Here is a 133169-nt window from a genome sequence, read left to right on the forward strand (position 1 = left end):
GTGATATTTTTTACTTTTAAGTGGATTAAATCTAGTACCAAAAATGCAATTTACACTGCATTGGACAATTCTTGAAGAAAATTAATTCCCGCGTATTTCTGAATCTGCGTAAGTCGACAACAGCGTAACTCGAGAACAGACTGTAATATCAAATTAAAAACATGTAAACAACGTTTGAATCCTGGGGACCTTACGTCAAGTGACGAATTGTAAAATGCTATAGATTCCACCACCTGATATTTTTAATCCACCTTGCCCAGCGCTTTAGCACTAATCGGACACAAAATCCAACATGTTATTGAAATTATGTTCCAATTATGTTCGACATGTTCGATTTTTCATGTTCGATGACGTGTTCGATTGGTGCTAGAGCGCAGGGTCGCGCGAGTAACGCGTTCCGGAGGCATTTGTGTAGCTCGGATATTCACATAAGTCGAATGTTAAGTTTTACAGCCAAAATATACTTTATTAAGAATGATTTTTGATTGAATTTAGTTCATTTGTGTAATTAATTACTTATTCAATGCAATTGGTGTAGAAAATTCGGTCATGTATGTCTTTTTAGTGACTTCACACCTTTGAATAAAAAATGCTAATTATTTTCATTTGATAATAGATGGAAAAAATTGTACTGGTTAGACATATGAACTGTAAAAAATAAAAATTAACATAACTCGAACTGGCGTAACTCGGAGAAAGACTGATTCAGTACGAAAGATTATGTTTCATTTTCTGCTGCATTTACAACCCGGCTAGTCTGTTTTGAATATATTTCGCCAAAACAAAGTGGTTTTAGTGCTCTATCACTATCATTGGTTTCAATTTCAATATCACTGGTGAAAGTTTCTTTGAACTGATCGTGATCATGCATCATTCTTAAACCGTACATTAGAGTTTTATTGACATCGCGGAATCCTTTGTTCAGTGTAGCATAAGTTCTTGTCGTCCGAACTGGAGGGCACTGTTCTTGGGTCGAATTAATAGTATTAGCTATTTAAAATTATAAAAAAATCGTATTAGATATTGGTATGCTGAATAATTGTTTTTATTACCTTTATTAAAGTAGGGTTTCCTTATCGTGTATGACGTGGGCCAATTAATTCCAAAGAGCTTGTGATTACGCTAAAGTAAAATGAAAAAAAGGTAAAAATCAATTTTGTAAAGCAATCCGTTCTCCAATGGTGATTCGCAAAACCACTTTAAATGTTTAATAGTAGTAAAAACAAATAAAATTATAATAAAGTGTATAAAGCATGTAGAAATATACTAAAAAATAACAAAAATTACAAGCACCATATAAATACACCTACCCGATGTGTTGGCTCTGGGTTTATAGAAGATGCACTTTCATGAAGTGTGCCGGAAATCTTACGCTTCAGTTTGGGCCCTTTTTTATGCAGTATTCGTAATCCGGCTAGTAAAGTCATGTGTGAAGCCGGTTCAGAATTACGGTCATAGTTTTTTCGTTTTTTAAACCTCCTGAAGTAGTCCTGTATTAAATATGTTGCATAGAATTTACCCACTGTTACCTCATCATCTATGCCAGGCGGGGGTACTACTTGATCCAGCAGTTTATTGCTCGTTCGTTTCCATATTTGTTTAATAATGTGTCTCAGCTCAAGATTGGCTTCATCGATGTTCCCCTCAGTTTTGATTTTTAACGAGGTGCGCACTACCGCAAACAGTGTTGCATTGAATAACACCGTACCATCACTGTTTAGCGGCATATTCATCGAGACAAGACGCTTACAGGCTACTCGGTGTGGGCACAGCTTGCCAAAACCAAGCGGTGGCGAGATTTTACGTAGCAGGGTCACTACGTCCAGATGCTTGATACGACCCTTCGCGTCAGGATCGTACTCGCTCCACAGGCGCACAAACTCATCCAGATGATGGGGTCCAAGAATGGACCAGTCTCGTGTCAAATAGTCAAAGTTATCCATGATAACGGCCACGAACAAATTTATGATGAGAAATGAACAAAGTACATAGAAGGAAATAAAGTAAGGGAAGGCAAAGTTGGATCCACAACCTTCTTTGGATTCCTTATCCTCTGAGTTTTCATCGCAGCGTACCTCTTCACGAGCAGAACAATCAAGCATGATATCTTGCCAAGCCTCTCCTTAGGGGATGAAAATAAAAGAAAATGGATGAATAATTTATCCAGGCTATGTTTGTGTGTAAATTCTAAAATGATAGACTCGATACACGTTTTGTACTCACTAGCGTAATTTTGATCTACACTAGTGCACCATGTAGAAGCTCGCGGAAGCTGTCAAAAATATGTTTGGTCATCGAGCGAATCAAAGTCTATATAATACAGAGTTAGAGTCGTCTAGAACATTTGATCAAAAAGCGTGGGAAAGTTTTGACAGCTGGATGAAAAAGCTTCAATAGTTTCATCTTAGCATACATTGAAGTTTTAGTTGTTGTGCATGCAGTGGTCTGAAAACATTTTCGGCCATTTTTACATCGATTGTTTGTAATATTGTACTTTAAAAAGTTGACGAATATCAAGAATAGATAGAATAATAGTGAAATTATCAATTACAACAAGATCAGTGCCCGAAATTACGACGAAAACTTGTGCAGCTCAAGAGGGTCAAAGCTAAGAGGCCAGATTTCTGATTGTGGCCATTTTTAAGTGATGAATTACTGAAAAAACTACTCCATGCCACGTTCATGAGAAAGAAATGTATTGTTAAACTAAGTTTTGAGCACAAAATGCACAATTAGCCCTGAAAATTGTATGGTTGTTTGGAATCGTTTGTGAACGCTTTTTCATCTAACTGTCAAAAATAAGCTTTCAAAATAGTGGACCACAATCGAGCTATGCATCGACCTCTGTATTATATGGACTTTGGAGTGAATGATGGTTTATGTATGCCATCTGCAATTTGACTATTTTTTTATCGTTGCTGGTGCAGATTGAAATGTATGCATACCATTTGTTTCTAGCTATTATAAATTTTTTTCAGAGCGGCACATAATTATGATGCTGCACGTAGGGTTGATGTTTCGGCCAACCGCCTTCAGATACTGAGGTCAAACTCAAAATTAGTCTATAGAAATAGTCTATAGAGAAAACATTTCAATTATAATGAATACAAAATCAAGGCATCAGTAATCCTTTGCATCATTGCAACTTAGTTCATTGTACTGCTTTGGAAGCATGTGTGAGTTTTACTCTCTTCTCCTTCTTTGGTAAAACAACCGTAGATGGCCAAGACCTGCCAGTACCAATATTGAGGTTGGCTTTTATCCGTAGTAGAATATTCACTACGTATGGAGGTACAGTCCACACGCGGCTTAAACACATAACGGGTTTGCATATACTATTTGACGACTGTACCACGAGAAAGGCATAAACCGGTGGTTTTATATTTCTAAGTTATGTTTTTATGTTTTTTTTAAACATTTTTTTTAATGTATGCAGTTCAGAAAAGTGTCAGTACCAACAACAGTAAGAGTAAATAGCACGATTACTAATTATAATCTGGTTGCAAAACTATGAATGAATGAATTATCCTCAAAAAGACTGACGAAACCCAGCATGGCAGAGAGTTTTGATTTGGTGTACCCTTGCTAGTCAATTGTAGGGGCAATGGGGTAAAATGAGCATGCGGGGAAACCAGGGCAACCTTTATTTTAGTATTATTCTAAAAGAATCAATTACAATACTCAATATGTTGAATTGTTTCATCAAAACCATGTAAGTCGTATAACCCGTTGTTACAGGGTTTTACAGTCCAATTAACAATCGTCAAGATGCTTAAAAGAATGCCTGATTTGAAAAACATACTACTTGTACCACTTTTAAATACGTCATCCCGCATTTTGTACACTTTCCACATGATTTAAATAATTGTCGCCCTCAACTAAATAGCTGTCAGCGACGGCACGGTTTATTTTGATAGACTAAACAAACAAGCAAACAAAAAAACATCCAAAATCTTCTCACCAAACGAAAAAAATATAGCTGATATCGTTTTATTATTTAAATCATGCGGACAGTGTACAAAATGCGGGATGACGTATTTACAAGTGGTAGACAATTATGTTTTTCAAATCAGGCATTCTTTTAAGCATCTTGACGATTGTTTATTGCACTGTATTGGTTGATCCTGTTTTGATTTTATTCATATCCCCAATATGCAGTCCATACGAGGCTTGGAACCATGGCGGGTATATTAATCGGCACGTCTCCGCTTCCAGCATTCGTCAATTTCAACCCGCAATATTCACAATTATGCGTCAGCGTTAAGTAACTCAATTACTACTTTACAATTTATCAACAAGTTCTTCATTAGTTCAATAATCACTGATTACTTATTGATTCTTAATTCACCTTCATAGGCGATTTTCTTGTGAGGATCTAGGCCAGCAGCACAATCTAAGAAAATGTGAAATTTGCAAACCATTTTTCGATAATATTCGACGCCAAATTTGTTCCAGCGTCTAGACAAACCGAGTCGATACAGTAAAATCTTCATTAGGTGAATCTTCTAGGGGCTCTCAGCTTAGAGACATACTCTCAATTTTTTCTCTCTCTTTCTCTTTCCCTCTCTTTATCTCTCTCTTGTTGTCCTGCTCGCGATAGATCACGTCGATGTGACATGGCCCGGTCAACAATTATTCTCCAGGATGCTCCCTGGTTGCAGCCTCCCATCCATGCAGACACCCGATCTCCGACAGGTCTCGCTTTATCTGACCCAGCCATCGAGTTCGCTGTGCTCCCTTGCGTCTTATGCCGAACTGGGGATCGCTGTCGAACACCTTCTTGGTGGGGTATGAGTCCGGCATCCTCATAACATGCCCCAGCCATCATATCCTGCCAGATTTCGCCACCGTCAGGATGCTCGGTTCGCGGTACAGCTCAGCAAGCTCGGGGTTCATCCTTCTCCTCCACGCTTTATGCTCGAGCACACCGCCAAAGATAATCCGGAGGATGCGTCGCTCAAACACGCTCAGAGACTCGTGTTCCTAGACGACCACCGGGCGAATCAATGTTCAAAATATCTCACACTTCGTGCGGGCTCGAAGTTTTTTGGATCTCAGCAGTCGGTGAAGTCCATAGTATGTACGATTCCCCTGTAAAATGCGTCTCCGGATTTCGCTGCTGATGTCGTTGTCCGAAGTAACGACCGTCCCGAGATAACAGAACTCCTCTACTACCTCGAGACTGTCGTTGTCAACTAATACACTGCTTCCCAGATGATCTGAGTCACCGGCAAGCAGGTACTTCGTCTTCGTCGCATTGATTCTCAATCCAACGCTTGCTGCTTCGCGTTTGAGTCGGGTGTACGCCTCACACACCTTCGCTGTTGTCATGCCGATGATGTCGATGTCATCCACGAAGCCAAAAAATTGGAGAGACCGGTAGAGGATCGTGCCACGGAAGTCGTTGTCTAGCCCCGCGCATCGAATGGCACCTTCCAGGGCGATGTTGAAGAGTAGACAGGAGAGTCCGTCACTTTGCCTCAGACCCCTTTGAGATTCGAACGATTCCGACGTCAAGTCTGCAGAACAGGATCTGGGACAGAATCTTGTAGGCGGCATTAAAGACTGTCATGACTCGAAAGTTCGAGCAATCCAGCCTGTCACCCTCTTTGTAGACTGGGTGAATAACACCCAGCTGATGCATTTCGACGGTAAGCCTCTTCGGCACCATCTTTAAGAGGTCGGCCGCCAGCGCATCACTGCCAGCAGACATATTGCTCTTTAGCTGCTTGATAGCGCTGACAATCTTATCCAGAGATGGAGAGGGCATTGCTGTCGCTGGTGTTACTGCTGTGCTGCTGCTGTGGTGGTTGTCTTGTTTTGCCACATGCGTTAACCTCTCCTGACTTTACTACAATCAGGTGTCCTTCAAAGTAGCACTTCCTCCTTTCGTTCACCTCCCTCTCGTCTATCAGGAAATTTCCTTCCACATCCCGGCACATCGTGGTTTTAGGAGCAAACCCGCTCAGTGCCTCATTTAATCTCCTGTAGAATAAGCGGGTGTCCCCCGGCTGTGAAAACAGTTTTAGCAGCTGTTGCGAAATATATCCGTTCTGGCAACCCCGGTCGTACATCAAAGTCGCACACAAAACCGGCATTCATCGATCCCTTCACTCCGAATTGCAAACACACACACGTCTTACAGGGTGTCACACTTTATCTCACGACCGCGGAAACCCTTCCCGAATCTGTCTTAGCCAATGCCAAGTCTGCGTTATGATGCTTCAAAACGTGGATGATATCTGGAAACAAGGATGATACCTGAATTCATCGGATGCAACGCTGAATTTGCGGCACATTTCTCGAACACACTGTTTCACCCTCAGGACATGCGGTCAAGCAAATTGTTTACACGTATTTACACTGCTCATAAATGAGTTGAAGGGACAAGATGTACGATCCTGTGTCCGATCAGAACTGACCTTCTGTCCGTTCTGATAGCTTTATTGATACTCCCATCTTAAGAAAGTTAGCGCACATTTGTCTACCAGATGTTTACGCTCGTAACTTTCTCTTTCGCAACTTGAAGCGCTTTGACAAACGAATGTTTGTCAAGAGAGTCGCCTTCCTGGTGGGCTTTTACAGTTTACAATGTCTAATGTGACAAACGAATGTTTGTCAAGAGAGTCCCCTTCCTGGTGGGCTTTTACAGTTTACAATGTCTAATGTGTTTCTTATGCTAATTGTTCTTCCTTATTTATGACCTACTTTTGAGGTCTTCCTTGTTTATTTCCAACTTGGGTGGTGCGACCACCATGGTAAAACACGGAACCGCGTGTGCAGTAAAGCACGGGACGCATAAGCAGTGTTTTACCCGGCTGTTAGCATTCATGCGTTAAGCGGGTATGCGATAGCATGGATGCGACAGTGTTCTGAGAACGCCTAAATAATCTTTTCGTGCATTAATCAAAAAGAGTATATGAATAGTTGAAACTAATCTCTTAACAATCTTAGAAAAAATTAATACAACAAATATGCATTACTTCATTTGATTTAATAGTATTTCAGATCCGGGAAGGGGTCCCGCGGTCTTGAGAAAAAGTGTGAAACCCTGTGCATACGTTGTTACTGCCGGTCCAAGATCAGTTTGGGAAGGACACAATCTAAACACAGCTGCAACGGTCCTGGGAAGTTGTTAAAGGTAAATTCAGACCTTTTTACTATGAGAGCCGGCAGACTGCCAGCAGATTGTTCGTCCGACTCCTCAAAACGGTGCTGCTTGGCCTGCAAGAGCAGGGTTTGCTGTTTACTCAGTCGTTTGTAGTTCTCCACGTTTTAACGGGTTTCATGCCGTAGCATGCGGGCGCGCGCTGCATTCTTCTCAGATAGTGCTCGTCTGCACTCTTCGTCGATCTATGCCTTTTTTCTCTCTACGTGGTAAACGGCCGATGTTATGTTCCGTAATAGTGCTGATGGCTCGTTCCACCATACGTCAATCGTCTGCGAGGGACATTACGGCGATGTTGTACTCCGAGCACTGTCTCGTACCCCTCCGCCACATCAGCATACTTAAACTGGTCCAGGTTGAGCCTTGAGGTGGGCTGACTCCATAGGTTGTTAACCACGGAGAGTTTCTGGCGTAGCTTTACCATGATCAGGAAATGGTCCGAGTCGACATTTACACATCTATACGTTTTGACGTCGATTACTTACTTACTTACTTATCCGGCACTACAACCGCTTTGCGGTCTTGGCCTGCCTCAGGAGTGTCCGAAACCGCTCACGGTCTCGCGCCTTCGTCTGCCAGTCCGTTATCCCGGCCTTAATGGCGGACGCCTCCACGCCATCTTGCCACTTCAATTTGGGCCTACCACGCCTCCTCTGTCCTTGTGGACGGCCTAAAAAGACTTTACGGGCTGGGTCGTCCGTTTCCATGCGTATAACATGGCCAGCCCACCGGAGCCTGGCGAGCTTTATACGCTGTACGACAGTGAGGTCGCCGTACATCTCGTATAGCTCGTCATTATAGCGGCGTCATTGACGTCGATAATATCTAAAAAGTTCCTTCCGTAAATTAAAACGTGGTCTATTTGAGGCTTTGGATCACTCTTAGTGTTCCTCCAGGTGTAGCTAAGAAGGCGAGCATGCTGGAAGAAGATGCTGCGGATGCTGAAGATGTGGGAGGAGGCAAAGTTTATGAGCTAGAGGCCGTTTTAGTTTGTTAGCTGTTGGACGCTGAAATTTTCGATGGTTGGTTTATATACCTCCTCCTGTCCGACCTGTGGATTAAAGTTTCCGATGACGATCTTCACACCATGACATCGGAGACATAGTCATGTTCAAGAAAAATAATGTAAGTGTTGCATTGAAGTATCCAAGAAACCACGGAAAAAATCTACCACTCTTCAACTAATATATTTGTAAACTTTCATTAAAAAAAATATCTTGGAGAATATGGGCTGCCAAATAGGTACGCGTACACTGCACATATCTTGGTTCACGAATCTTTCCCCTTTCACCAGAAACAAGTGTCAAGAAAAGATTCGTCAATATTTATACGTTCAAAGACCACGAATCTTCGTCCGATACAAGTGTTGTAATGCAACAACATATTTCGTAAACCCGATACAACTCTTAGGCTCTGGAAACCAGCGAACACTAATGTTTAACCTTCATTTCTATATCCACCTACCCGTGTATGTTTTGCTCATAAATTGTATAATAACTTTTTATTGATATCGATCCAAAATTTGCAGAATGCCTAGAAAAATATGTTTTAAACAGTGATCCAAAAATCAGAATGTTCAAAGTTTTATGTAATGTTCTATTTTATGTAATTAAAAAAATATCTATTTCGTATATCTATATTCCGTATATCCGTATATCTTCTATTCCGTATATCCGAATATCTTCGTACTTATATAACTACTCACATGAGTAGGCAATGCATACAAAAACGAGTGCATACACACTTTATCTCAAGACCGCGGAACTCCTTCCCGAATCTGTCTTAGTCAGCTCAGTTCATTGTAATTTTATTTCACATTTTTCATTTGCATTTTGTGAGGGTTTATGCGAGATACAACGTGTTAGTTTTTCAGCGCAGTTTAAGTTGATGCCTAGGCAGTTGTATAGTTTTGTATATGAGGGTGTTTGTAATGGTATCATTTTATATAAATCTAATTTTATCTAATCTACTCTAAATCTAAATCTTAAAACTAATATCTAATTCAAGTCTATTTTTATTGTAGGGAAATTCATGTTAATCAAAGAGGTTTCTAATCATATCAAAATGCGATGCTTGGCTAGTGGTTCGAATATGTATCGTATTGTGATAAGCTATTTCATCTAGGCTTAGCGTATTTCCTTTGTTATATAATTCAATTGATCGAATGCCGTAGGGTTCGTTGAGTACCATCCTTAAAATTTTGTTGAGACTTGCTTGTAGACGCTTACGATGGGAATTTGCGCAGTCATTCCAAATAGTAATTGCGTATGTTATGGCAGGTAATATTATGTTTTTATAGATCGCTAGTTTGTTAATCTGGGAAAGTTTAGATCTTCTATTAATGAGTGGGTATAATTTTTTGGTAAATATTATACATTTAGTTATAAGGTTGTTTATATGATCTCGAAAGAGTAGTTTTTGGTCGAATATTATTCCTAGATATTTAATTGTGTTAGACCATTCGATGGTAGTGTTGCCTATTTTAATATTGTTACCTGTCGGTCTAAGAAGTGTTGTTTTCATTCTATAGGGAAATATTATTGCTTGTGTTTTGTCTTCATTAAGTTTCAGTTTCCACTCCTGGATGTATTTGGTTATAATATTAACACATTTCTGGGCCCTGTTTTTGAGTTCGTTTACAGTTCTTCCCTTAACTGCTATGGCCGTATCGTCGGCGAAGAGAAATAGTTCACAATAATGAGGAAGAGGTGGTATGTCTGATAGGTATATCATGAAGAGTGTGGGGGCCAGAATACTTCCTTGTGAAACTCCAGCCGGAATGATGGTGTTTCCAGAGAACTGTTTACCTAACGAGACTCGAAAGGATCTCTGGCAAAGATAACTCCGAATCACTTTAATGATGAAGGTTGGAATTCCCTTGTTGATCATTTTTGAGAACAGCTCATCATGCCACACGTTGTCAAAAGCTTTTTCAAAGTCTAGCATAATGACAGCTGTGGACCTTGCATGTTGTTTGTTGTGCTCGATAGTGTTGCGCAATCGAACTAGTTGGTGTATAGTCGAGTGACCCGGTCGAAAACCGAACTGTTCGGGAGGAAGGATACGCAGTTCATCAATTATCTCTCTCAATCGCCAATGAATGAGTTTCTCAAAAAGTTTGCCTAAAGCCGCTAGCAAACTGATGGGTCTGTAGCTCGCTGGTTTTGTCGGGTCTTTCCCCGGTTTTAGAATAGGAATGACTTTGGCGTATTTCCAACATTCTGGGAAATAGCCAAGCTCCATGCACCTCGAGAATAAATTTGCCAATAGTTCTAAAGCACGTGTGTTTAGCTTTTTGAGGAGTAGGTTGAAGATGGAATCAAAGCCTGGTGCCTTCATATTTGACAATGTTCTCAGCGTAGCTTTAACCTCGTTAACCGTTATTCTGGTATATGATGGGATATTTATCGTTGGTTCATCAAGACTACGAACAGTAGAAAGAACAGAAACTTCACGGTGACTGTTAATGTTATTTCCAATTTCATGAGCACTAACGAATTGTTTAGCAAGTGTGTCGGTTTTTCCTGTAGCCTCTATCAGCGTTTGACCATTGACGGTAAGCGGTGGAATCGGTTTTGGTTTTTTTGCACAAACTTTGGCTATTTTCCAGAAAGCATTAGAATATGGTTTAAGCTTTTCTAAATGGTTTGCAAAGTTACGGTTGCGAATCTCATCAACTTTGAAGGAAATTAATCTACTTAGAAATGACGCTTGCTGTTTAAAAATGATATTTCCGGTTCGCTGATGTTGCCGTCTCAACATATTTCTCTTACCGATGAGTTGCTTAGTCTCTGTATCGAGTTGGATTATCTTGGATTATCTAAATTTTCCAGTTAGCCCTTCAATTTTAATACCTATTGCCTCGATGACGCTGGTATTGAAATGTGGGAGTAAACTATGTTGAATCGATTTCCTGATTGCAATCGCTACTCCACCTCCTCTTGTTTCCCCCGGCCGATCGAGTCTGTGTATGATAAAGTTTCCGATGAAAAGGTTCAGATCCGGTTTAAGAAACGTTTCCACCAGAAGTGCAATGTCGATGTTCTGTTGGTGAAGAAAGTCATTCAGTGGTATAGCTTTGGCTTTTACCGATTGGGCGTTCCATATTATAATTCTTAGCTTATCCATAGGTGATGATAAGTTCACCTAGAACGGCGATTTGATCGGCCTTTGTTTTGCAGGCACAGAGCTTTGAACTCATTTCTTTAAAAATTTGCAAGAGTGTAGTTGTGTCGTGTAAGTTTTCGTTTACAGTGGGTATCGGTTCAGGAGCCACTTTCTGTGCGTCAATCAAGCTGTTGGAAACTCGTGAGTGCCCAACAATCTGCCAGGTCACAGCGCGAGAGAAGAAATGGATAGATGAAGAAAGAGTGAAAGGGAAGTCAAGCGAGCGAGAGGAAAGATAGGGAAAACGATAAGTTTGGCGATAAAAGGGCAGGATGCGCCTGCCCTCGCCCTTTTAGTTGAAACGGAAACCAGGAACAGTGGACTAATTTTTTGATTACACCACAATAAAATCAGCACAATAGCACAATAAGTGTTATCTAAAAAAATCCACACCGTTTTCAACACAAGCGTTTAGCCAGGTTGTACTGGAAACCCGGCGGCACTTGCATGGCGTGGTTTTTTTGAGGCAATGCGGAACTGGACGGAGCAGAAGACGGCATGCCTGCGGAGGGAAAATGCACTTGTGAGGAGAGATCCGGAGGAGGAACTCTTGGTTTTTCGGCAGCAGTATGGTGTCTGTGGCCGCGTTCATTCGCCAGTTTGCGTATTTGTTGATATTTGGCACGCTGGGGGCATTCCACATCGCGCGCTCGATGATTGGCTCCGCAGTTGGCACATTTTGCAACTGTACTTTGAGGATTGTTTGCGTTACAAGTGTCAGTAAGGTGGGGTTCCGCGCAGATCGCACAACGTGGAAGGATGCGGCAGTTACGGGTGCCATGTCCGAAACCTTGGCATCGCAGACATTGGGTTGGACCTTTGTGGCCGCCTCGGTAGGATTCCCTCTTGATGATTACCGATTGGATCGTTCGTACAGCTTGGAGCTTGTTCATTGAACACGAGCCTCGTTTGAAGTGGGCAAGATAGAGCTGTTGATGGTAATTTTGGTTTGTTTCATCTCTTCTCTTGATGCGATGAACTTCCGTTACCTCTAGCTTATAGCTGATTTTAAGTTCATCTATGATATCATCTATTTCCATTAGTGGGAGACCTCGAATGACAGCTTTGAAGGGTCGATCCTCTTTCAAATCATGCGTGAAGAACTCAGCTTTTTTGCTTTCGAGCATGTTGATTATTGTACGATGATCAGCAAGATTTTTTGCGAAAATCTTGGTTCCTATACCACTGAGTTGAAATTCAGCGTATAGATTTCTAGCTTGCAGCTCCGGGCGTAGGGAGGCAAGAGACAGAGATTTAACCACAATAGGTGGTAATCTTGTATTGGTTTGTGTGGTTTGCTTCGGGGAAGCAGATGTTGAGGCACCATCGTTGACGATGGGTTGAGCGTTTTGGACGCGCTTTTGTCCTTTGCGATGAACTTCGAAGAATTCACCAGTATCCATACTAGTAGTGTTAAGAGCCTCTCTTTCTTCCACACTGTTTACCACATTTATTTTGGAGCGTTTTGAATCTCTCGAACTCTCGCTGTTCGATCGCGATCGGTTTTGCTCATTCTCTTTTCCTCTGTCTCTTCTCTTCATTGCGCCAGGCCAAATGGCACACACACATACTATCTCGAAGTTGCTATTGTAGGTGTTTATCGTACGCGCGCAGCAACCGAAAAACACGTCCGATCTGTTCGACAGCTCGTACGCAACTCCCATCTGTCTTAGTCAATGCCACGACTGTGGTATGATGCTTGAAAACGTTGATGATACCTGAATTCATCGGATGCAATACTGAATCTGCGACACATTTCTCGAACACACTGTTCCGCGCCGAGAACATACGGTCGAATATTTTTTTACACGTATAACCTTTATGTACATCAGTGTACTGGAAACACCAAATTATTCTTTTCATGTTTTTTACCAAAAAACGACAATTGAATAAAATGAGTGAATGCATATTTGTTTCATTAAAATATAAACAAGTGTTAAGAAAGTAGTTTCAACTATTTAAATTCTCTTCTGTATGCGAGCTCACAGACGTTTCGGGTTTTTTTAGAGTTAACGAAATTTGATACAAATGTATGATAGAGAGCAATAATATGTGAATAACTACTCAGAAAATTGTAGTTATTAATATATTGTTAAGAACGGTTATTGTGTATTGACGGGGTTTTATGATTATTCTGAGGTGAACTAGAAGTGAGCTGGATTCTCTTACGTAGTGGACTGCATATTGAAGAATACGACCATAACAGGGTCTACAATGAACAGTGATATTATTAATGATAAGGGAATGCTTCAAAATGAAAAAAGACACGTATAAAACAAACTCGAGTACTTCCTGGAAATAAGTTAATCTATGACTGCGCTTTCTAGTTAGTAAGCTTCCAAAAATCTTTTGCGTGGCCCTGTATACTGACTTGCTAGCTATTTAGAATAAAATTAAAAAAATACTTAAAATTACATTAATTATTTGGAGTCAATAAACTTCAACATACCAGTCGCTGATCTAAACAAAACCAAAATTGCCTGAGGAAAGGTTTGGAAATTGTTATTTCTATGTATTGCGGTATCGTCATCCAACGCAATACGACCAAAAACCTATAATAATGTGAAACAAAAGGCGGACAAATGATATAAGCATGGAAATTCCATCACATTTAATACTTACTTGCATTCCTATGACAGCATAAATAAAGAATAACATTACTATAAGTAATGCTACGTATGGCAGTGCTTGAAAGGATTTTATGAATGTCCAGAGAAGGGTGCGTATTCCTTCACCACGAGCTAACAATTTGATTAGTCGCATTACACGAAATAAGCGGAAAAAATTTATGGATATGATCGTCGAAGCACCCTGTATTGATTACAAAAGATGAGTAGAGATCGGTAAATTGAATAATGCGTGTCGATTTTTTTATTAGTGTTGCATATAGTAAATTCAAGTGGAAATATGCAGTGTATATTTGATATTCTAACAATAATTCAAATGCAATTCATACAATTAATCACAAAATAACTAAATCATTCAATCTTACAATGCTGTTGTCTCTTGAAATCTTCTTTGGCTAAACGACAAACAGGTTGTCTCCGAAAAATGCAATCAATGCAGACCGCGGAGTAACAGTATATGTTTAATTTTGCGGTCTTCAAATAAAATATTTTTAATTTTCTTGTACTATTTAATCTTCAAATGGGTGTTTGTATCTACTACATGAATTATTTCTACATGAAATCTTATTGTGAAGATTGAAATATTTTTCTTTTGAATAAAATCTGAACTCACTGGTTGAACTTTTATTCCCTGCCAATATTTGAATTTGTGCTTTAAAGTTGGTGCGTTTTTCCTCATTAAAAAAAAATAAAATAAAATTTTCTCGACAAGCTATGATTTTTTTGTAATTTAAAAAAAACCTTTTCCTTACAATCACATGATTTTAATTGAAATGTCAGCCAACAATCGAGCATTCAACTGAAAAGCATACCAGCTAAAAAGTGTTCAAATTGTGACTGTAGTTTGAAAGATTCAATGAAAAGGAAATTTATTTTGAATTTGACAGTTGATGTGTCAAATCAGCACAAATTTAATTCGGTACTGCCAAATTTAGAAATCCGTTTTGTTCATAATCCTCGTATGTGAGGCGCTACGGATCTTGGGGACTATGTGTACTTTCAAACGACTTATGGCACCTTAAAACTTTATATGCAACCCTTGCTAAAAATGCTATTATGGGACAATGGAAATACTAATAGTAATGAGATTATCATTTTTAATAATATTGACTTCAATATTCATCGATTTATGCTTACCTTAGTTCCGCTACTAGTCGTTACCTCGGAATAAACAATATCGATAAAGCTTCCTAATACGATAATAAAATCGAAAACGTTCCAAGCATCTCCAAAATAGTTCTGGAAAACAATACAAAAGTATACAGCATAATCAATGATGATGACAGCTGCTCGTCAAATATGAAAACATACCTGAAACCTGAAGGCTGCTAGTTTGAATACAAACTCCAGTGCAAATACTGCAGTGAACAGTAGATTTAAAAAATCTAGCCATTCTGTGTAGGGTTGTGGTTGACGATAGAATTTCATAGACAGTGTAATCGTGTTCATCATAATCAGAATAAATATGGTGTACTCGAATAGCTGTGACGTAACGAACCACCATACTTTATACTGTATCCGATCATCGTTTGGGATGTATCGTCGGACTGGTTTAGCTTTAAGTGCAAATTCGATGCAATTACGCTGATTTTTATCGAGATCACAGTTTTTATACTCTTGTTCGCCTTCATTTTGAAATGTCACTATCACAAAGCCAACAAAGATGTTTACCATAAAAAAGGCAATAACAATTATGTATATAATGTAGTACGTCGCAACCAACGGCCGATAATTGTATATTGGTCCAAAGTTTTCCGTATGTGAGTCGATCGATACATAGAGCAAGCTATAGAATGAAATCGTGTCATAAAGTTGAATAGTACCATACTGAGAAAATATATATTGGTTAGATACATACGATGGCCAGCCTTCAAAGGTAGAAACAGTAAATAGGGTAAGCATAGCTTTTTGTACATCATCGAAATGAAACCTATTGTTAGACCATTCCCTTTCCTTCGACACAGGTTTATCTACGTTACCATCTTCAAAAACTAAGTAAGTGCCGCTGTGAAAATAGTTTGTTAAATAATTATTGATGATACACAGGTCAAATTGATTAATATACTTACTGACATTCCGCTTCTTCGTATTTCGAACGATCTGAGCAGGAAAAGAATTTACCCTAAAAATATAAAAGGAATAAAGGAGGCAAGTTCAAGGAATCGAGGAAGCAAACATATTTTTATGTACTCCATATTCAATTATTTATATCTATCTCTATCTCTTTCTCTATCTTCATCTGTATGTATCGCAAGTGCCACAAATCCACTAAACAACCACTAAACGGGTTCTAAATGGCTCAAGCTCTCAACTTAAACGGAATCAAAAAAGACTTCGTCCAGCAAACGGCAAATTACTAATGCATTCGAAAAATATCAATAAAGCTGGTGGCACCATGGTAGGATACCCAGCCAGTCGAGCTTTCCTCGCTTTAAGAGGTTTATCCTTCCTTCTGTACTGTTGTATGGTTTCGCATTGAAGTTTTGCATCAGAACTATAGCAGTGATACGATTGTTTAAGTACTAAACTCATATGTAAACCACCAGCACTAAAGCAAGTGAGGATTGAGTCGTTTGTGTTGATACCCACGTGTTTGACCACACGACTATTCATATCGATTTTTGCTCGGAATGTTTGAAGGATATATAGGCAATGAATAGATGAAGTTAGGCGAAACACATTGCAGGAAATGGACATCTATGTGATGAAATCCATAACGTTAAGAATTAGACTATAAGTAAGTTAGGTAATTTTTTTTTTTTTAATGTGAAGTAGGTTTTTGACGAAAAAAGTTTTCCTACTCAAGTTAAAAACCCCATGATGGATAAATATTATGTTACAGTCAGCTAAGCCAAACGCAGTTTCAGTTAGCGAGGAAAAATGAAATTATTGAACCCACTAATTACTGAATTTGAATCGTCATTGTAAAACACAGATAATTATCTCAGAAATACATTACTACTACTACTACTACTACAACTACTACTACTACTACTACATCTATGTGATGATGAGTTGAAAAACGCCATCTATTGAGCAAACCACTGAAGATACGGAGCTTTCGTTTTTATATTTATGGCATTATGGCTTATACAAAAACTGGATAATTCGATTGTTTCGGATGAAGCAGAAATATCGCGCGAGACAAGTAGCTCTGTTTGCAATATGAAGTAAAAACTAAGTGCTTCGACGATCCTTCTGTGAATGTGTGTCATCTTTCAGCGAGCTCAAGAACTTGGAGTTGCTCTCACGCATACAATGGGACCCCAAAATTTGGTCGATTAAACCACGGGGAATGTGGAAGCTTGAGGAAGCAAGGAGAAACACGCTGCGGTGAGAGCTCGCATTCTTTTTTACATGCTTGCTTCACTAACATCAATATAAATACCGTGCTTTGACGATCCGTCTATGAACGCTGTAACGTGCGCTAACACTACAGCATCGAACCATCGCCTCGTGTGTGTTCCCTCCTCCGTGTGAGTGCCGGTGTGCTTTTTTTATGCTTATTAAGTGCGTGCATCGAGAGGTAAGAATACAAGTATTAACATGTATGATTTGCTGAACGGAGGCAACGGAGATTGTCGGTAAGTTTCCCGCAGCCTGGCTCGCCCCGATACTTTGCAGTATGACGTCATTCGTGAGAATGAAAGATCTAAATGTTGTTAAAGTGTACTTTATGTTTCAATAAAGTATATAATGTAACCAAGAATGACCGTATTTGTATTTGCTTCAAGAATAAGTGCTTATTTGAGATCGTGTTAATGCATGATTGAAAACTAAAAACGAAATAAACAACTATCTTTAGATGTGTTCGTAGCATGACTGGAAAGAACACAAACACATTGAGAACTGCAGAGCGCACCGTGCGTTACGGGTGGGGAGGGCTCGCGCGAGGGTGTAACTCATTCGTCGAAGAGACACTGTATTTCGACAGCGTCACTCAAATCACTCAAAAAATACACTCATTTTGCCGGACGGGGAAGCTTGAGGAAGCAAGGAGAAACGCGCTGCGATGAGAATTCGCATTCTGTTTTACACGCGCGCTTCACTAACACCAATACAAATACCGTGCTTTGACGAGCCGTCTGTGAATGTGTGTGTGTCTTTTTTCAGTGAGCTCAACTTGGAGCTGCTCGTCACATCGTGTTGTCTCGCTTACACTACAGCATCGAACCATCGCTCCGTATGTCCCCCCTCCTACGCGTACAAAACCACCAGTACAGCGCGACGCTTTGCCGGAGATGGTTGTGCGCGTTTCGTTCTAAGTCCCGTGCGCAGTGTTTGTGCGTTGATGCGCATTTCGTTGAAAGTCTCGTGCGCCCCGGCCGGCAAAATGAGTGTATTTTTTGAGTGATTTGAGTGACGCTGTCGAAATACAGTGCCCCTTCGACGAATGAGTTACACCCTCGACCGAGCCCTCCCCCTCCCCACCCGTAACGCACGGTGCGCTCTGCAGTTCTCAATGTGTTTGTGTTCTTTCGAGCCATGCTACCAACACATGTAAAGATAGTTGTTTCTTTCGTTTTTCGTTTTCTTTCATGCACTTATTCTAAAACTAAACACAAACATTGTCATTTTTTATTACATTAAACACTTTATTGAAACATAAAGTACACACTAAAGTACACATTTAGAATCCTTCATACTCACGAATGACGTCATACCGGGTCGAGCCAGGCTGCGGGAAACTTGTCGAAAATCTGCGTTGACTCTGTTCAGCAAATTCTTACCTGTCGATCCACGCACTGCATGTGCGTCTGTGCACACTGTTTATTCACTGCACACTTCACCAAACCACACCGGCGCACGAGACTTTGAACTAAATGCGCACCAACGCACAAACACTGCGCGCGGGACTTAGAACGAAACGCGCACAACCATCTCCGGCAAAGCGTCACGCTATACTGGTGGTTTTGTACGCGTTGGAGGGGGGGACATACGGAGCGATGGTTCGATGCTGTAGTGTAAGCGAGACAACACGATGTGACGAGCAGCTCCAAGTTGAGCTCGCTGAAAGAAGACACACCTCATCGCAGCGTGTTTCTCCTTGCTTCCTCAAGCTTCCTCATACCCCTCGGCCTGAATCACTCAAAATTTGGGGTCTCATTGTTTGCGTGGTACCCTGCCGACAATGACACTCAAATTCTCTCATTTTGAGCTTTCGGGTAACCAGCTGTGAAGGGATGCAGAGGAAGATGCTTGCTACAACATTTCCCACACCCGGACGCTTTTTCGTAGATGAAGGATATTTGTTTCTTTATTTGGTTGTTTATTATTTTCAATCGTCTGCTCAAAATAGGCTAAATAATTTGTTCTTAAAACCTAAATCTATATTATCTTAACCTATCCTAGCCTGATGCAAAGACCACACAATTAAACGGCTACGAGAAAAACACTGAAATGACAATTATGCAACAAGTATAACGAACACAATGACAACTATTGATTTGGGGTGCGAAGACATCTACAGAACTGAACAGAGGTAATATTGAAATCGAACAGGTGAGAATTTTGATTGAAATTACTGATCGCTCTTAAAAGTAGACCATTCTGTCCAAAACAAGTGCGGCGAATCGGGACATACAGCGGAGGACGTATAAGCAGCCGACGTGATGGAACATAAAAATTGAGACATTTCAGCAAATAAGGAGAATTGATCATATTGTACAGAATATTAGCGATGAGCATACGCGAAGCATACGCGTATTAAGGCCGGGCTACATTGGTCGTACTCGCAAGTGTAATTTTTATTTTCACTAGCGCATCTGGCGACGACCAGCGCAAGCTAGATGTCGGTATAATTTATGTGTCAAAATTATTCATACTTGGTGTCTCACAAAGTTTCGAGCAGGCTACTTGTATGCCGTATGAAATGTTTATAAACGTCCATAAATTGCAACTAAATAGGCCGTTAATTGTTGTTGGTGGATAAATCGTCATTCATACAAAGCGCTAGGCAACATTTTTCCCCATCTTCCAACATCTTTCCATCATTGGGTAAAATTATAGCCTCCTGGACCCAAAACACTTTTTGACAGATAAATTATACCAGCCTCTAGCTTCGACCCGCCGCCGCTAGATGGCGTACGCGTTCACAAAAATTACACTAAGGAGTACGATCAATGTAGCCCGGCCTTTACAGTAGAACGAGATCATCGCTGCATAAGAGAATTTTTTTCGATGTACCGAACAATTATCTACGACAAAATCGTGTGCTCTACCGCTCCTTCATTCGCCGTACTGAAAGGCAGCAGTTTTCTAAGCCGACACGGTTCTGAAGCTTCTGGAACAAACGGTGCAATATAAGTAGTAACCCTCCGTCAATGAGCTACAATGACGAAATTAGTATCGATACATCAGATATTTGCAACACTTTCACCAATCGTTTCGATAATGCATTCACCCTTCCTGTTCACAACCCTAACACACTAGCAGAGGCCACTCGCTATACTTCATCGGATGCTATCGACTTTATTATACCTACGATTGACAAAGCATTATTTGCGCGCACACTCAGCGATATAAAACCATCAACATCATATGGTCCTGACAATATTCCTACATTTTGAAGCACTGCCGTCAATCACTCGCACCCATTCTTGCCAAAATATTTAACGATTCCCTTATGCGTGGCACGTATCGTGCGTCCTGGAAACACGCGCGAATGGTTCCTATCCATATGTAAGAAGGGCAGTCGACTTGTATGCTCATACTCATGCTTGCAATTATGCGCATCATACTATGCGCTTGTGCAAAGGTGTTTGAGCTCATTCTAAACAATCCGTTACTCACATCAGTTCAAAATTACATGAGCCCCAGTCAGCATGGATTTCTCCCAAGGAGATCTTCCATCACAAATCTTGCTGAATTTGTAGTTTTCTACTTCGACAACATGGATCGCGGTACTCAAGTTGAAGCAGCATATATCGACTTCATGGCTGCGTTCGATAGTATCTCGCATGATATTCGGCTCTCGAAGCTAAAAAAACTCGGTTTACTCGACTGGCACATCACCTGGATGCGTACATAATTAACTGGTCGTTCGTACTTTAGAAGCATAGGATCTCATCGTTCTCACTCCTTCACCAGCTCCTACGGTGTACCTCAAGGGAGTAACTTGGGACCGCTACTCTTCCTCATCTATGTAAATGATCTATCTTTTGTTTTACCGCCAGGGCAATACCTAATGTACGCCGACGACGTAAAAATATTCGCTCCAGTTAGAAACGACAGTGACTGTGCACAATGGGCATTTGCCGGGATGAAATTCAAAAAATCAACTTTGTAATAGCGCAATTCCAAATAATAGGTTTTAATACTAAGGGTTAAACTTAGAAAAATACCAAATATGAGCTCTTTATCTTTTCTGGTTCTCTAGAAAAGACCTCTCAAATTCAAGAATTGTTAAAAAAACGCAGAAAAATTTTCACTTTTTTGGAAAACTTTGAACCCTTGTAACTTTTTCAAATATGAACCGATTTTGATAAATTTAGTTATTTTAAAAAGGATATTTAGTCAGCTTTATAAATATATTAAAGATTTTAAGTTAAATTATTTTTTTGCAAAAATATACGATAATAACTGAAACAACTTCCCGAAAATTTTCATCATTTTAATTTTTGACTTGATGCCATTATGGAAGTGGCGTAGAGTGGCCTTGTCTCATATATGTCAAATAATATTGTAATATATATACTATCAATCTGTGAAGAAATATTCTGCGAAAGTTTGTGAACGCGAATTTTATTGAAGTTTTTTCATATCAACTTTTTCTAAAAACAGACACATGCGTTACTAGGCGGCTCCATAGGTGCCTAGTGTAGCGTATTTAGTGTATTCTACAAAAATATATTCTACCTGCCCATGATTACCTTTATTTTCCATTACGAAGCTGTGTATCTAAGTTCCATCTCATGTGCTTATCTAATATGTAAATTTCTATTCTAACCTAACTTTATTATTAAATTTATTATTCAGAAAGAACGGCTTCAGCCGTATTGCTGACTTTATTATTAAATATAATGAAGCAAATCAGAACCAAACACCTTATGGTACTGCTCCAGATTATAGACGGATGTAAGGAAAATAATTCTAAAATTATACGCATAACAGCAAAATGTTATGAATACACCAGCATCTATTGCCTTTTGGGAGAAGAAACTCCCAAAAGTCATGACAAACTAAGTATAAGGATAGAGGGGAATATTCTACAAAGAATATTTTGCAAGAAAGAAAATGCATCCAGAAGGACATTTTGTATAATGAGCTGTATTACTCTGATTCGTTAACCAGTTCAATATCAGTAGCTACACACACTAAAACAAAGACAGGGTTTAACTTTACAAATTAAGTAAATACTTTGTTTGTAGCTATAGTTGAATTATGATTTTTCAGATAGTTGTAAAACCAAGAACATCAGATTTTTATTTTTATTATCCCTTCTGAAGGCAGATCAGGACTTTGAAAAGTATTGGATGAATATTGTGTGATATCAATGCCCAGGAAAATGTGTTATTCCTATTTTTTTAAACAACAGATTTAAAATTTTAATCTTCAAAGACAAAAAATGTGCAGCTTTTCATTACGAATTTGGGAACTACTTATTTTGAATTTACCTGCTCTATCTAATTATTTAAATGCCTTTATTCATGTCTTTAGAAATGTGAACTAGACTTTAGGAGCTTGTAATAGCATTAACCTAGGTTGTGTATGTACATTTTAAATATTTGTACTACCTGTGAGTAAAAGTGATGAGAATTAGCTACAATTGTCCTGTACAAAGCAGAAAATATTATCGTATACAAAATTATTATGCTTTGTTAATATATTATGGAACATCACAGTATATTTTAAAATGGTTTATACTATTAGAAACAACAAATACAAGAAAAAAAACACACAAATTTAAAAAAAAACAAAGCAAAGATCCCTTAAAACACTATTTTATGTAGCGCCAGCTGGTGGTATGGATGCAAACTACATATAAAATGTTATTTACTATCATAACACTTTACTACAAACGATAAAAACTAACAATTTCTGCAAAAATAATTTTATCCCGAAATTTGTTCTAAACTGCCCATTGTGCTGTGTACGCCTTCAAATGATCCTTGAGAATCTCGACAGCTTGTGCAGTAAAAACGCCCTCCAGGTGTGTGCCGATAAATGCCAGTGTATATCATTCAGCAGATTCCGTAACCCTATCCCGTTTACATACACTATGCTCAACACGGCTTTAGTTCGTACGACATGCATCTGTGACTTGGGGGTGTTACTCGATCAGAAGATGTCATTTCGCCCTCACATTGACAGCATTGTTGCTAAGGGAAATCAGTCGATCAGTCAAGTCGATGTTCTGATCCATCGTTATATCGTGCCTGGAGTACTGCTGCCCGATCTGGTGCCCGCTTGGCGTTGGTGACATCAATCGCCTCGAAGCCATTCAACGGAGAATCACCAGGTATGCCGTTCGACTCCTTGCATGGCAATACCACCAATCTGCTCTCGACGTAAAAACCCAATGCCCAATGTCTTTTCATATTACGGCTCCATAACGGTCTCGTAGTACAGTCGTCAACTCGTACGACTTTAACAACATGCCCGTCATGGGTTCAATCCTCAAATAGACCGTGCCGCCATACGTAGGATTGACTATCTTGCTATGGGGGGAAATCAATTAGTCACTGAAAGCCAAGAGCCCACAAGTGGTACAGGCTGGCCTTGACCGACAACGGTTGTTGAGCCAAAGAAGAAGAACAAGTTACGCCGATTTCCATAGCATACGTAAACATCCACTGCTGAGAGACTTGTTAAAGAAACGGGACAAGATTAAAGCTAAAAAAAGAGCTACAATATTCCAATACAGAAGATGGGATGCCATCTGGGCCAGAAGAAAAGGATAGTTTTAATTTGGACAATACTACACGAACAGACGATTCGTCAAAGCAGACGGAATCACAATTTACCACATCACAAGGAGACCACTCTGTAAGGGCAATACTGCACGCTGGATCGATAAACACACAAGAGAAATATGTAGCAAATTATGCACAAATATCTTGGGGAGCTGAAGCATTGTCATTGCCTAATGACACGAATGGTGGAATGCTTTGATGATCACGTTTAGATCTCATAAAGCGCCAGAAAGAGGTAAGATCAGAATAAAAACGAATTTGTAAACGAGCTACATAAGACTTATAGAATGCAGAGCCGATGACATACGATTCTATCTTCACCATTAACACGAGAGGGATAGATCTATAGCTCGAGCTTATACCCCGAACGTGCCCGAAAGGTATGCATGCTTCACTCATCAGGATCTAAAGGCAAGGACAAGGCAAAAGAGACAAAGAAAAATTTCCTCACGGCTACACATGTCCTTTTGATGCGTTGTCTATGCGTCTCGCTCGGTATCACAGCGGCATCCCAACCAGCAAAACCGAAGCTATTGGAAAACTTTCCTGTGTGCCAAAGCGAGAGAGCATGTCTTCTTTCTCTAGATTTTGGACGGCACAACGCCGATCGTGTGGCCTATGAACGAAAAACGGGAGAAGGGGAAACTGATATCCTTCAAGTGACATACACGCATGCATCTGCATGCGTATTCCGCTGAACCGAGACTACACATCTCTCTCGATCTCCCATGATTTTTCTGCTATCGCGCTCATCCGGGTGTTAGGCATCCTCAGTCTGTCCAGAACTTTCACTGTGGAAGGATGTGTTGGAGTGATGTGTGATTTCTTGTGCCCGTACTTTGCTCGTTTACGTTTTGTGCCGTGTTCCTTCTTCTTCAATTATGGAATGATTTATCCTTGTAAATTTCTAAGGTAAGTTTCTTATCCTCGTGTGTGCTTCAATGGATACATTCAACTAACACTTGTCGTCTAAAAAGTTACAGTGCACGCGCATGTTAATCGACGGTTGCCGATACCCAGCCAACAATTTCCGAAGGCGCCCCGTGTAAAAAAAATTTACTTTAAGCTTTCCTTAAGTTTTTACACTAGCAGCAGCTAAAGTAAAAACTTTCAGCACGGCACAAACCGACGCACATATTCAAATGCTTGGATTGCTGGTCCTGCTTACGCATACATTTGTATTTATCCCTCCCCTTATATTTTCGGATTGCTGGTTGTAGTAGTGACGCTTTTTCTTTTTGCTTTATGCACACTTTCGCATGCTGTTTATTGGTGTTACTCTTTCCACATACGTTTTGGAACACTCACACTCTGTATACGGCAGGATGCTTCACCCCTTCCAAATGCTGCGGTTGCTTTCTGTTACCCTTCCTCTCGTTCTTCCTTCTTCTCCTCTGCGCTAGGATATCCTCGACTGGTGCTGCGCGTGTTCAGCCGGCGCCTGTCTGAAAATGACGTCACGGACTGGTGCTGCGCATGTTTAGCCGTATCCTATGCATCCTTGAAGTGCGCTCTTCTACGAAAGAGCTGTGATGTTATCTGTTGATGAAAATTAACCAATAATTAAACCATGTGTTTAAAAAAAAAACAACTAAACAACATTTTGCACATAGGATGATAGAAACGCTTACCTTGATATTTTAAAACCGGACACCGTCCTTCCGTCGGCAACCGTCGATTAAAATGCGCGTGCACCTGTAACTTTTTAGACGACGAGTGTTAGTTGAATGTACCCATTGAAGCACACACGAGGATAAGAAACTTACCTTAGAAATTTACAAGGATAAATCATTCCATAATTGAAGAAGAAGGAACACGGCACAAAACGTAAACGAGCAAAGTACGGGGCACAAGAAATCACACATCACTCCAACACACCCTTCCACAGTGAAAGTTCTGGACAGACTGAGGATGCCTAACACCCGGATGAGCGCGATAGCAGAAAAATCATGGGAGATCGAGAGAGATGGGTAGTCTCGGTTTAGCGTAATACGCATGCAGATGCATGCGTGTGTGTCACTCGAAGGATATCGGTTTCCCCTTCTCCCGTTTTTCGTTCATACACCACACGATCGGCGTTGTGCCGTCCAAAATCTAGAGAAAGAAGACATGCTCTCTCGCTTTGGCACTCATGAAAGTTTTCCAATAGCTTCGGTTTTGCTGGTTGGGTACGTACACATATTTATCGAACACAACTGTTCGGTTCGGCTCGGTAAACTTCACGAGGACGCCATTTTCCGCAGACTTTTTCATGATTTTGTATGACTTCGGCTGTTTTGGACCTCCCGTGTAGGCGCAGACATACCGAGCACGATTATAAATACGATAAGCTATCGAAGCGTACTTATATACACGACGTTGAAACGGGTTACGATTAAACCGGTACGAACGAGTGGCTCTATCTTTGACGCGTTTCAAAGATCTTAGCGTCCTGTTTGAACAAGGGGGATCAGGGGATGGTGTGAGGAAAGGACAGGAGAGGAGCTAACACTGAAGATGAAGGGGAATGACCGTATTAACAAATTGTAGCATATCTGCTAAACAAAACTTATTGTAAACCACACTATCAGCTATAGACACATTGTAACACACTTCGGAAAGCCAAATCACACTATTGCAACACATTCATTATATTACATCAGCAAATCAATCCACACCATAGCAACATACCCAGACCATACCGTCCATAGAAAAACGATTGAGACACATTTATCAAAAACAATCGAAACGCGCAACATAAGCAATTCAAGCGTTTCTCCAGCAAAGTGGACAAACAGAGAACGCATAGCAACTTATTGCTAAAAGCGCAGTGTAGGCAAAGATCGACGAACGCACCCGTTCTTTAGCTAGAACAGTTTATACTTTCCAGAACCTTCGTAAAAACACTAAAAACGCAGCATAGGCACATAATGACAGACACCTCACTCCAATACAATGTATAAATTGCACCTCATATCAATAACCTTTAATTAGGACAAAAACACATTCCAAAACCAAATGTACGAAACTTATTGAGTATAAATAAAACCAATTCCGACCGTGGCAAGCCAGATTCGTTCGGACTGCCAAGATAGGACGTTACGCTTCCTAATACTTCGCCTTCCAACTTATTTCAAGAGTTTAGTTATGTCCCCCTACCCAAGGTAAGGCTTCTAAACTCCAACGTTTCCAGTAAGGGAAACCTCCTAAAGGTTTCTATGATCGCCTGCACGATCAAGTGCTGAAAAGTCGGTTCGATCGATGTATTATTCCACCTCGGCTTATGTCAGTAAAAACTGACCTACCGCGACGTTGTTAGATGTACAGTATGTACCGTATGTCCGCTCATCATATTACATGCCGACCGTAACTAACTTTCAAACGTACTACAAAATGATTCAATGCAATGGTCTGTTGATAAGTCCGTATTTTCAAAAAATCCAATTTTGCAAGGATAGTAATCTGTTCAACTTATCATAATCCATTTCCTTAAAATTCAGGGTTTTTTCGAGTGACTGAGTGAGGCGACTATTGGGTCTTGTTAGAGCAATTGGCCAATTTAATGTTATTTCGATCGGTGGATGACGGACTTTAACATTGGTCAAGGGTAAAATATACGGAATAATATAAGTACATATTGCTGCCGCGTGTTCATTCAAACCAAAGTGGGTAGAAAGGAGGTGTCGTCATGTAGAACAATTGGGCATTGAGGGTTTAGAACAAATAACAAAACCAGGATCGACGGCAGTTGTCAAATGCGACGAATGGTGCTGGTATTTGGATATGATAAATGAATTGTTTTCGTTTCATAAACATTTGTTTAGCACTGAAAATTTGTATTTTGCATCCACACTCCATAAATCGGCATTTTACACGTTATAGTGCAGCTGCTGCCTGTAAACAAATATCGACGGCTGTTGTCAAACTGAATCTCAAAATGGCAACATGCCAAACGCTAAGAAGACACCTCCTCTATATTCCACCTTGATTCAAACAATCGACAAAAACAATATTCGCAGCAGAGATATTGCTAGTTCTTTCGCCGTGAATAGTTTTCGGATAAAGTTTCCTTATCTTTCGTGGATTTTGGCTGCTAAAACTTGTGAAGGTGATTGTTTTATTGTAGCTGCGTTGTATGTTAGCCGTGTGATCATCTGTGGCGTGTGTTGTGTGTGAAGATGCATCTTGCGCAGCTAGCATTGGAAATGTAGTGGAAGATGTGATGGGAGTGCAATGGTCTGTTGATAAGTCCGTATTTTCAAAAAATCCAATTTTGCAAGGATAGTAATCTGTTCAACTTATCATAATCCATTTCCTTAAAATTCAGGGTTTTTTCGAGTGACTGAGTGAGGCGACTATTGGGTCTTGTTAGAGCAATTGGCCAATTTAATGTTATTTCGATCGGTGGATGACGGACTTTAACATTGGTCAAGGGTAAAATATACGGAATAATATAAGTACATATTGCTGCCGCGTGTTCATTCAAACCAAAGTGGGTAGAAAGGAGGTGTCGTCATGTAGAACAATTGGGCATTGAGGGTTTAGAACAAATAACAAAACCAGGATCGACGGCAGTTGTCAAATGCGACGAATGGTGCTGGTATTTGGATATGATAAATGAATTGTTTTCGTTTCATAAACATTTGTTTAGCACTGAAAATTTGTATTTTGCATCCACACTCCATAAATCGGCATTTTACACGTTATAGTGCAGCTGCTGCCTGTAAACAAATATCGACGGCTGTTGTCAAACTGAATCTCAAAATGGCAACATGCCAAACGCTAAGAAGACACCTCCTCTATATTCCACCTTGATTCAAACAATCGACAAAAACAATATTCGCAGCAGAGATATTGCTAGTTCTTTCGCCGTGAATAGTTTTCGGATAAAGTTTCCTTATCTTTCGTGGATTTTGGCTGCTAAAACTTGTGAAGGTGATTGTTTTATTGTAGCTGCGTTGTATGTTAGCCGTGTGATCATCTGTGGCGTGTGTTGTGTGTGAAGATGCATCTTGCGCAGCTAGCATTGGAAATGTAGTGGAAGATGTGATGGGAGTGCAATGGTCTGTTGATAAGTCCGTATTTTCAAAAAATCCAATTTTGCAAGGATAGTAATCTGTTCAACTTATCATAATCCATTTCCTTAAAATTCAGGGTTTTTTCGAGTGACTGAGTGAGGCGACTATTGGGTCTTGTTAGAGCAATTGGCCAATTTAATGTTATTTCGATCGGTGGATGACGGACTTTAACATTGGTCAAGGGTAAAATATACGGAATAATATATTCAGTGTGAATCATTGGGCCTGGGTGAATTCAGCTTTCAGTGTGAATCATTGGGCCTGATCGCCAACGAAAGTCGATAAAATTTATCCAATCGGTTAATATGCTCGATTCTACCGGTGGAATTTATTTTCCACCGGTGTAAAATTTCTCCACTGGTGGATAACTCTTTCCGATTCAAGTAGCCATTGGTTTTGCCTATCTGTCAATCACACTTTTGTTTACATTTAGAGCTGTTGTTTTGCGGAATGAATAAAATAGTAAATTTGGCTTATTTACGGACCATTTAGTGAAGAATCCACACCAGAAGTGGCCTTAAACAGTACCGACTGTTGGCCTGTTCAAACGTTCCGGGTAAAGTATAAAACGGGTTGTTGGCTGAACAAGTCTAGATGAAACAAAATCGTATGAATTGAAGGACAAGGATTGAATCCTTTCTGCACTTGCCGCATTTGCTGACCCTTGTCCTGTGCCATGTGCGCCCATCAACTAAAGCCACCACAAACGTTGGATCCGTGAACGTCCGTATTTTACGCTCTCGTGCAAAAATATATTTAAACAACGCGGTACAATTATTCCGTGCAATAAGGAGTGTCCGAAACCGCTCACGGTCTCTCGCCCTCGCCAGTCCATTATTCTGGCCTTAATGACTGACGCCTCCAAGTCATCTGGAGTCATCACTTAAATTTAAACCTACTACGCCCTCTCCGCAATTGCGGTAAGCGGACTGAGTGGCCGCAGGAGGCCCCGTGGATATAAAGTCCAGCATATATGGTGTATACAGTAGTCTCATCGCGGGCCTCCGTGAACAATAGAGGCCTTATGGACGAAGAGACTCAAAGACTACAGGGGAGTCCATATATGAGGGATTCCGACCAATACTCCCCACTCCCCCAAGAAAAAAAATAAAGTGTATTTGATTCAAAGCCAAGTGACGCAATGAACCCCCCCCCCCCCCCTTGCCGCACAATACCTGGGTCTTTCGTTTCCATGCGTTTAATAACGGCCAAGCTACACGTACCGGACGACATCGGACGATGCTATAAATCCGTTAACGCAAACTGTCAAATCTCATACAAAATCGGCCCGCTGTGATCCGACACGGCCCGACGTGAATCTCTTCCCAAGTGACATTTGCTCGAAATTGTTTTCCAATATCTGCTCGATTAGTACTCGATACGCCTGAAATTGTGGATTTGTGTGTGATCAAGTGTGTTGAAAGCGCCAAGATTTGGTGTGATCGAAAATTAGACGTTCTTCTACCGATAGACGATGCCGTCGAGCTCATTTTTCATTCATGACTATGGTTTTTTGATGAAAAACAAAAGCTAATTTTATGTGACGTTATTCTATAAAAATGGGTATTATTTAAGTATAAAATGGCTACATGACCAACTATAACGATAGCAAACATCGTTTCCGGGCGAATCTAGAAGAAAGTAACGAAAAAGCCGCATTACATTTGATTTTAAAGGACTTTTCTAAATTCTAAACTGGTGCAGTTTAAGGGAAGTTTAAAACTCCAGTTTAAGGGAATTTGCTCGAATTCCCGATTATTCGTGCTATAAAATGTCAGTTCCCAATTGACATTTTCGAGCACGAATAATCGGGAATTCGAGCAAATTCCCTTAAACTGGAGCCTTAAACTTCCCTTAAACTGCACCAGTTTAAGGGAATTTAGAAAAAATCAACTGTGATGCGGCTTTTTCGTTGTTTTCTTTTAGATTCGCTCGGAAATGATGTTTGCTATCGTTATAGTTGATGATGTAGCCATTTTATACATATATAATATCGATTTTTTATAAAATAACATCACACAAAATTTGATTTTGTTTTTCATAAAAAATCAAAGCTACGAATGTAAAATAAGCTCGACGGGATCGTCAATCGATAGTAAAAAGTCTAATTTACGAACTCACCAAATCTTAGCGCTTTCAACTCACTCGATCACACACAAATCTACAAATTCAGGCGCATCGAGTACTAATCGAGCAGATATGGGAAAACAATTTCAAGCAAATGTCACTTGGGTTGGGTTGTCTGCGGTCCTACGTTTTATGGCATCGTCCGATGTCGTCCGGTACGTGTAGCTTGGCCGTTACATGACCTGTCCACTGAAGCCTGGCGAGCTTGATACTACAATGAGTGTGCTTCGACACATACGATGATGATTTCGTCAGATTTGATAAAAATAAAATAACTACGTCAAAATTGTAATAGATGAACAAAAAAATTCATTGGGTGACGCGTTTGTCACGAGGCGTGGAACTTAGCGATGTGTGTGCCAATCCGAACATTCCTGGCCTGTATCCTTCTATAAGCGACCCCGAGTTTTTGGGGATAGTCCGTAAGGTACAAGTAGGCACAACACCTTCGATTGGTGCAAGACAACGCAAACGATTCCGACCGGAACTCGCCGCTCCAACGGATATGAGTTGCTTATAATTTCTTGTACCTAGTGTTCCTACTGGTCATCTCAATCTCGTTGCATTTACGTGTCGGAACCAATTCTAACATGCCATAAGGCCATAACATAAGGTTGGACAAAAGAGAAGGATTAGCAGAAAAGGTTTTTTTTCAGGAAATTTTTTCAGGTTTTCTTTTGTTGGTTTCTTATTTCTTAGCTTGAACTATAAAAACTAGATACCTATAATAAACTTAAATTTATTTGTTTTGATTGTTTATAAAAAAAAGATAAATTTATATTTTCTTAAAAAGAATATTTTACCTAAATCGAATGATAAAACATCTCAAATAACTCAAACAGCGATAAAACATTCTTTTTGCGAACTGTTAAACATGGTTTTTAATATTATTAAGCGAAAGGCCATGGGAGTGACAAAATGCTGACAATTTTTTCAAAATGTGAGCATTTGTCACTATTTTGAGCTTTTGTCAAAATTTTGGAACCTGGAGCAGCCAGGAAAAAAAGGTGGCAAAAGTTGACAAAAAGTGACAAAATTTGACGTTCGTGAAAAAGCGTAAACAAACAGCTATTTGGCGCAGTTGTGACTCATTGTTATGATAATAATGCTAAAATGCATGATTCTAATTGATTTATGTACCTATTTAGTACTTCTTAAACAAAATATCGATGATATTCAGATGTTGGAGCTTTTTATCGCTCTTGTGCATGTTTTTGGTGCGGCCACGAGAAAAGCTCTTTTTTGCAGTTGAAAAGCAATTTTGACAAAGTTGAAAAAAATTTCAACATTTTTTCAGCTCCGTGGCCACGCGCTAATTTAGTTTTCCACTGTTATATCAACTGGGGTGGAGCAGTAGATATGGCTATCCGACTGAAATGGTTTTTTTATATGAAGTTTTCAACTGCATACCCCACTGCTCGACTTTTTAACCACGTTGCTATGGCGGCATACACCTTTCCACTCCACTGCCAAACCGATCGGTTAGCAATTGAGAAAACGCAATTGGATAACATTGGAATTTTGCTAACCGATCGACTAAATTATCCACTCCGTTATCGACTTTCGTTCCCGATCAGGCCCATTGTGTGATGCGCCATGTTGCAATGACGACACTTGTACTGTGAGGAGCAATCGCGGGCACGGTGATTGTCCCGCAGACAATTCAAACAGAAGCGGGCATCAAGTACCTTACGGTACCGCTGGGCAGGATTCATAGCATTAAATCGCTGGCATTTCGTTACCCCATATTGCATATTGCACAACGGGCATTTGTTAACATCGCGGTCAGTGGTAGCAAAACTAGCTGTGCGCGGAAAATTAGTGCGTCTTGGTGGTATCGGATCTTCTATAGGTGATGGTTCGGGGTTGTTTACCAATAGCGTCTCGAATACGCGCACACGGCGGTGTAAATAAACAATCAACGAATCGTAGCTCGGATTGTCATTGGTCGAAGCAAATTCTTCCCAATCGCGCAATGTGTTAGAGGGCAATTTTGTGCAAAGTAAATGCTCTAATATGCTACTCCAGCCGTCAGTTTTCTCTCCCAAGTGATTTAGAGTTTTTTTGTGACGCTCGAACTCGTCCAGTAACTGGTGCAGGGTTGTCGCACTTTCCCTCTTCGCTGGTGCGATGCCGAACATCGCTTGCAAGTGGCGTTGGGATTTTCCCTTTCTTCATCACCAGCAATTTATTACAACGGCTTCGGTAATTATTAGCAGCAAAAATCCACGAAAGATAAATAGACTTTATCCGAAAACTATTCGCGACAAAACATTGGTCCCGTGACCAGGATTTTGCCGATATCCTGAATATTCGCAATTTTTTCGATAAAGTGCTAAACCCCTTTGCCTTTCACTGCCCGACCGTTACACTGCACTTTACATTACTCTCGCGTACACGATAATCGCAGTTTTAGTAAGATGCCAGCTCAACCGCTAATTTTATCGACGAGACGGACGATTTTGATTACCAGTTTGGCCCGTTACAAAGAGTTTTTTCAAAACTACCAGCCCGATAGCGATTCTATCGCTCACAGAGTGCAGGAGCCGTTTGTTCGATGAATTACATAGAAAACTATCGTTTACTAAAAGATTATCTGAATTTATTTGTACATGAGGAATTTGTAGGCTGGAAGCGAATCCATATAATGCTGTAGTGGGTGGAAATACGCAAACAAATGTTACTTAATTCCGAAACTTTGGGCGAAAGCAAAAAAGACGACTGTTGGCTTAGCCTGTCAAACTGACACTGATATGTTCCTGGTGGGTTGAACTTGTTGTGTTTTAATGGACTGGTTTGTCAATTTTCTCGCGGTGGGCTATTTGCGCCAAATCGAACGGTGATCGGTGCTGTGAATGAATTGGCAAAGGAGGTGCCGGTCATTTTGTGAAAATGGTACCCAACGGCATCGAGTACGGATCTGCGAAGCGTGCCACTTGATGCTGGCGCTTCCCTATCATGGTGTGTGTAAAAACCTAGAGTTAAGCGGAGAAACGGTGTGAAATACAAGGTTGCGAGAGCGCGTTTTGGTTTCTACACATTTTTGACACTAATACAGTTACATATGTGTAAATGTGTGCGTTTACTTTCCGCCAGTGCGCTCAGTTGGATCTGCTCGAAGCGCTGTGCTGATATCGGTATCTCGCTTGCACTGCTGCACCGAAAGTTCCTCTGTGTGCTCTCGTTCTTGCTACCACACGAAATCGTCAGTACAGCTCAAGGATCGGCAGCGAGCGGCCGCACGTGTGTCAGCTTAAGTCCTGGACGATTGGTTTTATTTCATTTCATTTCATTTCATTTCATTTATTAATTTCAATATGTCTGCCTCTGGGATTGAACATATATTTGCTTAAAACCTAGTTGGCCCTATTGGTACTAAAACTAACTCTAACTTAACTAAACTAAGTTGAAATAGAAAAGGATGTAACAGAATGGAAATCCATAGTGAAAGGAAAATCAGGAAAAGCAGCGGATAAGAAGTAAATATTTAAAACAAAAAATAAATTAAGAATAACAGAGACTTAATTATAAAGAATAACAAAGAAAGAGAATTATATAAAGAATAATTATAAAGAATAAAGAGCCGGAACATAAAATTAGAAATTAAAATCGCGATCATGTTCATTGAATTGACGCAAACAAATTAGCCACGGGTCGTTAATGCCAAACGCTGTATTGCGGAAAGGTATTGCAAGAGCATTCCGATTTCTTAAACACCTGGAAGGAACATACCAACTAAGTTGGGAAAGCAAGTCTGGAGCATCTATATTCCCTCGTAACAAATTGCTGATAAATGACACACATGCTTTGGTTCGTCTAGATTCGAGGGTGTCGAGATTGAACAATATGCAACGATCACTGTATGACGGTAATGCGGTGGTGGAATTTCCAAAGAAGCGACGATATAAGCAGCTAGTGAAGCGCTTTTGCACGCCTTCGAGTTTGTTATTCCAACCTGCCCTGTTAGTACAGAAGACAACAGAAGCATACTCAACAACAGGGCGCACTAGGGAACAATACAATGTCTTAAGGCACCTCAAATCGGTGAAGCCCGAAGTCATGCGAAAAAGAAGGCCAAGGTTTGAATAAGCTTTACCGATGACCAATTCAAGATGACTATCGAATGATAGCCTTTCGTCTAACATAACACCTAAATCGCGAACACGTGACACCCTGTTGATAACAGTGTTTTTAAGAACATAATTGTGAATAAGAGGGGAATGACGACGACAAAAAGAGATGACGCTACATTTACTAGGGCTCTAAGAAGTTTGACGCACTCTAGGAAGAGAGGGAGTTAAGAAGAGATTGGAGTGCACTGCAATCATCCTCTTGCATCACTGGACCAAATATTTTAATGTCATCTGCATATAGAAGGTGGTTAGGAGATGGGAGAATAAAATTAATGTCATTTATGAATAACAGAAACAAGAGGGGACTTAGTACACTTCCTTGAGGGACACCAGAGGAATTGGAAAACGGTAAAGAAAAGGGTGATCCGTAACTTACATGAAGATTTCTGTTAGAGAGGTAAGACCCAATCCAGTGAACGAAAGACGTAGATAAGCCTAATTTAGAGAGCTTCATCAACAATAGTTTATGAGATACTCTATCAGATTTAATATCAGTATACACTGTATCAACTTGGTAACCTGTGTCCAAATACTGGAACAATTTGGATATGAACGACATAAGGCTAGAGGTAGTGGAACGTTTTGGCATAAATCCATGCTGATTAAACGTTTTATACTGCTTCGATAAAAACAAAAGCTCAGAATGAACGATGATTTCCAATACCTTGCCACTAGCGGGAAGTAGGGAAATACCACGATAGTTGCTTACTTCAGATTTACTACCTTTTTTTAAAAATAGGACGGAACCAACCTGTTTTCTATAGAGCAGGGAAACATTTATGTTGAAAGGAGAGATTGTAATGAATGTCATTATGGGAGCAATAGCGTTGGTGCACTTTTTAAGGATGATTGCAGGTATACCATCTGGGCCAGGAGAATAAGAAGGTTTTAAGGACAATATAGCTGAAGCAACAATTTCGACGGTACAATTTAGGGATACACAAAATATCGCGAGGTGTAGTAGAAAGTCCATCCTCTAACAACTCCTCATCATTAATGTAATCAGAGTAGGCGTTGGAGAAGTGATCGGCGAAAAGTGCACATATCTCTTGTTCGGAACATGCTGTTGACGAACCATAAGACATAGTACTGGGCAGACGATGAGACGAAGGGAAGAGATATAGCTCCAGAACTGTGTTGGGTGAAAAGTAAATCGGTATTGCAAGAAAGCTATGTAGGACTTATAACGGGCCCGATTATAAATGCGATACGCCGTTGGTGCATATTTGAACAGTCGTTTAGTGTGTGGATTACGGTATTCTCGATAGTCGCGTAAGTAGCGCTGCTTATCACGTTTCATGGATTTAAGGATTGAATTGGACCAGGAAGGAAAAGAAGGGGCTTTACGTAAAGGACAGCACAATGGGAAAGCTGAAAACACTAGCTGTGTGAAAATAGAGACCGGTTCGTCCAGCGAAGGTGCCGAGTGCACACGTGACCAAACGGTACCTCACAGCAAATTATTAAGTTTTTCAAAATCACACTTTCTAAAATTATATGAGCGATTGAGGTTCCCTGTATTACTCCCAACATGAGACGACAACTGATTAACGGATGTGTGATTAATAGAAGTACACAATTCTAATGCTGGGTGATGCTGATCTACAGGTAAAAGAGGAGAAGCGGCTAATGAAGGAACACCGACGTGAGACGCGTAGTTATCATGAGGAGAGTAGTAGAAAATTAGGTCTAATAGAACATTCCGATAATTTAAAATGCCACTGAGTTGAGTTGAAATGCAAGTTATAAAAACGAATAATGTCGAAAAACGCATCAACGGATGTAGGGGAAATTTGTGCACGAAAATACTGATGTGTTGTGTCGTGTATCCATGAAATATCAGCTCGATTAAAGTCTCCAAAAAGCAGCATACGATCATGTTTTTTCATCCTCGTCACTATACTATCGATCGTTGCATCAAGTGCACTGAGCGTATTTTGATTTTTGGCGAGAGAAGGGGATATGTAGATTGCACCGATGAAGATAGAGCAGGAAGGAAGCTTGATTTGTAACCAGCACTATTCGAGGCAAGTGCTCGGCGGTATAACCTCACAGGTGTTTAGATGACGAGATGCTGCGATGAGAGTGCCTCCGCCCCGAGAGAGAGAACTGTTGTATGCCGTACGATCGCCGCGGGTTACTGTATACTCAATACAGTAACTTCCAATATATACTTCCAATAGAAGCGAGGATGGAATGTTCTCATCCAACCAGGTTTCGGCGAGTATGATGATGTTGTAGTCGGACTCCGATATAGATAACCGCAATTCATTGACTTTGGTACGCACACCACGAATGTTTTGATAGTAAATATTGAGTGTTGTTGAATGTTGCGTATGACCGAGAAAGGGAGCAATAGTAGACGGGACCATAACAGTCGATGTAGACGGAAAGGCAGGCATTTCACATACTGCTGCTACTGTTGATATTGATGTTGTTGAATTAGTTGTAGTAGCTGTTGTTTTTGTTGCTGTTGTTACTATTGTTGTTGATGTTGGTATTGTTGCTAGCGTTGATGTAAGTATTGTTATAGACGTTGCAGCAAAAGGTTCGTCTATGGTGGGTTGTTGGTTTGGCTGCGTAGGTTGTAATGCAGTGTCGGGGATGCTGGTGGTGATGGGGACGAAAGATGCGGGGGCGATGAGGTGAGTATTGGTGATTGTGCGTCGATTAGTGGCAGCGACTGTGGAGCCGAATGGTAATCGGTAAATTCACGAAACGCAACTTCAGCTGACCAAGTATTTTGAGACTGAGACATTCTTCAAAGTTGATGGGATGCCGACTTTGAAGGAAACGAATGTTAGTCGGCTCAGATCCGCATCATACTTGGTTAACCGGCGGACATGTAAATCGTTTGTATTGAGCTTAGATTTAACCCAATTTGCCATATCGTCGGGAGTCACATCAGGACTGATGTTGGTAAAAAATAGCCAAAAACGAGGTTCAGGATTAGCCACGGTTTTTATATTAATACCATTATCATCAGTGTTAGTGCCTCGCAATAATGGTTTGTTGCAATTTTTGATTATCTCCCGATGAATATGTGAGTGTTGTCGGAGATGAGTGCCTTCGTATAACTGTGTGCGTGTTGACTCTAAGGCACGGATATTAGTCGGGACAACCACCCTTTTCTCCGTAAAAGGTAACTCTTTCATTAGTTCGACTTTCATTAGTGCCAGGGAATCCGTGATTGTTGATTTTAGTTCCTTGATAATAAGTGAAGTTGATGCCTTTTCGCAATTCTTGCAAATCCATTTTAACTGGGAAAATCTTCTTAAGTCACGTACGGATTCACTTGAGAGGCCAGTGCAGGACGAATGAAAGTGTTGTGCGCAGGCACCATCACATACAAACGGGACACCAGTAGTGAGCTCCAGGCAGATTCCACAATTCATCTTGCTCACTTTATATATGTGCAGTTGGATGTGAGTGTAGTGATAAGTGTGGATGCGTATCGAGTTGATAGTAGTGAAGGCGATAGATGCAATGTGCGTGTGCAGACAGCTGTGTGTGTGGAAGCACCTCAGGCTATGATGGCGAACACTCGATCTTCAACACCAGCACGGCACGCCAAAATTAAATTCACTAAATAAACCTGCAATCGGGCGACAATCACTCAATGCAACATCCAACCAGCACGATGGGCAAGTTCAGTGATCAGAGTTTGCATGATAAACGTGTCACAGGCGAATAATGCACGGACAAATAAACTATTTGATGCGGAGAGCTAGACGAATCGACCCGCACTGATTATGATGAGGTTATGATTTTGTAAAGTGTTCAAGTGTTCAAGTGTTGTGCGAATTGAAATGAAGCTGCGCGAATGATTCGTAATGCATGTTATGTACATCGCGCAGCTTCATTTCGTACCTTTTTTACAGTAATGAACGTGTACAAAAGGATCTACGCAGATATTCGGCCACTTCAACGCTTGCATCGATGGAGCGATCGATTTTATTTTAGTTTAATATTGTGAAAAGTATCGACATTCAAAATAAAAATCAGGGTAATCGCAGAGAGATTGAGGTAGCGAGAGCCGATACATCCGTCCGTACGGAAGTGTCAAAATAGAAGGCTTTTCGAGCATAGGAGGAAAATCGTCAGTCTTGTGATTGTTCTTAGCAAGGATGGACGCAATTATTCGATTGGATGAAATAAAAAGTTGTTATTAATAAAAATATTCCTATTAAAAATATATTAACAAAAACCTTCCTCAGTATGTTGTTCATCGCTCTTATCAGCGCTTAATCGAATTAATGAAGAAAATCTCCATGTGCTTGTCCTTAACCTTTAAGGAGGTACATAGAAATATATCGCTTAAACAGAAACGGCTTCAGGCAAGTACACTTTTGGCATCTCTACTCCAAACACATTTTAACTCAAATATGTTCATTATATTTTCAGAACTGCCAAAGGAAGTGCTCGAGTCACCTTAGACCACTGAGCAACTCAAACTGCTAATCGTTTGTGATTGGTTGTGCCGTATTTTGAGCGGTTCAAGACGGTTTGTGCTTTTTAAGCACGAATCATTTATTTATGTAAATATAAGTCAGTCCTTGAATTTATTTCCTTTTTAATTTTTTACATGAATTATGTATTCATCACAATGTTGTCATAATTAATCTTAATCTAGCTATTTGTCAAACTGGTCATTTTGTTCACTGTCTCTAACACTAAACTAAACTAACTCAAATCAAAATCTAAATTAATTTTAATTCTCAAGTATAGTAATATGTGATTACAAACTACCCTCGTTAGTCCTTTTCTTCCTATTAAACTCTTATCGACTAACTTTTTTAATCACGCCTGTACTCCGCAATACGGCTCCTGCAGTCTTAAATTTGCTACTGAGATATTTTTTATTATTCTAATGCGCTTATTCTTATAGTGTTCACCGAAGCTACTTCATTAAATAATCTTAAAATATGTCCGTATTCAATTAGAACTGAAACTCAATTTTTGGTCCACTCCAACAGCACTCCAAAATAAACACGCGATTAAACTATAGGTACAATGCCCTCGTGTTTCCTTGCCATAACCCTTGAAGATGTCCCGCTACTAAAAGCGTCTACGTCACTGTAGACTCGCTTAATCAGCGATACAATAGGAACTGCTACCGGCCGTATGTACGTCGTATAGCTTTGCGCTCGCGCGGAAACTCTCGTGTGCGTTGGAAGTTTGTTGACGCTTGGCAAAAATCGTCTGATTTCCCACCTTCGTCAGCTAGAACCTTGGAGTGCTGCTTGACGAAAAGTTGAGCTTCAATGGCAAGCTAGAACATGTTGTCGCTAAGGGAAACCAATCGATTGGCTTACTAAAACAAATTGCACACGACATAACTGACCCTGTCTGCATCAAGACGCTGTACTGTGCTTGGTACGGTCAGTGCTGGAGTACGCTTCGGTAGTTTGGTGGCTGCTCGCCCCCTGGCCCGTCTGGAGTCGGTCTAGCGCAGATTCACGAGGTTCGCTCTGCGTTTCTGGAGTGTCCAAGTGGATTATGATCATCGTCGACGGTCGCTGAGCGTTGCTACGCCTTGATTCACTGAAGCAACGCAATTGCAACGTCCATAGATTGTTTGTTGCAGGACTGCTGGACAACCGCGTTGACTCGCCAATCCTGCTTTCCGGGCTGATTTTTTATGTCCCATCACGATCTCTCCGTGCCAGGTCGATGCTTGACGTAGAGGACCGCCAAGCCCGTTTTGGCGACTCAGATCCCTTTTTACGTATGTGTTGTGAATTTAATGTCGTTTGTGATCGCCACCAACTTGACATGTCGCGCACCGCGTTTATAAGCTGTATTCGTGACGTGCGGCCTACTCTGTGTTAATTTATTATTATGGCTTTTAAGTTCATGTATATTTAGCTATATACCTCATTTGTTACCCCGCTTCAAGATGGCCACAAAATGCTCATTAAAAAAATATTATTTATTATTCAGGAGGAACGGTCCAAAACGGTCGTATGGCTAACCGTTGAATTTAATAAACAAATATCAAAGCCGTGTAGATGCTATCTTATTTCTAGCCTTTTTTTTTAAATGAACTTCCAATAACAAGCATGGCTCAAAATCATCCAAAAATTATCTCATGGCAAATCTAGGTAAAGATGACATTGCCTTGCTATCCTCCTTCTGCTTATGTAGGTATAGGAAACGTTCATTGTATGGAACGTGTTACAAATGTATCAGTCCCCTGTAGGCCACGGGGCCGTGTGGTTTCTCACCGCTTTTTTCTCAAGCACTAATGGGTGCTTTTGAGAGTCCTACGTTCTCAATGTTTGTTGAATCGACACAACATTGGTTTAAGAATATTTTGAGGATCTTTGATGATGTAGCGATCAGCTATCTGAAATATGAGCAAATGTGCTATCGTTTATTGGTTATTACGTTGGAAGTTGTTTTCAATGGTTATGATTGAAATAGGTTTAAAAATATGCGATACAAAATTTTGTGTGTTTTCTATTTAAAGCTCAAAATAAAGTGTTTCGCCTTGCTTCTTCAAGCTTATTCATACCTCACGGTATGAATCAGACAAATTTTGGGGTGTCATTGTTAGTGTTGTATAAAACAACGAGGTCGGCGAAAAGTGACAAATTGTTGTTTACAATTTGTGTTTATGATTATGCCGTTGACAGCCGAACCGTAACGTCGCCGATTTGCCGTTACCAGAGGGAGCAGAAAAAACATCGCCACGCGAATCGAAAAACGGCCATCTCGCGAGCGCCGTGAGATGAAGTCAGAAAGTATAGGAAAGCGTACGTGAATTTTTTTAACGATCCGCCGCGAAAATTTACTTTGCTACGTTGTACGATTTTGAGCAATACAGTAGTGCAGTAAACGACAAGTTAAAAATCACGGTTTAAGTTTCAGTAGAAGAAAGAACTTTGCTTCTAGCTTGAGAAAGCTCCATGGCCCCGCGGCGGACGATGCCTAGATCGGCTATTTGAAATATGAGCAAATGTGTTTTTCGTTAATCAATAATTACGTTGGAAGTTGTTGTCAATGTTTATAATTGAAAAAGGTTTAAAAAGGATGCGATCAAAAAATATTTTTGAAGCTTTAAATGAAGAATGAGTGACAATATCAGTTTCTCAGAGTAAGAAAAACTGTCTTAAAGTAACGCGTGCTTAGTGTCAGCCAATTTTTCCTGCTAATTTATGTGGGTATGAGCCAGTGTATTGATTTTATATATCAAGGACTATAAGATTTTGAGTCGAAGCCGACATCCACATTGGCGGCCGCCCAGACCGCTCAACGTTAAAATCGCCTCTGTTTGGTTTGGTTTGGATTTTACAGATCGCGCTACGAATAGTGATAAAGGAATTGTAAACAATATTGAGGTGAATTTTCAAATGCTAATTATTCAGTGAATAAAACGGTCAACAGTGAGATAGTAAGTTATAGGTCAAACAACGTATCATTGTACAGTCTAGCTCCATTTTCCGTTTCTTCCGATACAATAGTAAAATTCAATAAATAAAAAACAAATCACAAAAATGTGTTGAATAATATTGAGGTAAAAATAGGTAATTTAGCACCTCCATAGGGATGTCAAAATTAAATTTTAACAGGTGAAAATTAGAACGTACGTACGTACTGTGAGTCATAGTAAGTTGCGTGAGCAACAAAATATGCAGCACACATTTCAAAACGACTTGTAAAACCTTGAGAAGGGTTTTGGTGGTGGAGAGGGGTTTGAGAAAAAGTAAAAAATGATAATCAGCCATGAATGTTATGCCACGTATCACTAATATAATCAAATATCAAATATATAAATAAATAAAAATAATAATAATATTTTTCCAATGCATTGAAGCAACGTAATTAATGTATGCATTATTACCTTGAATAATTGTACTCCAATCACGGCAAACATAAATTGTAGCAAAAATGTTACCAAAACAATGTTTCCAATTGTTTTAACAGCAACAATAACGCATTGCACAACATGCTGAAACGACAGGAAGCAATGTAAAATAAAAATAAGCAAAGATTACTACGATTCAAAAAGAAACTCTTACTAATGAATAATAAATCAAAATTTAAATCTACATCATGTATATAGCTCACCTTTAATCCTTTCGCTCGATTAATAGCTCTAAGAGGCCTTAACACTCGAAGCACTCTAAGAATTTTGACGACAGATATTGTGCCTGAGCTGCATAAAAATGAGAAAGAATTTATGGTTTATTATTGAGATTTCATTTCATGTCCACATACAAAACATTTATTGAACATTACTTGCCTGAACAACATGGACACTAATGAGACGCTGACTACCAGCAAATCCAATAAATTGAAGGCTGAGCGACAGAATGCTCCCTTGTGAAGAATAAATCCGTAAGCTATCACTTTTAAAATTAGCTCGATAGCAAATACAGCGGTAAAGAAGAAATCAAATTTGTTCAATATTTGATTCCGCTCCGAATTTGCATTTAACGGATCTTCAGCAGCCAACATAACGGAAGAAAGCATGATGCACAGGAGGATTATGTTACCAAATACTGTGTGATTACACAACCAGTGGCAAAACTGACGAAACCTATTCAATAAAACGAATGATGCAAACCATTGTTGTTCACCGTTGAGTTTTAAAAATAAAATGAATTGTATAAATTGTAAATAGATTGTCTTTAGCTTGGTTATATAAATACAACTTGAACTAAGTTACAAAAACTGAAAAAGTAGCAACACCTAGTTGTTATCGCATGCATGACAATTTCTAAATATTTCAGTGTGATCGAAAGTGTAATGTAATTAGTTTCGTCATAAAGGATCAATTGATTATTTTTTAAGCAAAAAACTAAATGAATAATACAAATAACAGTCTTAACCTGTTGGTAGGCTTCAATAGAAAGAGTGACTTTTCGTCCGATATCGGTATAGGGCTGCTGGATACCACGGCCTCCGATAATCGTTTGGCATATGTTGTATGAGCGGAAGAACGATCATTCGGTATTTCTATCGCTTCACAGTGATCTGGAATAATGAAACAATAACAATTGTCGGGCCGGAAATGGTTTACAAAAAGATCATTACATCACCCTTGATATTAACCAACATTTTAGTGCATTGTGGGTCAAGTGTCAGGCAGGAGAAAAAGTAAAATTATGTTCGTGCTACTAGTCAGACATGCTATCAAGAACATCAGCGACACAACAAGAGGCACTTCTATTTACTAAAGTGTATACAATGTTTAATCCATGAAAGAAAACAAAAACGAAAAATGGTTTGTATTATAAGATGCTCAACAGATACATGAATGAAACAAGCACAAAAATATTAAAATAGCAAATGATCACCTGTTGGTGTTGGACAAGATAAAAAGCGCATTTTTGGGAGGTTCGCGATGTTTTTTTACTTTCAAGCCTATGTGGGATAAGCGTCTTGGAAGTAGCTTTGGTGGTACTGTTAAAACAATTACAAATGTTAAAAAAGCGTATCATAATTCAATGAATGCATTAATATTCAACTAGTCCACATCAACCTGTTTAGCACATAGTGCCGTGATAATGCTATGGTGCTATGTATTGAAAAATGTCGTGTTTTTACAGGTCTCGGAACTGCTCATGATTCAATTATCAGATCGATAACATATCCGTAGAACATACCGATATATTCCGTGATCTTGGGATCATTATAGACTTGCGTTTAACGTTCAATTAACATTTAGGGAATATATTTTCAAGAGGAAACCAACTACAGTAGAGCGTCGATTATCCGGGCAGCTCGAGACCGGATGGTTACCGGTTAATCGATTATCACGGATAATGGTCCAAGAAATGTCAAATTCGTATAAAAATTATAATATTCATTAGTTTTATGATTAATTCACATTGAATCAATCGATTATTCGTTAGTAGAATATTATTTTTTATTGTTTTTATAGAATATAATGTTTTCATATTTTTTTGGGCCGGTCTTGTGGTACAGTCGTCAACACGTTCGACGTAGCAACATGCCCGTCATGGGTTCAAGCCCCGAACAGACCGTGCCTCCATACGTAGGACTGACTATCCTGCTATGGTAACAAAAGACACTGATAGCCCAACTCACTTCACTAGTGGGTACATGCAGGCCTTGACCGACAGCGGTTGTTGTGCCAGAGAAGAAAAATAAGACGAACATTATTTTAATCAATAAACTTAAGGTTTAACAACTGTTCATGAACAAAAATGAATTTCTAAAATACCACTAGACACTACAGAGCTGCTCAAAAAACTGGTTGCCCACTTAACTATCGCAGCAAATATTCGCTGCACGTTTGAACAGCTATCAAATTTATGCGCACGGTTGTCGCCCGCCGTTAAATCCGCCCCGGATAATCGACGTTCTACTGTATTTGGTTGGATTATTCGCTCAATCTACTGTTCCTATGTCTGATCAGTGTTAAAATATGGCAGAATAGTTAGCGATCCCTGCGCCGAATAATGAAGTCAAGTCTCTTTTTTGACTGGTATGAGTGCCTGGTATGATTGACTAGAATTAAGGGTATGATACTGGAATATGGTCCATTAAGATGAACTGGCTAAAAAACCGAAACGAACATTGCAGTTTATTTCCTGATTCTATTTCTCACAATGCTCTGTAATGGGATGGGATCCGAAGCCCTCCGAGGGATAACATAGGCTCTCCCATCCAACTCCTATTCCAACACGTCCTCGTCGTGCAGAGTGGTAACATGTGCCTCCATATATCTTAGCTTGGGTACACGGGCTAGATCCAACCCCTTGGGCGGATGGTGGCATATGGCGAACCAGGAGGGGGGTGGGTATCCCGGGAAACTGGGTGCCTGAACGTGGGGGGGGGCAACCCGACGCAAAATAAAACGGCCACGTGGGCGCAGGGCCAGTCACCCAGTCTCACGTAACAACTGACTACAGAAAGCACCAGAAGGATACGAAACGGACTTAACGATACCGTGAGCGGTTTCGGACACTCCTGAGGCAGGCCAAGACCGCAAAGCGGTTGTAGCGCCGGATAAGTAAGTAAGTAAGTATTTCTCACAATGCTAGCCTAGTATGATTATCTTTTTTCTCAGTTTCGGTCATATTCTCAATTTCCATGCAATCCATTAGGGTTTAAAACCATGACAGAATATGTTGAACGACCTGCTTCCGCTTTTCATTCTTATATTGAAACTTCCTTCTATCTCAATTCACAAATTTCACAATATCGCGTCAATAAACATTTTCCTCCTTCCATTAGGTGTTAATATACCTATATGGCTATAAATGAGGATATGACAATGAATGTAAATATGCTAGCCTATACAGCAAGTTGTATAAGTTTAACTCAGTAATGTTTTTTTTTCCTGAAAGTCTTTTAGTAGCAGATAGTTTTGCTAAATTTTAACATCAATTTTATGTTTTTACTGATTTTTAATCCGACCATTTCAAGTCAAGTCAAGATTTTTAGTCAAAGCATTTCAGTAATGCAAATTTTATTGAAAATCAGCAGTAAGCTGCGAGTGCATATCGAATCATAAAACTTGTGTGGACAAAATACATTTTAAACCTGTATAAAACTTTATGAATCATGTATGAACATTTGCTGAACGGACTGTTTTTTTTTCGCCCCTTTTTAATCGCTGTCAATTAATGAACAATCAGCAATTACATAATAGCTTTACAGTAATTTCAGTAAACGAGTTGTCATGTTGGTCAACATTTGAGATTACTGAACAGTTCAGTAAACATACATTATTTAAAATAATTTCTGAACTATCAGCAGGACAACATTCAGTAAAAAACTGAATTGCGATAAAAAAGTGTATTTACAGACTTCCGAGACTTAATTAGTAGTTTGCCGGATAGTTAATTCTTGCTACGGCCACATGAAGTCACTAAAACACTAATTCACTATTTATATGTTCTTTATCAGTTTGATAATCACTGCTTTCTTTCACACATTTGTTGACGATTCTCGTTTGACAAAAACATGGTTGTCGTTTTTCGTCCAACGATTACGTGGACGAATCGCTATGACGTGGTTTGAGAGTGCAAGAATACCTACAAGACCAAAGATACAAGAATAACTCAAGTTATGCGCATCTAACAATATCTCAATAACCAACATCCTCTCATTAAAGATAGAAAAAGTAACGCTCTATAGTGAGACGATTGAAAATGAGAAACTTTTTGTAAAACTAGTTAATCTACAGCACGGTTACAGGGTTATGTAAGATACTTTCAACATATTTAATAACTTTAGGATGCGTGCAAATGATTTTGGAAAAGACAACGCCAAATCCTGATGAAATTCAACTTTAAGGGACACATTAAAAGAACTGATTCAGAATACATTGAAAGAAACCGATTCTGGGACTGATTCCGAATGCATGTCCATCCTGGAATTTCATAGATGTTATAATGATGTTGGAACTGACTTCAATCCCATACAGGTGTTACAATTAGTTATAAACCTACGCTGCGCCTGGAATTTGTCCTTATACCGGCATTGGAACTAGTCCCAAAGCCATACCGGTCCTGAAATTAATCAAGAACTCATACCAGAATTTACACTGATCCGATATCGGTCCTGGAACTGATGCTTACTTCATATAGATCCAGCAACATGTGTCTACCGGCAATAGAGCTGATCTTAAGTCCACAATGGTCCTTGAAATGATTAAGATTGCATTTTGATCCTAGAACAGATCCTTACCAATTTCGGGCTATGATACTGCGCTCCTTTATTCCGGGACCAAAAATCTTTCATGATTCTGTCTCAGTGAAGGAAATATCCAGTCAAGTGGTTTTCATATCTGTTTGTTGTTGTTGCATTCGAGGTCCCGCAGTATTATCGTTTACCCGAACGGCTTAACAACATTCACGTCATGGGTTCAAGCCTCGTATGGACCGACATAAAAAAGTTGACTGTCCGGCTTCGTGGTTCTTAATAAGTCTCGAAAGCCTGTATAGGCCGGCATGACCCGCTAATCCTTAAAGAAGGTTATTTGTTGCAGTAGTATTTTTTGGTAAAAATATTTCCATAATATTTTTATATATTCAGACCCACAGTGGCGATCGCCTAGAGCAAAACGCGTATCTTCTGACTTTGAGACTTCTTTGACAGTTTCTTTGAACACTTATTGGAAAACTTGGCTCACACGTTATATGACGTTCTAGATATGTCAAAAGTCAAAAATGAGGTAAGTAAAAGGATAAATTCGAAATACAGTCAATTCTCTCTTATTTAAGAGGCGATGGGACTGTCGAATAAGAGGGGTTTTCAAATTACAGAGGTTGAAAGTGAAAGAAGAGTCCATACAAACTAGAAAATGACAGAATATTTAGTATGCAGGCTTGACTGTTGCTATAGGAAACACCGTTGCGGATTGGAGCATACATCATTCAATAACCATGGCAACACCATACACAAATAAAGGCCGGGCTACATTGATCGTACTCCGTAGTGTAATTTTTGTGCACGCGTACGCCATCTAGCGGCGGCGGGTTGAAGCTAGATGCTGGTATAATTTATCTGTCAAAAAACGTTTTGGGTCGAGGAGGCTATAATTTAACCCAAGGATGGATAGATATTGGAAGATGCGGAGAAATATTGCCTAGCGCTTTAAATGAGTGTCGATTTGTCCAACAACAACAATTAACGGCCTACTTTGTTGCAATTTCTAGACGTTTATGAATATTTCAAACGGCATACAAGTAGCCTTTTCACATAAATTATACCGACATTTAGCTAACGCTGGTCGTCGCCAGATGCGCTATTGAAAATCGAAATTACACTAGCGAGTACGTCAAAATATTTTAATTTTTTTTTTAAATTTGAGTTTTGAATGAGTCTGGCTCATAAACAAACTGGATAATTCGATTGTTTCGGACGAAGCAGAAATGTGACGCGAGACAAGTAGCTCTGTTTGCAAAATTGAACTTCTTTTAATCGCGCGAGACGACGTCGCACGCGACGTTGTCGCTCTATTTGAACTATTTCCTGCGCAGGAAACTGCTCGATTTTGCGCAGCTGATGTAAGGCTGGTTCAAAAGAAATCATTGCGCTTTTTTGGTTTGATTTGTGAAAATTCAACTTCATCCTCGTAATGTTTGTTAACGGTTTTTAAAGCACCACAACAGCTCGCGAGCATTGACCACACGCGAGAAAGAGATAGCGCTATGGAGGGAAAAGCACGGACGACTGCTGACAGCGATTGGCCGTCTTGCGCACCAACACATCCAAACCTTCGACAGCTCGCTCAGGCGAGGGGAATGAGGCGGAGCAAGGGACGGGTAGCTCGATAAGCTGCTTGACAAATTTGCCGTTGGAGGGAAAAATATGGCATGATAAAATTCTCCGAACGGCATGATTTCTTCCGTCGCTTTGCGCAGCGGGGAGTTCTTTCGTCGCTTTGCCCTTCGGGTTGCCATTTTTTCGAACAGGTACGTGAATCTAATTCTTGCTTTGAGGCTAGTATAATCTAGACTGAAAATTGAAGGCTAGTTTTATATGTGGTTTTGTATGGAGTGGTTACATGATTTCAGCCTCCAAATGTCAGCCTCCATACAAAAAGCTGACTAGAATCGTGAAGGGCCCCACTGGTTGCGATTGCGAGGTCTCATGCGAGCTAGCAGACTGCTTGAATTTGTTTTGTGGGAGTGCCTTCTATCGACTAATAAGTCTTTTATTGATGTAACCGTAAGATGACGGCCTCGCTACGAGAATAAAAGGTTTTAATAGTTTTTGGTCCCAAGTGTGTGCTAGCCGAAAACTTTACGTTAAAAATATTTCGGCTTCTGGAGCTGAAAGTTTATCCCAAATCTTTTTAACAGGAGCCCGCAATCTCAAGATACCGCATTCTAAATGTTAAAAGGAAAGAGAAGGGCATTATCACAACCTGTCGTCCTGTTGTCACGCGAATAACCCGGCTAACCACTCTTCACTCATGAAAAGAGGATCTTTTTTCATTTGGTGAAATTTATTAACTTGTGAAGTTTTCGTTTGCTTCAAATGTCGGCGATTTTGTGCACTTGGTAGTGCTCAAAACGCGGCTTCACGAATCGAAATCTTTTTTATGTAAATATTTCAGATTTTTGAGTTTTAGTCTCGAGTTTTTGGGTCGTGTACCAAGTCCTTGATAATCAGTCTTACGTATGAGGGGACGGTCCATTTAGGGTTTGAACCCATGACGGGCATTTTGTAAAGCCAATCCAGTCGAAAACTGTACCGTAGATTATGTTACTAATCCCAATGAATGTTTGTCAAGTTTGTTACTTTCAAATAAGCTTAATAATGTGTTATGTATGAATAATGGCCATAAGCTATGGCAAGAAAAAGTGAAATAAGATGATGTTCATGCTTTTCAATACCTTGTATCACTACTCTACTGATGCGCGTTTTTTTCGCCTCTTCAAACGTTGGTAATGCAATTTTAGTGTTGTTGATACTGATGGAGATTTTTGTGACATTTGCACTGAAAAGCAAAACACGGTTAAACGCAGCGATCGATTAGTACTCAAATAGTTGCATAATTTTGAAAAGGGGCTTGTACAAGATCCGATCATTTAAAAAAAATCCGATCTTGTGTGACAAACCGAAAGAAAAAATAAACCCAAATGTCCCGAACTTTTTACTAGTCTTATCCACGGTAGAGTCTTCCATTGCATTTGATCGAACATCGTAGACTCTCCTTGGTTCATCATTCTTATAAAAATTTTCATCATCGTCGTCTAGCCCTTCAATCTCATCAGCGCCATTGAGATCCTCCTCATCCTCATTGTCTCTACCACCCAAATCATTTTCCGACTTTTCAGTCAAATTATCGAGTTCTGTATCAGGACCATCCTCTTTCTCAACAGCAGTTAATGATTCAGCATCGGCAAGATTGTCTACAGCAATGGCAAGGAAAACATTCAACAAAATATCTGTTGTGAAACACGTGAAAGAATATTACGCTAATGTTTATTTGAATGGCATTAAACTGAAGACAACTTAATAAAAGGATACAATTTCCGCAAATGAATAGAATGATGAAGTAGATGCTTGCTAAAATTCCAAAAGATGCCACACCTCCATAAGCTTGGATACCATCATACATAACCGCATTCTTCAAAAAAGATATTAGAGATTCGTTTAAATACATTATCATGACGCTTAAAGTTAATTCTTTAACTTACCCAATCCTCTCCTGTAAGGATCTAGATTACAAAAAATAGATAAACTCTAAGTTAGTCTTTCAAAATGTCGAGCATTATCAAAACTACAGAAAGCAATAAATATATTGACAAATAAACTGAATGTTTCAGCAGCATTCAAATAAGTATATAAGTACATTTCAGGACTGATTTTTGAGTTTCATTAGAATTGCATGAAAAAAAAAAACCTTCAAACCCGCAATAATTAATATTTTAGGAACAGTAATGTAAAAAGCGTCTAATTTTCTCTTTTTTGATATCATCAACAAAAATCATGAAATATACGTCAATCGTCAATTTTCGTTTATGTGAAATTCAATCATTCTTACTGATGAAACAATCAATCATTTAATATCAATATATATTTTAGAATGTACATAAAAGTTTATTAATATTTATTAGAATGGGTACAAAAATGTGGACAATGCAGTACCTGAAACACGGTCAAAAGGCTTTGCACAAAGCTATCGAAATTTGAACGCGGTTTATTATCCATTGAATTGAAGATAAAACGTCCGCCAAACACTTGCATTCCCAGTAGAGCGAATATTACGATGAAAAGAAAAAGAAGCAGTAACAGGGACGCAATTGATTGAATTGAGTTAAGCAACGATGCTACAAGATTCGATAGTGACTGCCAGTATCTGGAAAAAGAGGGAAAATAATTTAGTTATTCAATAGAAAGTAATTAACAAGCAAAAAATGGTAGTTATGCCATCAGTTTGGGGTTATGTATAGATGATGAAGTAGTTACATAAACGTCAACCAGTCAAAATAAAGTGTGCCCTACTTTCTTTAAAAAAATACATAATACTAGCTAGTATCGCGAGTAAATAAAGACATTTTAACAGTCGTTTAAAGTAAATTCTGGTTTAACCGAGTTATTTTGTTGTTCATTCTTGTTAAAATAAACGATCGTCAAAACAGTTAACGACTGCTCGATATCGCATATAGGCAATCACAGGGGAAAAAAATCGAGCAGTAGAGGGAAAAAAAGTCGTCCCACAATTCACCTATCTGGGGTCAAAGGTCAGCAACGACAACAGCATGGAAGCTGAGTTGCGCGCAAGGATGCTGGCTGCCAACCGATCATTCTACAGCCTGAAAAATCAGTTCACCTCAAAGAAACGGACGACCCAGCCCGTAAAGTCTTTTTTGGCCGTCCACAAGGACAGAGGAGGCGTGGTAGGCCCAAATTGAGGTGGCAAGATGGCGTGGAGGCGTCCGCCATTAAGGCCGGAATAATGGACTGGCAGACGAAGGCGCGAGACCGTGAGCGGATTTTTACACTCCTGAGGCAGGCCAAGACCGCAATTTCAAGATACTGCCCAAGCGAGTCAACACGCTCTAAAGTAGTAGGGAAAGTAGAAATGAAGTAGCCTTCTACTTCCTGTTCTACTTTTGTTGCTTAAAATCAGAAGAATGTAGATTGTCTGTCGTGCGCGCTTTCATGCGTGCGTGCTCGCGTGCGCGCGTTCGTGCATGTGTGCGTGCGTGCGTGTGTGCTGGCGTGCGTGAGTGCGTGCGTGCTGGCGTGCGCGCGTTGATGAATGTGTGCGTGCGTGCGTTTGGAAACCCCAAAACTATTTTATTCTGATGCGTACATTTTCATCCGCTGCGGCTACAAAGTCCATGCATTTTCGATCTCGCTACCTGAGAGACAATACAACCATTTAATTGGCACCACCATCTTTGCGACCGGTTCTGCTGTTGGGGGTATTAAAAAGACAAACGATCGAAGCAAACGTGCGTGTGATATGTTGCACATTTATTTCCAATTCAGCTAGCGGACGCAAGTGGAAACAACATTTTGAATTGAATCTATACAAAAGAGGATTCTGGATTTGTTTATTACGGTGAGCGTATGGTGCTGCACCTGTCCGTCCAGAATCTGGTGGCTTTGGAGTAATTATCATGACGCCGATTGACCGGCAATGCCTTGGAATGGGTTCGGATCGGTAGGTTCATGTTTTGGTCGATTGCATTCCGTTGATTTGTCGCGCCGTAGCGGGACACCCGGCAGCAATAAAGTCAAGACAAACTCTTCCCCGAGTGTGGACTGCTATATCAAGTTCTTCTTCTTATTATTATTATTATTATTATTGGCGTAATAGCCAACGCGGTCATGCCGGCCTTTTCAGGACTTGAGTACCACGTAGCCGGATAGTCACCTCGCGAATTAGAGTTCTGCGCGATGCACAACAAACCCTCCTGCGTAAACTAGCGATTCCTTAGTCATTTTTATATTGCAGCGTTTGAACTCATTGCGCTTTTTTGGTTTGATTTGTGAAAATGCAACTTCATCGCCGCAATGTTTGTTAACGGCATTTTTAGGCGCCACAACAGCTCGCGAGCATTGACCACACGCGAGAATGAGATAGCGCTAGGGAGGGAAAGAGCACGGACGATGGCTGACAGCGATTGGCCGTCTGACGCACCAACACATTCAAACCTTCGACAGTGCGCTCAGGCGAGGGGTATGAGGCGGAGCCAGGGACGGGCAGCTCGACGAGCTGCTCAACAAATTTGCCGTTGGAGAGAAAAAGAGGGCATGATAAAATTCTCAGAATGCCATAACGCCTTCCGTCGCTTTGCACAGTGGGAAGCTATTATATGCGAGGGCGCTGCCCAACTGACATTTTATAGCACGAATAATCGGGAATTCGAGCAAATTCCCTTAAACTGGAGCCTTAAACTTCCCTTAAACTGCACCAGTTTAAGGGAATTTAGAAAAAGTCCTTTAAAATCAAACGTAATGCGGCTTTTTCGTTACTTTCTTCTAGATTCGCCCGGAAACGATGTTTGCTATCGTTATAGTTGGCCATGTAGCCATTTTATACTTAAATAATACCCATTTTTATAGAATAACGTCACATAAAATTAGCTTTTGTTTTTCATCAAAAAACCATAGTCATGAATGAAAAATGAGCTCGACGGCATCGTCTATCGGTAGAAGAACGTCTAATTTACGATCACACCAAATCTTGGCGCTTTCAACACACTTGATCACACACAAATCCACAATTTCAGGCGTATCGAGTACTAATCGAGCAGATATGGGAAAACAATTTCGAGCAAATGTCACTTGGGTGGGGTTGTGAACTTGTATGACGTGCGAGCCCTCGCGCACCTTCGCAAATCACTGTGAATTGCATGGCGAGTATGTTTTGATTATAGCAACCCTGGAACAGTTATAATGTCATAATTATATAGCTTGCTAAATACGACAAACAGCGAAGGAAATAAATTTTATGAACACAACATAAAGATGAACAAAATGGCTAAACATTTCGCGCTGAAGATACTTCTCGAAACCATCGCAATGTTTAGCGGGACATTATAGTTATGTGTAAAGTCCAAGGACTGTGTAGGAACGGGCGCAATCTGAAATTGTATGGAAATGACGTTTATAGCTCAGGGTTGGCTACGCGAAATGACATACTATATGTTTTGGTAAAACGAATATATGCGCAATCTGAGATTGCGCATCGTGTTATAATACGGTAAGAGCCTTTTTCATCTGGTCTGGTCATCACAATTTTCAATCACAAAACCAAAATTTTTAAATGGTTATTGAATGTTTCTCCAAATGTATTGATGCCTCTTTTAATAATAATGATGTACAGGTTTGTTGAGTTTTCCAGGGCTTTCTAATATCAAATGGCATCCAAGATGGATAAATAGATTTTTGCTAATATATTTGACCTCGTGCCTACACAGTCTTTGGGTAGAGTTATTATACGGTGTAAGCTGACGCATGGGACCTAGTACAATAGCATATCTCGAACTTTCGCGTATAGCGGATTTCTTTGCAAAAGAGTTTATACTACTGGTTCGAGGATCGAAAAATATCGAAACAGGCTTTTGCACTAATTCAATACAACATGCTTTTTGAACATCAGTGAAATTCAAAAAGAGCATTACTAAATAAAATTATTCACAACAATCAATCACTACAATTAATCAACAATCAAACAAAGCACATGAAGCTGTTCAATTTGGAGGAATGGAGTAATTTCGCATATAGAGAAAATCGGGTACTGCGGATAATTGATAAAGAAGGGGTATTAAATATAATAGCAGCTTACGGAATGATGCTTTGAGTTATTGCTCAGTTTAAGTACTTACATTAAACTAACTTAAATCAAGTTAAATATTTAAACAAATCATACTTGGTCACTTTGAAGACACGCAATAACCGCACACAACGGAGAACAGATATACCCAACGGAGGCATCAGTTGAGTGTTGGTCAAAAGAACTTCAACTACACTACCAATAACGACGAAGCAATCGAAACGATTGAACAACGAAACGTAGTATCCTTGCAGCCCTAAACTGTACATTTTAAGAAACATTTCCAATGAAAATAGCGCCACGAAAAACATGTTGGTGTACTCTGAAAAAAAAAAAGCATATAAGGTATTGTTATTCCCATTTTTTTACAGCGAAATATGAGTCATTTACGAATAGAAACATAACACAATTTTGCAAAATGCTTTTTCATAGGCTCATTAATCAATTAAACACTGCGCAAAAAAGCGTTTTCAATACATATTAAGCTAAACAAGTATTCATTTAAATCAAAAGCTATAATTTTCCATGGTATTTAGGATTGACAGTCTGTCAATTTTTAAGGCATTAGGTTATTAGTTGCTTTGCAGCATATCTATTTAAGGAACATGTTATTCAATTTAAAAAGCAACTATTCATTTAAGTTTTGTAGTAATGCTTGCTTACATGCGTTGTTTTGTGCTTGCGTGCGTACAACAGTGCAAATAATATCCGGGCTTCCAATATATGATATCCACCAGTTGGTCAACACCTTCTTACACAATTCTGCCCTAAACTCCTGGTTTCAAATCAAAATGAGCGTCTGACCGTTTGAATTAATCACAACGGATTCAGTTTGCAGCGGGAAGTGTAAACATTACTGCCTTTAGTCACGGTGCAACAGGTGCATGGGTGCTTTACAATTATATCTCTAAATCTAAAATAGTAACATATAGCTTTCTTTTGAATCGAAAAGGTTTGCAGTCGCTCTGAAGTCGACTGAAAGAGATAGTCTGATTACAAATCGCATACATACCCTGAAAATCGTCCAGCCATTGAGGTTGATGGTAATGTTCAGTTGCAAGTACACCAGTGTTTAAAAAAACCAAAATTATGATGAGCCAGTAAAATGCTTGTGATTTTACTGCCTTTCGGCAGGATCGGCGCATCTTACGATTCAGCCGATCATAAGCACGGAAATGTTGATTATACCACGACTTCGATGCAGATTGTACATAATCAATATTCGCTTCAATGCAGCCTTCAGTAGAATTGGGAGACAAACCACTGAAAACGGAGGAACCTGAACCAGCGAGCATTGCTCTAGTACCCTTCAGCAATCCTTCTGACATCATTTTTCCTGGTGACGGTGGTTCCTGGTATGTATCAATATCTTCTGCTTGAGTAATCCAGTCTAAGTAACCTTTCAAATCTTCTTCAATTCGTTGCTTTTCTCGAAGTTTCTGAAAATCGCCACGACTCTTGGCCTTTGTTCGCTCCTTGGAAAACTCACCACTTAAAACTCCGAGAATAAGGTTCATTACAAAAAACGCACCAAGAATTACCATAGACACAAAATATATCCACTGCCAATTGCTTCCCATTGCATCCTCAATCTGTGTTCATAAATGGGGAGGAAAGAAAATATAAAAAATTGCTTTAATAATGTTCTAGCTTATAATTAACTGTTTCCTCGGTTTCAAATGTGTTAGTGTTTTCTTTAAAAAAATATATATTTACGTAATACAACATATCTGTCCATCCCTCTAATGTTATGCATTGAAACACAGTAAGCATCGATAATCCGAAGTTGTCGAAATTTGTGATTCCAGCATTAGGTCCTTCCCAATAGTAGCGACAAACCCAGTTAACACCTATGGAGCTGCATTGAAAACCACCTTCGCCGCATGGCGTTGGGTCTTCCATCATGTCCTCTGTAAAATGTTGAGCATAAAATGTTGATTGTATCACTAAATCGATGCATTTTAAAAGTTCTCGACTATTCCATTTGTTTTTCATTCCACTGAATATGTGTGTTTTAAACAATGCTTACCTGTAATATTGTGAAAGCAAGTTTTATGCATTTTTCCAGAAAATAACTCAAGTCCCACAATTGCATAAATTATTATTACAAACAATACAAGCAATGCAATATGCAACAGTGGTACCATTGCTCTCAGAATGGAATTGAGTACTACCTGTAAACCTAAAAATAAAATATTAAATTGTTACAACACCTTCATTGATCATATTTATGTCGCACAAGATCCATTTTTGCAATTTGCGTTAAATCCGGAAGAGATAGATAAAAATAGTAAATGCATGCATGCATTTGTGCAAATAGGTATTTCACATCTTTTTGTATTTTTTCAAAATGTTAAAATTGTTGTATCATACTTTTTTCAAAAACTAGATCTAATCAAACATTATACAAATGAAATAGATTTTTTTAAGTTACTAATGCATTTCAAAATCATTTGATACAAAGACAATTTTCCAGGAGGGTTAGGCAGAACACATTTTGAAACTAAAAATTGAAAATGGGATCTGGTAAAAAATCATTGATTAGGTTTTTTTTTTCTTTTTTGATTGATCGGATCTATTTTGATCCGTTATGCACTAAATTGATAACGCACTCATGACAATATAAACATTTTTTAAAATCTGGTTTTCGGTTACAAAAATATTTTGAAAAATTTAATATTTTTATAATTTCCTCAGAAAAGTCATAATACCTCAAAATGAAAGTTATAAAACCACTTTTTGAAAATCATTTAACAATTTATTTTTGAAGATTCATCCTAAAATGTGTTATTTGTATTTTTGGAAGATTCATAAATGCATTAGTTGCAACAGACAACCTATTTTATGAAATGTCATTATAGTTTTGTTACGACCTTATATTCGCTTTATCGTAAGGCCGCACACACACGATGCGCGTTTCTGCGCCCGCGGAAACACATATATCAATTCAGCCATAGAAATGAAATGTTATTCGAATGCGCTACCGCGGATCTGCAGAGATGCTCATGCTGGATATCTCTACGGAACTGTTATTCGCGTTTTAACGCGCCCGCGGAAACGCGCGTCGTAATGCGTCATGTTACAACGAATACAAATACAATACAAATTAAAAAATAAGACAAAAAGATGTTAAAATCATTTAGCAGAAATCTTGCATTTACTGATTTTATATCTATCTTCTTCCTATTTCTTCATGATTTACTACAAATCACGTAAAACAAAGGTTTATACAATTACAGTAAGCGGTATAATGCATTCATTGATATGTCCCCAACATAAGAGACTTTTCCATCAATAAAACACACTAACTAACAATATACCAGTAGCACCATGTCTCTTTATATCAAATTTTTGACTCATTTTTCGACTCGCGGTGCCGAAATTTGTTCTAGCGAGGGTCGCAAACCAGGACGATAATAAGTTCACTTTCAGCGTTTTCGATTCAACCATAGAATGCATGAAAAATGTAGCAGGCTCTGAAGCACGCTGTGGCAGTATTGATCTACAAAGCTACTTTCATCGTACAAAAATAATCGCATTAAACCATCGTAGCGGACCTTAGGTGATGTTTTTACAGCGCGCTCTCGTGAAACCCACCAGCGTAACCTGTTCCAGCGTAACAGGAATGATGGAACGACTTGATCATCAAAAAATAGGAAATCATCTTTACTTAGAAGAATGTTCAAAGTGAGAACAGCCGCACGCCCCGCGCGCTCACCATTGCACAATGGGAAGTTTAGAACAAATTTCGGGATAAAATTATTTTTACAGAAATTGTAAGTTTTCATAGCTTGTAGTCAAGTATTATGATAATACATCTCGTCGTGCAATGCGAGGGATTTTAATGTATCTCCCGCTCTATTTTTTTCTAGTTGTCTCGTATCCGCCTAGAGCAGTTCGGTCCAGCAAAGCTTTCATACCCCCTGCCACTGAACTTCTTCCTACCCCTCGGCTTGGTTCGTATGAGGTCATGCATTACACCAGCTGTGTCAAACTTATTTTATCAGAGGGCCGCAAATACAAATTTTCAGTGATTCGCGGGCCGCAAAGTGGAGAATGGAAAATATACCCCAATATTTATGTAAAATACTTTTTTAGATTTTAATTGTTAAACAAATTAACTGGAATCGTGTGTTATGCACAAATTCGCGATGTTATTTTTATATGTGCTCTTTTTTGTTTGAGAAAAAATGTTTAATGTGCTTTCAATGTTATTATATTTTTCATTACTGGCGTTCTCTTACGGCAGTTCTGCTAGAAAATATCTGTCAAACACACTTTTTCACTGTGGTAGGGGAATTTTAGCATCTTGTGGCGAAACTTTTTCAAACAATCCAAGTTATCCATCGTTGGATGAATAACAAAATTATTTGCCTGCAATTTTTTGACAGACCAAGAGAAAAATTGTAATAAAACGTGTTTAAACATTATTTTTCGCTAATTTCCAACTTCCAAGTGTTCTGGTGGTATATTCAATTCTTTTAACAAGAACCCGTAATTAACGATTTTTTTTAATTACGATAATTTTATCTGTTGAAGATTCGTGGTGTGTGATCCCATACAGATCAGCAAATATTTTTGACACTAAAAAGGAGATGATTCGCGAATTGAGGAATTGAGAACTGTGTGAGCCAATCTATTTGTTGTGGACAGAACCAGCATCGCGCGACATTGCCACTCTGGGTTGTTCGCTATAAGCGACAACCGTTGACGTTGGTAGCCATCAGCTATACAGGCGCGGCCATCGCGATCGTGTCGCAGGACACGAAGCCGGGACGACGACCCGAGAAAACGAGAGTGTCACTTCAAGTCGGATGATCAAGCGGTTAGGTACATGCGTGCGGTTGGGGAGGTGTTTTATATATGAACCAAGAGTTACATGTAAATCGTATGAATATTGTAATTGTATGAATATAGTGTTAAACTAAAGTGCACGGCGTAACCCGTTATTTTATTTCCCGTGCTTTATACGGAAAGAACATAAAAGTGGCGACGAGATTTACCTTATCATTGAGTCGAGCCCGCGATATATATTGAAGAAAAAAAAACGCCATCGTGTTTTCCCCCCATGCTAACCGTATTAAAAACAGAAAAACTCATCGTTGAGCCTTAAGTGTTACAAGTGCAAAAGAAAATAACGTTTTAAACGCTTCATCAGTGAGAGCAGGAACATTTTCGTGTACGAAGCAGTAAAAAAAAAGAGTAATAAACGACAACAACGTTAAGCTCCTCATCATTGGGTTGAGCAAAAAGTTCGTGTACAGTGCGTTTTATTTATTTTGTATTTGTTGAGGATTATTGCTATTTTAATAAGTGTTTAAAAAAAAAATGAACATCAGTGGTGATGAAGAACGACGTTCTAGTGGAGTTTTTAATGTTCAGCCATCGATCGCACCACACCCGTCACAAAATGGTTCTGGAGAACCGCCATTGCAACAACCTCCATTGCAAACGCCGCCATCGCCCCTAACGGAAAATTCTTCGATGATGCAGATTCTGAAACTCATGCAGCAGCAAATGACGCAGCAGCAGAATATTTTGGCACAGCTGATGCAGCACCAAGGATCGGGGTCAGGCCAAAATTCACTCACATCGCCCGAACAAATTCTGGATTCACTATGCAGGCATTTAAAGGAGTTTAACTATGATGCTGAAGCTGGATCGACATTCGCAGCATGGTACAGCCGATATGAGGATTTGTTCGAGAAAGATGCAGCCCGCTTGAGCGACGAAGCGAAAGTGCGCCTTCTTATGCGCAAACTGGGAACCCTCGAACACGATCGGTATGTCAATTTTATTTTACCAAAATATTCACGTGATTTTTCTTTGTCAGAAACAGTCATCAAACTCACGGACTTGTTCGGCACCAAGGAGTCCCTGTTACATAGACGCTTCAAATGTCTAAATACGTGCAAAGGGAAATCTGAGGACTATTTAGCGTATGCTTGTCGCATTAACCGAGGGGTTATTAACTTTGAGCTCGGGAAGCTTTCTGAGGAACAGCTCAAATGCCTCGTATTTGTCTGCGGATTGAAGGATGATTGCGAAGTGGAAATCAGGCAAAGATTGCTATCCCGAATTGAGGAACGTCCTGAAACTACATTAGAACAAGTTACGGCAGAATGTCAGCGCATCATCAATCTGAGACGCGACAGCGCTATGATTGAGCGTGACACGTCAGAACAAGTATACGCAGTACAACAAAGACGGTTTCAGTACCATCGTTCCTATCCCTCTAGTAAACTGTCATCTTCAAGAGACCCCCGCCATCCGTGTTGGCTGTGCGGAGCATTACATTGGTCTCGTAACTGCACATATCGTACTTATAAATGCACTGCGTGTGGTAAAATAGGGCACAAGGAAGGGTTTTGTAACACGAAGGCCAGTTTAACACGCAACAATTTTAATAACCCTTTCGATCAACATCAAACGAGTACTAGAACTGTTACTGTCAACGTGCACAGCGTCCAGCAGAGGAGGAAATATGTGCCACTCAACATCAATGGCAAAAGTCTAAGACTACAGCTAGACACCGCTTCCGACATCACAGTCATCGGTAAAAACGTATGGAAGCACATTGGAGCACCACCACTATCACCGTCATCAGTTGACGCTAAGACAGCATCAGGAGGAGAGCTACCAATAATCGGAGAGTTTAATGCAAACATCATCATCGGAGAGAAGCAGCGTCGAGAAACGATATATGTGTCTCAAGCGGATTTGAGACTACTGGGCACGGATTTAGTCGAGGCATTTTCTTTGTGGTCAGTGCCTATTGACCAGATATGCAACGTCATTCATACATCGAGTGTTAAGGATTTGGAACAACGATTTCCCCGCCTTTTTGGAGCTGGTATGGGTCTATGTACAAAAGGAAACGTTAATCTGCAACTGAAGGAGCATTGCCGTCCAGTTTTCTGCCCTAAGCGTCCAGTTGCGTACGCAATGCTGGACGCAGTTGATAAAGAGCTCGACAGGTTGCAGCAATTGGGAGTAATCACACCGGTAGACTATTCTGATTGGGCTGCGCCGATTGTTGTGGTACGGAAAGCAAACGGCCAAATCAGGATCTGTGGAGATTACTCGATCGGGCTTAATGGAGCATTGCATCCCCAGGAGTATCCGCTTCCGTTACCAGCAGATATATTCGCCAAACTAGGTAATTGTACTCATTTTACGCAAATTGATTTAACGGATGCTTTCCTTCAGGTCGAAATCGCAGAGCAGAGCCGGAGTCTCTTGACGATCAACACACACAAAGGGTTGTATTCCTACAACAGACTGCCACCGGGTATCAAGGTAGCCCCCGCTGCATTCCAACAACTGATGGACAAGATGCTTGTTGGTCTACGTGGCGTCTCCAGCTATATGGACGACATCATTGTCGGAGGTAGGAATCAAGAAGAGCACGATGAAACTCTGCTTCAAACCCTAGGTCGTATTCAGGAGTACGGTTTTACAATCCGTGTCGATAAATGCTCGTTCAATAAGTCACAAATAAGATATCTAGGGCACATAATAGATAGACACGGCATCAGTCCCGATCCATCCAAAGTAGAAGCGATCATTAATCTGCCAGCACCGTCAGACGTCAGCGAAGTACGATCATTTCTTGGGGCGATTAATTACTATGGTCGTTTCATCCCAAATCTGCGTAATCTACGATACCCACTAGATGCATTGTTGAAGGAAGGGAAACAATTTGATTGGTCAGCAGAGTGCCAGAAGCTCTTCGAAAAGTTCAAAACTATATTATCGTCAAACCTAGCGTTAACCCACTACGATCCACGATTCGAGATAATAGTATCAGCTGATGCGTTTTCTGTTGGTCTAGGAGCAACCTTAAGTCACAGGATGCCCGACGGTACTATGAAAGTTGTGCAACATGCATCAAGATCGCTTACAAAAGCCGAGCAAGGATATAGTCAGATCGATCGGGAAGGGTTATCAATCATTTTTGCGGTAACCAAATTCCACAAAATGATATTTGGTCGACATTTTCGCCTTCAAACAGACCACAGGCCTCTTTTGAGAATATTTGGTAACAAGAAAGGAATACCTGTTTACACTGCTAACAGATTCCAGCGTTTTGCCCTAACCCTTCTAATGTACGATTTTCAAATCGAATATATTTCCACGGAAAATTTTGGCAATGCCGACATATTATCACGACTAATAAGCAAGCACAACAAGCCAGATGAAGATTATATTATAGCTAATTTGGAATTGGAGAGGGATGTAAAGTCAGTCGTCATCAGTAATATTTCATCCTTACCAATTAGCTTCATGGAGATCGTCAAACAGACACTAAAAGATCCCATTTTATGCAAAATATTTCATTTTATACAAAAGGGCTGGCCCCAAAATACTACTTATGCAGGAGAATTATCACGATTTTATGCGAGAAGAGAAGCCCTATCAGCAGTAGAAAATTGTATTTTATTCGGAGAGAGAGTCGTAATTCCAAATATCCTGCAGCAAAGATGCCTTAGGCAATTTCACCGTGGACACCCTGGCATTCAAAGAATGAAATCGTTAGCTCGTAGCTACGTATACTGGCCTTCAATAGATAGTGATATAAGCGAATGCGTAGCTTCTTGCGAGAAATGTCAAACTGCAGCGAAAACACCAGCACATTCACCTCATGTTCCTTGGCCTAAATCGTCATCTCCATGGCAGAGAGTTCATATCGATTATGCAGGCCCAGTAGAGGGAGATTATTTCCTTATAATCGTAGATGCTTACTCCAAATGGCCAGAGGTTATTAAAATATCAAGTACTACTGCTTCAGCGACCATAGCAATTTTAAGAGGAATATTTGCACGTTTTGGCATTCCAGTTACACTGGTGAGTGATAATGGGACGCAATTTACAAGCGGAATTTTTGCAGATTTTTGCACAAGTAATGGCATACAACATTTAAGAACGGCACCTTTTCATCCGCAATCTAACGGCCAAGCTGAGAGGTTCGTAGATACGTTCAAGAGAGCAATGAAAAAGATTTGTTCAGATGATACTTCGCTTCCTGAGGCAATAGATTTATTTTTGCAAACATATCGATCCACTCCAAACCCAGCCATTGATGAAAACAAATCACCAGCCGAGGTCATGTTAGGGCGTCAAATGCGCACATGTTTTGACTTGTTGCGGCCCACTGCTATTTCCAATGAGCCTAGAGTACCGGATAATATGAGGGTTTTGCATTGTGGAGAACTGGTATACGTCAAAACGTTTTATAGAAACAATTGGAAATGGGAGCCTGCAATTGTAACAAAGAGATGCGGTAGCGTTATGTACGAGGTTAAAACTAGTTTCCAGCGTATACTTCGTAGGCATATAAACCAAATGCGCAGGCGTTCTGTAAGCTTCCATTAATCAAATCGTCCTTCACAACCCATGGCGTTGGATGTACTCTTGGGAACGTGGAATGTACAGCCAAGAACATCACCGATATCCAGCGACGTAAATCAGTGTACGCCATTGCTATCGTCTGTGTCGTCACCCAATTCTAAGCCAGCATCGTTCGCGTCTTCACCGTCATCGTCACCATCGTCTACATTATTATCTACGTCTGAGTCAGCATCGTCCACGTCCTCACCGTCATCGTCATCATCGTTGTATGATTCGTCTTCAGTGTACACATCATGTTCACCGACACCTGAAGAAGAATCTCCTGTCCTGTTAGCTGATAACAGTTCTGCCGAGCAATTGGAAGATGATAATGAGGGAACGCAGCTGGTACAAGCACCACGTCGATCTTCTAGAAATAAAAGACCTCCACGTTGGTTGAATCAGTACCAGCTATCTTAACAGGGGGAGATGTTGTGGACAGAACCAGCATCGCGCGACATTGCCACTCTGGGTTGTTCGCTATAAGCGACAACCGTTGACGTTGGTAGCCATCAGCTATACAGGCGCGGCCATCGCGATCGTGTCGCAGGACACGAAGCCGGGACGACGACCCGAGAAAACGAGAGTGTCACTTCAAGTCGGATGATCAAGCGGTTAGGTACATGCGTGCGGTTGGGGAGGTGTTTTATATATGAACCAAGAGTTACATGTAAATCGTATGAATATTGTAATTGTATGAATATAGTGTTAAACTAAAGTGCACGGCGTAACCCGTTATTTTATTTCCCGTGCTTTATACGGAAAGAACATAAAACTATTAATAAACTTTGTATTGCAAGGCTTCGGCATTTCGATTATTTTTATCCTTAATCTAAATCGTTTAGACTTAAGCGTAATCATATGATTTTGGTTTTGATTTTTGGAGTGGTTGGAAAGTACATTAATTCGCATTGCAGAATGAGAGGTACAAATAACTCCAACTTGGCTACAATCATTTTTATTACCATTTATGGTGGCATGATTATGAAAAAAAAACAGAAGTGGCTCCAATCGAACATCAATGATGTAACATTCTAAGGTCGGAGCCGTGCAAAACCGTTCGGTAAAAAATTCGGAGCCGAATGAATCCTTTACTCGGCAGTCGGGGGCATGGAGATTGTCAAATTCGGTGTGATAACCGATGACTCCAACGGTTCCAAATGGCTCTAAACGGCTCTATATGCTTCGGACGGCACCGAACGGAACTGTTGGTTTGATTTGGCGGGATTCGAAGTCGGAATAGGTGTGATCGGAAATGCTTTTGTTCCCTGGATGCGATTCCGGCAATCAATCATTAGTTGTTGCGAAGTTTCCTAGTATATGTAACAAGTTATTTTCATTCAACATTTCGTTTGTAAACAGTTGACTCAAATCTATTATTCCATACAGAATGTGCAATCGAGTGTGCACAAAATTATGCTAAAATTCTGAATTTTAATCGAAACATAATACGACTGAGTTAGCATTCGACGTTTGTTTGTGTAGAATAAGTTTATGAGATGTTATGGGTACATTCATGTTAGATTCGAAAAATATACCAACAAAAGGATTGTTCTTCTGTGGAAAATTTAATACACTTTGACAAATAGTAATAACAGTTTATTGGTTTGCAGTGTTTTTAGCAATTCTCAAAATATTCTCGCGGGCCGCATTCAGAATCGACGCGGGCCGTATGCGGATTGCGGGTAGCCAGTTTGACATACCTGCATTACACTGTTGCGTCTTAGCACAACGCCCGGCCTGCAGATAAATAATTCACAAAAACGGCTTTTTTAAGTAATTCGAGATTATTTTATTATGACTTTAACAGCACAACATTTTAGTAACCGAGAGAGTAAACTAAAAATTCGTCCGCTTCCACGCGGGTCCGGAAAAAGAAAGCCGTATTTCGCAGTCCATGCGGTCACCGGCTATCCGTCAAACGCTCGGTCGATCCCTTTCGTTCAGTCCGAACGCTTATCGTCCAGCCCGAGACCTCTAGCGGTCGCTAGCTGAAGTACGGACGCTCCTTTTCGAGTCCTGGCTCTTGCTAAGGTTTTTTTCCACGCCCATGTGAGAAGCGTGTAACCATTTGGATGGATTTTTGCAAGCCAATAGGAATTACCAAGTGATGATCTTTAAATAGCAGACCATTCTCTACATGAAGTGTATCCCGATATTTATACATCATTTGACATAGGTCATCTAATGTATGATACGGAGGCCAGTTTGTTTCCATATATTTTACGATACGCATATAGCGTTCATCTTCATTCATTTTTTTACGTACAACTCATAGTTGTCTTTCGACAAGCACTCTTTTTTATCAATCGAATGAACAGGATACTGCAATTTTCCCAGATCATGTCCTGTTTCTGACAGTGGCGCTCTCGACAAGCAATTAGCCTAGCATTTTGTTTCCCGGAGTGTAAACCAAAGACAGTCCTGCATATTTTAAAAGAATAAGGAACATACGCCTAAGACGCGGAGTTACATCGTCGTTATTTCTCTTGATTAGTGTTTCTAGTGATCACTTCGGAATGTGAAATCCCTTCCGTTGATAAAATAATGGATTTTTGACAATCAAACACAACAGCTAACAATTCCTTCTCTATTTGAGCCCAGCGCTGCTCGCTTTTTGTTAAAGTTCTTGACGCATAAACTACTGGTCCAAGATCTTGCATTAATACGCAACTCAATTGGATTCCCGTCTTTGGAGCTATCTGTCTGGATTACATTTGGTTTGTCTAGATTGAAGAGCACAAGCGTCGGTACGTTAGACATAATGTTTAAAACATCCGTGAACTCCTGATCATGAATTTTCTCGCATATCCAGATTGCATCTTTATGTGTTAATTTGCAAAGATTTATGGTCCTTTGGGACAAACAATAACGTGTCCGCGCCGACACGATGTTTCACTAAAGGATCCTTTCTATATCTTCTATCAAAATGCTAGAGGTTTACGCTAAAAAATACCGAATGCTTTACCAGTACAGCTATTTCCGAGTGGGATGTGATCGTTCTCACCGAAACCTGGCTCACCGATAGTTACCAATCTTCACTATTGTTTGACAGCCACCGCTACAATACCTTCCGATTGGATCGCTCTGCCATAAATAGTGATAAATGTATTGGTGGAGGAGTTCTCATTGCTACGAATATCAAATATGCGGCTTTGCTGTGCACTACTAATACATCATCAATTGAGTGTCTTTGGGTGCGTGTAAAAGTTTTGGATGTTTCCCTAGTCATCGGCTCATTCTACCTCCCTCCTGACCAAGCTGCCAACCCCGATGTTATAAATACTTTCTGTACTACGCTACATGAAACTAGGGAAAAATATAAAGACGATCATTTGATTATTCTCGGAGATTTTAATCAACCCTATCTTAAATGGATTACTCGGAACGATTTTCCTTCGCTTGACTTCAGCAACTCCCGAATACATCCTACCTGCCAAATTCTCCTCGATGAAATCAATTTGGCCGGCCTTCAGCAAGTTAATTCAATCACCACAATACTATGTAACAATACTATACTGGATTTAATTTTTGCGGATGATCAGACCGTTGAACGATTGAGCCCATTAGAACTGAGTTTAGAATCCATAGTTGAACCTGATCCACATCACCCTGCTCTACTTACCAGCTTCATGGTTCCGCAACAGAATTTGTCGTCTTCTGAGTCCCCAGAACGGAGAGATTTGAACTTTAGACGTACGAAATTTGATGAATTAACAATAGCGCTAACTCAAACCAATTGGGAATTATTAAAGTCTAACCACGATATCAACGATAGCGTATTAAGCTTCACAAATCATCTAAATGGATTATTCGAACAGTTTGTTCCCTGCTTTAATCCTCCATCGAAACCACCGTGGGCTAATAATGCACTACGCGTCGCCAAACGCCGGAGATCTAATGCCCAACAAAAACTGCGCAGTCTTCGAAACAGCACCAACCAAGCAAACTTTGCTCGGATTTACAAACAGTTCAACAGTTTTGCGTATGCTGACTACGTTAGAAAGATCGAATTCAGATTCAAAAAGGATCCACTAGCATTCTGGAAATTCATACGAAATAAGAAATCCTGCGACCGTCTTCAAGCTGTAATGAACTTCAAGGAAAACATCATTTCGGGTGAAGATGACCTCTGCAAAGGTTTTGCAGAACATTTCGCTTCCGTGTACACCTGCAATTCTTCGAAACCTCTCAACCTATCTTCAGCACTTTCCGCAATCAACGACGCAGTTGACTTATCCACATCTATTGTCAGTGAAGATGAAGTCGATGCTGCCATATCGCAACTGAAGCTTTCGTATGCCTCTGGGCCAGACAACATTCCTAGTGCAATTTTTATTCACTGTAAGGCTGCTCTTTTGCCTATTCTGACTCAACTTTTCAACAAACCCTTACAGTCGAAATGCTTCCCGCAAATATGGGAATCTTCTTACATGTTTCCTGTCTGTAAAAAAGGAGACAAATCTGATATATGTAATTATCGCGGAATCTCTATGTTATGTGCTTGTGGTAAGCTGTTTGAAAAAGTTATGTTCCGCCACATGTTCTACGCTTTCCTGCCTGTTATATCTGTTATGCAACACGGCTTCATGCCTAAACGTTCGATTGAAACTAACCTGCTTCATTTGCTTCAATTTTGCTACTCCAATATTGACAAGGGCCTCCAGGTTGATGTCATTTATACCGACTTCTGCGCTGCAACCACTACCACTACTTATTGCTTGCTAAATTATTAAAATATGGTGTACACTCAATTTTTTTAGCATGGTTAGAAAGCTACCTAATGAACCGTTGCATTAATGTAAAAATTGGAAAAACTTTTTCTGACCCTTTCTGTAACTTTTCTGGTGTTCCACAAGGAAGCATTTTAGGGCCATTATTATTTATTATATTTATTAACGATATTGTGTTTGCTGTTCCCAACGTCAATGTTTTACTATATGCAGACGATCTTAAGATGTTCCTTGCTGTTGAAAATTCAAATCGCTACGAAATACTTCAAGATTCCATAAACCGTTTTTTGACGTGGTGCCATGATAACGAAATGTTTGTGAATGTACAAAAATGTAACTGCATTACTTTCTCTAAGAAAATGATTCCAATAACTTTTAATTACAAAATAGGTCAAGACAGTGTGCCGCGGTCATCTGTAGCTCGTGATTTAGGAATAATGTTAGACAGTAAACTTATATTATCGTGCCATTTCCATACAATCGTCTCAAAAGCATTAAATATGTTAGATTTTATTCTACGTGCTTCTTCCGACTTTAAAGATCCTTTCTGTCTTAAATCGTTATACTGTGCCCTAGTCCGTCCTATACTACAATTTGCTTGCGTTGTTTGGTGTTCCAAACCAAGTGACCTATATAGACATGATAGAAAAAGTTCAGAAAAAGGTGACACGCGCTATGTTTTATCGTCTTCCTTGGTCAAACCAAATGCCACGCCCCCCGTACCATGTCAGGTGTCAGTTATTTGGCCATTTCGATCTTCTTCATTTGGCGCTAACGACCCTTTAATTAAAATGTGTGTCAGCTACAATAGACTTGAATCATCTGCAGATTTTCATATCCTTGTTTCTCACCTTCGTCAGTTGTAAAGGGCTAGTGTTATTTATGTTTGAGTTGTTTACTAATTAAGAATTTGTATCTGTTATTTAGGCCTATTGCCCGATAACGTAAATAAATTACTAAATAAATAAATAAAGTTGGGTATAAATTTTGATTTTTTTTGTTTTGATTGAACTTGATATTATTTTCACGAGCTCGCTGCATGATTGGAAACAATATTTCATCATGTTCAGTCTCGTTTGTTCCACCAATAGCCATTTCGTCAAAATAAATTTCCGCACCAGGGATATCAACGAAAAAAAATTTTCCGCTGAAACATTTCAGGTGCGCTTTAGCCCAAACGGAACTCGATTCCATCGGAATTGCCCAAAAGGTGTCTTGAATGTTGTCAAGTCAGAATTTTCGCGTCTAGCTCCATTTGCCAGTAACCACTTCTGTTGTCTTGTTGAATAGGAATGAGAAAATGTTCTCGTTTAATACATTTGTTCAGAGCTGTTGGATCAATGCAAATTCGCAGCGAGCCATTTGATTTATCTACTACCTGCATATTACTAATCCAGTCGGTTGAATAGTCAACATTTGATTTTATTCCTCGTTCTTGCATCGTATTAAGTTCTAATTTTCTAATGAAGGGAATCCATTTTTTATATAATAAGGTCGGTATAGAATTTTCTTTGAGAATTATCGAGCACTTAACAAGAATCTTTCCTAAGCCGTCAAACACATCCTGATATTGCTCTAAGAAATTCTGTTTGTTAGCGGGGATAGATCTCACAACCCTGTGCACATGACTTATCAAACCAAAATCGACATATGATTTGAAACCTAATAAAGGTTCAAATTAAGGCTCAACAACAATGAATCTAGCGTCATGAACACTATTTTTAACTGGATCTACACAATCTAAGGTTCTTCTTCTTCTTTGGCTCAACAACCGATGTCGGTCAAGGCCTGCCACAAGTGGGTGGGCTTGGCTTTCAGTGACTAATTGATTCCCCCCCATAGCAGGATAGTCAGTCCTAAGTATGGCGGGCGCGGTCAAAAACTTTTATTCTGTTTGAACTATAATCCACAGTATTTATCGAATAATTTGCTTTACGGAAATCCAAATTTCTTCACTATATCAACGGGTATACAGTTTACGTCCGCACCTGTATCTAGTTTAAAGTTCACGTCCATTTGTCGTATTGTAATTTATGTTTCCAAATTCCTGCATTTCTGTTTTTATCTTCCTTCCTTGTTGCGCTTATTCTGTACAAAATAACGTGCGGCCAGAGCATGGATTACGTTCGACGAAATCCGCTTCGGCGCTCAGTGCAAAAGGCACTCACGACCCTTTAAACGATGTTCATTTTACCGGTTTTTTTTTAATCTGGACAGTTTTTGAATAAAATGAACTCTTTTGACGGTTACGTTCGTTCCCGATTGTATGGGATGAAATCCCCGAGGTTTTGGGCTGCGGATTTGTGTCGTATTGGTAATCTTTCGCGATTCCAAAGTATCATAATGCAGATTTCAGGAATTTTAATGATATCATTTATGATGTTTATATATATATATATATATATATATATATATATATATATATATATATATATATATATATATATATATATATATATATATATATATATATATATACCATACATACATATATATATATATATCGCATTAAAACATATAAACCTTCATAGTCGCTGATTACCCGTGTAGCCCGGTTGCCTGGAATATGATGTTTTTTTGGTTGCCGGTGACAGGGTTCATAGAAGCTCCGGCAAGATTTCAAGTGCTTGATATAAACGGAGAAGTGACACATATGGGTAAGCAAAGACATGCTGTATTTTGTATTTGAACACTTGAATCTGGAGTGTGTAAATGTATGTTTAAATGAACATAATTCATTTTGTACTGAGCGCCGAAACGGATTTCGTCGAACGTAATCCATGCTCTGGCCGGTGATCTTTAGAATTAAGCTTCTTTGCATTGCCACCTACACACTCGTGTCGCTCCAGTTAACAGTGTTTATCGCTTGTTGTGTTATTCTCGACTTGAGCTTGCGAGCCTTGGTAGTTTTTTCACCCCTAGTTTTAGCAGTTATAATTATAGCACCCCAAGAAAAGGTATACCAATGCAAATTGTAGCATACTAAACTCCTGAATTTTGTCATTTTATTTTAAAAAATCCACAAAAATTGAAATAGTGACCTTTTCGACAAATACTACCGCAAAAAAAAAACCATGAATAAAAATCAAAGATTATTTGAACTACCATAAGATTTCGAGCAGATGATATCTGCTGCTTCTCTTCCCCCTTATGAAGTCCGATGCCGTATGCTTGGATTGATGACACTGCCCGATCGTCGTTCTGCTTCTCAAGCTTTGCTTATCAGTGGTTTGCTTCGGAACGAGATTGATTGTCCTTCACTTCTAAACAGAATACCGCTGTAAGCGCCTGCTCGCTTTCTTCGACTCCGCGATTTCCTTCAAATCCCGTCGAGAAGAACGCTGTATGGCACCAATGATCCGTTTTTTCGATCCCTCCATCGCTTCAACAGTGCCTCTGGTGTGTTTGATTTTCATATTCCTCCTCAATCCCTTCGCCCCCTCTTCCTTCAGTTCTTTGACTCCCTTTTTGTTTCCCCATCCTAATTCTTTCATTATACTTGTGTTGGCTGTGTTACAAATTGCTTGTTGTCTAGTATATGTTTGTCTAGTTAGATTTAAGTATTTGTTTGTTATCATTAATTTTAAGTTTTAGTCAGTAAGTTTCCCTATATTTAGCCCTCTGAGGCAGATATTTGTATCGTAATAAATAAATAAATAAATAAATAAATAAATAAATAAATAAATAAATAAATAAATATCATTCGCAACCCTCGCAATGTTTGACGGGTAATGCGAGGGCTCTGGGGCGGTGAACTTGTATGGCGTGCGAGCCCTCGCGTGCCCTCGCAAATCGCTGCCACCACACACGTAGCATTTGGCGTTCTTCGTTGCGCACTGTCGACGATGATTCGGTGTAAACGGCTTTCCGCAACTGAAGCATTGTTTGTTCACGACGGCAGCAACCCAAGTACCCGCTGCGCAGATTCGAGCAGTTTTCTGCGTAGTTTTTTGCGTCGTTTTGTGTCAAAAAATACGCAAAAAACAGCGCTGGACTTCAGCCGAAACTACGATAGCCGGCGTATTTCTTGCAGTTTTTAGGTGCGGAACGAGCGCCATCTGCTGAAGGAATGGATGAACTATTTCAGACGGCGGGGCAAAAAAAACGGCCGAAAAATTAAAAAAATATTGGGGCCCATTCCTTCCTCCTCTTCCTCTCACTCCCTTTCCCCTCCCTGCCTTGCCTTACTTGCGCTTCAGCCCGTGCCTTTCGCCGCCAGCTGATTGGGTGTATGCGTTGGTATATATGTACATTGCGGTTGTGTATTGTTATTGGTGAGTGTTAGCATTTATTTATTGTGTGTGACCTTGACGATACGGGAGAAGCTGGTTCATTTTGGGATTTAAAGTGTTATCGGTGTATTGATGGTTTATTTTATTTCGTGCCGCTGCTGATGAGACCATTCGATGCCCCTGCCAATTGAAGGTGAAGAAGCCTATTTAAAACAAGCGTAGGAGAACGTCTAACACTAATCTAATATTTTTTTAATTTGAACATGTTTGATGCTTCAACGACCTTCTAAGCATCATGTAGCACGGTGTATAGTGGCAATAAATTTTTTTTTTCAATGTGCCGGAATTTGTCTCGAGTTTTCTGGCCACGACACACACACACGGACACACACACAGCGCGGGGAAAGTGATCGTCCACTCTATCATGCCGGGATCCCCCTCCCCTCCCGGTGCTTTGAATGAGGAACCAGCCTTTCTTCCGATAAGGTAGCCGTAATCGATCATGCGGGAGGGGGGGGGGGTTGATGGGGGGTGTGTGCTCGCCTGCGCGCTTTCGTGGGTGCGTGCTCGCGTGCGCGCGTACGTGCATTCGTGCATTCGTGCATGCGTGTATGCGTTCGTGCGTGCGCGCGTGTGTGTGTGTGTGTGCGTGCGGGAACTCCAAAACTGTTTGATTCTAATGCGTACATTGTCACCGGCTGCGTCTACACACTCCATGCATTCTTAGAAAACGCACTGCACGCCGCCCGATCGATTACCGCTACCTAGGAGACAATACAACCATTTAATTGGCACCACCATCTTTGCGACCGGTTCTGCTGTTGGGGGTATTAAAAAGACAAACGATCGAAGCAAACGTGCATCTGATATGTAGCACATTTCTTTCCAATTCAGCTAGCGGATGCAAGTGGAAACAACATTTTGAATTGAATCCATACAAAAGAGGATTCTGGATTTGTTTATTACGGTGCGCGTATGGTGCTGCACCTGTCCGTCCAGAATCCGGCGGCTTGTTGGCTCAGAGCCGGTATCATGACGCCGAGCGACCGGCACCGCCTTAGAATGGGTTCGGCTCGGTAGGTTAATGTTTTGGTCGATTGCATTCCGTGCATTTGTCGCGTCACAGCGGTAACACGGCAGCAACAAAGATAAGCCAATCTCTTCTCCGGGTGTGGGCTGTTATGCTATGTTATTCCTCTTCTTCTTCTTATTATTATTGGCGTAATGGCCTACGCGATCATGCCGGCCTTTTCAGGACTTGAGTACCACGTAGCCGGTTAGTCACCCCTTGCTACGGCGGACGGTTCATACGCGGTTACAACCCACGACGGGCATGCTGTTAAGATGTGCGGAATGATGGCGGTGTCGCGGGCCCGCTCCTATCCAGCGTGCAACTTGCATAATGCCACACTGTATCCTGCCCGATGCATACACTGCACGCAGGGGGAAGGATGCAGCTCCACAATAAAAAAACACCGTCATGAACACCTTCCTTTCTTTGACCGATGGATCATAACATTCCGGAAGAATACACATTTGGCGACAGTGTTGCACACACACGCACACTCACACCCTTGCGCAGACGGCTCAGCCTATCTATGTAATCTACGACATACGAAAGGAAAAGCATAGTGTCACATAAAGTTATGCTTTATGCAATTAGGTTTAAGCTTTCCTATGCACGGCCATGGCCACCTGTGTTGCGTGCGCTACTTCGAAATAGGGTTCTGCGCGTTGCACAGCCAACCCTCGAGCGTTAGCTAGCGATTCGTTAGTTATTTTTACATTGCAGCGATTGAACTCATTGCGCTTTTTGGTTTGATTTGTGAAAAATCAAATGCAGCGCCGCAATGTTTGTTAACGGTTTTTTTAAGCGCCACAACAGCTCGCGAGCATTGACCACACGCGTGAAAGAGATAGCGCTATGGAGGGAAAAAGCACGGACGGCGGCTGACAGCGATTGGCCGTCTGACGCACCAACACATCCAAACCTGTGACAGCGCGCTCAGGCGAGGGGTAGGAAGCGGAGCCAGGGACGGGTAGCTCGAAACGCTGCTTGACAAATTTGCCGTAGGAGGGAAAAAGAAGGCCTGAGAAAATGCGCGAAAGGGAATGATTTCTTCCGTCGCTTTGCACAGGGGGGAGCGGGATATTTTATCATGGTGTGTGTAAAAACCAGAGTTAAGCGGAGAATCGGTGTGAAATACACGGAGGCGAGAGCGCGTTTTGGTTTCGACACAGTTTTGGCACTAACACAGTTACACATGTGGAAATGTGTGCGTTTACTTTCCGCCAGTGCGCTCAGTTTGATCTGCTTGCAGCGCTGTGCTGATATCAGTGTCTCGCTTGCACTGCGGCACCGAAAGTTCCTCTGTGTGCGCTCATTCTTGCTACCACACGAAATCGTCAGTACAGCTCAAGGATCGGCAGCGAGCGGCCGCACGTGCGTCAGCTTAAGTCCTGGACGATTGGTGTTATGATTTTGTAAAGTGTTCAAGTGTTCAAGTGTTGTGCGAATTGAAATGAAGCTCCGCGAATGATTCGTAATGCATGTTATGTACATCGCGCAGCTTCTTTTCGTATCTTTTTTACAGTAATCAACGTGTACAAAAGGATCTACGCAGATATTCGGCCACTTCAACGTTTGCATCGATCAATTTTATTTTAGTCAAACTAAATGATGACGCACGTGCGGCCGCTCGCTGTCGATCCTTGAGCTGTACTGACGATTTCGTGTGGTAGCAAGAATGAGCGCACACAGAGGAACTTTCGGTGCCGCAGTGCAAGCGAGACACTGATATCAGCACAGCGCTGCAAGCAGATCAAACTGAGCGCACTGGCGGAAAGTAAACGCACACATTTACACATATGTAACTGTGTTAGTGTCAAAAATGTGTAGAAACCAAAACGCGCTCTCGTATCCTTGTATTTTACACCGTTTCTCCGCTTAACTCTAGGTTTTTACGCATGGTGTGCGTAAAATTTATGTAAAATATCCCGCTCTTTGCCTGTAGGGGATGAAAAAAAGATCTACGCGTGTTTGTGTTTTTGTTTAGCTTTAGATAACAAAAAAATACGCAGCGAGTGTGAGCGATCGCTGAACGAAAGAAACGCACACAGCGCAACACGGAAGAAATTAACACAAGCACACGAAAGGATGCTCGCGCATGGGCGCGAGCATTGAGAGAGCGCACCGTATTTTTTGTATGGAAGCGGGAGAGAACCGAGGTACCCGTTCCCTCCCCTTTTTTTAAGCCTAGGAAATCTTTCATCGGCTTAACTCTAGGGTTTTACGCACACCATTACCATTACATAAAAATTACCCGCTCTTTGTCTGTAGGGTTGGTTAACGGTTTTAAAATGACGTACAGTCCCTCAACTATGGCGACCCCCCAGAGGCCCTCATCCACCACCTGTTATTTTTAATCCACTTTGAGTCAAACAGAGCGAGAAAACATGCTCATTTTGTTTCTTGGAACCACTCGCACGCACCGCATATCTCCCGTGACCATCACGATGATCACCGACTGAAAATGACGCGACCAAGTGACTGACCAAGAGTTGGTTGCACACAATGTCACCAAGCATGTGATGGTCGCACCAACAGTTTGAGGCTCGCCTCTGGGGTACAGTAGAGCTCGTGACGCTGAGATGATTTTGTTTCAGCTGGAATTTGTCTTGACTATGTCAGTGACATTTTGCAAAATTGATCACAGCATAAAAAAGTCGTGACACAGTTACTGACCAAGCGATGGTCGCAAACATGTCATAAGCAAGATAGGTCACACCAATCGTTCTGAGTATCACCTCTGATTATCACAATTGAATACGTAACGCTGGTATGGATTTTGTTTCAGTCAGATTTTTTTATGACATTGATAGTGATATTTTGCAGCACTGGGCTGTGGAATCTACTCCAGCATAGACAATAGCGCCATCCGGCTGCCAGACCATACCTCAATCTTCACCGCAGAAGCAATAGCCTGGTTATTGCTGCTGATGAAGGTCCACATAGAGACAAACCCAACGTAATTTTTAAAGACAGTGCAAGTGTTCTTCAAGCACTTGAATGAGGAACCACCCGCGACCCGAGCATCCAACAACTCTGCAGTATACCGAATTCACCCCAAGTCACATTCTGCTGGATTCCTGGTTACACAGGTATCGAGGGAAATGAAATAGCAGACCGCCTATGAAACCATCATCGCCAATAGCGGGAATGGTTATTGGGTTATCAGCGGTCGCTCTTTCCTGAGAAACATCAAGATCACAATACCACCATGGAAAGACCAGAGAATCCTGTCACGACTTCGGATAGGACACACCCAGCTCATCCACACCTTTTATTGCAAAAATCCAACCCACCGCTATGCAGTTTCTGTAGCGTTGATATCACCGTTCGTCTCATTTTAACGGGATGTTATGTATATACTGCGGAACGCATCACCTGCAAAACAACTCTAACCAAAACTACATTTGTAATATACACCTTTTTAATAAATTCAACAGAAAATAGGTTTAAGTAATTCGAGACTATCCAGTACAAGGTATTTGCAAGCCACTAATGGCTTTCAAAGAAGAATGTTAGACTTTTAGTGTAGAATTAATTGAGTTATAAAAAGAGGCGAATGATGTCAATCGGGGTAGAGTTTCTATTAAAAAAAAAAAAAAAAAAAACGTAAACACAACACTCAATCAGCTGATGACAGAAGGCACGTGTTTAAGCGCAAGTGAGACAAGGCAGTGATGAAGGAAGGGGAGGGGAAGAGAAAGAAATGCATGCTTTATTTTTTATTTTTTTCCTGTTATTTGCTCCGCCTGAAATAGTATGCCCATTTCCCCAACAGATGGCGCCAAAATATACTCGTTCCAGCGCAGATTTTACTGAAGTCTAGCGTAAGAATCTGGCCAAAATCTGCGCAAAACCTGTGCAAATTTTGCCCTTTCCCCTGCATGATTCTGCTCGATTTTGCGCAGTGGGAAATCCATTCCGCTAAATATTGCGAGGTTTTTAGTAAAGGCGTCCCCCGAATAACGACCTCCTCGCGTTACGACGATTCGCAGATACGATGATTTTGATTTTTACAGTTAAAAGCTGCCAGAAGAAATCGAAGTAATTTTTTGTTCTTACTGATAATTGTTGACTACACATTTAAAAAGATTCACCAACTTCCTAATCTTATATTTTTATATCGTATAAACGATGTTTGGAGTCAAATGTATACATTATCGATGATCATAGATTTTTGCTCGGAAAGTTAAAAGGGTATATAGGCCAAGCTAGGATAAAGCTAGGCAAAAAGGCAAGAAAAGGACAGCAATATCATCAATAATGATCAGTTATAAAACGCAATCGATAGAGCAAACCTGCGAAGCTTTGGAGCTTTCTTTTTTTCTATGCATATCCGATTTTACAGTAGTTTACTATTCAGAGAACTATTCAGCACAGCCTGATGTGAAGCAGAGATTGCTACTTTTTTCGGATGTTTTTTTTTTTTAATGGAGTCAGAACTGCCTAAAGTGAATTGACTACCGACTTAGTTAGCGGCACTCGCTAGAACAAATTTTGCCTGTAAATCCCAAATTTCGCCTGTAAATTGTACTACTGCATAAAATGAAAATGAATAAAGAATTATGATTTTTAATACATCATTTTAAAATTTGCAACTTACTAGGCACTCCAGAAACTAATCGTAATGGACGCAACACACGGAACGCTCTCAGCGCTTTCACATCGAAACCATCCTTCATTATACTGGATAATGTGGTGCTGATCATTCTGAAATTTGAAAGAGAAAATTATGGAAATTGTTAGTATTATCATTAGATAAACGGCCTTATTATTACATTAGTTAACAGAATAAAATAACTAATGGCAAATTGAACTTCTTCTTCTTCTTATATGGCACAACAACCGCTGTCGGTCAAGGCATGGCTGTATTAACTAGTGAAGTGAGCTTGGCTTTCCATGACTTACTGTTACCATTGCATAGTGGTCGGCAAACTTTTGAGGCAAAGGCCCACATTTAGTAAATGATCTAAAGCCGCGGGCCAGGAGAATGCGGTTTTTGTGTTATTGTGGTTCAATTATTACATTATATAATTTTAGAAACAAAATAATTGGTTAATTATATCAAGCAATGCGATTGGTATTATTGCTGTTTTCCTTTAATTGTGTCATCCAAGTATGATTCAAAATTGATAATACCTACTTATTTTTTTTTAATACAAAAAATATAAATAATAAATTTTTTATGCGACCTTCATTTCGATAGTCTCATTATGGTGTCAAAATAATGTTAATATCACATAACGATTGCATTGAAAATTGGACAACAATTGTCGATTTTTTCATGGGTTTATCTTAACCTGCACTAACAAAACGTTAATTACACTTTCAGTAGCAGACAAAATTTGACACCTCTATCAGTCGAACTCAAACCATGATGGCCAAAAAAGTGAATCAAAAGCGTGCGCGATGAAAGAATGGCACCCCGTAGCGTCCAAAATGGACTCTGTGCGGAAGTTTGTGGACGTCGTTTAAACCCGTTTTGGCATTTTGGTCGCCAACATCTTGGCACTATTAGGCAACAATCAAATCATCGAAAGAATGCCTAGGTTCATCTTTGAGGTTTCAAAAGAAGCTGAAATGAAGACAGAGGGATAAGTGTCTACATTACTGCGTTAGCTGGACCGGGATATCGATGCAACCCACCCAACAGTAATATAATACCTGGGAAACATGAATAAACAGATCAGGAATTAGAAATCGCATCCACTGGCTTCGCAGTGGAAAACGCATTACGCGCAAACTCAATGCAATCATTTCAGGTGAATTTCGACAGAATTTCGATATAATACCGTAGTCCGCAAACTGGTCCAACATCCGTCACCTGTGTCCCATCGATTTTTTCTGCACCAACGTGATGCAAAACCTGTACTCTAACAATTTTGTAGCGAAAATTTAGGAGGAATTGATGAAAATCGAAGGTAGAACTTAAATCATGCATGTCTTCGTCCATCATGGTGAAAATTCCTAATAACTGACGAAAGGCAATTCGCAAAGTCTTTAACTTATTTGTGCAAGTAATCTGAAATAATTTCCTTTCAACAGATGTAAAAGTAAAGAAATTATCTTTCTTAGTTTTTTTCTACAGTCAGTCGAAAATGGCATATTTTAGTCACAGTCGTTACAAGGTACAGTATCGGACAAAATGATAGGGCATTGGTTTTTTCAACGCACCATGCACTCGTTGGGACAGGTTTATGTGTGGTTTGTATTGGTTTGTGTTTGTGTGTGTGTTTGTATGTGTTTGTATGTATTTTTGTGTGTGTGTATATGTTTGAGTGTGTTTTTGTGTGTGTGTGTTGGTGTCAAAAGTATGTCGTTTGGATAGATTTGTTAGTAGTTTTTTGTTTTTTGGGTTAGGTTTTTGTTGTTATTAACAGGACCACCACCCTCGCGAGCTGTGTTTCTTCGATATATTAACAATCTTTCGGTCGTTAATTCGCCGTGGTCTTCCGAGGACGTCTGGGTGACTTGCTACAAAAGTGCGCGATCGTTCCATCACGAACTCGATCGTTTTGCGCTTAATGCCAGCAGCCGCCATTCGCTTTATGATATGGCGCTGATAATCGGTACAATGTTTACCTCGACCCATTGTTACTAACATTGCTTGCTTGGACCGTCAAGAACGCGCTGGTTAAAAACTTGGACACGTGCTCTGCCTGCGTTCTGCTAGTATACGTGATGAATAACATCGTTGTAGAGCAGCGAAAAAAGCGTATGGATTAAAACTATCAATGAGTAAGCGAGTGAGCGTCTACCCATTCAAGTCGAGAACAAAATACTGCCGCGCTCATGAAACAAAATGCCCATCAAACGAAAACCTGCGCGCTTGCTCAATGCACATACAAAGTTTCCCATGCACACACGAGGTTCAACGCAGAGATGCACGCAGGCCTTTCAATGGCATGCACTGGCGAAACACTTGTGAGGGAATGCCGAGTTCATTGCTATTGTGCGCGTTTCCATTTCGCACCGCTGTTGCATGCACATCCATCAAACAGCACACCTGCGTCCTCGTCCGAGGAACAAGCGCTGCTGTCGATGCAAACTATAGCGTTCATCCAAGTGTGAACGCACGCTGTTTCACATGATAACACACATTGGGGGCCTTCACGATTCTAGTTACCCACTGCGCAAATTCGAGCAGTTTCCTGCGCAGGAAATGTACCAAAATCTGCGCTAGCCAGCGAATGCAGGGGGGGGGGGGGGTTGGTGGGGGGTGCTTGCTGGCGTGCGCGCTTTCGTGGGTGCGTGCGTGCGTTAGTGAATGCGTACTGGCGTGCGGGCGTTCATGCATGTGTGCGTGCGTGTTTGTGCGTGCCTGTGTGCGTGCCTGTGGAAACCCCAAAACCATTTGATTCTGATGCGTACATTTTCATCCGCTGCGGCTACAAAGTCCATGCATTTTCGATCTCGCTACCTCAGAGACAACACAACCATTTTATTGGCACCACCATCTTTGCGATCGTCTCTGCTGTTGGGGGTATTAAAAAGACACACGATCTAAGCAAACGTGCGTGTGATATGCTGCACATTTATTTCTAATTCAGCTAGCGGACGCAAGTGGAAACAAAACTTGAATTGAATTCATACAAAAGAGGATTCTGGATTTGTTTATTACGGTACGCGTATGGTGCTGCACCTGTTCGTCCTGGCGGCTTATTGGCTTGGAGTCGGTATCATGACGCCGATTGACCGGCAATGCATTGGAATGGGTTCGGATCGATAGGTTCATGTTTTGATCGAGTGCATTCCGTGCATTTGTCGCGCCACAGCGGGACACCCGGCAGCACCAAAGTCAAAACAAAAACCTTCCCCGAGTGTGGACTGCTATGCTAAGTTGTTCTTATTATTATTATTATTATTATTATTATTGGCGTAATAGCCAACGCGATCATGCCGGCCTTTTCAAGTCTTGAGTAGCACGTAGCCGGATAGTCAGCCCTTGCTACGGCGGACGGTTCATACGCGGTTAGAACCCACGACGAGCATGCAGATGTGCGGAATGATGGCGTTGCCGCGCGACCGCTCCTATCCAGCGTGCAACTTGCATACTGCCACACTGTCATCTGCCCGGTGCTTACGCATACGCGGGGGATGAACCTCCACAAAAACACCGTCATGAACCAGCGGCGGACCTTACGGTAGGCAGACTAGGCGGTCGCCGAAGATCTCTAGTCTGTAGTATGCCGTATGTCTACAAGTGGACAGAATATTAGCGACAAGGGCCCCCGGATAGATGGTCGTTGGGGTCCCGTGGCTGGATAACCATCTGCACCCCTCTCCTCCCCTCTCCACGCCGGCAACAATTTTAGGGCTTGAGACCGATGATCGTAGGGGCCCCATTTAGGTATACTGTTCAATCTCCCAACAGCTGTGTGCCACTACCCCCATCCTCCCGGTCATTAGTTACAATTTACAGGGGCCTCAACTCGTCTTTTCGTCTAGGACGGAACGGAAAGTTGATGAAAATCAGCGCCGGGATGAACGTGTTAATGCGAATTAGGGTTCTGCGCGTTGCACAGCAAACCCTGCAGCGTGAGTTGGCGATTCCTTAGTCAATTTTACATTGCAGCGTTTGAACTCATTGCGCTTTTTTGGTTTGATTTGTGAAAATGCAACTTCATCGCCGTAATTTTTGTGAACGGATTTTTGAAGCGCCACAACAGCTCGCGAGCATTGACCACACGCGAGAAAGAGATGGCGCTATGGAGGGAAAGAGCACGGACAACGGCTGACAGCGATTGGCCGTCTGACGCAAAGTGGGTATAGGGACTAGGTGGGCTTATAGGTTTGGCGGGAAGGCCATATTGGACGAACGAATGACAGGAGGGGATTCGATTGTGATACGTAGTTTTTCACCCACACTACGACACATCATCCAAAATAGACATTGGAATTCACACGCATACATCAACAAATGATCGAATCCCCTCCTGTCATTTCGTTTTCATTTGTCTACAGTTCGGCTGTCAATTTGTTCGGGATAAGCCCACCTGTATAATAAACCCACTTTGGTCTGACGCACCAACACATTCAAACCTTCGACAGCGCGCTCAGGCGAGGGGTACGAGGCGGAGCCAGGGACGGGTAGCTCGACGATCTGCTTGACAAATTTGCTGTTGGAGGGAAAAAGATGGCATGATAAAATTCTCCGAACGGCATGATTTCTTCCGTCGCTTTGCGCAGCGGAACTCTTTGGACATTTGGACATAACTCAAAACCTTCGCAATCTTGAACGTAATATGTGCGATAAATTGCTTTTCCTCGAAGTTTACGAAGCTGTGCTTCGCTGGTTGAACAAACAGCTTAATGAATAAATAAGATTTTGTTTAAATATTTTTCCTTAAATTTAATTAAATCTCTTGATATTCACTAATCTTTGTTTGTCTTACTTACCCGATTAGAACAATCGTAAAATCCAACATATTCCACCGACTTCGAAGATATGCTCCAGGGTGCATGATGAATCCATAAGCAATCAATTTCATCACACACTCAAGAGTAAATATTATTAGAAAGATATGCTCCACTTTTTCCAACATGGCATTTGTTGAATTTGAATCACCGTTTGGGAAAGGTGTATATGTTGCTAAAGCAACGCAGTTAGCAAAAATCGTTAGAAGAATTAGATATTCGAAAGGCCTGTAAGAGAAGGATAATTAGGAGATTTAAAATTAGAATCTTTACTTGTAACATGCGATTTAAAAAACGAGAATTATTTCTGCATAACTTAACGTATGTATCCAAAGAAATCATGATAACACAATTTAATACAGAAAAAAGAACACTACATCACAAAACCAAGAGGGTTTAACTAAATTATTTAGTAGAGTAAACAATTACTTGCACGATATTACGATAATGATGTTTAAACACATGATTTACTATTCGTTAGTATATTTATACTCATACGAGCGCTAAAGCTTTTTCGTTAGAAACCATCAGTGTCGTCTATTAGTGCACAGTGGATACAAGCTTCCGCCTAAATATGTTTTTAATATTAATATTTGAAAGCTGCTACTATTTTTGCTTGGTACACGGACTAGCTCCAACCCCTCGAGCGGATGGTGGCATGTGGCTAACCAGGAAGAGGGTGAGCATCTCAGAAAACTGGGGGTCTGAACGTCAGGGGAGTAACCCGACGCTAAACAAAATCGTCACGTGAGCGTGGGCCAACCTCCCAGTTCCATGCACTAACTGACTACATAACCTTACGCCTTACGCCTTACGACCTTACGCTATGCCCCAGGACTACTCTTAGAATGCCTGGGCTCATGGAACGTAGTCTGTTAAAATTCAGAACTTATCGAGGAGCCAATATCCCTTCCGATCACTAGTTGGTTGGGTTAGTGCTACGATGTAGTGTAGCATATCTACTATACATAACTTATTATAATACACACTATCAGCTATAAACACATTGTAACAAACTTCGGAAAGCCAAACCACATTATTACAACACATTCATTATAACACATCATCAAATCAATCCACACCATAGCAACATTCCCAGATCATACCGTTTGATTGCGCAGGATACTGCTTTCGGAATTTCTGGTTTATTAAATAAAACTGTAACTAAATGTGTGTCTTACTCTGTTTTTATATTCTCGTTTTTATTCACTTGATTTCTTCGCTATCTATCTGTTTTTTATCTGTCAAAAAATACGCGGCCTCTCTCCAGAAATAAGTCCGCGCTCTTGTTCGTGAGTTTGCACCGCACACCTCAAATCCATATAACGCGTATGCTCATACCGCGCTCTGACTGCTGTGTTGTTATCACACAGTCTGCTGTGTGATAACCCTAGCGTTAACATCCTGGCTACCTTGAAATAACAATGTTATTTTAATACTACTCATTTATAGGGAGTAATGCTATCCTGACGACTGGGCGAGTAATTGTTTTTCCATCTGGCGTTTTTAATGAAACAACTCGCACTATATTGTCCTTGCCTGGGTGAAGCGCTACTATCTTTGCAAGTGGCCATTGGCCCGGTGGAACATGATCTTCCTTTAGAATTACGACTCGTCCTATCTTTATCTTAACTGGTGGTTTACATACCTTTGTAGCCCTGGCTTGAAGTTGCTGGAGGTACTCTGGGTACCATCTTGCCCAAATCGATTGCATTCGCTTTTGCGTATGCCCCCAGTGTGATAAGCGATTATCCGGAATGTGCTTGACGTCTACCTCGGGCACCATTTGAAAGTTAGATCCAGTGATGAAATGACCCGGAGTTAATACGTCGAGATCATCAGGTGAATTGGGGATAGGAGTGAGTGGTCGCGAATTGAGGCACATTTCCACACGTGCACATAGCGTCAAGAAGTCATCGTAAAGCAGTGTTGACGATCCTAACTCCTTAAGTAGATGTTGCTTTGCTGATTTTACCGCGGCTTCCCAAAGCCCACCAAAATGAGGAGCTTGCGGTGGAATGAACTTCCATGTTATCTCGTTCACAGCACACCAGTTGAAAATAATCTCTCGCGATTTGGGATCGGTTTTCAATTGTACATATAGTTGATGGAGAAGATTTGCTGCACCCTTAAATGCTGTGCCGTTGTCTGAATGTAGCTCCTTGACCCTTCCACGACGTGAGATGAATCTCTGTAGCGCGGCAATAAAGGCTTGGGTAGTTAAATCGCTAACTACTTCGATATGTACTGCTCGCGTCGCAAAACAGACAAAGATTGATAAGTATACCTTCCGTGGTATTGTCTTCCGTGTTCCAAATTTTACATAAAAGGGTCCACAGTAGTCCACTCCTGAAATTGAAAACGGAGGCGCTGGAACCACTCTGCTGCTGGGTAGGTCGGCAATGGTCTGATTAATAAATGTTGGATGTTTCTTAAAGCATGTAACGCATCGATGATACACCGACCGAATCAAATTTCTTGCACCTATGCTCCAGAACCGTTGTCTTAACGAGGCGAGCATTTGTTGTGGGCCCGCATGTAGCTGCCTTTTGTGACAGGCTTCAACCAGCATAACCGTCAATCGATGTTTCGCTGACAACACGATTGGGTTCTTTGTGCACAATGGAAGGTTTGCTAAATTAAGTCGTCCGCCGACCCGAATTAATCCATCTTTTCCTAATACTGGGTTAACCCACCTCAACTGCGATGATCGTGAGATAAAGCTTCCATTCGTCAAAGCATGTAGTTCGTCTGGGAACATTTGTTGTTGATGTAATAAACATAAGTTTACTTCTGCGAGATGCAATTCCACTGTCGATAACCATTTGGGATTAGTATCTTCAGGAAATTCTACACAGACCTTCGCTCCTTTACGATGTTTCGTTTTAACTAGCAACCGGCAACAGTATGCAAAAACGCGTCGAAGCTTAGTATATAATGAATATTTGGCAAATAATTCATCAGAGAATGTTGCTGCAACGGCTGCTAATGCCAACATGGTTGTATTACGACGTTCTTCTAGTATGTCGGCATTCTCGCAAGGAGCGAAATGACCTGCTGGCCATTGATCTTCTGGTAAAGAAAGCCATGATGGTCCAAACCACCATCTCTCTGCGTCTAATAGATCCGTTGGATCTAAACCTCGGGAGATATAATCTGCTGGATTATCAATCCCAGCTATATGTTTCCATTGGTTAACGTTCGTAGCGTCTAATATTTGAGTAGTACGATTTGCTACGAATGTCTTCCATCGACATGGTGATGCGTTTAACCAATGCAAAACTGTGGTAGAATCGCTCCAAAATATAATCTTCGTAGGATTGAATCTTAATAAAGTCGATATTTTGCCATAAAGTTGCACACTCAATAATGCAGCACACAATTCAAGCTTGGCGAAGGATTGATGAGTTTTAACAGGAGCCAATTTAGACTTTGCCACTAGTAGATGAATTGAAACCCCTGACTCTGAAGGAGCACGTATGTAGCAACAGAAACCGTAAGCCTTTTCGGAGGCATCGCCAAATATATGAAATTCGCATTTGTCTAAACCTGCATTCCCAAAAACGTAGCGTGGAATGTTTAAATTCTCCATAATATGAATCGTTTGTTGAAAGGCCTTCCAAGCATGTTGCAGTTTCGTTGGAAGATTAACATCCCAATCAATAGGTTTACCAGTAATTGGGTCGATAGATGTCCAAGCCTGTTGCATTAGCAACTTCGCCTTACACACAACAGGTCCAACCAGCCCCAGAGGGTCAAATATTTTAGCAACAGCTGATAGAAGTGTGCGTTTGGTAATAGTTGGAGGCAATGCGACATTCTTGAAATTGTAGCTGAAATTATCGCTTCCAGGGAACCATACAAGTCCCAGAGTAGTGATAGCAGGATCAGTTCCTAGATTGTGACAACGTGGGGTTGCTAAATCTTCATCTGCGATATCGTCTAGGACGCGTTTCGAGTTCGATGCCCACTTTCTTAGAACAAACCCATACTGCTGTAATAAGTTGGATACGTTTTTCTGCAACGTAGCAGCAGACTCCTCATCATTAGCACCAGATAGAAAGTCATTGACATAGAAATTGTTCGTGATAGCTTGTGCTTCGATTGGGTATTTATCAGCTGCATTGAGGGCAATTTGCTTTAAAGCTCGGGTTGCTAGAAATGGAGCAGAAGCTGTTCCATAAGTAACAGTCTTTAATTGGTAGCTTCTAAGCTCTTCTGCAGCACTTGGACGCCATACAATTCTCTGTAATGGCTGATCATCATTATGTACCATAACCTGTCGATACATTTTTTCGACATCTGCACTAATAGCGATTCGATGAGTCCAGAAATGAACAATCAGCGAGAAAAGATCTACTTGAACAGTTGGACCAACTTGAAGTGCATCATTTAAGGAGTACCCTGATGTAGTTTTACACGACGCGTCAAAAACTACTGGACTCCTTCAACACTGGATGATGTGGTAAGTAACAATGGACCATACTATCATCTACAGGCTCTGCAAGTAATTCCATGTGTCCCAACTCTTCGTATTGCTTTAGGAACATTCCATATTGCTCGTATACCTCAGGATTCTTCTGTAGTTTACGTTCGGTGTTGAAGAATCTTCTTTGTGCTATACTTTTGGACTCCCCTAGACAGATTTTTGATGTTTTTACTTTCGGCAATCTGACAACTAATCTTCCTTCGTTGTTGCGAGAAGTAGTTTCGGAGAAGAATGTCTCGCATGGATCTTCATCTGAAGCCGAAGATGAGGATGGTAAAGCATCTATCTCCCAGAATCGCCGGATGGTCGATTCTAACGTGTCCTGACGCACAACTGCATTTGTTTACACGTGACGATTCTGGCTTGTTGCTGAAGTCGATCCAGCAACTGTCCATCCAAACTTAGTATTCACAGATACTGGCTTATCAGACCCAACACCGATTCGTTCGCTCATGTGAATGGCCCAGAATGCTTCTCCACCGATAACTAGATCAATCTGGCCTGGCTTGTAAAAGAATGGATCGGCTAGTACTAATCCTTCAATCTTCCATTCTTTTGTATTCACCTCCATAGTGGGAAGCTGTGCGGTAGGTGAATCTAAAACGAGAAAATTTAGCTTTGTGCTGAATTGCTGCGTCTTGGATGCCACGATCACATCTACTGCTTCATGAATATGATTTTCTCGTTGGCCAATACCTAAAATAGATACGCTAGCAGAACATTTGCGATTAGTTAAACGATTTGCAAGAGCCGTCGAGATGAAATTGGACATCGAACCAGAGTCCAACAATGCTCTTGCATCAAACATTCTTCCATTATCATCTATCACCTGTACCAACGCGGTTTGTAGTAAAACAATAGTATCTCTTGATGCGGCAGTAGTTGCAACCACAATGTTATCTGGAGATGGATTTTGCACAATCGGATCAACATGTAAGAGTGTGTGGTGGCGCTCATGACACTTGTGGCATTTAAATTTCGAATTACATCGCAGGGCTATATGTCCAACTCGAAAACAATTCCGACACAGCTTATTCGATGTGATAACCTCCTCACGTTGAGCTACTTGCATTCCTTAAAACATTTCACATTGATGTAAGTAGTGTTGTTGTGCACATGCATAACAGCGGAGGATAGCGGGTGGCACGGTGCTGACACACACAATACCCTTATGATGCTTCACGCCGGCTACCTTGCCCACACTCGATCTTGATACTTCATAGGTCGATTGAACAGTTACACTAAGGATTCTCAGCCGTCTTTGTAAAAACTCTTGCATCTTGGTATACAAATCTTCCTGATCCTTACTAGTATACTCTTCCCAAGCCAATAAGGTTCTACCATCCAACTTATAGAACAACAGATTGCACAGCGGTGTATCCCATTGTCCTATGGGCTCTTTCAACGCACTCATTCCTTGGGTCAGCCTAGTAAATTCATCGAAAACCCGGCGTAACTCTTCAGTCGACTCGCCCTTCATCGGTAGAATGGCATGCAGGGCCTTGAAATATTCACGCTTTAGTGCCCGTTTGTTATCATATCTATCTAATAGCGCTTGCCATGTTATGCTGTAATTGTCGGCTGTAAGCTGCACATGCTGGAAACGTTTTGACACTTCACCCTTTAGCACTGACAACAAGTACTGCAGCTTCATTACGGAAGGCATGTCCTCTGCCTCATCGATCATGGACACAAATCGATCCTTAAAACTGAGCCAATCCGTCGTGTTACCATCGAAAGTTGGCAAATCCAGCTTAGGTAGACGTAAATTAGCCAGATTTGTGCCTTTCCCCGTATCCGTGACATCCAGATCAGAGACTGCCATGGTTTTACGTGACGTTAAAAAACCCTTAGCTGCACAATACCTGTCATAAAACGCGTTCCGTGCGTCGAACAATTCGTTCAGCTGCTTATCATCTTCCTCGTACGATTCCAGCTTCAACTGAGCCGCTTCATACGCCTTCCAAACTGCTTCCAAATTGGATAACCTCTCTGCCAGTTGATTCGCCTTCTCCTCGTTGAACCCGTTAATAAACTCTTCTGTTGCTCGCATCTGGGCTCGGGATCGCAGCGTCACCATCGTCGCTTGGGTTTTCTTCGTTTCTGTAGCCATCTCACCAACCAGCAAATATTCAGCAGACTTTTTTTTTCTACAATACAGAGTGTATTAGAAGCATGTGTTTCACTTCACTTACGCAACGCGTGATTGAGGTTAAGAACCTCGATACACAAAATTTTACAGTTTTTTTATGTCCAGAAATCCGGTTCGAAGGACCAATGATTGCGCAGGATACTGCTTTCGGAATTTCTGGTTTATTAAATAAAACTGTAACTAAATGTGTGTCTTACTCTGTTTTTATATTCTCGTTTTTATTCACTTGATTTCTTCGCTATCTATCTGTTTTTTATCTGTCAAAAAACACGCGGCCTCTCTCCAGAAATAAGTCCGCGCTCTTGTTCGTGAGTTTGCACCGCACACCTCAAATTCATATAATGCGTATGCTCATACCGCGCTCTGACTGCTGTGTTGTTATCACACAGTCTGCTGTGTGATAACCCTAGCGTTATCACCGTTCATAGAAAAAACAAATGAGATACACTAATCGAAATTAACCGCAACTCAAGCGTTAATGCATCAAAGTAGACTAACAGAGAACGCATAGCAACTTATCGCTAAAGGTGCAGCGTTGCCAAAAATCGACGAACGCACACGTTCTTTTGCTAGAACAGTTGAAACATTAAAGAACTTTCGAAAAATACTAAAAGCAAAGCATAGCGAATTTATACAATGTATAAATTTCACCTAAAATCAATAACCTTTAATTGCGAAAAAACATATTCCATAACATCTTTTGAGTATAGATAAAACCAACTCCGACCGTGGCAAGTCAGATTTGTTCGGACTGTCAGGATAGGACTATGCTCATCCAACAACTATCGACTTTTCATTTAAAGAGTATAATTATGTCCCCCAAGGTGGAATATAGAGGAGGTGTCTTCTTAGCGTTTGGCATGTTGCCATTTTGAGATTCAGTTTGACAACAGCCGTCGATTTTTGTTTACAGGCAGCAGCTGCATTATAACGTGTAAAATGTCGATTTATGGAGTGTGGATGCAAAATACAATTTTTTATTGCTAAAAAAATGTTAATTAAACGAAAACAATACATTTATCCTATCCAAATACCAGCAACATTCGTCCCATTTGACAACTGCCGTCGATCCTGGTTTTGTGCTTTTTTCTAAAGCCTCGATGCCCAATTGTTCTACATGACGACACCTCCTTTCTACCCACTTTGATGTCCCCCTACCCAAGGTAAGGCTTGTAAACTTCATTGAGATGAATGGTGACAAGTGCAGTCCTGTGAATGTGTAGCTCCCGTTTGTGAACTGTGAAAACTTGTGAAATAGAGAGCTAAGTGTTATCTTGTTTTCTTCTACTTATTACTTAATGTTAGTGTTACCTGTGGTATCATTGTTTAGTATTTGTATTATTGTTTTGTGAATGTAAAACATGGGTGAAGTATCTCGGTCGACTGCGTCACTGCGTTGTCGAAAGTGATTAATCTTTTCTCGGTATGTGTTTGAGTTCGTACTAGACGTACGTATCGTTGACCGTTTGTCAAGACGTGTACACGATTGTAACCGTTTGATATCGCAGGCTGTAGTAGAGTAGTGTTTGTGTGCATTTGCTGTTACCTTTTCCGCCATGCAATTGACAGTGATTTGCGAGGGCGCGCGAGGGCTCGCATGGCATACAAGTTCACCGCCCCAGCGCCCTCGCATTACAGAGCTTGCGATCCATGGGTAGTTTCTTCACCCCTAGTTTTTGCAGTTATAATTATAGCACCCTAAGAGCAGGTATAACAGTGCAAATTATATAACAGTGCATAATTAACACCTGAATTTTGTCATTTTATTTAAAAAAATCCACAAAAATTTAAATAGTAATCTTTTCGACAAATACTTCGGCAAAAAAATCCATGATTATAAATCAAAGATTATTTAAAATACCATAAGATTTCGAGCAGATGAAATCATTCGCAAACCTCGCAATGTTTGACGGGAAGCGACCATGGTGTACAATTGACTTCTACACTATTCCAATAATTTATCAATATGGTGAATGGCGTGGTGCATAAGATGGGTGCACTTTATCCCCCTGCAGGCCACGAACATCCAAGCGGAGCGATATGTGCAAACAAACATGAAAGCATATACATGCTCCTAATCGCAGATCAATCTGAAATTATGCAACATTTTACTAGCCTACGGAGTATGCGGAGACCATGTCACAACATTGAACTCGAGTATGGACCGGACTAAGGCGTCGAACAGTTGTTTTAAACAGAAAGGGTCATTAAAATAGGATGTCAGACGATGAATAAAACCAAGCTGCCGATATGCATTGTCGATGTCATAAAAATACTGTTGACGGAACGAGAGTGACGAGTCAAGAATAGTACCGAGGTCCTTAGTTTATATTTTATGTGAGATTACACAAGAGTCAAGATTATAAACTCGCTTAATAAGGCCCTTTTTACGACGTGAAACACAAGGATAGCGAGTTCACATGTGCAAATATTGATTTGCATGCGCAAATACAACATCATTAATAAATAGAACGGACAATACTGGGCCAATGTTACTTTCCTGCGGTGCACCGGACGTACTGCCAAACACGTTCGACAAGCACTTATTGATTTGAACACAGTATGATCATTGGTTTAATATATGATTTTAACCATATGACTAGATTGTTATGAAAGCCAAGCCGACTCAGTTCACAAGGAGTAAGTCATGGTTAATCCGGTTAAATGCTGAAATGATACGACTGTGATTGCATCGATCTGTGATTTGTCATCCATTGCGGTTAGGCAATTAGACACGAATTGAGAGATAGGTCGACAATGATCGCTTGAGAACATACCCGTGCTGGCTGGGACTGATATAATACAAGCAACTCCTGACTAACGCTTCCTGGACGAGATTATCAGTGATTTGCGAGGGCGCGCGAGGGCTCGCACGCCATACAAGTCCACAGCCCCAGAGCCCTCGCATTAAAGAGCTTGCGAGCCTAGGCAGTTTTTTCGCCACTAGTTTTGGCAGTCATAATATTATAAAATATTAATATATATACCCGCTGCGCAAATTCGAGCAGTTTCCAGCGCAGAAAATGCACCAAAATCTGCGCTGGCCAGCGCAGATTTTGGCTGCTCTCCCGCGCTGGACTTCAGCGATTCCTGCGCTGGGTCGAGCAAGTTTTGCGCCATCTGCTGGCGAAATGGACGAACTATTTATGGCGGCGGAGCAAAAAAAAAGGTCAAAAAATTTAAAAAAATTGGCGCCCATTTTTTCGTTCCCTTCTTCTCCCTCCCTCACTCTACCCTGCCTTACTTGCGCTTCTGCCCGTGCCTTCCGCCGCCAGCGGATTGGCTGTTGCGGTGTATGCGTTGATTCATATATGTGCATTCCGGTTGTGTGTTGTTATTGGTGGGTGTTAGCATTTATTAATTTGTGTGTGACCTTGAGACGCTGTGGGAGAAGCTGGATTGGGATTCAAAGTGTTATCGGTGTATTGATGGTTTATTTTATTTCGTGCCGCTGCTGATGAGACCATTCGATGCCCCTGCCAATTGAGGGTGAAGAAGCCTATTTAAAACAAGCGTAGGAGAACGTCTAACACTAAACTAATATTTTTTAATTTGAACATGTTTGATGCTTCAACGACCTTCTAAGCATTATGTAGCACAGTGTAAAGTGGCAATAATTATTTTTTTAATGTGTCGAAATCTGTCTCGAGTTTTCGGGTCACGACACACACACGCACACACACACACAGCGCGGGGAAAGTGACCATTCACTCTATCATGCCGCGATCCACCACCCCGCCCGGCGCTTTGGATGATGATGCGCTATATGATAGCTGATGATAGCGGAAGCGGAGGGGGGTTTGGTGGGGGGTGCGTTCTTGCGTGCGCGCTTTCGTAGGTGCGTTCTCGCGTGCGCGCGTTCGTAGGTGCCTTAGCGCGCGCGCGTGTGTGTGTGTTTGTGTGTGAGTTTGCGCGCGCGTGTTTGTGTGTTTGTATGTGTGCGTGCGTTTGGAAACCCCACAACTATTTGATTCTGATGCGTACATTTTCGATTTTCTGGATTTGTTTATTATGGTGCGCGTATGGTGCTGCACCTGTCCGTCCAGAATCTGATGGCTTGTTGGTTTGGAGTAGTTATCATGACGCTGATTGATCGGCAATGCCTTGGAATGGGTTCGGATCGGTAGGTTCATGTTTTGGTCGAGTGCATTCCGTGCATTTGTCGCGCCACCGCGGGACACCCGGCAGCAACAAAGTCAAGACCAACTCTTCCCCGGGTGTGGACTGATATGCTAAGTTCTTCTTATTATTATTATTATTATTATACGGCCTATGCGATCATGCCGGCCTTTTCATGACTTGAGTACCACGTAGCCGGATAGTCACCCCTTGCTACGGCGGACGGTTCATACGCGGTTAGAACCCACGACGGGCATGCAGATGTGCGGAATGATGGCGGTGCCGCGGGACCGCTCCTATCCAGCGTGCAACTTGCATACTGCCACACTGTCTCCTGCCCGATGCATACGCTGCAGGTAGCGGCGGACCTAACAGTAGGTGGACTAGGCGGTCGCCGATGATTTCTAGGCTGTAGTATGCCGTATGTGTACAAGTGGACAGAGTATTAGGACTTTCAGGATATTAGTATGAGGACGGGTAGCTGCCATCGAACTGAACATTTTAAGCATTAAGCATAACTTTGTTACACTAAGCTTTTGCTTTCAAATGGTTTAGATTACACAGATAGACTGAGCCGTCTGCGGGGGTGTGAGTGTGCGTGTGTGTGCAACACTTTCGCCAAATGTGTTTTCTTCCGGAATGTTATGATCCATCGGTCAAAGAAAGGAAGGTGCTGATGAAAGGCGGAAAGACGAATTGAGGCACTTGTCAATGGTAACTGATGACCGGGAGGAGGGGGTACTGAGACACAGCTGTTAGAAGATTGAACAGTATACTTAAATTGCCGGCGGATGGGGGGGAAATGGGGGTGTGGCCATGGGACCCCTACGATCATCGATCACAGGCCCTAAAATTGTAGTCTCCATGGGGGGAGGGGAGGTGCAAACGGTTCTCCAGCCACGGAGCCCCAACGACCATCTTTCCGGGGGGCCCTTATCGCTAATATTCTGTCCAATTGTAGACATACGGCATACTACAGACTAGAGATCTTCGGTGACCGCCTAGTCCGCCTACCGTTAGATCCACCGCTGGTTCATGACGGTGTTTTTTTTTACTGTGGAGGTGCATCCTTCCCCCTGCCTGCTGCGTATGCACCGGGCAGGAGACAGTGTGGCAGTATGCAAGTTGCACACTGGATAGGAGCGGGCCCGCGGCACCGCCATCATTCCGCACATCTGCATGCCCGTCGTGGGTTCTAATCGCGTATGAACCGTCCGCCGTAGCAAGGGGTTAGTCACCGGCTCCGGCTACGTGGTACTCAAGTCCTGAAAAGGCCGGCATGATCGCGTAGGCTATTACGCCAATAATAATACTAATAATAATAAAAAGAACTTAGCATAGCAGTCCACACCCGGGTAAGAGTTGGTCTTGTCTTTGTTGCTGCCGGGTCTACCGCTGTGGCGCGACAAATGCACGGAATGCACTCGACCAAAACATGAACCTACCGATCCGAACCCATTCCAAGGCATTGCCGATCAATCAGCGTCATGATAACTACTCCAAACCAACAAGCCATCAGATTCTGGACGGACAGGTGCAGCACCATACGCGCACCGTAATAAACAAATCCAGAATCCTCTTTTGTATGAATTCAATTCAAGTTTTGTTTCCACTTGCGTCCGCTAGCTGAATTAGAAATAAATGTGCAATATATCACACGCACGTTTGCTTAGATCGCGTGTCTTTTTAATACCCCCAACAGCAGAGCCGATCGCAAAGATGCCAATGCCAATGGTTGTGTTGTCTCTCAGGTAGCGAGATCGAAAATGCATGGACTTTGTAGCCGCAGCGGATGAAAATGTACGCATCAGAATGAAATAGTTTTGGTGTTTCCAAACGCACGCACACACACACACACACAAACACACAAACAAGCGCGCGCAAACTCACACACAAACACGCACACGCAAACTCACACACACACACACACACGCAAACTCACACACACACACACACACACACACACACACACACACACACACACACACACACACACACACACACACACACACACACACACACACACACACACACACACACACACGTACGCGCGCCCGCGAGCATGAAAGCGCGCACGCCAGCACGCACCCACGAGCACGCACCCCCGAAGTCGCGCAAGCACGCATTACCCCCCCCCCCACTAGACCCCCCGCCCCCACCACGCATGATCGATTACGGCTACCTTATCGGTAGAACGGTTGGTTCAGCTTTCTTGTAGCATCCTCATCCTTAGCGCCGGGCGGGGTGGGGGATCGCGACATGATAGAGTGAACGGCCACTTTCCCCGCGCTGTGTGTGTGTGTGTGTGTGACGAGACCCAAAAACTCGAGACAGATTTCGGCACATAAAAAAAAAATTATAGCCACTATACATTGTGCTACATGATGCTTAGAAGGTCGTTGAAGCATCAAACATGTTCAAATTAAAAAATATTAGATTAGTGTTAGACGTTCTCCTACGCTTGTTTTAAATAGGCTTCTTCACCCTCGATTGCCACGGGCATCGAATGGTCTCATCAGCAGCGGCACGAAATAAAATAAACCATCAATACACCGATAACACTTTGAATCCCAATCCAGCTTCTCCCACAGCGTGTCAAGGTCACACACAAATTAATAAATGCTAACACCCACCAATAACAATACACAACCGCAATGCACATATATGAATCAACGCATACACCACAAACACCCAATCAGCTGGCGGCGGAAGGCACGGGCAGAAGCGCAAGTAAGGCAAGCCAGGGTGAGGGAGGGAGAAGAAGCGGACGAAAAAATGGGCGCCATTATTTTTTTAAATTTTTTGACCGTTTTTTTTTTGCTCCGCCGCCGCCCGAACTGTCCGAACTGCCCGAACTGCGCGACCCAGCGCAGGAATCGCTGAAGAACAGCGCGGGAGACCAGCCAAAATCTGCGCTGGCCAGCGCATAATTTGGTACATTTTCTGCGCTGGAAACTGCTCGAATTTGCGCAGCGGGAATGTTTGACGGGTAGGCAGTTTTTTCGCCCCTAGTTTTAGCAGTTATAATTATAGCACGTCGATAGCAGATATAACAGTGCGGTTTGTAGCATACTAAACACCTGAATGTGGACATTTCATTTTGCAAAAATTTCCAAAAATTGGTAATGTTATCTTTTTAACGAAAAGCACCGAAAAAAAATCAATGAATAAAAAACAAAGTATTGGGACTGTTTGCTACGAAAATGCCCAACGACCTGTCGTAAACAGGAGGCATCCGAAGATAGCCAGAAAACCCGAACCAATACGAACCAAACTGATCAGGACAGGGATAAAAAGGAGCGGTAGGGCATCATTGGGGTCTTTTGAACCAATTAGCGGGAGAAAACGACTAATTTTTGGCGAATTTCTACAATAAATGCATGACAAAAAATTCCACCCGTTTGTGGTTGTTTTAGTTTCTAAAACAAAAATTATATAAAATACCATCAGATGTCAAGCAGATGATACTGCTCGCAATTCTCGCAATATTTAACGGAATGTTTAGTGAAACATGTTTTGGAACAGTTGTAAAAAATCAGATTAGAAAAAAATTAAAATATATGTATTTTTACTCCTTACTTATATGACCACCCACCCAACTAGGTAATAAATAATTTGGCTTTGGTTTAGCCGTTTAATTTGTAATGATATGTATAGCAACGCGTGTACTTATATTTACAGAACTTATTCCAATAGTTTTTTAGTTCCAAATATTCTTCTAAAGTCATATAGAATGAAATAATTGCCCCGATAGTCGGGACGATACGGTGGTCTATTAGTATCAGTTGAACTATATACTATGCTTTGAATGTACATAACTCAAAGCCATATTTTTTAACATAAAAAGAAGCATTGTGATTAAATATGCAAAAAAAGTGAAATAAGATATTTTTCAACAATAAAAAATCCAAATCCCCTTATAAAATGTATCACCTACCCGGGTAGGTGGCCGTAAAGATGAAGGTGTATTTTTGATCAAAGAAATTGTAGGTAGAAAGAAACGAAAAGAAAGATATGACAATATTTCGTAGAATCAACATACTTCGCAAGCCATCTTTTTATATTTATCCAAAATAATAAAACATAGACAGGAAATGCTATACGAACATGCGTAACATAAATAAGTTCAGACTTCTATAACGAATTCAGCTGAACAAACTTTGCAACAGGATGGCGCAGAATAATCAACAGTTCAGTCTAGTCAAACATCATACTTAGGAATCACTATCGCTATCCGAAATATATAATATCCTTTTCGAGGTTCGCCATACGAATTAAGCATAACGCGATCTGCATACGCACAACTCGGTGCAATAAAACAATAGTTTAGACACGCGAGCGGCCCATCCACGGCAAATAACATAATCAACCCACGCCCACACAACAATTAGAACAGGGTAAAACAATAACGGGCGGACATTTACATCCTCGGTCCTCGTGTAAAAGGAAGGAGACAAGCGATCCAGGCAAAAATAAGATAAAGGTGTACCCCGGAAAATCGGATTAACCTAAGAATCAAAATAGATCATACTACATTTTTCATTGTTAATAAACGCTTGCAATCTTAAACTCAAGCTGAAAGGTCGTGAGTGTGATGTTAATTTATTCTTCCCATCGTTTCAGTGGAAAAGCCTGCGCGTAGGCATCGGTCTTGATCTAGCTCATTGATCAGGCCAAACAGATAATTGTAAAACACTTTTAAGTTTTTTTTACAGAAACGAAGGATACAACTCTCAACGAAGGGGGTTTGCGCGAACAACAGCTATTTCTTGAGCATTTAGATTTTCTCGTTCTACGAAAAACTCTTTACTCGTTATGAAGGATACCTTGTTCTTCTTTTATTTGGCGTAACGTCCTACGCGGACATGCCGGTCTGTACAGGATTTCGATACTTTATTGATTACCACGCAGCCGGATAGTCAATCCTTGCTGTACCATGCGGGGACTGTTTATTCTAGGCTTGAACCCATGACGAGCATGTAGGTAACCGACAGGGTTTTACAGTCCAATAAATAACTGTCCTACTTCTTAATGCAGTGCCTGATTTAGAAAACACACGTTTATTTAATGAAATTATTTGAAGTATGTTTAATCGAAGTCGATAATTATTTAAATCATGTGGACAATGTACAAAAAACGGGTTGAAGTATTAACAAATAGTGGACAATCGTGTTTTCTGAATCGGACATTGTATTCTAATGTTTTTTTATTGGACTGTAAAACCCTGTATCACTTATTCTGAATCGCAATGTACTTTAATTTCGTTTGGTAGATATTACCGACAAAAACAAAACATTTTAATGTTTATTCTAACTAGCCCAGAACATCGGAAAATCGGGATTTTTTACAGATACGACGGGACATACAATATCCGGTAAAAAAAACGTGACTGTCCCGATAAATACCGTCCGTCTGATCAGCCTCCTAAGTTCCGTGTCTGTGCTCAATCGGATGTGATTTTGTTGGAAGGATGTCCAAATTTTACATGCGACATTTGACAAATAACGTCGGACGTGCGATTTCGTTGTACGACGGAATAAAAAAAATCGTCGGACACCGCATCCCGGTTTTATCTATCCAACTAATATTGTGGATTTTTTAGGAACAACCTGAAATTAAATTTTCATAAGCATTAATCTTTTAAAATCAGCAAAACAATAGAAAAATGAATCGAAAAATGATTTGACTGCACGTTCGATAAAATCTCATGCATTGGAGCACAGACACGGGCCTAAGGGGGCAATCGCCAGCTAATGAAGCGACCCCAAAAAGATATAAGTAACATTAAAACTGTTACGAGTTTTCCTTGCGATTATAATGTTTTCTTTTTTCTTGTTTAGTACATTGATTTCTGGGTTGAAACACACTGATATTTTCGCGGATTCGGAGATATGCGTTTTTTATTTGACGTCTTCAAGAAGTGTTAAATGTAGCTTAAATTTCAGTTTTGGGAAAAAAATATTCTGCTTAAAATCTAGAAATATCAGGATTTCTTCACAAATCGTATTATGTAAATGATAAAGTGTATAAAACTACTAAATTAAAAAAAAAAACAAGTAATCACATATTTTTAGCCGAAAAACGTGTAATTCGGCCGACGCAGATTCCTCGGGAAAGGAATCGCAGGCCCGCGTATCTCTATTTACAATATCACTTTAGGATTGCAGGATTACTTGAAACAAAATAACTACTGCCAACTTATTTTTGTGCACCTACGAGAATGTTGTGAGCTACTTTAGTTTGTATCAATGTGTGTTTTTTTCCATTAATCACCATTGCATTACATCTAACATTAAAAATCTACCGCACACATTACAGATAATACATGCAATTCGTACATCAATACTTTCAAATGATTTATCACATACTTCCATTCTACCACTTTGATACACAGCTTCCGAAGTGGATTTTTCAAAGTAAGGCAATAAAATACACGTTGCGGACGATCGGGGATTACTTTTCCCGGTCGTCTAAGGGGACGTTTCGGTTGATTGCTTGCTCCGGCATCGGCTAACGATGGATCTTCCGCCCCTACGGTAGTTTGAGGCACTGCGCTAACAACAGGGGTCACCCCAGGAGATGTAGTTTTATGCACGGTTTCATCAAGCGCTGGCATCGATGACACATTGGCTGGATTGTATTTTTTCGTGTTGGCATCCATATTGTTCACATCAAATCATACAACCATTATCAATCAAACCAATCTAGGGAATTAACATGATCTTCTCAGCAAATTACGTTCTTTAAGCAAACACTTAAATGATTTTAAAATCATTTTATCCATTCACCAAACAACTCATGTTACACAACATGGTAACTCATATCTTCTAAAAAACAATGATATTCCACTTGCCAACTGTTGTCGTTGATCAACAAGGCGAACTCACAAAAAAACCGCAGCGGTTTCCTCACAGATTTCTGACTTGGCCACGGAATTTACGATCCAACACAAATTTGCCTAGAGAGTACTGAGAGCAAAGCGCACCGAATGAGAACATGAGAGAGGAATTGGTAATCCTACTAGCGTATGAGCGATCCGCTACAACCACCGATTTTCACAAGATCTAAAGAAAGACTGATTTCTTGTTTGCTCATCGACATTCAACGCTCTGCTCGGATTCAGTCTTCTTTCTAACATTAGTACAAAAAACTGTATCTTATATGTAGTTGTGTATCATGAGATTTTAGTCCTCATTATTTGATATCAAATGTCTTAAAACCTTGTTCAAGAATTTATGAAAACTCGAAAAACTTTCTACAAACACGAAATGGTTATAATGATTGATCAAGAAAATTAATAAAGTCTATTTATTTTGCAGCAAATAGCAACCAAAATAATCGTTAGTTGGTGATTTTGCTTAACCAAATACATTAATTTTTTTAGACTGGAATGCAATGCGACGTTTTCTTTTAGTGTGAAATAAGCGTGTCTAAAACTGCTGAGTGTCAATCGGCGTTTCACACGGCTTAAGGTGCTATTTTTGGATATTACACATGACGCAATGGCACGATGTCGTTTGTTACAATAAGAAAGGATATTTTTAAACATCATTCTAAAAAGCAGTTTGCATAGATTACATGAATGTATTGGAAAGGCTATTGCAATCGAAATGCATTTACATAAACGTTCATTTAGTTCATTTTTTGTTAAATTATCTTGATTATTGCTGTGCCTAGCTAGAAGATGTTGCAATAATTTTTGTAACAATTGCGTGTTTTTGTTGAAAAAGTAGGTCAATTTTGTAAAAGAACGTACTTCAGCGTTTCAATGTATTTTTATGGTGTCGTGCCGGTGTGTATCAAAAATATAAAATAATTGCATCAATTTTACAGTGAAATATGGCGATAGCTTGCAAAGGCTGGTTTACTAATGAACGGTTTATCTTCCAGTGGCAAAATATCACCAGTGGCTAGGTATTTTTGATTTTTCAAGAGTGAATTTTTATGGGGCATTCTAAACCAAAACAGGAACGAGAAACAAAATTACTTGTAAGTGGTGGTAGGGACCTTTGCATGTGGCATCGAGACCCACGCTGACGCTTAGATTGCTTCAATTTCAAAAACCATGCCAGTAACAGCTTTATACAAGACTACATAATTATTTCACAGCATAATGTATCAATAGATCGGGTACTTCTTCCCACACGACTTCGGTTTCCTCCGATCTAGCATTGTACATTGCAATTTTCTTGTCGTATTTTTCTCCCAAGAATTGAATCATTTCCATTATCTCAAATTGTCTTACAGGGTTTTACAGTTCAATAAACGATTGTCAAGATGCTTAAAAGAAAGCCTTCTTTTAAAAAACATAATTGGCTACCACTTGTAAATACATTTGTATATTTTGTACACTTTCCACATGATTTAAATAATTGTCTACTTTGATTGAATAGCTGTCAGATCTGGCACGAATTATCTAGATTCATCAAATAAACAAACAAAGAAAACGTTTTCAAAAATCATCTCATGCAATAAAAGAAGTTTTTTTTGTTTTTTGTCTAAGTAAAAGCCATAAAATCTCATCAATTAATTTACACCTGTTCTCACTTTCCTCTGAATCTTTATCCGGTTGCTATGGATCGCAATCCATGAGAATGGATCGCAATCATCTACGTCTGAATCGTTTTCAGCTACGTTTGGATCGTTTTCAGCTACGTTTGGATCGCTCTCAGCTACCTTTGGATTTTGCGGTAGCTCGCGCAAATTTCATTGCAGCGCAACCGTTTATTCAGTGACCGCGGGACACATTTGCATTCCAAGGAAAGAATTAAATAATTAATGCATTCAATTGTAAAATCTAATCACTTTTTTAAGTGAAGCTTACATCACCATTCATACTTTATTGATTATTTGACCAAACTTTTCCAAACAAACCTTCATAATCTTCTTCTTTTTGGCGTGACGACATACGTAGTCATTCAGTCCTGTTTAGGCTTTCAAGATTTAGCCGGATATTCCTTCTTTGCTATGGAGGGACGGTCTGGTTGGGAATCTATTCTGATGCATAGAAGCCGATAAATCTGTCAAATGTTATTCATTGCTTAAAAATGGGGCTTCAGAATTCAATGAGAAGCTCTCAATTGGGTTCAAACATAGAACAATATGAAATTGTTGCTTTTCATATCGTCTGTTATGATGTGAATCGTGAGGTACGCCAAGCGGTCACTAAATAAACTATGCGCCGCAACAAAATTTGCGCGAGCTACCGCAATATCCAAAGGTAGCTGAGAGCGATCCAAACGTAGCTGAAAACGATCCAAACGTAGCTGAAAACGATTCAGACGTAGTTGATTGCGATCCATTCTCATGGATTGCGATCCATAGCAACCGGATAAAGATTCAGAGGAAAGTGAGAACAGGTGTATATTCTATGCCAACATTGCATCTACCAAAACAAACCGTCTCGGATCTGACAGCTATTCAATCAAAGTCTACAATTATTTAAATCATGTGGACAGTGTGCAAAATGCGGATTGACGTATTTACAAGTGGTAGATAATTATGTTTTTCAAATCAAGCATTGGCTCACGCTATGGCTCCACCGCGATCATACGTCACTTTTGTACTATTTACGGTATATACCATATCGAATCTTGTTTAAAATGGTAATCTCACTTGTAAAACAAGATTTTATGCATTGGAAATCCAGAAAGCGTCTTTACAGGGTTTTTTTTATCACATGTTAGAAATATTTCGAACACTATATAGAGACGTTCGGCCCAATAGCAAGGCTGAACAAGGCGATCTTTGCGTCATACTCTAGGTAGGGGAAAGCAAAATGGGCCTGTGGTGCAAAACGAGCACCTTCTATTTAAGCATTATTTGACTACAAAGATACTTTCCAATGCTCAAAATGTATTCATTAGAGTGTTCTATGAACACCATGAAAGTTACATAACCCTCACATAACAAATAACCAAGAAAAATGCAAAATAAGGCTTAGTAGGATATTGATTTAATTTTCGCCACTTCGAAAATAAGCTTAAACTAGTGTCACAGGGTTGAAGTTTTACATGATATGTTTTTAAAAATATGATATTTCTATGATTTTTTTCTGAAGAAAGCAAGTTATTTTACTAATAACAAAAAATACAAAAATTGCTTCACGTGGGGCAAAATGGGCAGATGCTTTTGATATACGGCGCTTGATGAAGCTATGGTGTAGTAGTTGTCGCCTCAAAATTGATAAGAGGTACAGCTTCAAAAGATTCGATTTTGTAGATCATAACGTGTAAAACTGTTTTAATTTTAATAACATATTTTTGGAAGAATTTTACGAGTTTCTTGAACAACTAAAAACAAAAGATTTAACGAAAATACATTTCACGAAACGAGCGCAAAAGCATAAACCATTACCTAAGCGCAGTTGTTGTGACCAAAATTGCCCCACCCGCCATGCAATTGACAGCGATTTGCGAGGGCACGCGAGGGCTCGCACGCCATACAAGTTCACCGCCCCAGAGCCCTCGCATTAAAGAGCTTGCGAGCCTTGGTAGTTTTTTAACCCCTCCCGCCATGCAATTGACAGCGATTTGCGAGGGCACGCGAGGGCTCGCACGCCATACAAGTTCACCGCCCCAGCGCCCTCGCATTAAAGAGCTTGCGAGCCATGGTAGTTTTTACACCCCTAGTTTTTGCAGTTATAATTATCCCGCCATGCAATTGACAGCGATTTACGAAGGCACGCGAGGGTCCGCACGCCATACAAGTTCACAGCATCAGAGCCCTCACATTAAAGAGCTTGCGAGCCTAGGCAGTTTTTCCGCCCATAGTTTTAGCAGTTATAATTATAGCACCTCTAGAGCAGGTATAACAGTAAGATTTGTAGCATACTAAACAGCTGGATTTTTACATTTTTTTTTTTTTGAAAAAATCCACAAAAATTGAAATAGTAATCTTTTTGCCAAATAACACCACAAAATATAATTTATGAATAAAAAATTAATATTATTTAAAATATCATAAGATCTCGAGCAGATGATACTACTCGCAACCCTCGCAATGTTTGAAGGAAGGGCACGCGAGGGCTCGCGCGCCATACAAGTTCTCCGCCCCAGAGCCCTTGCATTAAAGAGCTTGCGAGCCATGGTAGTTTTTTCACCCCTAGTTTTTCCACCCGCCATACAATTGACAGCGATTTGCGAGGGCACGCAAGGGCTCACAAGCCATACAAGTTCACCGCCCCAGAGCCCTCGCATTAAAGAGCTTGCGAGCCTTGGTAGTTTTTTCACCCCTAGTTTTTGCAGTTATAATTATAGCACCCTAAGAGCAGGTATAACAGTGCAAATTGTAGCATACTAAACAAATGAATTTTGTCATTTTATTTTAAAATCCACAAAAATTAAATAGTAATCTTTTCGACAAATACTACGGCAAAAAAATCCATGAATAAAAATCAAAGATTATTTAAAATACCATAAGATCTCGAGCAGATGAAATCATTCGCAAACCTCGCAATGTTTGACGGGTAAATAATCTTTAATTTTTGCTCATGCCCGTCAAACATTGCGAGGGTTGCGAATGATATCATCTGATCGAAATCTTATAGTATTGTAAATAATCTTTGATTTTTATTCATGGATTTTTTTTTGCGGTAATATTCATTGAAAAGATTACTATTAAATTTTTGTGGATTTTTAAAATAAAATGACACAATTCAGGTGTTTAGTATGCTACTATTTGCACTGTTATACCTGCTCTTAGGGTGCTATAATTATAACTGCAAAAACTAGGGGTGAAAAAACTACCATGGCTCGCAAGCTCTTTAATGCGAGGGCTCTGGGCGGTGCGTGCCCTCGCAAATCGTTGTCAACTACATGGAGGGTAGGGTTGCGAGGGTTGCGAATGATATCTTCTGCTCGAAATCTTATGGTTTTTTAAATAATCTTTGATTTTAATTCATGGATTTTTTCTTGCAGTAGTATTTATCAAAAAGATCACTATTTAAATTTTTGTGGATTTTTTAAAATAAAAATGACAAAATTCAGATGTTTAGTATCCCGTCATGCAAGCCACAGCGATTTGCGCGGGGCGCGAGGGCTCGCACGGCATACAAGTTCACAGCCCCAGCGCCCTCGCATTAAAGCGTGTCAAAATAGTAAAACATCAACTTTTATTTTACACTGTTTTCATGATTTTAAGTTGTTTTCATTCTATGTGGCAATTTTAATCCATAGATAAAGGGTGGAGCCAAGCAATAATGAAAGAAAATTTGTATTTCGTAACATATTAAAAGGAATAATCAGTAAACTGCTTTACATGCCCATTTTGCCCCTCTTTCCCCTATTGGTCTTCATATACACAGTGAAAGTCTTTATTTATTTTTTTTTATTCAATAGACGGTCCGAAAGAAAGTCTATATTTTGAGTGCCAAAGTCTTTCTAACGAGAGAAAACCCTGTATCCCTTAGCTGTACATCGCCACAGACACATATTTGAATCGGTGAATACAATCGTCATCAACTTTTTTTTATATTTGAGAAAAAAATAAAAAGTTCAAAATAACCAATACAAAATTTAAAAAAAAAGATAAACCATGTAATTAAAAATAAAAATGTATCATTACTTTTCCCAGTGCTCATAGCATCCTACCCTCCTAGCACAATTCGTTATTTAAAAAGTAAAATAATGATTTAGGCATCTACTTTATTATGGCCGGCATTTTTTTTATTGCATGAGCACTTTGGCCGTTTGATTCATTTGATATGTCTTCGTCAATAATGTTGAAACCTCCTGCATTGGATACAAACAATGTTGTTGTAGTTGTTTTATTTTTTTACGAGGCTTTTAAGCATTCGCCTCTCGGATACAAACAATGTATTACAGTTTCTTGCTATGTGTATTACAATATTTAATTTCATTTCATTACATTTCATTTATTAATTTCCATATGTCTGCCTCTGGGGTTGAACATATAATTGCTTAAAACCTAGTTGGCCCTTTTGGTACTAAAACTAACTGTAACTTAACTAAACTAAGTTGAAATAGAAAAGGATGTAACAGAATGGAAATCCATAGTGAAAGGAAAATAAGCAGCGGATAAGACGAAAATATTTAAAACAAAAATAAATTAAGATTAAAAGAGACATAATTATAAAGAATAACAAAGAAAGAGAATTATATAAAGAATAAATATAAAGAATAAAGAGCCGGAACATAAAATTAGAAATTAAAATCGCGATCATGTTCATTGAATTGACGCAAACAAATTAGCCACGGGTCGTTAATGCCAAACGCTGTATTGCGGAAAGGTATTGCAAGAGCATTCCGATTTCTTAAACACCTGGAAGGAACATACCAACTAAGTTGGGAAAGCAAGTCTGGAGCATCTATATTCCCTCGTAACAAATTGCTGATAAATGACACACATGCTTTAGTTCGTCTAGATTCGAGGGTGTCGAGATTGAACAATATGCAACGATCACTGTATGACGGTACAAGTGGTAGATAATTATGTTTTTCAAATCAAGCATTGGCTCACGCTATGGCTCCACCGCGATCATACGTCACTTTTGTACTATTTACGGTATATACCATATCGAATCTTGTTTAAAATGGTAATCTTACTTGTAAAACAAAATTTTAAGCATTGGAAATCCAGAAAGCGTCTTTACAGGGTTTTTTATTACATGTTAGAAATATTTCGCACACTATATAGAGACGTTCGGCCCAATAGCAAGGCTGAACAAGGCGATCTTTGCGTCATACTCTAGGTAGGGGAAAGCAAAATGGGCCTGTGGTGCAAAACGAGCACCTTCTATTTAAGCATTATTTGACTACAAAGATACTTTCCAATGCTCAAAATGTATTCATTAGAGTGTTCTATGAACACCATGAAAGTTACATAACCCTCACATAACAAATAACCAAGAAAAATGCAAAATAAGGCTTAGTAGGATATTGATTTAATTTTCGCCACTTCGAAAATAAGCTTAAACTAGTGTCACAGGGTTGAAGTTTTACATGATATGTTTTTAAAAATATGATATTTCTATGATTTTTTTCTGAAGAAAGCAAGTTATTTTACTAATAACAAAAAATACAAAAATTGCTTCACGTGGGGCAAAATGGGCAGATGCTTTTGATATACGGCGCTTGATGAAGCTATGGTGTAGTAGTTGTCGCCTCAAAATTGATAAGAGGTACAGCTTCAAAAGATTCGATTTTGTAGATCATAACGTGTAAAACTGTTTTAATTTTAATAACATATTTTTGGAAGAATTTTACGAGTTTCTTGAACAACTAAAAACAAAAGATTTAACGGAAATACATTTCACGAAACGAGCGCAAAAGCATAAACCATTACCTAAGCGCAGTTGTTGTGACCAAAATTGCCCCACCCGCCATGCAATTGACAGCGATTTGCGAGGGCACGCGAGGGCTCGCACGCCATACAAGTTCACCGCCCAAGAGCCCTCGCATTAAAGAGTTTGCGAGCCTTGGTAGTTTTTAACCCCTCCCGCCATGCAATTGACAGCGATTTGCGAGGGCACGCAAGGAGCTCACAAGCCATACAAGTTCACCGCCCCAGAGCCCTCGCATTAAAGAGCTTGCGAGCCTTGGTAGTTTTTTCACCCCTAGTTTTTGCAGTTATAATTATAGCACCCTAAGAGCAGGTATAACAGTGCAAATTGTAGCATACTAAACAAATGAATTTTGTCATTTTATTTTAAAAAATCCACAAAAATTTAAATAGTAATCTTTTCGACAAATACTACGGCAAAAAAAATCCATGAATAAAAATCAAAGATTATTTAAAATACCATAAGATTTCGAGCAGATGAAATCATTCGCAAACCTCGCAATGTTTGACGGGTAAATAATCTTTAATTTTTGCTCATGCCCGTCAAACATTGCGAGGGTTGCGAATGATATCATCTGATCGAAATCTTATAGTATTGTAAATAATCTTTGATTTTTATTCATGGATTTTTTTTTTTGCAGTAATATTCATCGAAAAGATTACTATTAAATTTTGTGTGGATTTTTTAAAATAAAATGACACAATTCAGGTGTTTAGTATGCTACTATTTGCACTGTTATACCTGCTCTTAGGGTGCTATAATTATAACTGCAAAAACTAGGGGTGAAAAAACTACCATGGCTCGCAAGCTCTTTAATGCGAGGGCTCTGGGGCGGTGAACTTGTATGGCTTGTAAGCCCTTGCGTGCCCTCGCAAATCGTTGTCAACTTAATGCCCGCTGCGCAAAGCGACGGAAGGCGTTTGGCGTTCTGAGAATTTTATCATGCCTTCCTTTTCTCTCCAACGGCAAATTTGTCGAGAACCTCGTCGAGCTGCCCGCCCCTGGCTCCGCCTCAATCGCTGTCAGCCGTCGTCCGTGCTTTTTCCCTCCATAGCGCCATCTCTTTCTCGCGTGTGGACAACGCTCATGAGTTGCTGTGGCGCTTAAAAAACCGTTTACACACATTGCGGCGATGAAGTTGCATTTTCACAAATCAAACCAAAAAAGCGCAATGAGTTTAATCGATGCAATGTAAAAATTATTACGGAATCGCTAGCGCACGATGGAGGGTTTGCTGTGCAACGCGCAGAACCATAATTCGCTCTAACACGTTTCTAACACTAAGCTTTTGCTTTCGTCTGTTGTGGATTACATAGATATGCTAAGCATCCTGCGCATGTGTGTATGCAAAACTGTCGCCAAATGTAATTTCTTCCGGAATGTTATGATCCATCGGTCAAAGAAAGGAAGGTGTTGATGAAAGGCGGAAAGACGAATTGAGGCCCCTGAGGAGGGGGTACTGACACACAGCTGTTGGAAGATTGAACAGTATACTTAAATTGCCAGCGGATGGGGGGGAGGAGGGGGTTGCCATGGGACTCCTACGATCATCGGTCACAGGCCCTAAAATTGTAGTCGCCATGGGGGGAGGAGAGGTGCAAATGGTTCTCCAGCCACGGAGCCCTAAAGACCATCTTTCCGGGGGCCCTTGTCGAATAATCTGTCCACTTTTAGACATACGGCATACTACAGGCTAGAGATCTTCGGCGACCGCCTAGTCCGCCTATCGTTAGGTCCGCCGCTGGTTCATGGCCCAGTTTTTTTTTTATCGTGGAGGTGCATCCTTCCCTCTGCCTGCAGCGTATGCATCGAGCAGGGGACAGTGTGGCAGAATGCAAGTTACCCACTGGATAGGAGCGGTCGCGCGGCAACGCCATCATTCCGCACATCTGCATGCCCGTCGTGGGTTCTAACCGCGTATGAACCGTCCGCCGTAGCAAGAGGTGACTATCCGGCTACGTGGTACTCAAGTCCTGAAAAGGCCGGCATGATCGCGTAGGCCATTACACCAATAATAATAATAAGAAGAAGAGGAATAACATAGCATAACAGCCCACACTCGGGGATGGTTTTTGTTTTGACTTTGGTGCTGCCGGGTCTACCGCTGTGGCGCGGCAAATGCACGGAATGCAGTCGACCAAAACATGAACCTACCGATCCGAACCCATTCCAAGGCATTGCCGGTCAATCCGCGTCATGATAACTACTCCAAACCAACAAGCCACCAGATTCTGGGCGGACAGGTGCAGCACCATACGCGCACCGTAATAAACAAATCCAGAATCCTCTTTTGTATGGATTCAATTCAAAATGTTGTTTCCACTTGCGCCCGCTAGCTGAATTGGAAAGAAATGTGCTACATATCACATGCACGTTTGCTTCGATCGTGTGTCTTTTGATACTCCCAACAGCAGAGACGATCGCAAAGATGGTGGTTCCAATAAAATGGTTGTGTTGTCTCCCAGGTAGCGAGATCGAAAATGCATGGACTTTGTAGCCGCAGCGGATGAAAATGTACGCATCAGAATGAAATAGTTTTGGTGTTTCCAAACGCACGCACACACACACACACAAACACACAAACAAGCGCGCGCAAACTCACACACAAACACGCACACGCACACGCAAACTCACACACACACACACACACACACACACACACACACACACACACACACACACACACACACACACACACACACACACACACACACACACACACACACACACACACACACACACACACACACACACACACACACACACACACACACACATACACACACACACACACACACACACACACACGCACGTACGCGCGCCCGCGAGCATGAAAGCGCGCACGCCAGCACGCACCCACGAAAGCGCGCTCGCGAGCACGCACCCCCGAAGTCGCGCAAGCACGCATTACCCCCCCCACTACACCCCCCGCCCCCACCACGCATGATCGATTACGGCTACCTTATCGGTAGAACGGTTGGTTCAGCTTTCTTGTAGCATCCTCATCCTTAGCGCCGGGCGGGGTGGGGGATCGCGGCATGATAGAGTGAACGGTCACTTTCTACGCGCTGTGTGTGTGTGTGTGTGACGAGACCGAAAACTCGAGACAGATTTCGGCACATTAAAAAAAAAAATCATAGCCACTATACATTGTGCTACATGATGCTTAGAAGGTCGTTAAAGCATCAAACATGTTCAAATTAAAAAATATTAGATTAGTGTTAGACGTTCTCCTACGCTTGTTTTAAATAGGCTACTTCACCCTCAATTGGCAGGGGCATCGAATGGTCTCATCAGCAGCGGCACGAAATAAAATAAACCATCACTACACCGATAACACTTTGAATCCCAATCCAGCTTCTCCCACAGCGTCTCAAGGTCACACACAAATTAATAAATGCTAACACCCACCAATAACAATACACAACCGCAATGCACATATGAGTATCAACGCATACACCGCAACAGCCAATCCGCTGGCGGCGGAGGGCACGGGCTGAAGCGCAAGTAAGGCAGGGCAGGGTGAGGGAGGGAGAAGAAGCGGACGAGAAAATGGGCGCCAATATTTTTAAATTTTTTTGACTGTTTTTTTTTGCTCCGTCGCCATAAATAGTTCGTCCATTTCGCCAACAGATGGCGCTAAACTTGCTCGACCCAGCGCAGGAATCGCTGAAGTCCAGCGCGGGAGAGCAGCCAAAATCTGCGCTGGCCAGCGCAGATTTTGGTGCATTTTCTGCGCTGGAAACTGCTCGATTTTGCGCAGCGGGTGGCGGGTAGGGTTGCGAGGGTTGCGAATGATATCTTCTGCTCGAAATCTTATGGTTTTTTAAATAATCTTTGATTTTAATTCATGGATTTTTTCTTGCAGTAGTATTTATCAAAAAGATCACTATTTAAATTTTTGTGGATTTTTTAAAATAAAATGACAAAATTCAGGTGTTTAGTATCCCGTCATGCGATTTGCGCGGGGCGCGCGAGGGCATACAAGTTCACAGCCCCAGCGCCCTCGCATTAAAGCGTGTCAAAATAGTAAAACATCAACTTTTATTTTACACTGTTTTCATGATTTTAAGTTGTTTTCATTCTATGTGGCAATTTTAATCCATAGATAAAGGGTGGAGCCAAGCAATAATGAAAGAAAATTTGTATTTCGTAACATATTAAAAGCGTTGGGAGTCACCCTGTACAAGCCTTGACAGAGTTCGTCATGCGCCCGATGTTAGGCGACCGTATGCGTGAAAGCACGATCGACGCTTTGATCGATTTTGATTTCTATTTTACCCGTTTTCTGTGTAAACGGAGGATCCGTGTCTTTGACCTGATGGAACGAAATGGTGAACCATCGCCATCGCGGAGCAGCCATGACCCAAGCCAGCGAACCGTCACCAATTTACCGTTACCAAATTTAAGCAGCAGCAGGAAATTCTTCATCAGCAACAACAGTCCTTTTTGCAACAGCAGGAGCAGCTAATTACTAAAGTGCTAGCTTCAATTGGATCGCGACAACCTGTGGGAAATGAACACATTATTGATGCCCTAGCAAAACACATACAAGAGTTCCACTATGATCCGGAGGATGCTGTTACATTCAGTGCTTGGTTTGCGCGATACGAAGATCTCTTAGAAAGGGATGCGGAACGTCTGGACGATGCCGCGCGAGTGCGTCTTTTGTTGCGGAAGCTGGGCGCAGCGGAACACGAGCGATATGTAAGTCACATTCTTCCAGCTAAACTAAATGATTTCGATTTTAGATCGACGACTGGCAAGCTGAGAAAATTATTCGGTTCTCCTGAATCCGTCATCGCCAAACGGTACCGATGCTTGCAGATGTGTAAATTGCAGGAAGAAGACTACATGACTTACTCGTGCCGCGTGAACAAGGCTGTTATAGAATCCGAGCTGGGAAAGTTATGCGAAGAGGAACTAAAATGTCTAATTTTTGTATGTGGTCTGAAAGACGATAGTTATTCCGAGATTCGCATAAGGCTCCTAAATCGACTAGAGGAGAAAAGCGATAAAACGGTAACGGATATGGCAGAAGAGTGTAAACGGATGGTGAACTTGAAGCGTGATAGGCAATGATAGGCGAGGGAGAGAAGAGTGTGAGCATCGTTCGTGGATCCCGTGAGAAATACCCTAAGAAGGAGCACCAAGCGTGGAAACAGCCGAATAAGCTAAATGCAATAAAATGCTGGCTGTGTGGCGAAGGGCACCATGCGCGAAAGTGTTTCCACAAGTCCTATAAGTGCAATAATTGCCATAGATACGGACACAAGGAAGGGTACTGCGAGTCAGCTTTGAGATGGGCCAATAGAAAGAAGCGATGCGTGAAATCGGTGATCGTGAATAGGGTGAATAGTGCTAGCCGTGGCCGTGTAAATTTATTTTTGAATAACACCCAGATCCCGATGATGGTAGATACCGGAGCCGATATAAGCATAATTTCGAGCAAGCAGTGGCACGCAATCGGTAGCCCTGCATTAATTCCTGCAAGCGTGAAAGCGAGGACGGCATCTGGTGATCCTTTACACATTTTGGGCGAGTTCCAATGTGATATAACAATTGGCCAGCAGTGCAAGTGTTGTACAATACGGGTGACAGAAGCTGACCTAATGTTGCTGGGAGCGGATTTAATGGACACATTTGGTCTTTGGAATGTTCCTTTGGCATCAATATGCAGTGAGATAAATGTCGTAGAAGCAAGCGAGAATACGAAGACCCTGCAAAAAGATTTTCCTGCATTATTTTCGTCGAAGCTAGGGCGATGTACGAAAGGTTGTGTGAAGTTGATGCTGAAAGAAGGAGTGACACCAGTGTTCAGACCCAAGCGACCAGTAGCGTATGCGATGTTGCAAGCAGTCGACGATGAGCTTCTGAGGCTGGAAAATGATGGCATTGTTACACGAGTGGAATATTCGGATTGGGCAGCACCTATTGTAGTGGTACGCAAGGCGAATGGAACCATCAGGATCTGCGGAGATTATTCAGGAATTTTTTGCCAACTTGAGTAATTGTGTTGTGTTTAGCCAGATTGACCTCTCTGATGCATTTTTGCAGGTAGAGGTAGATGAAAATCATCGCGGACTTTTAACGGTCAACCACCAACGTTTACCACCCGGAGTCAAGGCAGCGCCGGGAGCGTTCCAGCAGTTAATCGACACAATGTTAGCTGGCTTGGATGGTGTCGCAGCATATATGGACGACATCGTAGTTGGAGGCAAGGACATGGCAACCCATAATGGCAACCTGCGAGCGGTTTTGGAGAAGCTGCAAGAGTATGGATTTACCATACGCGCAAGTAAGTGCAATTTTTATAAATCCCAGATTAAATACTTGGGCCATCTATTAGATGGAAAAAGGTTACGTCCAGATCCGGACAAGATTAAGGCCATTTTAAGATTGCTGCCCCCTACTGATGTGCCGGGAGTGCGGTCATTCCTAGGAGCCATACATTTTTACGGCAAATTTGTCCATAATATGCGAATGCTGCGACATCCTCTTGATGATTTGCTCAAGGAAGGAAAGGTTTTTTTGCTGGACGCCACAATGTCAGCATGCCTTTGAGCAATTCAAGAAGATTTTATCTTCAGATTTGTTATTAACGCATTATAACCCACGGCTCGACATAATTGTTTCGGCAGACGCTTCATCGATTGGATTAGGAGCTACTATATCGCATAGGTGGTCGGATGGAAAGATAAAAGTAGTCCAACACGCATCGCGAGCACTTACAGCAGCTGAGCAGCGTTATAGCCAACCTGATCATGAAGGGCTAGCGATTATTTTTGCCGTCACTAAATTTCAGCGTATGCTGTTTGGACGACATTTTCTTCTACAAACAGACCATCAACCATTGCTCCGAATCTTTGGTTCGAAAAAGGGTATACCTGTATATACCGCAAACCGTCTACAGCGTTTCGCTTTGACATTACTGCTTTATGATTTTGAAATAGAGTACGTACCAACTGAGAAGTTCGGAAATGCAGATGTGCTATCCCGGTTGATGGATAAACATGAAAAACCGGAACAAGATTTTATAATTGCCAGTATTGAACTAGATAATGATGTCGGAGCCCTTGTGAAAAATGCAGCGAAGAGTTTACCGCTGGCATTTGAACATGTAGCGCGCGAGTCGCATAACGACCCTTTGCTTCAGGTCGTGTATAACTACATACAAAGTGGGTGGCCAAAGAATATAGATAATGCGGAATTGAAATACTTCTACGCGAGACGAGAGTCCCTTTCAACAATTGAGAATTGTATTTGTTTTGGAGAGCGGTTAGTGATTCCTGCGTCGCAGCGTCGGCGGGTGCTAGAAATGATGCACCGTGGTCATCCAGGAATCGATCGTATGAAAGCTATAGCACGAAGTTATGTTTATTGGCCATTGATAGACGCGGATGTTGAGAAACTTGTAAAGTCATGCAAATCGTGTGCTTTAGCAGCTAAATCGCCAATTCATAGCTCTCCAATATCATGGCCGAAAACTGATGCACCATGGCAGCGTGTTCATATAGATTACGCTGGACCTATAGATGGTGTCTACTACTGTGTCTACACAGCGATTTGCGCGGGGCGCGCGAGGGCATACAAGTTCACAGCCCCAGCGCCCTCGCATTAAAGCGTGTCAAAATAGTAAAACATCAACTTTTATTTTACACTGTTTTCATGATTTTAAGTTGTTTTCATTCTATGTGGCAATTTTAATCCATAGATAAAGGGTGGAGCCAAGCAATAATGAAAGAAAATTTGTATTTCGTAACATATTAAAAGCGTTGGGAGTCACCCTGTACAAGCCTTGACAGAGTTCGTCATGCGCCCGATGTTAGGCGACCGTATGCGTGAAAGCACGATCGACGCTTTGATCGATTTTGATTTCTATTTTACCCGTTTTCTGTGTAAACGGAGGATCCGTGTCTTTGACCTGATGGAACGAAATGGTGAACCATCGCCATCGCGGAGCAGCCATGACCCAAGCCAGCGAACCGTCACCAATTTACCGTTACCAAATTTAAGCAGCAGCAGGAAATTCTTCATCAGCAACAACAGTCCTTTTGCAACAGCAGGAGCAGCTAATTACTAAAGTGCTAGCTTCAATTGGATCGCGACAACCTGTGGGAAATGAACACATTATTGATGCCCTAGCAAAACACATACAAGAGTTCCACTATGATCCGGAGGATGCTGTTACACTCAGTGCTTGGTTTGCGCGATACGAAGATCTCTTAGAAAGGGATGCGGAACGTCTGGACGATGCCGCGCGAGTGCGTCTTTTGTTGCGGAAGCTGGGCGCAGCGGAACACGAGCGATATGTAAGTCACATTCTTCCAGCTAAACTAAATGATTTCGATTTTAGATCGACGACTGGCAAGCTGAGAAAATTATTCGGTTCTCCTGAATCCGTCATCGCCAAACGGTACCGATGCTTGCAGATGTGTAAATTGCAGGAAGAAGACTACATGACTTACTCGTGCCGCGTGAACAAGGCTGTTATAGAATCCGAGCTGGGAAAGTTATGCGAAGAGGAACTAAAATGTCTAATTTTTGTATGTGGTCTGAAAGACGACAGTTATTCCGAGATTCGCATAAGGCTCCTAAATCGACTAGAGGAGAAAAGCGATAAAACGGTAACGGATATGGCAGAAGAGTGTAAACGGATGGTGAACTTGAAGCGTGATACGGCAATGATAGGCGAGGGAGAGAAGAGTGTGAGCATCGTTCGTGGATCCCGTGAAAAATACCCTAAGAAGGAGCACCAAGCGTGGAAACAGCCGAATAAGCTAAATGCAATAAAATGCTGGCTGTGTGGCGAAGGGCACCATGCGCGAAAGTGTTTCCACAAGTCCTATAAGTGCAATAATTGCCATAGATACGGACACAAGGAAGGGTACTGCGAGTCAGCTTTGAGATGGGCCAATAGAAAGAAGCGATGCGTGAAATCGGTGATCGTGAATAGGGTGAATAGTGCTAGCCGTGGCCGTGTAAATTTATTTTTGAATAACACCCAGATCCCGATGATGGTAGATACCGGAGCCGATATAAGCATAATTTCGAGCAAGCAGTGGCACGCAATCGGTAGCCCTGCATTAATTCCTGCAAGCGTGAAAGCGAGGACGGCGTCTGGAGATCCTTTACACATTTTGGGCGAGTTCCAAAGTGATATAACAATTGGCCAGCAGTGCAAGTGTTGTACAATACGGGTGACAGAAGCTGACCTAATGTTGCTGGGAGCGGTCTTTGTGTTCCTTTGGCACAATATGCAAGCGTGAAGCAAGCTACGATGTTGCTGGAAGAGCGATGATTGTAAGTGCTGAAAGAAGGAGTGACACCAGTGTTCAGACCCAAGCGACCAGTAGCGTATGCGATGGAAGCAGTGACGATGAGCTCCTGAGGCTGGAAAATGATGGCATCAAGTGGAATATTCGGATTGGGCAGCACCTATTGTAGTGGTACGCAAGGCGAATAAATCAGGATCTGCGGAGATTATTCAGAAGCAAGCGATTGAATACGGTAGAGGTAGATGAAAATCATCGCGGACTTTTAACGGTCAACCACCAACGTTTACCACCCGGAGTCAAGGCAGCGCCGGGAGCGTTCCAGCAGTTAATCGACACAATGTTAGCTGGCTTGGATGGTGTCGTATATGGACGACATAGGGAGGCAAGGACATGGCAACCCATAATGGCAACCTGCGAGCGGTTTTGTGTGGAAGTTGCATGCTTGAATTAGATGGAGGTGACACCAGATGTTACAGACCCAAGCGACCAGTAGCGTATGTCGATGTTTGCAAGCAGTCGCATTATAACCCACGGCTCGACATAATTGTTTCGGCAGACGCTTCATCGAGGCTGCAAAATGATGGCATTGTTTGAAGCGATATTCGGTATGCTGGGCGAGACATCCCATTGATCTTTGTTCGAGTGGTACAGCACAGGCGTACCAACTGGAAGTTCCAGATCAGGATATCTGCGTATTGAGATAATGATGTATTGCAGCGAAAGTTTTGGCATTTGAACATTAGAGTCGCATATTTGTGGTTGTGTTTATAGATAATGATTGACTTCTACTCCCTGAATGATTTGCGTGCAGCGTAGAAATGGTTGAATGAAAGCTATCATTTTAAAGTCATGCACGGTGCATGATGGTGTCATTCAAGTTCCAATGGTAGGCAGTTTACCAGTGCAATTTTCGCCGATTTTTGCACACTAATGTTATTAAGACTGCGCCATATGTCGATGGTTTGTCGAGCAGCATATTATACGGACGAAATCGTAGCAAGCTGAGTACATGGAGCAAGATGCCACCCAGAAAGTACCAATAATTCCTGGTCCTGGTGAGATTTTATGTAGCCGATCGTACATCGTCATACGTTCAATTTAATGTCAAGCGTCTTTGTCATCTGTGCGTATTCGTCTTCAGACGTCGTCTCCGTCGTCTTCATCGTCATCCCCGTCACTGTTACCTTTCATGTCTGAATCGTCTCCGTCCCTTTTGTTATCGTCAAATAATACGGATGTTCTAAGTTCTCCAGATTTCGCTACAGCTGACAGTGCATCATCGCCTTCACCGGTGCAGCCCCTACGTCGTTCTACGCGTGTTCGAAGATCGCCACAGTGGATGCGGTCGTACCAGAGAAATTGAAGAGGAGGGATGTTGGGAGCCACCCTGTACAAGCCTTGACAGAGTTCGTCATGCGCCCGATGTTAGGCGACCCTATGCGTGAACGCACGATCGACGCGCTTCGGGATAGAGAGATCGTTCTCTTCTCTCCCGACCGGCTAAGGCAAAGGACGTATCGTTTGGTCCGTGTGTAAAATACAGGGTTTTCCATTCCAATTAACAACTGTCCACAGTCTACTAGCAATCTTCGATTTGAAAAACACGATTGTCTACCACTTACAAACAAGTCAAGCCGTTTTTGGTACACTGTCCATTTCAATTTCACAATTGTCGTCTTCGAAAACACACGTCAGATGCGGCACGGTTTGTTTTGGTTTTGGCTGGAACGTGTATCACTTGTAGTTGGGATAGCTGGGCGACATGGACATGTTAGGCATTTTATGTATACTTTAATCTTTCAATACAATCCAGGAATTATTACATTTATTCCTGTTAATCTGGTATAAATAAATTCAACTAGCATTGATTCCTGATCTGCTGGAAAATTTTTTTGGCAAATTGTATCGATCTTATAAATGAGTTAAGTTGCTCGTTTGAGCCATTATACATGGGTATAAGAGCCAAAGCGTCTTCCAAATTGAACTGTGCCATTATTCGCGTTTTGATGTACTTCAATTCCGTTAAATTGTTAGAGATTATATAGTTTAATACAAAAATGTTATTTTGTTTGATTTGTGCTGGACATATAGGTTATAGAAAATGTTCTGTACTGTTTGTATTTATCTTTTTTTTAAACTTGATGCTCAAAAAAATCAGTATCGAAAATATAATTGTTTCTTACTTCTTTAATTATTTGCTGGGTATAATATTTTAATATGCTATCATTGATAGTAATAACTTGATTCTTTTGCGTTTCTTTGCGTTTGGGCATGTCTGATGCAGCGCAAACTCTAATGTTTGGCTTGCCTTCGCATTTTTGTTCAAATTTGCTTTTGTCATTTTTGTGGATAATTATCTGCATCTAATATGCAAGGGGGATACATTCCTAACCTGTTTTTTATGCTACTCTTGCCAATTTATACAGCCTCATCAGTAATTTACGGTACCTTCTTTAAATACATAGCATGTATTTGTTTTTGTTGCTGTTGCTGATGCTACGCTTGTTACCTGTGCTTGGTGTTTAATCGGTGCTAGGTACATACTCGGTGTTGGATGTGAAGTTCTGCGATGTCATCAGTCGTCGCTCGATGTTCTGTCGGAGTTGGGACACTTGTCCATTCTTGCGTGCCAATCCATATTGGGCAGTGGGCTCGCCTTGTCTTTTGGTCTTCCACGTTGGGAACGGTTGTTCCATTCAATTACGCTGACCATAGCTTGTTTTGCACTGCACTTTATCATTCCATATCACTTGCTCCAAGAATCGTATAGATTGCTATATTGTACTGTGCTGAACTTGGGTTGTTGTTAAAAGTTAGCTTTTTTTCTATAGTTTCCCATTTCAAGGTTACTCTACTAGGTAAACCGATCGCATGAGCGTTAATACGTTTTTACACATTTGGGTAGGTTCTCACAACACTGTGTACGGTTAATGTTTGTTCATCAATTAAACATTCAATTTGCACTTACATGGCACTAAATGTTTTTTCTTTTCATTCTGCACTGTACGAAACTTGCTTGTAGCTGTTCTTTCATCGTTATTGCTTTTGTTTACATATGGGTTACTTGCGCCAGCTGCGTTGATGAATGTTCCGTAAAAAAATTGCACATTTGACACTTTTTTTCACTTTCCGCCGAATGCCGGTTATGGTCACAATACTTTTGGTTCGTCACACGACACTTAAGCTTTACGTTACCGTTGTACGTATCACATTTTACTTCAAATAATTTGCTTACACTTCTGCCTGTCGATTGCAGATTAAGGTCACGGTCGCCATGTAATGAGTTCGGACGATAGCTACGGTCGCCATGTAATGGGTTTGGATAATGTTACGGTCGCCATGTAATGCGATGATCGTACAACTGTACTTCGGGTATCGTCGCGGTAAGTCAGTGTTTCGCTGACATGAGCCGAGGTGGAATAAAACTTCGTTCGAGCGGACTTTTCGACACTTGATCGTCCAGGCGATCATAGAAACCTTTAGGAGGTTTCCCTTACTGGAAACGTTGGAGTTTAGAGGCCTTACCTTGGGTAGGGGGACATAACTAAACTCTTTAAATGAGAAGTCGATCGATGTTGGATGGGCATAGTCCTATCCTGACAGTCCGAACGAATCTGACTTGCCACGGTTGGAATTGGTTTTATTTATACTCAAATGAAGTTAAGGGTTTCTCACATTTAGTTCCGGGTTGTATGTTGGAAAGTTATTGTTTTCACTCAGCTAGTTACGTTTGTCTTTTGTTGGCAAGAACGATGGTTCTTGTCACTAAGTTCCTGTTTTGGGTTTAATGCATATACTGTTCCTGCTTTGGGTTACATGCTGTTCCTGCTTATGTTGTGCGTTTCGGTTGTTTTTGATAAGTGTGTCACATCTGTTATTTGTTTGAATGGACGGCCTGAACTCTTCCGGTTGCGGTGCTATGGTATGATCTGATTTACTGAATGTGTTATAATGAATGTGTTGCAATAGTGTGATTTGGCTTTCCGAAGTGTGTTACAATGTGTCTATAGCTGATAGTGTATATTAGAATAAGTTCTGTTTAGCAGATATGCTACAAAGTAATTTCAATAATCAGTAATACAAAGTAAAATATTGAAAACTGTAGCAAAACGTGATGCAATCAATAACATGCAACTGCCTATATAATATAACTCATTTTGGTAATCTATACGATTCGTGGAGCAAGTGATATGGAATAATAAAAGCAGTGCAAAACAAGTTTTGGCCAGCGAGATTGAAAGGAACAGCCGTTCCCAACGTGGAAGACGAAAAAGACAAGGCGAGCTCACTGCCCAATCTGGATTGGCAGGCGAGAATGGACAAATGGCCCAACCTCGACAAGACATCGAGCGACGAATGATGACACCTTAGAACTTCACATCAAGCACCGATTAAACACCAAGCACCGGTAACGAGCGTAGTACCATCAGCAGCAACAACAACAAATACATGCTATGTATTTAAACAAGGTACCGTAAATATGCAATTTTACTGATGAGTCTGCATAAATATGCAAAAGCTATTCGAAAAAATAGAAATATTAGATAGAATTTATGAACAGGTGAAACAGCTGAACAAATGTTATAGGCTTTGCGCGTTAACAACATTAAGGGATAATACTAAGGAAATATACGACGAGATACAAGAACTCTTACGAAAGCACGAATCGTATATTAAAGATGAAATATTAACGAAGCTAATTAAAAGAGTAGATACATATACTACGAAATAAATAAGTGCATAAAAATACATTTCGAAAGACATCCAGATTCATTAAATACGACATTATCAGAGAACCAATTTGACATAACAATAGAAACGAAACCTGACAAAATGGCGGACATTATGGAATTAATTAAAATCACCACTTCTCTCATATCGAAGTATGATGGTAATGAGAAGGATTTGAAAGGTGTGGTATCAAACTTAAATGTATTAAGGAAAATAGTAAAGCCAGAAAATAAAGAAACAGTAATAGAACTGGTATTAGGACGTCTTACAGGAAAAGCGCGAATTGTCGTAGGGGAAACCCCAACCTCAATTGAAGAAATAGTTAGCAAATTACAAGACAGGTGCAGCATAAAGGTAACACCAGAGATCGTAGTATCAAAAATGGACAATACTAAACAGACTGGAACGATAGAAGACTTTGGCAGCGTTATTGAAAAATTAACACAACAACTAGAAGAAGCATATATTGCAGAAGAGATAGCGCCAGAAGTAGCCAGAAAAAAGGCAACTAAATCAGGAATCAGTGCATTGAGTTATGGACTTAAAGATGGCGAGACCAAAATTATAATGAGATCGAGTAAATTTGAATCCTTGCATGAAGCAATAGAGCAAGCAGTAAAGTTGGAGCTAGAAGACAAAACGAAAAAGGGAAGGAATGATCAGACAAAGATCCTATATTCAAACGCTACCAGGAACAATAGAGGGTATGGAAACAACTACCAGGGAAGGAACAATTTAAAAAAATTCCCAAATAATAATAGGTTTCAAACACAAAACCCACCCAGGTTCCCACCCATAAGATATGGACAGAACAACAACCGAAATAATAATAATTTCAGATATGACAACAATAACAATACTAACAACAACAGAAATCAGCAGTCAAATCGACAAAATAATTTCAACAGAAATCAGTACGTACAATCCAGTCAGAGGAATAATAGCAATGGGCAAAATACTCGAGCGCCTATTCATAATACAGTAACAGCAGAAGAACAGAATAATTTTGTAGCCCACTCTCAAGCATCAGAAAATACCCTATACTAACCATAAACACTGATGTAGATAATTTTGTTAAAGTTAAAATAGAAATTGCAAAGGAAATCTATAGCACACTCATCATAGATACAGGAGCAACCGTATCCGTACTTAAAGCTAGTAAATTAAAACCAGGTTGCAAGATCAATACATCAAAAAAATTAACTTTGATAAGCTCTAGTGACCATGAATCAGAGACTTTAGGAACTGCTATGGCAACAATTCACTTTGGCGATTATTCCATTGTACACGAATTTCATATAATAGAAGACGTAGAATCCATTTTTTCTGACGGACTGTTAGGAAAAGACTTTATAAAGCACAGATGTATTGTTGATTATGTTAATTGGATGATATACTTCTCATCTGATAACGGATTGATTTCACATCCAATAGAAGACAATGTAAATGGAAATTATATTTTACCAAAACGAAGTGAAGTAGTACGAGAAATAACTATACCAAATTTGACAGAAGATTCAATCATCTTATCACAGGAAATCCAATCAGGAGTATTTTGCGGAAACACAATAGTCTCAACACGTAATCAGTATATCAAATTCATTAATACCACAGATAAAGATGTTTCTTTTGAGATAAAATCTTATACACCAGAAGTTGAACCATTAAGAGAGTATGAGCAATTACAGAAGAAACTTGACACATCTAAGGAACGAATTCAGAAAATTCATAAAATCCATATAGAAAATATTCCACAAATAGCAAGAGAAGAGTTAGAAAATCTTATCACAAAATTCTCGGATATATTTTGTTTAGAAGATGAACCGGTCTCTACTAACAATTTTTATACCCAGGAAATTTCATTGAAAGATAACATTCCTTCTTATATGCCAAATTACAAGCAAATACATTCACAAACTGAGGAAATGCAATCCCAGGTAGAAAAGATGTTAAAAAATAATATTATTGAACATTCTGTTTCGTCATACAATTCACCGAAACTATTAGTACCGAAGAAAACAGTTGAAAACAAGAAGAAATGGCGTTTAGTAGTGGATTTTCGGCAGTTAAACAAGAAAATTTTACCAGACAAATTCCCTCTACCCCGCATAGACACGATACTTGATCAGTTAGGAAGAGCCAAATATTTCAGCACATTGGATTTGATGTCAGGGTTTCATCAAATCGAGCTTGATAAAAATTCTAGAAAATATACAGCTTTTTCCACACCTACAGGCCACTATCAGTTTACACGAATGCCATTTGGACTCAACATTAGCCCAAACAGCTTTCCAAGAATGATGGCTATCGTTATGGCTGGTTTAACACCAGAGCTAGCATTTGTATATATAGATGATATTATAGTTACTGGATGCAGTGCACGGCATCATATCAGTAATTTAGGTAAAGTTTTTGATAGACTAAGAAAGTATAACCTTAAACTAAATGCAGAGAAATGTTGTTTCTTCCAAAACAGAAGTAACGTACTTAGGTCATAAAATAACAGATAAAGGAATTTATCCGGACGATGCGAAGTTTGATACGATTAAAAACTTCTCGATTCCTACTAATGCTGATGAAGCAAGACGTTTTGTCGCATTTTGTAACTATTATCGTAAATTTGTACAAAATTTTGCAAAGATAGCTAAACCTATTAATAATTTGATTAAAAAAGACGTTAAGTTTGCATGGACATCAGAATGTCAAGCAGCTTTCGATACCTTGAAACAAAGCTTACTCTCACCCACAATTTTACAATATCCAGATTTTAAAAAGCAATTTATAATTACGACAGACGCATCGGATATGGCATGTGGTGCAGTGTTATCACAAATAACAGATGGAAACGATTTACCAGTCGCGTTTGCGAGTAAAAGTTTTACACCAGGAGAGAAGAATAAGCCAATTATCGAGAAAGAGCTTACAGCTATACATTGGGCAATTAATTATTTTAAACCTTATATATATGGTCAAAAATTTATAGTTAGAACAGATCATAGACCATTAGCATACTTATTTGGTATGAAAAATCCTACTTCTAAACTGACTAGAATGAGACTAGATTTAGAAGAATTTGACTTTGAAATAGAATATTTAGCAGGTAAACCTAATGTTGCGGCAGACGCACTATCAAGAATAATCCTTAACTCGGATGACCTGAAAGCATCAACACCAAAATCCAAAACGATTTTAATGGTTAATACGAGAGCCATGGTTAAGAAAAATAACGCACAAATTGATATAAACAAAGGTAAACCAATCGCAACAACAGGGACTGATCACCCCGCGATGTGGAAAACAGATAGACCTTCAGAAGTGAGAAAGGTATTGAAAATAGGTACGCAGAGAAATAAGAACAACGTTGAATTCATTATATACAACCATTCATATAGTAAAGCACTAGGAAAATTTCTTTTGAGAAAAGATGTAAATGGAAGTCAAGCATTAGAGTTTGCTCTTCTAGAAATGTGCAAAATCACGAAGCAATATGGAAGAAATAAGCTAGCGTGGTCAGAAGAAGACCATTTATTTAAAGAATATTCCCAACAAACTATTAAGGAAATCGCCAACAGAGCCATTACCAAGTTTGAAATAATCCTGTTTACTCCAACTAGATGGATAACAACAGAGAAAGATAGGCTGAGAATAATTGCAGATTATCATATGACCCCTTCGGGAGGACATATAGGCCAGTACAGACTGTACCAGAAAATAAGGGAAAAATATAAATGGAAAAATATGAAAGATGATATCAAGAAATACGTACGAAATTGTAAGGCATGCATAGTTAATAAGACAACTAGACATACTAAGGAAGACACAGTTGTAACTACAACACCGACAAAACCTTTTAACATAATTTCAATCGACACAGTAGGACCACTAACAAAAACTAACAAAAACAACAGGTATGCAATAACCATACAATGTGACTTAACAAAATACATCGTAGTAATACCTATCCATAACAAAGAAGCAAATACTATAGCAAGAGCATTGGTAGAAAACTTTATTCTTACATTTGGAACATTTATCGAATTAAAATCAGATCAAGGACTAGAATATAACAATGAAATATTACACAAAATCTCAGAAATCTTAAAGATCAAACAGACTTTTAGCACAGCTTACCACCCACAGACAATAGGATCATTAGAAAGAAATCATAGATGTCTAAACGAATACCTAAGAAGTTATACAAACGAACATCATGACGACTGGGACGATTGGACAAAATTTTACGAATTTGTTTACAATACAACAGAACACACAGACACAAACTACACACCATACGAATTGGTATTTGGAAGAAAAGCGAATTTACCACAAGATATATTTAAAACAAAAATAGAACCAGTTTATAATATTGACCAATATTATTTTGAAATGAAATATAAACTCCAAAAATCAAACGATATTGCTAGAGAAAATTTGATAAAAGCGAAGAATAAAAGACAGCAAATCTTCAATAAAGATACAGTACCACTCATTGTAATAGCCCGCTGCGCAAAATCGAGCAGTTTCCAGCGCAGAAAATGCACCAAAATCTGCGCTGGCCAGCGCAGATTTTGGCTGCTCTCCCGCGCTGGACTTCAGCGATTCCTGCGCTCCCGCTGCGCAAAATCGAGCAGTTTCCAGCGCAGAAAATGCACCAAAATCTGCGCTGGCCAGCGCAGATTTTGGCTGCTCTCCCGCGCTGGACTTCAGCGATTCCTGCGCTGGGTCGAGCAAGTTTAGCGCCATCTGTTGGCGAAATGGACGAGCTATTTATGGCGACGGAGCAAAAAAAAAACGGTCAAAAAAATTTAAAAATATTGGCGCCCATTTTCTCGTCCGCTTCTTCTCCCTCCCTCACCCTGCCCTGCCTTACTTGCGCTTCAGCCCGTGCCCTCCGCCGCCAGCGGATTGGCTGTTGCGGTGTATGCGTTGATACTCATATGTGCATTGCGGTTGTGTATTGTTATTGGTGGGTGTTAGCATTTATTAATTTGTGTGTGACCTTGAGACGCTGTGGGAGAAGCTGGATTGGGATTCAAAGTGTTATCGGTGTAGTGATGGTTTATTTTATTTCGTGCCGCTGCTGATGAGACCATTCGATGCCCCTGCCAATTGAGGGTGAAGTAGCCTATTTAAAACAAGCGTAGGAGAACGTCTAACACTAATCTAATATTTTTTAATTTGAACATGTTGGATGCTTCAACGACCTTCTAAGCATCATGTAGCACAATGTATAGTGGCTATAATTTTTTTTTTTATGTGCCGAAATCTGTCTCGAGTTTTTGGGTCTCGTCACACACACACACACACAGCGCGGGGAAAGTGGCCGTTCACTCTATCATGTCGCGATCCCCCACCCCGCCCGGCGCTAAGGTTGAGGATGCTACAAGAAAGCTGAACCAACCGTTCTACCGATAAGGTAGCCGTAATCGATCATGCGTGGTGGGGGCGGGGGGTGTAGTGGGGGGGGGGGTAATGCGTGCTTGCGCGACTTCGGGGGTGCGTGCTTTCGAGCGCGCTTTCGTGGGTGCGTGCTGGCGTGCGCGCTTTCATGCTCGCGTGCGCGCGTACGTGCGTGTGTGTGTGTGTGTGTGTGTGTATGTATGTGTGTGTGTGTGTGTGTGTGTGTGTGTGTGTGTGTGTGTGTGTGTGTGTGTGTGTGTGTGTGTGTGTGTGTGTGTGTGTGTGTGTGTGTGTGTGTGTGTGTGTGTGTGTGTGTGTGTGTGTGTGTGTGTGTGTGTGTGTGTGTGTGTGTGAGTTTGCGTGTGCGTGTGCGTGTTTGTGTGTGAGTTTGCGCGCGCTTGTTTGTGTGTTTGTGTGTGTGTGTGTGCGTGCGTTTGGAAACACCAAAACTATTTCATTCTGATGCGTACATTTTCATCCGCTGCGGCTACAAAGTCCATGCATTTTCGATCTCGCTACCTGGGAGACAACACAACCATTTTATTGGAACCACCATCTTTGCGATCGTCTCTGCTGTTGGGAGTATCAAAAGACACACGATCGAAGCAAACGTGCATGTGATATGTAGCACATTTCTTTCCAATTCAGCTAGCGGGCGCAAGTGGAAACAACATTTTGAATTGAATCCATACAAAAGAGGATTCTGGATTTGTTTATTACGGTGCGCGTATGGTGCTGCACCTGTCCGCCCAGAATCTGGTGGCTTGTTGGTTTGGAGTAGTTATCATGACGCGGATTGACCGGCAATGCCTTGGAATGGGTTCGGATCGGTAGGTTCATGTTTTGGTCGACTGCATTCCGTGCATTTGCCGCGCCACAGCGGTAGACCCGGCAGCACCAAAGTCAAAACAAAAACCATCCCCGAGTGTGGGCTGTTATGCTATGTTATTCCTCTTCTTCTTATTATTATTATTGGTGTAATGGCCTACGCGATCATGCCGGCCTTTTCAGGTCTTGAGTACCGCGTAGCCGGATAGTCACCCCTTGCTACGGCGGACGGTTCATACGCGGTTAGAACCCACGACGGGCATGCAGATGTGCGGAATGATGGCGTTGCCGCGCGACCGCTCCTATCCAGTGGGTAACTTGCATTCTGCCACACTGTCCCCTGCTCGATGCATACGCTGCAGGCAGAGGGAAGGATGCACCTCCACGATAAAAAAAAACTGGGCCATGAACCAGCGGCGGACCTAACGATAGGCGGACTAGGCGGTCGCCGAAGATCTCTAGCCTGTAGTATGCCGTATGTCTAAAAGTGGAAAGATTATTCGACAAGGGCCCCCGGAAAGATGGTCTTTAGGGCTCCGTGGCTGGAGAACCATTTGCACCTCTCCTCCCCCCATGGCGACTACAATTTTAGGGCCTGTGACCGATGATCGTAGGAGTCCCATGGCAACCCCCCTCCCCCCATCCGCTGGCAATTTAAGTATACTGTTCAATCTTCCAACAGCTGTGTGTCAGTACCCCCTCCTCAGGGGCCTCAATTCGTCTTTCCGCCTTTCATCAACACCTTCCTTTCTTTGACCGATGGATCATAACATTCCGGAAGAAATTACATTTGGCGACAGTTTTGCATACACACATGCGCAGGATGCTTAGCATATCTATGTAATCCACAACAGACGAAAGCAAAAGCTTAGTGTTAGAAACGTGTTAGAGCGAATTATGGTTCTGCGCGTTGCACAGCAAACCCTCCATCGTGCGCTAGCGATTCCGTAATCATTTTTACATTGCATCGATTAAACTCATTGCGCTTTTTTGGTTTGATTTGTGAAAATGCAACTTCATCGCCGCAATGTGTGTAAACGGTTTTTTAAGCGCCACAGCAACTCATGAGCGTTGTCCACACGCGAGAAAGAGATGGCGCTATGGAGGGAAAAAAGCACGGACGACGGCTGACAGCGATTGAGGCGGAGCCAGGGGCGGGCACCTCGACGAGGTGCTCGACAAATTTGCCGTTGGAGAGAAAAGGAAGGCATGATAAAATTCTCAGAACGCCATAACGCCTTCCGTCGCTTTGCGCAGCGGGGCAGATTTTGGTGCATTTTATGCGCTGGAAACTGCTTGAATTTACGCAGCGGGCAGCAATTTCTTACAACGGCTTCGGTAATTATCAGCAGCAAAAACCAAAGAAAGAAAAAGGAAACTTTATCCGAAAATTATTCGCGACGAAACATCAGGTTTATTTGGAAAACGAAAACAGAAAAAATTAGATCCAGTCGACATTGGACCTTTCACAGTAGTAAGTGACCAAGGGCCTAATTGCGTAATACAAAACAATACAAAAAAGAAAACCTCTACATTACACAAAAACAGACTAATTAAGTACACAGGAGAATAACTTTAATCATTGTTTTTCATTACGTTATTCTATTAAAGGGGGGAGGTGTAGCATATCTGCTATACAGAACTTATTATAATACACACTATCAGCTATAGACACATTGTAACACACTTCGGAAAGCCAAATCACACCATTGCAACACATTCATTATAACACATCAGCAAATCAATCCACACCATAGCAACACACCCAGACCATACCGTTCATAGAAAAAACAATTGAGACACATTTATCGAAAACAACCGAAACGCACAACATAAGCAATTCAAGCGTTACTGCGGCAAAGTGGACAAACAGAGACGCATAGCAACTTATTGCTAAAAAGCGCAGTGTAGGCAAAGATCGACCAACGCACTCGTTCTTTGGCTAGAACAGTTGAAACTTTCCAGAACCTTCGTAAAAACACTAAAAGCGCAGCATAGGTACAAATTGACAGACACCTCACTCCAATAAAATGTATTAATTGTACCTCATATCAATAACCTTTAATTAGGACAAAAACACATTCCAAAACCAATATTTCGAAACCCATTGAGTATAAATAAAACCAATTCCGACCGTGGCAGGTCAGATTCGTTCGGACTGCCAAGATAGGACGTTACACTTCCTAATACTTTGCCTTCCAACTTATTTCAAGAGTTTAGTTATGTCCCCTACTACCCCACCCTACTACCATACCATACTACCCTACTACCCCCTTACCCCAGGTAAGGCTTCTAAACTCCAACGTTTCCAGTAAGGGAAACCTCCTAAAGGTTTCTATGATCGCCTGGACGATCAAGTGTTGAAAAGTCCGCTTCGAACAAAAGTGTTATTCTACCTCGGCTCATGTCAGTAAAAACTCACCTACCGCGAAGATACTTGATGTACAGCTGTACGCTCATCATATGGCGACCGTAGCTATCGCCTAACCCATTACAGTATCTCAAATGCAGCCTGTATAGTTTGTTCCAAGTTCCCTTCATTCAAGACTTAATACGCATTTAAAAATATTAGTTGATCTTGGTGTCCCAGTCTCAAATAACGAGTCTTAAAACATGCTTAAAAATACGTTTACTGGATGGTTAAGGCCAGGCATCTTATAAGTCTTATAAGACTTATAATCGCCTTCAGAACGTTTGAAAGGTTTAACAACTTTAAAGGCTGTTAAGCATTTTTAAAAGACATGTTAAAATTATGTGGATCCTATTATAGTTTTAACAGACAGTCTTATAATCGCTTTCAGAACGTTTTAAATGTTTAACAACTTTAAAGACTGTTAAGCATTTTCAAAATACATGTTAAAACTATAAGGCTTAGTACACTCATAGTAAAGCATTCTTTAGACATGTTTAAGTTATTCAGATGGTGGTTCATGTTAAGCAATTTATACAGATCTAAAAGCAGCATTCGACTCTCTTCCGCACGCAATTCTTCTCGCTAAACTCGATAAGCTAGGAGTTCCCAGCCCGCTCGTACAGTGGCTTAAGTCGTACCTAATTAATCGCACATACATCGTGAAAATTGAAAAGCGGATGTCCAAAGAAATAGTCAGCAGCTCGGGTGTGCCACAAGGAAGCAATATTGGCCCGCTTCTCTTCATATTTCTCATCAACGATGTAACACTTGCTTTACCTCCCGACAGTGTCAGTCTGTTTGCCGACGATGCAAACATTTCCGCGCCTATACATAACACAGGTGATTGTATATTCCTGCAAAACTGCATTGAAATCTTCTGTTCGTGGTGCAAGCGCAATGGACTGACTATCTGCATCGAGAAATGCTTCTGTGTGTCTTTTAGTCGAATGCAGGAGCCCAGTGACTGGGACCTACTTCATGGACGGCACTGCAGTTAATCGACAGAATCATGCCAAAGACCTGGGCGTTCTGCTTGACTCTAGTTTGAACTTTAAACAGCATATCGATGACGTTGTAGCCAGAGGAAATCAATTACTTGGCGTGGTTATCCGGACAACTAATGAATTCCGCAACCCCATGTGCATCAAAGCTGTGTACAACTGTATCGTTCGTTCGGTTCTGGAATATTCGTGCGT

The 133169-nt window shown here is 40.8% G+C and overlaps 2 protein-coding genes across 10 annotated transcripts; one reads left to right on the top strand and one right to left on the bottom strand.

Moving 5' to 3' along the window:
• Positions 1 to 440: 440 nt before the first annotated feature.
• LOC120900634 (muscle calcium channel subunit alpha-1-like) lies at positions 441 to 102110 on the bottom strand. Of its 9 annotated transcripts, none has more exons than XM_040307905.1 (26): positions 101909 to 102110; positions 101390 to 101725; positions 84244 to 84489; positions 79448 to 79554; positions 57450 to 57602; positions 57137 to 57330; positions 56433 to 57012; positions 55517 to 55742; positions 51778 to 51988; positions 51327 to 51347; positions 51157 to 51256; positions 50777 to 51074; positions 50520 to 50623; positions 44031 to 44175; positions 43442 to 43738; positions 43267 to 43354; positions 43040 to 43147; positions 16032 to 16084; positions 15821 to 15967; positions 15274 to 15748; positions 15100 to 15201; positions 13958 to 14146; positions 13785 to 13887; positions 1311 to 2122; positions 1053 to 1122; positions 441 to 990 (listed from the first exon to the last, which is right to left on the bottom strand). In XM_040307905.1, the coding sequence occupies exons 2-26, from the start codon at positions 101680 to 101682 to the stop codon at positions 719 to 721; spliced, it is 5394 nt and encodes a 1797-aa protein (XP_040163839.1). In that variant the 5' UTR covers positions 101683 to 101725; positions 101909 to 102110; the 3' UTR covers positions 441 to 718. The 9 variants fall into 9 exon arrangements, with proteins under 9 accessions (XP_040163839.1, XP_040163843.1, XP_040163844.1 ...); XM_040307909.1 differs by lacking the exons at positions 101390 to 101725; positions 101909 to 102110 and adding exons at positions 90616 to 90900; positions 91100 to 91195; XM_040307910.1 differs by lacking the exons at positions 101390 to 101725; positions 101909 to 102110 and adding exons at positions 90616 to 90900; positions 90991 to 91169.
• Positions 63277 to 65468, top strand: LOC120900638 (uncharacterized protein K02A2.6-like). The gene has a single exon (XM_040307918.1). The coding sequence runs from the start codon at positions 63290 to 63292 to the stop codon at positions 64793 to 64795; it is 1506 nt and encodes a 501-aa protein (XP_040163852.1). The 5' UTR covers positions 63277 to 63289; the 3' UTR covers positions 64796 to 65468.
• Positions 102111 to 133169: the final 31059 nt, after the last annotated feature.

This window comes from Anopheles arabiensis, chromosome 3 (assembly GCF_016920715.1).
Source record: "Anopheles arabiensis isolate DONGOLA chromosome 3, AaraD3, whole genome shotgun sequence".
NCBI classification, from domain to species: domain Eukaryota; kingdom Metazoa; phylum Arthropoda; class Insecta; order Diptera; family Culicidae; genus Anopheles; species Anopheles arabiensis.

Bases quoted from the DNA above. Each gene is read 5' to 3' on its own strand.
- LOC120900638 (XM_040307918.1), top strand. From the start codon at position 63,290: ATGAAAGTTGTGCAACATGCATCAAGATCGCTTACAAAAGCCGAGCAA.
- LOC120900634 (XM_040307905.1), bottom strand. From the start codon at position 101,682: ATGGATGCCAACACGAAAAAATACAATCCAGCCAATGTGTCATCGATG. The intron at 57,013-57,136 runs GTAAATATATAT...TTATGAACACAG, and splicing joins GGACAGATATGTTGTATTAC to ATTGAGGATGCAATGGGAAG. The intron at 15,202-15,273 runs GTATGTTTTCAT...ATTGTTTTCCAG, and splicing joins TAGCAGCCTTCAGGTTTCAG to AACTATTTTGGAGATGCTTG.